Genomic DNA, 130,484 nt, shown 5'->3' with positions numbered 1-130,484 from the left:
AATACAGTAGCTATCATCTGTTCATTTGACTGTACTACAATACAGTCAAAACACGATGTAAAAATGCAAAACATTACCTTAAGGGAAATTCCATCCGACAATGGAAATGAAACCTGCAAGCCATTAAGGAAGAGTGCAATAACATCTGTTGGGTCGACAATGGATAAGCTTGAAAAAGGGGTGGGTGGGTGAGTGAGTCACTTGCTTTCCAGTAAGAAAGTGATTCAGCCCCCTAGTGCATTGACCTTTATGCATGGTGCCCTCTGTGTGCGATTGAATAGTTTGTAACCCCTTCAGCTGTTCCCTCATCCATAGTGACGCCACTACTGCAAGTGCTAATGACCCTCACAGTTTCACAGGCTCACACTCATGAAGGTGAGCTATTCATGTATGGGCTGGCCACTGAAATATTTTTCCGATTAATACAATTCTAAAATCGCCCCCCTTTATCTTTTTTTGATGTAGGAGTTTCCTGTAAATGTAAATCTCTGAAATGTTGAATGAAATGATAAAAAAATTCATACACAGACTAAAATAGACATAATTTGCTGCCTGTAGTTCTTCTAAGGATTATGACTAATAGCACAACACAATTTGTGTGGTCTGTACAAATAATTTATAAATGTCATTCTTCTGAAACAATGGCCCCATTTTATTGCATATTAACTCCTGTTTGTTCCATTATAACCCTTAACATCTGTTTTTTGTTTATTAGCTTTCGTTTTAACATATAATATATAATAAATTATATATATATATATATACTTTTAACATTTATAGTTTTTTTTTTGCACTTTTGGAATTCTGTCTGAAATGCATTCAAAAAACTAAAGATTTATTATAGACCCAGAAGTAAACTATAGTGGGGTAAACTTCTATAGCAGTGAATGGGAGATCACAGCAAATTTCACAAATGAAAAAAAAAAAAAGATACTGCATTAATTGTGTTAATTATTTCAACCCTTTCACCTTGGATGGAAAATATTTAGCAAAATATTAATAACTGCAGTCTTGACCAACACAAAATAGGTATTGTTGTAAAGCTTAGAAGCTGTATTTTACAATGCATGTAGGCATTATGACCAAAACAAAGAAATGTTTTAAAATTTGCAGACAAATCAGAAGTGCTCAGTTTTGATAATTTATTAATAAATCTGCACTGTACATATTATTGTAATCAGTAAAAACTTCAAATTTATCCAAACACATTCACTTCCCTGGATCAGATGACATCATCGGAAATGATGTAGCATCATGGCAGTCGTATTAACACAACATTTTCGTTTCAGTTGACATGATTAGAAACAAAACAAAAGCAGTTTTTTCGGTATAATCAGAAAAATATATCATTTAAAAAAAAAAAAAAAAAATTCAGCAGTTTCTTAGGCTAAGAGGCTCATTATTTATCCTTATCTACACTGCCTGGTAAAAAAAAAGTAGCCGTTTGGATTTAAATAAGCAGAGCCTACGATTGGATAATTTTTACAGTGATTAATATGTTTCTGCTGGCAACATTATTTTAACCCTAACTGATGCAGTTTGCGGCTTCTCATTTCTTAAACAACCATATTAGAAGACTTATCCTGTTCTCATGAAAAATATGTTACTGTGTTTCAGAAGGGGCAAATTATTGGCCTGCATCAAGCAAAGAAATTAACTAAGATTGCTGAAATCAATGGAATTGTGTTAAGAACTGTCCAATGCATTATTAAAACCTGGAAGGATAGTGGTGAACCGTCAGCTTCGCGAAAGATATGTGGTCAGGAAAAAATATTGAATGATCGTGATTGGAGACCACTTAAACGCTTGAAGTCACATCGTAAAAAATCGACTATGTTTAGTAGTGAAAGTAAGAGCATTACCACATGCACAATGCAACAAGAATTTACAGGATTGCGGCTAAACAGCTGTGTGGTCAAAAGAAAGCCACTTGTTAGTGAGGCTAATTGAAAAAAAATTACTTCAATTTGCTAGGGAGCATAAAGATTGGACTGTGGAGCAATTGAAAAAGGTCAAGTGGTCTGATGAGTCCAGATTTACCCCTGTACCAAAGTGATTGGCGCATCAGGGTAAGAAGGAAAGAGCATGAAGCGATGCACCCATCATACATAGTGCCCACTGTACAAGCCTCTGGAGGCAGTGTTATGATCTGGGGTTGAATAATTTGGTCAGGTCTAGGCTCGGCAACGTTATGCTGCAGTTGACTACCTGAATGTACTGAATGCCCATGTTATCCCTTCAATGGATTGTTTCTTCTCTGATGGCAATGGCATATTCCAGGATGACAATGCCAAGATTCATCGGGTTCAATTGTGAAAGAGTGGTTCAGGAAGCATGAGGAAATTATTTTCACACATTATTTTCACACATGAATTGGCCACCACAGTGTCCTGACCGTAACCCATTGAAAGTCTTTGGGTTGTTCTGGAGAAGTCTTTATGGAATGGTTCGACTCTCCCGTCATCGATACAAGATCTCGGCCAAACAACTCTGGATGGAAATAAATGTTGTGACGTTGTATAAGGTTGTCGAAACAATGCTATGACGAATGCAAGTCGTAATCGAAGCTAGAGGCGATCCAACTAAATATTAGAGTATGTGACTTTTTTTTTTGGCAAGAGAGTGTATATAATTAAAAATTTGTAACCTCCCAGATAGAATCAATGTTTTTACAGAATCAATTTACCAAAGGAGGAATATCCGTTATATATAATAAATTATTACAGTTGGAATGGGATGTTTCATTAGAGCATGTAAGAGCAGCATGGAATAGATATTGCAGACTGGCAATGGGAAGAAGCACAAGAACTGATTCACTCTTCTTTGTGTATTAGACATGGTTTAATACAATTCAAGATCTTACATAGACCTCACCTGTCTAAACTGAAGCTCTCAAAGATGTTTCCTTCAGTGGACCCATTATGTGATGGATGCAGTCAACCTCCAGTGTCATTAGGACATGTGTTTTGGAAGTGTCCAATAATCACAATTATTGGATTTCAGTTTTTCAATTATTGTCAGAGGTGTTTGGAAAATCACTAGACCCAGACCCAATTTTGTTTATTTTTGGTGTTAGTAGTGACAATGTGGAGCTGTCTAAAAATCAGTGCAATCTTAGCACATAGATTGATTTTGCTCAATTGGTTACAAAAAAATAAACCTCACTGCTCTGCTCTGATTAAAGATGTTATGTGCCCCCTTCAACTCAAAAAGATTAGATTTTCTTTAAAAAAGAAGACTGATAGTTTTTATGCTGTATGGATGTCTTTTATTAATTATTTTAATAAGACAGCAATAATTGAACCCTAACCCCACTACTTCTAAGAACAGAGCCAAAAGAACAGTCCAATATAAACAAACAGACAGAGCAGGGCAGGGGAAAACAAAACACTAGAATGAATGCTAGTAATACAACTGGTTTTCAAAAGGAGTTAGCTAAGCATGATAACAACAGTCAGAAGTGAACAGGCAGGGTATAAATATAGTCCAAACAACACAGGTGAAACTAATATTCAGGTAATTTTGGGTATGTATGCCACTGAAACAGGAAATCTTTGAAAACACAGTCAAAGCTTAAAGGGATAATGCATTAAACAGTCAGTCAACTATTATTCACAGAAAATAACGCTTAAAATTTTCCAGTCCCAGGGGCCTGGGTAGCTCAGCGAGTATTGACGCTGGCTACAACTCCTGGAGTCACGAGTTCGAATCCAGGGTGTGCTGAGTGACTCCAGCCTGGTCTCCTAAGCAACCAAACTGGCCCTGTTGCTAGGGAGGGTAGAGTCACATGGAGTAACCTCCTCGTGGTCGTGATTAGTGGTTCTGGCTCTCAATGTGATGCATGGTTACTTGTGTGTGGATCGCGGAGAGTAGCATGAGTCTCCACATGCTGAGAGTCTCCGCAGTGTCATGCACAACGAGTCACATGATATGATGCGTGGATTGACGATCTCAGAAGCGGAGACAACTGAGACTTATTCTCCACCACCCGGATTGAGGTGAGTAACTGTGTCACCATGAGGACCCACTAAGTAGTGGAAATTGGGCATTCCAGTTTGGGGAGAAAAAAATAAGGCAGAAAACTGGTCATCACAGTTTATGAAAAGGGTTCATTAGTAAGGAATATTAGTCAGTACCAATTCCTGTAAAACATTAACTGTTGCAATAGTAGATCTGGTGCAACTTAACTCATTCATAAGATGCAATGATTGAACCAACAGGAGTGAATTAGAGGTATCCAGCAACACTTGCGGTAAAAAAAAAAACGTAATTTGAATTCAAAAATTGTACAAGCAACCAACACATTTATAAAACATTATCGAAAATGTTTTAACCACAAGAAAAGAGCTGGCATAAATTCAGAGATTCAAGATTAAAGAATGTTGATAAAGCATAAAACATAGGTGCTCAAAAATGAACAAATGATTTCCAAATGATTCTTGTTTGACAGTCTGTCTTGGGGTGTGACTGAATTTGAACTTTAAACAACTTTAGTTGTTTACTTTGGTGCCTTAACACAGTGCTTCAAGATACGTCATCCCAGGTTTGACGTCAGTGTTGTCAAAGATCATTCTTGCTTGTCTCGTGATTTATCATAACTGACGTAACACCTGGCACTACGAGTCTTGAGACAGCATGTTTGAATATTCACAATGAGATATGAGCACTATGTTGGAAGGAACATTTCTGTAAAACTTGTTTGGTTAATATTCGTTTTCAGACTTGAACTGTAGCTGCTTGAATGTGTTGTTAGAGGGAAAGATAAAAGTGATACAAACAGGATGGGAAGCAACTTTGCTGCGTCCTTTACATTTCATCATGGCTACAATCTTACTTCTTCATGATCCACATTTTTTTACCACTTACTTAAGAGGGCGCACAGTTAGTGGTAACATTCCAACAGTGAGCAGCCATGCAGACGGATCTGTTCATTATGAGCATGTGTGTGTGTGCGTGTGTGTGTGTGTGTGTGTGTGTGTGTGCAAGCTCAAGGGAAAGGGAGTGGATAGAAGTGCAAGTCTTCAAACTCACATACATGCACACACAGAGGGAACAGTAAGTACAGCTGGCCAGGAAAAACAACAGTGGGGGAGGGAGGGTCTTTCAGGAAAAGAGGGAAGCTGATGGAGAACAACCTCAACCAGACAGGATCTCATTCCCACAGTTTGCTCTCTCTGTTTCTTTCCAAACTGAAGTGATAAAAGAAAGAAAACAGCTCGACAGCGCCTGCACCTCACCATGTAGCTAGAATAAGTGCGTCAGAGTATGTCACAATAAACAGTGCACTGGGACACAGTCACTGACACACTACTGGTTTTGTAATGTTTGTGTATGGTAGTGTTTTTGAGAAGTTTGTTTACACTACAGTTATCTGTTTACTTTATCACATTCGCTTTTTTCAAAAAACTTTGATAAAATTACTCTCTTGTGTACGATGTTGTATTGTGGACCAAAAACTGTAAACAAACAATCCTGGGGAAAATAGCCGCTATTTAGGTGAATCTCACAAAATCTAACAGGACTGGATTAAATTTCACCCCAAAATCATGAGGAGGAAATATGACATTGTGTCATTTTTTGGATTTGTGCTGTTAGATTTTTTGCATTGAGAGATTATTTTCATGACAGTTAAACTTTTCTCTGCAAAATTCTTATTAACGTAATCCAAAAAATTCACATTCTCATTACTGTAATGTGAAAAAAACAATATATTATTTAAATTGTAAAATATTTATATGTAATGATAATATGTGGTAATGTGTGCTGATTTAAATAAAAATCATATGAAAAATAAAATAGCATGAAATAAATATTTAATTGTGTTTTGTATTTTTAGGGCTATAAACATCATGAAATTGCATGAAATAAATATTAAAATCCTATTTTTAGGGCTGCTAGATTTTGTTTGTTTGTTGCATTGACAGATTATTTTCATGAAAGTTAAACATTTCTCGGCAAATGGGAATGACAAAAAAAAAACAACAACTCCAAAGTAAAATGCCAGTAATAAGTAAAAAAAAAAAAAAAGTACAATTACGGCAATAAGAATATTGTGGGAAATGTATTTTTCATAAAAACAATGTTGCAATGCAAAAATCATTGAATTAGGCTTTTCTTTAATAAAAATGCAGATTCTGTGGTGAAATTTGCCTATTTGAAAGAAATTAAATACATAAAACTTGCATAATTTTATCATATTTATTTGAACAGATTTTTTTTTGGCTTTTCAAAGTAATCTTTGAAAGCTCGCCCTCTCATCAAGACAAACAGTCTGGTGACCTTTTATGGGCCTCAGTGGTACAATCACAGAAGCTGTGAGTGTCTACTGCAGAGCGGCCTGTCAGCCAAGTCACCAGAAAAACAAACATTCTCCTGAAATGGCTTCATCCGTACACAAGAAAAACAACAAATGTCCTCACATGGCAGAAAACCACCAAATTTCCTTTTTGCTTATTCAGCACTTCTAGTCCACTACCATAACGTAACATAATGCAATGCTAATGCCCCCTCCCCCCCCCTGTTTTTATTTTGGCAATTCTTAATTATTCAAAGTTTGTGCTGCTACAGTCCTTTTGACTTACCCTGGTGAGTGTCTCTGTGTGTTAGGATTCTGTGTGTTTTTGAAAAAGCTTTTTAAAAGCAGGTGGAAATCAGGCCAAAGTGGTAAACACAGCTGTGGCAGACCTCTATTGTTTTAGCCATTCATACAGGGCTTTTAGATGAACGGAAAAGGCAATGAATGAAAGCAAAACAATGGACATAGGTTTTCCCTATGTTATTGTAATATCTGTTCAAGTAATACACAGCCACAAGATAATCTGGACTTGATTTTTAGAATATTTTAATGCAAGATAATATTACACTGTAAAAGAATCATGTTAAATTTACGAGAAAAACAACATTATGGGATGCTGCTTTAATGTCTGTACAGCATATTTTACAGTTCCTAAGTGTATATTTTATTAAACACCAATTTACTTAAGCTACTCAAATCTGCTTTACACATTAAAACATATTAATGACCACCATAATACATTAACACATTATAATAAAACAATAATAATTGTAAAATAAAAGGCTGAACTATTAATTAAAGTCCATAAAAATTGGATTTTCCATAAACATATACACCGATGAGCCATAACATTATGTCCACTCACAGGTGAAGCGAATAACGTTGATCATCTAACACAGCCACATGTCAAGGTCTGGGTAGACTAGATGGTAAGCAAGCAATCAGTTCTCGTAGTCAACATGTTGAATGCAGGAGAAATGGGCTGGAGTAAAGACCTGAGCAACTTTGACAAGGGCCAAATTGTTATGGCCAGATGACTGGTTCAGAGCATCTCTGAAACGGCAAGGCTTGTGGGGTTCTTTTCAGAAGTTGTGAGTACCTACCGACAGTGGTCTGAGGAGGGACAAAGGCTCATTGATGAGCAAGGGCAACGAAGGCTATCACGTCTGGTCTGAACCAACAGAAAGTCTACTGTGGCACAAGTCACATCAAATGTTAATGATGGTTACAGGAGGAATGTGTTACAACACACAGTGCATCACACCCTGCTGTATATGGGGCTGCGTAGCCACAGACTGGTCAGAGTGCCCATGATGACCCCTGTCCACCATCGAAAGCGCCTACAGTGGGTATGCGAGCATCGGAATTGGACCTTGGAGCAGTGGAAGAAGGTCAGCTACCACAGGACAACTTCAGGGGTCTTGTAGAGCCCATGCATTGGCTGGTCGGCGCTGTTTTGGCGGCACACGGAGGACCAACAGTATATTAGATAGGTGGTCATAATGTTTTTGCTCATCAGTGTATAGAGAGTACACAGTGTTACACAAAACACCATTTTGGTTACAAATACAGTATGACACTATAATAATGCAATAAAATTCAACTTAAAAACATAAAATGTAACAAACCCCTTAAACTCAGTTACGCTTCAAACGTTGAAGTCTTCGTATACATAAGTCAGGCATATGAGGTATCATTTGAAATCTTAGGATCTGAACTTTTCAGAGATAACCATCACTTCTCCATTTAGGTTACTTAAAATAACAAAATAAGCCCTCAAAACATTAATGTCGAAAATGAGCGCCCCCTAGATGTAATAGGGTTGAAATATTTATATGAAAATAAAAGTCCTTCACATAGCTATATATCAAATAAATCTCTCATTCTCAGGAATGTGGATGTAGAGGTTATTTTGTTGCCCTTAAACCACAGTTTGAAAGATTTTCTTGATTCACAAAGTGAAATATGATTTCTGTAAGTTATCAAATACAAACGTCTCTTTTATGCGTCGATCACTGCTGCTGTAAGGCCCAAAAAACTATAAACTTTATATTTTGCTTTTACCTTAGGCAAAACAATTAGCATTTTTTACTTGTCTATGAGCTTGATTGGCTGAATAATCTAATGTTATATATTATGCCGAGTTTACACTACACGATTTTAAGCCCATTTTTCGCTCGCCGACAGTTTTGTGGAGATTGCCGACAAAAGCCTGAAATCATAGGCAAATCGGAGCTAGCTCCCGTGAGAGACGATCGCAATGTATGAACTATTAAAGACGCGATTTGAGAGAATCGCCGACGTGTCGCCGAAGTCAGCGAGATATCTAGAATGTTAAATATCTGGACCCATCTACAATTCCCATCTACGACATGCACATAATTTTCTGAAATGCATAACATATGATCATACATTTGTTTTCGTATCTCGTAACACTTCTCGCATGTGCTCTGTTGTGAAACGTAATTTGGAGTCCAGGCAGAGTCGTCTGGGATTCGTCAATAGTAAAATATTATGTAATGTGTTCACTCCTGTCGCGGATTCGTCGTGTAATTTGAAAACGCTACGACTTCAGTGACAAGACAGACAGATGTGTAATATGAACGGACCACGATCCGACGTCTTTGAAAGTCGTGTAGTGTGTAGGAGCCATTAGATGTCAAGAACAAAATATGCCACCCAACAAGAAAAGCATGCTAAACAAAAGCATGCTATTGATGAGGAAATGTTATATATCATCACAGAGGGGAGGGTTTTAGCTTTCTAATGACACTTAGATTGAGCTTCTAGTCCACTCAGAGACCAAGATATTCGGTGGTGCATGAGCTGAAAATTAGACAAAATTTTAGCACACTAATGTCCATATTTAATAACAAAAATAAGAAGAAACATAACTATAAGGCGACTTGTGTTTTCATCGTTTAAAAACATGATATTAACAATTTGACTGTAAAGAATATGAAATTAAGTAACAGATATTATATGATGGCCCTGCGATGGACTGGCGACCTGTCCAGGGTGTCCCCCGCCTTTCGCCCAATGTTAGCTGGGATAGGCTCCAGCCCCCTGCGACCCTGTACACAGGATAAGCGGTTGACGATGGATGGATGGATGGATATTATATGGTTAATCATACATTTTACTTACAAAAATCATACTTCATACCACACAGAGATATTTTACAGTTAAGCAATTAACAGGTTTATACTGTTTCATGTAGTGATCTATCCATCTTCTATACCATTTTATCCTATGAAAATTTGCAGAGAAATTATAATTAATTCAATAAATCAAATATGATGCAGAAGGACTTCTTGAAATGTCACTTTACTGTTCCTTGCCATAGATAATAAGGTGACTCCTATTTTCTTCTTACAAAAACAAAACATAATTTTAACAGTATTTGACTTTAAATAACTTGAATTTAAGTACAAGATATATTAAATGCTAATTCATATATTTTACTTACAAAAAATAATGTATACAGTATTTTACAGATTTGTTTTAATTGTTTTTACAGTTAACCAATTAACAGGGTTGTACTGTAAAATTCTTACATTAGTTTGCCATGAAAATTATGATTTTTATTTATTTATTTATTTATAGTGTACATCAGTTAATTAGTTACAGTTAATTTTAAAAGACATTGAAATGTGTGGTTACAAATCTTTCTAGAGAAAAAGGATGTTGGAACATGTATGAGGAAGTGCAGTTTCCAGCTGGTGGTTACCACAATATGCCATTTGTTCCCCCATGATCGTCAAACAGTCCCTTCCTGTCTTCCTTTCTGTTTTCTGCTTCACTGAATACTTCTCTGCCTGGGCCATGATCTAGGAAAACCTCTGGCATCAATCAATGTATGACCTGATTTTGTCTGACAAAAGATTTGCAAACCCACATACATATCATGGGCTGGGATCATCTCCCGTCCAATGTTCCAGACTGACCGCGTTGTGGTGTGTCTGAAGTCCAAAACCAGCACAGCAGATTTTTTGTATTCTATAATATATTATATAATATGTTTTTACAAGAACCTGTTTGTGGAATGAAGAACATACTGCCATATCACTCTTTCAATAAATTCTTCATGGTTTTGCAGTACCTCAATACCAGCAAATGTCCCTCTTCTTATTAACAGCAATTACTGTAAAAATGTTGATGTTACATTTTAAAGGATCTGTAAATCAGTGTATTGACTCTAAATGGTGAAACATAATTTAAGCAAGAACATAATCGCAGGCGCTTCTTGCTATGCAAGCTCGTTTTCATACAATGTTGCGTTCCAAAATGTAGCAGATAGCAGTTCATAAAGGCTGAAACATACTTTACACAAATGAGAACTCTTGGTTACTCCATTGTCAACGCGTGGTCTAGTTAAACATGCCTAACGTGTGTTCTTGCGTTACTGTGAACAAACCTCAGTACTCAAGGGGGCGATGACCCATGGTACAGCAGTGAAAGATCCAACAATCAGAGAACCGTGGCCAACAAAGCCCAGCAAAATAATACCAGAAGCGAACTCCCACTCCAATGACTTGTTTTGAATGACACAAACGAGTTGGTCTCCCTGCACTCTCAAACTACTTATACAGTACCAACAATCATGCCATCAATAAGATCACATTTCATGCAGATATGGCTCCTGACCCGTATCTGTATCATTTAATGCACTGCACTGCTGCCACACGATTGGCTGATTAGATAATTGCATGGATGATTGCTGGTGCCAGATGGGCTGGTTTGAGTATTTCTGTAACTGCTGATCTTCTGGGATTTTCACACAAACAAAAACAAAAAAAATTCAGTGAGCAGCAGTTCTGTTCTTTGGCGCTGTTTTGGTGGCATGAGGGGGACCTACACAATATTAGGCAGGTGGTTTTAATGTCAAGACTGATCTGTGTATCTTATCTTACATTGAGAATGCAACGCGTACTTGTGTTGTGTTATGAATTTAATTGACTCCATCGCCCCCTTAAGTACTGAGGTATCACTAAAGTAACGCAAGAATACATGTTAAGCATGTTCAACCAGACCACACAATGGCAATATTTTGGCCAAGTGCTTGCATTTCCATATAAGTATTAAATGTAAAGTGTGTTTCTGACGTAAGTATCATCCATTAACAGGAGAAGCAAAGCCCTCCTGAGTCCTTTGAAGCAAATGTACATATATAGTTTTCTAAAGAGACTTTGAATTTAACATACATTTGTTTACAATACATATTCTCAAGAAAATGTAAGAGGTGCTTTCCCATGTAACATTTGCAGCCATGTGAAGCAAACTTTATCAGTATTTTTGTATTGTATATGTCTACCCTGTCAGAACAGATCTGCGACCCATCAGTTGAGAAACACTGCCCTAACGCAATTAGCGCGCAGTTGTTTTGATTAAAATTTAAACACAAACACAAACAAACACATACATACAATCTTACTGATATATATCATTCTAGATTGCATTCAAATTCAGTCAATGCTGACCCGCATGCCTGAAAGACACAGAAGATGAAGGCGTTAAACTATTAGACAGAGGCCTCAATGCTCAGAGGAATTCCTTTGACATCTGATCTTCTAAATCTACTGTAGCTATCATGTGTGTTGGAGGCGAGGGCCAGCTGCCAGACCGATGGCTCAGGATTGGAGCGTTGAACCCATGAAGAACTACATTGTGCATCTGTGTCACAATGGCTGCAATGTAAACCATTCTTATACACATATAATAAGGGACAAATGGCAGAGAAAGAGAGACTGACAACAAGAAAAAGAGATCATCAGTATTTGTAGCCACTTTCAGAATTTGTTGCTTTTTTTTATTATGAATATGAAGTTTTGACTAATATGACATTCCTTATTTAAAAAAACAGAATAGCAACTCTTACAGGGATCACTTGTAAACATTTGAAATGGTCAATTTCTACTTTGTTTAATCAGGTTAATAACATTAATGGAGGGCATAAGCCAGTTATGCCCTCCGTAACTCTATCAGAGCAGCCAAACGCCAGTACAGGCACAAAATTGAAGGACAGTTCAACACCACCGACTCTAGAAGTATGTGGCAGGGAATTAACATCATCATGGACTACAAAGGGAATAAAAACTCTAAAAAGAGGTCAGTTCACTCTCCATCTCTGTTGCGGATGAAACCTGATCCTTCTGATGGGTGAACATCCGTAAAGCCGTGGGTCCAGACAGCATTCCGGGCCGCGTCATCAGAGCATGCGCGAACCAACTGGCTGGTGTTTTTAAGGAAATTTTCAACCTGTCCCTCTCCCTGTCTGTAGTCCCCACGTGCCTCAAAACGTCAACCATTGTGCCTGTGCAAAAGCAATCAAAAATCACTTGTTTAAATGACTGGTGTCCTGTTGCTCTGACCCCCATCATCAGCAAATGCTTTGAGAGGCTAATCAGAGATCAAATCTGCTCTGTGCTGCCCACCTCTCTGGACCCATTGCAGTTTGCCTACCGCAACAACCGCTCCACTGATGATGCCATTGCATCTACAATACACACTGCCCTCTCCCACCTGGAAAAAAGGAACACATATTAGTAGTGCCCTCCAAGCTTGATGTGAAACTCCGGGCTCTGGGCTTAAACAGCTCGCTGTTCCATGGATCCTGGACTTCCTGTCAGGCAGACGTCAGGTGGTTAGAATGGGCAGCAACATCTCCTCATCACTGACCCTCAACACTGGAACCCCGCAGGGCTGTGTTCTCAGCCCACTCCTGTATTCCCTGTACACACATGACTGTGTGGCAACACATAGCTCCAATGCCATCAAGTTTGCTGACGATACGACGGTGGTAGGTCTGATCACTGACAATGATGAAACAGCCCACAGAGAGGAGGTCCACACTCTGACACGCTGGTGTCTGGAGCACAACCTCTCCCTCAATGTCAGTAAAACCAAGGAGCTTGTAGTGGACTTCAGGAAGAAAGACAGAGAACACAGCCCCATCACCATCAATGGAGCACCGGTGGAGAGAGTTAGCAGCTTCAAGTTCCTCGGTGTCCACATTACTGAGGAACTCACACGGTCCGTCCACACTGAGGCCGTTGTGAAGAAGGCTCACCAGCGCCTCTTCTTCCTGAGACGGCTGAGGAAGTTTGGAATGAACCACCGCATCCTCACACGGTTCTACACCAGTACTGTAGAGAGCATCCTGACTGGCTGCATCACCGCCTGGTACGGCGCCGCCCACAACCACAAAGCCCTGCAAAGGGTGGTGCGAACTGCCAGAAACATCATCGGAGGTGAGCTTCCCTCCCTCCAGGACATATATAACAGGCGGTGTGTGAAAAAGCTCAGAGGATCATCAGAGACTCCAGCCACCCAAGTCATGGGCTGCTCTCACTGCTACCATCAGGCAGGCGGTATCGCAGCATCAGGACCCGCACCAGCTGACTACATGACAGCTTCTTCCCCCAAGCAATCAGACTTCTGAACACTTGATCTCTCACAATCAATAATCATCACTGCACTTTATTAATCTTATATCTCACACTGGACTGTCATAATTATATTCTCCACAATACATCTACTGTATATATATTTTTTATATACTCTTTATTCTTTTTTTTTATTGTATGTGTGTTCATATATGTGTGTATTGTTTACTGTACAATAATAATATACAATGTACAGTAAACAATACACACATATATAGAATACACATGTGTAAGTATGTGTACATTTGACATGTAAATTGTGTTGTGTAAGTATGTTGTTTACTGTAATTGGTATATGTCTCGTCACTGTCATGACTGCTATGTTGCTCGGAACTGCACACAAGAATTTCACCTACTGTTGCACTTGTGTACATGGTCGTGTGATAATAACATGATTTGATTTGGATTGATTAGCTGGGTGATTGGATATTTAGTGGTGTAGCAAATCAAACAAATCCACTATGAAATGGGCTCTATTTGTGTTTTTTGTTGTCATCCTGGTGAGCAGAATGGATATGCCAGTGATTGAGAAGGAAAAACCTGTGCAGATACTAAAAGGATCTGTAGGAAAGGGGATTAATGAAAGCCCCCATTTGTCTATTTCCATAACACTCCCAAACAGAAGCTATGGGAGGATTACAAGTTTTAATCCGAGGGGAGGAGGCAATTACACTGTTAAGACTGAAAGAGAGGTTTATGTGCTTGTACCTGCTCTCTTCATACACTCATTAAATAAAGGTTCCAAAAAGGGTTTTGCAGCCTAAGGGCATAACAGAACCTTATGTTGTGGTTTTTGCTAAGAATCACTTATACTTTGTACAGTATAAGTGACTCAGGATTTGTACAAACCCAAAACCCTAAGTATTAATCTTTGGCATTTTACTTGTCCCACTCCTCAAATTGTGCATTTTGTTTAGGAGGGGTGTGCTACTACTTTTCTAATCTAACCAATGACTCTTACCTTCTGGGTGATAAAACAGTCAAAGACTTTAGTCTGATAATTATATATATAAATATAGTGATTTTTGCTAAATAAATGGGTGTGTGTGAGACTTATGTTCTCCTTTCAACACTAGGAAAACTATTGTAAATGTAATTGTAGACATTGGTTCCACACAATGAAAAATTAGTTTCTTTGAAATTAAATTAAAATGTAGGATCAACTCAAATAGTTTGTATAGCAAAAAACCTAAATGAATTGAGTTAACCTAATTTAAATTTGATCTATTCAAATGACTAGCTTTTTGCTAGCTAGCAACAAACACATTTGCATATCAAATGCTATATATCTTTTTGTACTGTATATCAAGAATGGTGCTGCTGAGAGTTTACAGATACCCAATCAGTCATTATACTGATGATGCCTCAGTATTTGCTTCATTAGAAAAGCAAGACACACTAATTTTCAATAGTAGTTGTACCCAACCTGTAGCTCCACTCTTCTCCACAATAGTAACCTCCAAAACAATTTTAGATGACAGAAACTCCTCTAAATCCCAACATTCAGAACATTAAAAACTAACAAGTCTCCTTCCTGTTTCACTTTGCATGGAAATAAATTAAATACACTTAATTTTAAAATTGACTATCGCAATGTAGTCCAATGCAAAGCATGCTGGGAATGGGAAATCCCCACTTGGATTTAGCAATACAGTGATCAACAAATACTATTCACACAGTCCCAACACAATTGGATTGAGTGAACATAGATGGATTATACACAGTGAAATTAAGTTTAGACAAAATGCCAAAGAATTGTTTTGCATAAGCTTGCAAGGGCGTAGGGTGCCATTTGGGACAGGGCAACAATAAGAGTAGTGCGCATCACATGCAGACTATTTATTTATTTAATTAATTAAATTGCAGCACTTGCATACGTTATATCGCAGTTTTGGTTTTATTTCAATTAATCATTAAGCCCTGCCCTACAATACCCTATACAACATCTCAGAACTCCCTAGTAATGCCCAAGCAACAACCCAAAACAACCTACCAACCCCCTAGCAACAAACTAGCATCCACTCATAACTTCATAGTGATGACCCAGGAAATCCTAGCAACATCCTAGAAACCATCCAGAACACCCTTAGCAAAAGCCTACTAATGCCTTGCTAAATGATAAATGTATGTAATCATATATAGTTAGGATATCAAAATCTGTAGGCATCCCTTATCTGTAGGGCTAGCTAAAAATATATTCCGAAGCATTGTGATCTTCATTTGAAAGATCTCGATATCGATTCTTAAATCCCAAGATCAATCTTTCACTCTATGTAGCAACACTTTATAATGTAAGTAAATCACTCGCATGTGCATCCAAATCCCACTCTATGGTCTAAAAATGTCAATGATGTCAATGGCTAGTAAATGTTCAGATTTCACTCACCAGTGATTGAGTAGTATAATGAAGAAGTTATTAGCAGTGAGATACTTTCATTGCGAGAGGAAAAATGTGTTCTGTGTGTCCAAAAACGAGATCCACACAAATCCAAATGTCATTGTAAAATGTCTCTTTTATAACCCATTATGTTTTTTTACAGTCAGTTGTTGATTAAAAACAAACCCCAAAAAATAAACATTTAATTCTTAATCACACCTGGATGCGCTCAAGTAATTATACACATCTTCTCTCCTTATATGGCTGATACCAGTAGTCTTAAAGAGACAGTACCGATTAGGAAAATGTTCTACATATCAATGTATACTGGTAAAAAGTACAAATTATGCAAGCAAACAATAAACATGCAACAAAAATATATATGCAACATATTATATGCAATTTCAAGAAATTAATTGATGGAAGGTGTCGGTGATCTTTTTGACATGGAGTGCCATTTTTTAATTTTCCTGATCAATGGCTTTGCTGACGACCTCCGAGTGCCAATGCTGGCACACGTGCCATAGGTTGCCAACCCCTGGAACGGACTGAATTTGAACATTTTTCAAAAGAATAATGTAATGTGACCAACTAATGATAAAATGTAATTGGTAAAATGTATATTTCGAATTGTACCTTAAAGGGTTGCCTATTATAAGGGTTCCTTTATCATTAAGAGCATAAGCTGAGAGATAATTTATTTAATATGTAAGCAAAGTGAACATTGTAACAGAAATGTACTCATATCAGTCGATATCTAATCAATATCAGAAACCGAATTGAATCAAGAGCTTGTGAAACGGAATCGAATCGGGAAATTTGTATCAATACCCAATAATTTTTGTTCATGTCAATGACAAAGGCTGTGCTTCAAATCAATCTCTACTGTATTTCGGTGCGAATTCATCTGTCACTTGGTAGAAACTAATCAAATTAGGCAGATGACAACATCTACAGGTTATTTGACATGCCTAATTATTGAATTATTGAAATTATTGAACCTAATTATTGTGATTGAAGAATCACTTAAACAAGAAAAACAAATATTTAATTGATCATGACAAGTCTTTTGGTGTTTTCTAAAGAAATCAATGGGAACTGAACATATCACAGCAAATGATTACAGAAAAAAAAGTAAATCACACTTCCGCTGTTCTTTATGCATTTACAAAATGATCAATTTTCCTATTACACTTTTCCTAATGTTGATCCTATGCAGTTCATGCTCATATTAATGAATTTTGGACATTTTTGTTTACTTTTGTACACTAAAAGTAACTTTTTGTATTTAATTGGGTCACCACTTTTTTTCCAAAGTAAAATCTGGGTCATGACATAAAATCAAAACCAGAACCAATGCTTAAGGGCAACAAAATGCTTACCAATAACTGTGTTTTTCCAAATGGTTAAAATTCCTCTTTAAACATCTACATCAAAGAGAAAATGTCAGTATTGGCAGGAGAGTTTTTCTGTCTGGTTTCAATTGTTTTGCTGTTACACAATCTTAAACTTATTCCAGAGACCCATTTTCCTCCCACCAAAAAAAAAAAAAAAAGAAACTTATGGATGCATTCTGTCTCTTGGCTGGAGTGTATTGTTATGCAATACAGTATCAGCCTACATCATGATCCATGAAAAACTATGCATGTAGCCTAGTTACTCTGTCCAAAACAGGCCTTTTCCATCCACTGCATATTGGAATAATTAGGAGTGTTTGGAGGGCCGACACCGATCTGTCAAATCTAAAGTTGTGGGTTTTGGAGCAGTGTCAGGGACATTACATATTTGGTAATCTCAGAAAAAGTAGGCTTTTTGGGGAAAAAATGTGGCTGTGCTGAATTAGACAGTATCACGTACCCTACTCTTTACATAATCATTTTAGGATGCATTTTGTCTTTGAACTAACCATATTTGCTCTTGAAAACATATTGCAAATACTGTAAAACATAAAAACTGATGTGTCATTTTTACAATGTTAAAATTATTTAGCACATCCCACCTTAATAGGCAGAGTCAGCTATATTAGTAAGCCATTTATAGGTTGATTTCACTTAAAAGTGTAACATTGTGGCTCTGCGGAGCGATCAAATCATTCCTGTTTGAACAACCCGTCAAGACTGACAAAGCAAGATTGGCTCAACCAATGGTTGATTGGGGTGGGACTATCTGTTCGAACAACCAATGGAAGACCGGGGAACTTTTCTGGAATAGAGCACAACAATTTGGTTCCGGGAATGTAAAAAACCCCATTCAGTTTTTTCCATAGACAAATTGATTTTCAATGATGACATTTCAAGACAGACCTACTGTGATGTCCAAAGTTGTTCATCTATGGTATATACTTCCTTTGAAGCTATCCATCTGCGTTAATTCAACTTGGTTGTTTAAAAATTGTGTTTAATAGTGGAATTCATGTTAAACATCTACATTACCCATGGTCCAGCAGAGACCAATCCACCAAACAGAGCATCTCGGCCAACAAAGCCCACCAAACGTGCCTCAGGGCGACCACCCACTCCAATAACGGACTGTGAATGACGCATTCGAGTTGGCCTCCCATCATCCTTAAGCAACTGTTGCAATAAACTTAAAATATATTGTTTCTATACTTAAAATCAACAACCTAAAATCAATACTTTTATATATTTCCAGCGTTTTTTATTTGATTATGTCATTCGCAATGCTTCATGGGATTGTAGTTTGTGCCCTCGTGAAAGACAGTAAGTACACAGTCTTGTACCTTTGTCCGATTTTAAAAAAAGTTTTTTGCCTCAAAACTAATTTTGGAATATTGTTATTCACCTCTGAGCTGGTTTGGTTCATGGATTACAACTCTTTTATGGAGGATTTTATGTAAAGCCTATATAAACAAAAATGAATGGGAAAAATACTTCTGAAACATAAATTGCTGAAAACGTTTGCGGGTACTGTTGCACTTTATGGTGTTAAAAAAGGTGACGCTAGTTGCGCAGAAATTTCTTGCATCAGCTTGCTCAATGTAGAGTGTGTAGCTTTCAAATTAGACTAGGATGAGAAAATTTCTCACTGAATACATATTTCCGTTCGTCAAAAGGAACATAAGGTTCTCCTGATGTAGCAGCTGATCTCTACACACCGCAACCAAATTAATGGTTGTAATCGCATGTCCTAGAATACCCTGGTCTATATTTCAGGATACAGGCCAGCCTTGTGTTCATTTTGAACAATTACAGCATTTAAGTTAAGTGAATCAGTCAACGGTTTCTGCAAACTGCCCCAGTACTGACCCCACAAAGTTATCTTCCCCTCAGTTTGAATGTCAGCCACTTTACTGGCACTCAGAAAACAAATAGTCTTTGGTAATAACAAACATGTTTTCCCCACATGCTATTTATGACAGTGTTAATATTATTCAGTAGCAACAACAGAAGAACAGAACAAACTATTTTCTATAAGAAAACAGGGCAGATAGAGCAACCTCCCACCCCTATATTATAATACAGTGGGCTACCACATACAGAGTTTAAACAGACCACACAATAGTGCACTATTGGTTATTAGAGGTATTAGTCAAAATTTGGATGTGCCTGAAGATCAGAGGATAGAACATTATAACCCATAACCCCTTGATGTGTAAATGGTAAAAAGCGATACATTTGGCTCAAAGGGATAATAAGTGATTTCATGGCCTGAATTAGACATTGTTGTGACTGCTTCCACACATTGTGCACACATACTTCACACTTTGATCATTAGTATCAGCACAGAGACACATGCTGGAGGAAGGAGCATGTTATTAGTCGTAACTTTCATTGTGAATCCGTGTTAAAAACAGTGAACGATGAACTGAACTAGGCCGGTTTAATTTCATGCAGTGTACTGGCTCCCTCTATGGGTCATTGTAAAAGTGATTAGAATATGATGTCTGCTTAGTTGTCTACCCTGCTGAAAAATCCAGCTTAAACCAGCCTAAGATGGTCAGGCTGGTTTTGGCTGGTCTCCCAGCCTGGTCATAGCTGGTTTATCAGGCTGGTTTTAGAGGGGTTTTGAATTTTTTTTTTTAGCTGGTCAGGCTGGTCTTAGATGGTCAGTGTTGGTTTTAGCTGGTCTTAGCTGGTCAGGTTGGTCTTAGCTGGTCAGGCTGGTTTTAGCTGGTCAGTGTTGGCTTTAGCTGGTCTTAGCTGGTTTTAGCTGGCTGACTCTGTCTTGTAAATTTTTTTTTTTTCTGCCACTGGGTGTTGTGACAAATAATGTAAACAATTCCCAGTACACTTTAAATAATCTTCAGGAACACAAGCAACCATTCAAACAAATTGATTTTATTTGATATTGCAACCCGTTAAAACAACCTATTGATATTCTAACAGTTATGTATAAAAATGTATTAATAGAAATGATTAAATTGCTAAAAACTATATACAGATGTAAAGGTGAACAATAACAGAATTATAGACATATTACACATTTTCATTTTTCCTTTCTTTTTTTATGATATCTTGAATTTTTTGGGATATGTAATACCCCACTTGCTTCTTCCACTTCTCTCTCTCTCCTTTCTCAGGTTCTTTTTGTTTGAGCCAGTCACTGAAGCAGACTTGAAAGAGAAATCATTTAGATGATTAATTTTGTCACTTACTAGTAAAAACTTAGATAGGCAAACTATAGTGTCACATATTTTAACATTTTAACAAAATTGGCTATGGTTACATAAAGTACATGAATGAATGAATGAATGAATGAATAGATTACCTCTCAAAACTTGCAGCTTGGAGGGTGTCAGGGGAGGCTTTGCAGAGTGTTTATTCGTGGGACACTCCTTTCCTGACACACTTCTGCTTTTTAAAGTGTTTGTCCCCCACAGTGCCACAGCCATCTCTTTGACATAGAGAGAATCTTTTGTTGATCAATTAATCTTCTTCCACACCTCTTCTCTGATCCAAACATGGTTTCCTATATGGATCTTTAAGACAAAACATAAATGAGCTTGAATTGTATGAAAAAATAAATAAATATCAAAATATCTTATCTATACCACAGAAGAAAGAAACTTATACAGAATATATTCCAGTAGGTACACTGTTAAAAATGTTCCCGTTAAAAAACAGTAAAGAACTGGCAGCACGGTTGCCAGCAAGTTACTGTTAAATTAACGGTGTCTTACTGTTGGTGAAATTTACAGTTGGCAACTGTTTTTGCAAATACAGCATAAAGCTGTTTCTACATTTTACAGTAATATTCTGAGAAAAGCATTGGCAGTTAGTGGATGCTTATAGTGAAATTAGTGTAAACTACAACACAAACTACAACACAAATATACTACATGGTATTGTGTAATCTATTGAGTAATGGACAGCTAGCAAAAAGGACAACTTTTCCCTCTGTGTTTTTATAGATTATTTTCTAAACCTTGTGATTTAATAAATTTCCCTGTAGCGCTCTTGCTTTAAAATACCATGTTTTAATACAGTGAATAAATGTAAACGTGAAATAGTGAATTAAAAATGTAACAGAAGAAAAGCAGCTTGTAGTATTGCTTCAAAACAATCTTTTTTATTAAACTTGTGAAATTGTTTTGGGGACAAAAGCATAAAGGACATGTAAGCAAATAACTAAAATTTCAGCTCTTTAAGGGTTAGAAGTCACAACAAACAGAAATAAACAAGATGCTCCCCAAATCAGATTCTGAATTACTTTAACAAGTCTTTAACAAATGACTAATAAGTATACTGTCCAAAAAATGAACTCTGGACACAAACATAGTGAATTACTCTATTCACCTGATTTTGAGTGAATACCTGCAAAAAATAAGGATGCAAGAAAACGTGTGTGTGTGTGTGTGTGTGTGCGTAATACTTTTATAAAGTCCCACTCAAAATCCATTCATTTTTTAAGCAGACTGGAGACACTGTTTTGTTTTTCTGGGCGACCTTTCCCGTCCGCTTTGATATGACTCCTCCAGCCTTGGTGCCTTTTTCTGGATTTATCCCGATGAACCGCCTGAAAAACAAATGTGTTTGTTCAGAATTAGTATACTCACAAAGAACATATCAATTTGCTATATTCTTGACTATTCTTGTATTGAGAACACTTCCTTTTACTTTGTCAGGAAAGGAGAGCTTTCTTAACAATCTTTTGGGGGTAAAGGACGTGATTTAATCTAGATTAAAGATATCTCTTTATTCAAGCTTTCACATAACACATCTTATATGCTATTTTAGCAATGTTTGATAAATTGTAACAAATTCACATGATCATCATTTTGGTGTCAAAGATGAGTGTGCTTCCTTTCAATGTTTTCATCAACACCTCACCACCGATGTCCTTTTTATTTCCTTGCTCAAATAGTTAAAAGGAAATGTATTTATTTGATGCTAGATTCCCTGTACATTAGGGCCAAATTACATTGTATCAATGAAACATTCATTTTATGTAAAGCTGCTTTGAAATGATATGCCTTACCTTTGAATGAATTCCAGTGTGCATGCTGCCTCAGCTTGGTATTGAAGATTGAGATTGTAGAAAGTAGAAAAAACAGCAGTAAGCCCAGACAGAAAAGCCGACTGGATGCCCTCACAAATGATGTGCCCCTCAAGGCTGATCATCCAGTGCTGAATACAGCTTCCTGTTTCACCTGAAACTTTAAAATGAAAAACTCAAGTCAGCATTGACATAAAAACATGCCACCGCCAGATTGCAAATAAAAGCAAGGGAAATTGAAATCATTCACAGAGCCCTGTTCTTTTAACATAAGAAATAATTTTCAACGTGTTGATCATGGACTGGTCTGGGCAGACATTTAAGTCAAAATGTGTATATATCGTGTATTGTGAAATTATGTTCTCAACATTGTTAATGAGTTAGTTCAAACAAAAAAAGAAAATCCTGTCATCAATTACTCACCCTCATGTTGTTCCAAACACATAATACTTTAATTTATCTTTAGACAAAGATATTTTTAAGATCGTTTAATAATTGTTGTCCATCCATTGAATGTCCACATAAGTCCATGTTAAACAGAAACTCAGACATGCTTGCCTGACACGTGAAAATGTTGGTTCTCATACAGCTCTCGTGTTAAATTTTTTTTAAGTTCTCTATGTATGTGTATTGATCAGTGTTTATATGTGAATAAAAGCCTTAATGTGTGGACTTTAGAATGGACTTTAAAATGCTCGATTCATACATTAGTGCATTAGTATTGCAATGCATGTATGATCTTTTTGGATCTTTAGATGGACTTTTAAGGGAGGGACAGAAAAACCTCAGAGTTCATTAAAAATATAAGCTAAAAGCTTAAGGGTTTGGAACAACAATGGGCAAGAACATGATATAATTTCGCGTAGTGTGTGTGTGTGTGTGTGTGTGTGTGTGTGTGTGTGTGTGTGTGTAAACTATCCCTTTAAGTGTTGAAAAGAAGTAAATTAAAATTTAAATTAAGTCATTAATTACTCACCCTGGTGTTTTTCTAAGGCCATAGGTTCTTCACTTGTGACCTACTCGCACTCTTCCATGTAATGGCAGTGAATAGTGACCAGCATCTAGCTTTTAAAAAAGAAGCAAATGTGTCACAGAATGATCCCATGTGAATCGTGTCATATATTCCAAGTGTTCTGGGGGTATACAAACCGAAAAAACTAACATAAATTTACTGTAAATTTACACGACACGAGACTCTATAGCACCACAGTTCACTCCATGATCAAGGAAAAGCACATAAGTTGTGAGAAATCAAGATTAATAAAATCACAATACACAATCCATGCACTTTTTTCTCCTTATAGAATATATCTGTTGTGTTTGTTGCAGGGGCGCTGCGTTTTTAGACGCCTTGTCAAGTAAAAAAACAAATAACATTAACTGTTAAAAACCCGTCTCAATAGCTTTTTATAGTGCAAGGACTCGTTCAGTGTGAATGATGTCCAATGTCTTGGCCACGGCTGACACTAGGCCTACATAAACATGGATTCTTTTTAAATATATATGAAGGGGCGGCATAATCCATTAACCAAGATTAATAAGTGCTGTAAAATAATTGTTGATTGTTAGTTCATGTTAAATAATTGTATCTAATGTTAATGAATACAGCCTTATTGTGAAGCGTTGTAGTATATTTGACTAATATTGCTCTGGACAATTTTGGCACATCTTTTTTTTTATTATTTTATTTTTTAGATTTCATGATGGAAAAAATAGTTTAAGAACAATATCACCCAAAAATAAAAATGTCATATTTTATTTACCCTCTTGTTGTTCCAAACCAATATGTCTTTTTCTTAGAAACACACACACACACACACACACACACACACACACACACACACACACACACACACACACACACACACACAAAATTTTGCAAAATGACAGTCTCAGTCACCATTCGCTTTAATTGTATGGAAGACAAAAAAAAAGCAATCAAAGTGAATGGTGACTGAATGGTGACATTTTAATAATAATAAACTTGATTTTTCTCAGACAAATACAATTCTACAGAAGAAAGTAATACAGGTTTGAGGATGAGTAAACTATGATATCATTTTGTTTTTTTGGTTGCACTACCCCTTTAATAAAACATTGGACTTGGTGAGGAGTCTGCAACTTGAGATGCCAACTTTGTCCAGTAGGTGTCTCAGTAAACATATCTTGATTTAGCTTCTGCTGTAACAATACTTGACAGACAGACAGACAGACAGATAGATTCTGGTTCAATGTATTTTAATAGGTGTGGGAAGGTTCTTTGACAGATATAACCATTGAAGACCTTAGTGCAGAGGATTTAGATTCTCCTCCAGAGAGCCTAGAATTCATCATTACTCTAGCAAGTATTGGGCATCTGGCCCTGAAGAGTGCCCCCTCCAGGCCTGTTCTGAACTTCACTCAGGAGTATATAAGTCATGGCCAGCTGGTGTCTGTACATAGTGGTGTGTTTAAATTAAAAAATTGTCTTCCATATGCAAGGGTCATAAGATTCAATAACACTTGATATGTACAGTAACTCTATTTCTGAGTCTGACTAGAAGGCTTGTGGTATTTATGTTCTGACAGGTGCCATGTCAGGAGGATTTCACTTCCAAGTCAATGATGGAGCAAACTTTGCTCCAAGGCAAAATCAAAAGCTGAGAGTATTACCAGGTTTTTTTTCTCATCTCGTTTTAACTCAAAGTTGAACTCTGATTGGAATTTTGTAATTAAATATTTACATTTTCTTTCAAAATGTGTTCAGAACTGGAATACTTAAGTTATGTCACTCACGTGTTTTATGTCAATACCAAAGAAAAGAAAGTCTGGGTGACAGATACATAAATTACTGCACAGATGACATTGTGAGTTTTACCATTTATTTAAGCTGTACTATTTAAAATAATTACATTTATTTAAGCTAAAACAAAGGGTGTTTTTAAAATGCATTGAAATGTAACCATTGCAGTGGGACATGATTAGGAGACCTATTCACCAATGAAGGAGAGGATGGAAACATTTCTACACACGCACAAGCAGTTGCCCGACATGGGAAGAGACGGGGTAGCAAAACAACCAGCTGCTTTAGTAGAGACTATTTAACAGAGACAGGCCATTTCTACTAAAATGAATGGGAGAAATTGGAATGGTCCACTGATGTAGAAAGGAAGTCCCTCCTTACAGGAAAAAGAGCCAATCACCTTTTACATACAGACATCACCTGTCAATCAACTCGAGAACGTGCACATGCATTAGCTATACAATCTTGGAAAATTTAGTTTTTTAGCATAATCTGAGGTAAAGAATCACAATTTATAATACAAGTGTTGGTAGATTTGACCGCTGATTTAAATGTTCTTTTATCGTAATTTTGACCAAATGTTTTGGATGTTTTGGTCTTTCCCCATTCAAATAGTTAGGAGCTGAATTTTTATGCTGCCTGTGTTCAAAGAAAAATAGCTGCCTGTGAGTGTTCCAAAGTTGGTGCCTAGTGGACTTTCTTGCTAAAAAAGACTTTGGCTGTAGCTGACTGCAGCATCTAGACTGGGTTAAACAGCTTGATTATGGTTCAGAGAAAAGGCTCTAAAAGTGCTCTAACTGAGGCTTTTTATTGAAACAGTAAAAGTGCTGATAGTTAATTATCTGTGTAATGTAGAGGATTAATTTCCTGTATTCTTTTGTAGGTTCTTCAAAGTTCATGTCTGAAGATGAGCTGTTGGCAATCACAAATTACTATAATGATAAAGGGAATCACACCATCAGCTACATTGTTACCTCCCCTCCAAGATTTGGCCAGCTGATATGGAAATATGCCAGAAATTCCACACAAGAAATCACCTCTTTCACTCAAAACATGGTATTTATGAAATCAGCCTTTAGTCTTCATTTTCTGATCTTCCTCTTCTTCCAATCACCAGCTTGTTCTTTAAGCTTGTTTACTTATAACAAGTGGCATTATTAGCATTTATGTAATAATTTGAACTCTTCTGTTATTTTAGATGAAAGAAGATGCTGTGTTGTATGCACAGACTAAACATATTTCATGGACAGCTACAGATTCCTTCACCTTCACTGCATCATACTCCCCAGCATCTCTCCAAGCTCACACCTTTAATATCCAGATCAGCCCAGAGCCCAGGAGTGCACTCTGTGCAAACACAAGTAATGCTTTCTGACTTTTGGTGACATTTACTGGAACTGCACCATATATGTGGAATTCAAAGATTTATAAAAATAAATTCAATAAAAAAAATCAATACATTGCATAAGATAATTCTTTAAAATAAAAATGTCTCTACTAACTTTTTTATATTATCATATTTATTTTTCAGGTGCTGCTGTCACAGAGGGTAGTAGTGGTCTCATACATAAATCAAAGCTGGATGCATCCAACTTTCTTGAAAAATTCGATGAAGCAGAACATAATTTCTATGAAGTCTGGTACAAAATCACCTCTCCAACCCACCATGAACAATTGTTGTAATTGAAAGGAACCTTACACATGAAAGACCAAAGTTCTCTAAATTCAACCTCCACAAGCATGAAATCATATATGTAAATGACGACTCGGAGAGCACTCACAATAACTTTACTTTTGATGTGTGGCTAAACCCTAAAGGCAAGCTTGCTCAGCGACCCCAGAATGCAGACCATATGGTATCTGAATTATTTAATATTACTGTGACCCCTGTTAATGATCAGCCTCCTGTGCTGAAGACCGGATCCCCTAGGCTCAGAATGGTTAAAGGGGACATTGTGACCGTGGACCCTGAAAATCTCTATGTGGAGGACCAAGACACTCCACTGGAGGAGATTCATTATACTGTGAACAGCAAGCCCAAAAATGGCTTCCTTGCTTTGGTGGGTGAGCTGAATAAATCTGCCATTACCTGCACCCAAGCTGATGTAAATCATGGAAGGGTGCATTTTGTCCAAAAAGGAGAACCCTCATCAGGCTTGATCTACTTTAGTATCACTGATGGATTCCACAAACCACTCTACAAACTTTTCAGTGCAGAAGTAGATAATATCACCATCAGTGTGGTCAACAATACTGGACTGACACTGTTGCAAGGTCAGACCAAAGTGACTCTGAAACATGAGCACCTGGCTGCAGTGACCAGTGAGAGAGATGCATCCATTAAGTATTCAGTTACAGCCCTACCAAGTCATGGGAGTATCATGGTCATGGAAGAACCGGTACCACACTTTGATCAGGAGGAACTGCACACTGGCAGAGTGTTGTATCACATAACTGACTTGTCATCCACTCAGGACAGGTTTGAGTTCACTGTCTTCATGTCTGAGAGTAACCCGTATAACCAGGTGGTAAACCACTGTTTGGCCCCTGATACACATGTCAGGATTTCAGATGGCATCCCAGAGAAGTTATGAAAAGACGTCCTAGATGCGACAGAATCGGCCTTCTTAGCGCTAATGACACCATCTTTGAGAACCTTGAGCCTCCAAAACATGGCAAGCTAGTCAAAGTCACAATTAACCTTGGGGGAGTGTCTCACTCAGTGGAGTCGTTTTCATTTAGGGATATGGTACAACGTAGAGTGGCCATTGAGGAAAACATCAAATTCACTGGCAATTATGGAAACACAACAGCGGCCAGGTACAATGTCATGGCAGTCCATCCACTTAATGACTATTTTGTTTTACTTTTGAAGTTGTTGAATTGCCTGCCTGCCATTGGGTAATTTGTGTACTTAGAATTACCCTATAACCCCATTACAAGCAAGCATATACTTTCAGAGCCGCCTTTGCGGACAATCAGGTTGCCAACATTCAACACATGCTGTGTCACCCATGTTTCCTCCATCTCACGTAGATCCAATAATGAGACCCTGCAGGACTGCTGCAAAGCTGAAACCTCGAAACTGCAGGGGGAACCACATACGTGGCAGATCCATGATTCCGCATGCACCCTGTACAACTTTGGGCAAACTGTACCCCTACCTCAAAAATACTCTAGTGCGGATGTAGTCTTTACCAAGACCTGCATCTGACCCCCTACTTATCCTACTTCCACTTCTTGCCTGCCTCCTCTTGATTGTCATTCTTGTGGTCCTTATTCTTGTCTTCTGGCACCACAGGGAAAAGTGAGCTCACCCAGCAATGATGCAGGACCTAACGTAGAACCCTGGTGAAGATATTGTAGCCATAGGCCCATATCTGGGTCAACTTGAGAGTAGTCTCACTGTTCCTTCTGTAATAGTAACCTCGCTCACTCCAAGTTGCCCTGGCAGTCCTGTTTTAGAGGGCATTCATTATGCAAATTTGGTGCCAGCAATTGATCCTGCTGTGTCTCCATTTCTCATTTGCACATGGAGTCCAATTGATCTTGATTCTGCCCAGATGTGTTCACCAGCAACTCCACCCCTTAAACAAAACAGCTACACTGAGACACTCAAAATACCCATGCACACTGTTTGTTGGCATTTGGATTTCAACCTTGTAGACTGAAGGTCTGTTGGCTTTGTCTCAAGGGAAATATTCATCTGATGTTCTCCAGTTGTAGTTTTGTCCTGCCATAGTTCAGATCTTCAGATCAGATTTTTCCCCCCAGAAGTTTGCATGTGTACAAAATACAGATTTGCCACCTATTAGTTGATCAGAATGTTTTGCAGTTACATTGTCTTGCCACTTTACTATGTGCTGTTATACCGGTTGCATGTTAATTTTACAGTATACAAAGTGCAGGAGGTAGGATATGCCAAAAAATGTAATATTAATTTTTCTTTTCTAAATTGTTTTCAAAACCTATGCACTACAGCATTATGCTGTACCCTAATGCCTTATGTTTATTTACATGGTCAAATTTGCTGTAGTCTTTTGGCATGGCTTGATTTTAAAGAAGGAACTGTAACTACACAACTGTATATTTTAAAGAAGTGTCTAAATTTGCCACAAAGTAAAGCCCTCTCAGACATGTAATCATTTGCAGTTTTGAACTGTGAAATTTTTGTTAGATTGAAAATTTGTAAATTATTTATATATAATACTCATAATTTCTTTGTAGCTACAAAATAAGCATTTAGTCAAATATTTAATGATTTGGCCTTGTCATTTGGTACATAAAAGACCCACACAGATCTACAGTGTTCACCTTCCTTTTCTCATTATTGATGTTTTATGACCAATATGTGTTGTCTTTTTAGTGATTAGAGGGGTGTGGGAATAAATTCTTCATGATTAAGGACCTGAGTGTGAAAAGAAAAGCAGGCAGTGTGTGGAAAGAGAAGGCTAACTTTAGCTCCTATAAATAATTCAAATGCAGAGAGAGAATGGCTACTCTGGCAGCTCAGTTCTTTCCCTTAGTATGGAAACTGATAACAGTATGCTCTCCTTCAAGAGGTCATTTAATTGGACATCTGGAGCTAGTTGCAACAAACCCCTTAAGTGAAGTAAACCCTTAATGATAATTTAAAGGTGCTGTAAGTGATTTTTAAATGGAAAGGTATGAAAACATTTTACTATGTAACATTCACCTTGTCCCGTTTTGCCCTTACCTCTTCTTTGCCCATTTCGTCCCGTATTTAACTCCACAGTCCCCTTGTTAGCGTGCACGTTCCCTGTTATTAGTTTCACCTGCACCCGCCCCCTCTGGCTCTCGCGCTCACATTCATCAGAGTATTAGTTTCACCCGCACTCGTTCTAATCACTAGATTATTAGTCTCACCTGCACTGTTCAGTTTACCCCTTCAATTTATTGACCTCGCCCTACTGTTCGCTGGTTCCTCATTTACTGTGGGGGAGGCAGACACTGAACCAGAGTTCCACGCCACGGCCCCAGTCTCGAAGCCTGCCACGGCCCCAGCCTCGAAGCCTGCCACGGCCCCAGCCTCGAAGCCTGCCACAGCCCCGGTCTCGAAGCCTGCCACGGCCCCAGTCTCGAAGCCTGCCACATTCGAGCCTCCCAGGGCTCTGCCTCTCAAGTCTCTCGAGCCTCCCAGGGCTCTACCCCTCGAGCCTCCCAGGGCCCCGCCTCTCGAGCCTCCCAGGGCTCCTCCTCTCGAGCCTCCCAGGGCTCCGCCTCTCAAGCCTCTCGAGCCTCTCAGGGCTCCGTCTCTCGAGTCTTTCAGGGCTCCTCCTCCTCTCAAGCCTCTCAGGGCTTCATCTCTCGAGTCTTTCAGAGCTCCTCCTCCTCCTCTCCAGCCTCTCAGGGCTTCGTCTCTCGAGTCTTTCAGGGCTCCTCCTCCTCTCGAGCCTCCCAGGGCTCCGTCCCTCGAGTCTTTCAGGGCTCCTCCCCCTCTCGAGCCTCTCAGGGCTTCATCTCTCGAGTCTTCCAGGGCTCCTCCTCCTCTAGAGCCTCTCAGGGCTCCGTCTCTCGAGTCTTCCAGGGCTCCTCCTCCTGTCGAGCCTCTCAGGGCACCGTCTCTAGAGTCTTCCAGGACTCCTCCTCCTCCGGAGCCTCTCAAGGCTCAGTCTCTCGAGTCTTTCATGGCTCCCCCTCTCAAGTCTCTCGAGCCTCCCAGGGCTCCGCCCCTCAAGTCACTCGAGTCTTCCAGGGCTCCGCCTCCAGAGCCTCTCGAGTCTTCCCCGGCCTTTTTCCCCGAGCCTCCTACGGCTCCGCCTCCAGAGCCTCCTACGGCTCCCCCTCCAGAGCCTCCTACGGCTCCACCTCCCGAGCCTCCTACGGCTCTGCTCCCAGAGACTCCAGAGCTTTCTAGGGCTCCGCCTCTCAAGCCTCCTACAGCTCCGCCTCTCGAGCCTCCTACGTCTCTGCCTCCCGAGCCTCCTACAGCTCCCCCTCCAGATCCTCCTACGGCTCCACCCCCCGAGCCTCCTATGGCTCTGCTCCCAGAGACTCCAGAACTTTCTAGGGCTCCGCCTCTCGAGCCTCCTACGGCTCCACCTCTCGGGCCTCCTATGGCTCCGCTTCCAGAGCCTCCTACGGCTCTGCCCCCAGGGACTCCAGAGCCTTCTAGAGCTCCGCCTCCCGAGCCTCCTGCGGCTCTGCCTCCCGAGCCTCCTACGGCTCTACCCCCAGAGACTCCAGAGCCTGCCAGGTCTTCGCCTCAGAAACCTCCCACGGCGCCACCTCCCGTGGCTCCGCCTCCAGAGCCTTCCAGGTCTTCGCCTCAGAAACCTCCCACGGCGCCACCTCCCTTGGCTCCGCCTCCAGAGCCTTCCAGGTCTTCGCCCCTAAAGCCTCCTTCGGCTTCACCTCCAGAGCCTTCCAGGTCTCCGCCTCTAGAGCCTCCCACGGCGCCACCGTCATTGGCTCCACCTCATGAGCCTTCCAGGCCCCCGCCTCTAGAGCCTCCTACGGTGCCGCCTCCATCGCCTCTAGAGCCTCCCACGGCGCCACCGTCATTGGCTCCACCTCCTGAGCCTTCCAGGCCCCTGCCTCTAGAGCCTCCTACGGTGCCGCCTCCGTCGGCTCTGCCGCCAGAGCCTTCCAGATCTCCGCCTTTAGAGCCTCCTGCGGCACCACCTCCCTCTGCCCTGTCTCTCGGGCCCCCTATGGCACCGCCTCCTGAGCCCCCCGAGCCTTCCTCGGCACCGCCTCCTCAGTCTCGCGGTGCCCCGCCTGCCGAGTCTCTCACAGCTCCGCCTTCCAGGGCTCCATCTCCCAAGTCCTCCACGGCCCTGCCTTTCACGGCTCTGTCCCTGGAAACCCTTCCTCACATGGTTCTGCCAGCTCCCCCAGTAACCGTTCATCTTCCCGGACTTCCTGACCCTCTTCCTGTCCTGTGGCCTTTCCCCTGGCCTCCTGACCCTCTTCCTGTCCTGTGGCCTCTTCCCTGGCCTCCTGACCCTGTTCCTGTCCCGTGGCCACCTCCCAGGTCTCCTAGCCTAGTCCCTGTCCTGTGGTCACCTTCCAGGCCCCCGGACCCAGTCCCTGTCCTACAGTCGCCTTCCAGGCCCCCTGACCCAGTCTCTTCCCTATGTCTGCCCCCCAGATCTCCCGGCCACCCACCTGTCCGCTATGCTCCCCCTGACCTTGCCTTGAACTGCCCATTTACCCTGTGGACTGTTTCATTGCCCCTTGTTGCCCTCTTGGACTGCCCTCTTGTTCTTGTGCCCCTTGGACTGCCCTCTTTTTGTTTTTGGGTTTTTGTGGGTTTTCCGTTCTGAGGTTTTGTTCGTTGGGATCGTCTGGTATCCGATCCCTTGAGGGGGGGGGCTATGTAACATTCACCTTGTCCCGTTTTGCCCTTACCTCTTCTTTGCCCATTTCGTCCCGTATTTAACTCCTGTCCCCTTGTTAGCGTGTCCCCTTGTTAGCGTGCACGTTCCCTGTTATTAGTTTCACCTGCACCCGCCCCCTCTGGCTCTCGCGCCCACTCACATACATCAGAGTATTAGTTTCACCCGCACTCGTTCTAATCACTAGATTATTAGTCTCACCTGCACTGTTCAGTTTACCCCTTCGCTTTGCCAGCTCTAGTGTTCCCCTAGAATCCCCAGTCTTTTCCTCTCGCTTGTCTCGCCCCTTTGTACTCTGATTCCCCGGCTTCGACCTAATGCTCCCCTCGACTACTCTTCTGTGGATTTGCCCCTTTTGATGTACTCTGATTCCCCGGCTTCGACCTCACGCTCCCCTTGACTACTCTTCACTGGGTTTGCCCTTTTGTACTGTTGCCTGCTTTGTTTAATAAAGCAGTTTACCCCGACATTGTGACTGTCTCAACTTGTGTTCGTTACATACTACTCCCTGAAAGATATTAATGAAATAAGTTTACTGAGATATCTCAACGGTCTCTGTGACAGCTCTAGACTCTGTAAACACCAAACAAAAAAGTCTCTGTGGGCCGAGGACATTGATCATTTCTGCCTGTCAATCATTTTGTGCATTCTCATAGTGTTGTAGTTGCAGCAAAATGTTGAGGCATAATGCATTTTTATGCTCATAACAGTTGTCAGTTGAGAGCGCTATTTTGCTGCTGTTATTTTTAACAACTGTTTCTGAACGATGTTGGCCTCAATAAAGCTTATTTGGTATCTTTGGAGTGTACGGTTTTGGAAAGACGCGACGTGGCTAATCCATCGGCTCAGCTTGTCGAGATTCTAAAACAGCTAAAATAGCTTACAGCATCTTTAAGGCCAAAGTATACTTTGGTTCTCCCCATGCCATATGCAAATGTCCTCATCAGCATAGTACATGCAGACATTTATTGAGCAACCCCACATCGCCTGCACATGCGCCTGGCATTGAACAGTATCACAAAGCAGTCTTAAAGGGATAGTTCACCCAAAAATTTCAATTCCCTCATCATTTACTCACCCTCATGCCTTCCCTGATGTGTATGACTTTCTTTCTTCTGCTGAACTCAAAGATTTTTACAAGAATATCTCAGCTCTGTAGATCCATACAATGCAAGTGAATGGTGACCAAAACTTTGAAGCTCCAAAAAGCATATATAGGCAGCATAAAAGTAATCATATAACTTCAGAAATTTAATCCATTTACTGAAGCGATAAAATCAGTTTTGGATGAGAAAAGACCAAAATGTAACTACATTTTCACTTTAAATCTTGATATCAGCAGTCTTCTTGGTGATCATTATTTCAAGCTTGATTCCTAGTGCCATCCAACATTCTGCATATTTGTCAAGCACTAGAAAGTGTCATCAAGCTTGAAATCATGATTGTGCCTAGAGACTGCAATGGCAAGATTGCAAAAATGAGTTACATTTTGGTCATTCTCACCCCAAACCAACTGGATTGTTTATGAAGACATGGATTAAACCACTGGAGTCTTATGGATTACTTTTATGCTGCCTTTATGTGCTTTATATACTTGGTCACCATTCACTTTCATTGTATGGACCTACAGAGCTTAAATATTCTTCTAAAAATCTTTGTTTGAGTTCAGCAGAAAAAAGAAAGTCATACACATCTGGGATGGCACTAGGGTGAGTAAATGATGAGAGAATTTTTATTTTTGGGTGAACTATCCCTTTAACTAGCATGCGCTGTACACATCTGCACGGGCTTGTGGTCAAATGAGTATACTTTGAAAGACTGAGCATCATGCGCGAGACTGCACCTGCCATGACATTTCAGAATGCCACTTTCTGCATAAATAAGCAGTTTTCTTAAGCGCATGTTAACATGGTCAAAATATTGATAGAGTGAAAGATATAAATGGAATAAAAGATATAGAAGCCTCAGTGATGTCAAATGATCTCCACACAGCAAACAAAAAAGGAACTATGTTTTTAACCACAAGTAAACAGCTGTAGTTCTATCCACACAATTTTGCAATGCAATTTGCGATTGTTGGTTGGAACTGTGGTTTCGTGAAACACCAATCATTGAACTATGTTGTTAACGATGGAACTTGCGAGCATAGTTGGGTAGCCATGCTATTGGGAAAGGCATCCTGGAATAGTAATAATTACTTTCTTTAAAAAAGGACATTTATATTTTCATAATGTATCTATTTGGAAGGTCCCCTGTAAAATTTGAGAGAGAATTTCTTTCACATATAAGCAAAATGGGCATTATAACTGAAATATAGCCATATGAGTCTCAATGCCCAGTCCTGTGAGATACATAAACATTTTTAAAGTGTTTAAACCTTTCGGAGGAATAAAACATTAAATTGCTTATTTATAGTTTCCTCTACATTTTAGGTTGGATAGAAGAAATAATTTTTACAACTAAATATACACACTTCATCTTCAAAGGGTTTGTTGCAGCTGTGTACTATAGTATAGCATGCTAATTTCCCTTGACAGTTACATTTATTTTCCTGTTTTTCTTTTATGCTTTTTCAAAGGTTTCACTTCATTTTTTATAGCAGCCATGATCATACAGCTGGTAAACTGTTTTTAGAACAGGTTGTCGCATCAGAGCCAGAGCTTAGTATGTCTGCCTAACTCAAATAAACTGAAGTTAAATGAACCAAGTATTAGTTGTTGCATGGGAGGAAAAGTCTAAACTAAATAATAAAAGCTCTGGTAAACTAGAACCGTGAGTGATCCTCGCTGCCTTGTCTGGAATGTCCTCAAGATAAAGAAGGTTCAGCCCATGTATTCTAGGTCATTGTTCTTTTGCACTTCTTCTCCAACTGAGTCTCGTCTCTCTTACGAGCTCTTAATATGAAACAGGCATGGGCCTCTCCCTCAGAGCAGATTAGATAAATGTTGATCATGTGTGAGAGTAAAACTTGCACAGAATGAGAAGGATCATAAACAGGAATGAAAAGGGATTGTACAACAGCCATATTTGATATAGAAAGTGCAACATAGTGATACATCCAAAAGCATAATGTATCTTAATATCTGTATTAAAACTACTCAAGGAATCAGAGGACAGTTTAAAAGACACACATGCCTTTAAATATACTAATAAATATATTAAAGTCCATGGAATAAGCTCATTGACACAGAGCTTCAGATTACAGGCACACAATTATAAGTAATTTGTGTTGTTAACATTGAACTGTCGACTGTAGTCGCTTAGACTATTAAAAGGTAAACTTAAAATCGTGATTACGGAGGTCACGTTACGGCATGCGAGGTTCGGATGTGTGAACGGCGAGCTCTACGCACATTTTTAGTTTTAACACTATGAATCTCATAAACCGGTGAGATTCGCTCTGTTCCATAACTGTTCTAGGAGGACAATATGTCAAAGAATTCAAATTCCTCGAGCTCTGGAGACATTGAAAGACACTTACGTGCTCAAGCTGACACCCCTCCGGAGGCCTCGAGCCAGAGAGACGATTTGTTCTGAGAAAAGAGGGCATTTTGGCAAAATGTTGAACATGTTGGCAATGCTGACGAAGGTCATTGCTGACTTGGGAGGATCTTGCTGTAATACGTCGATCGATCACTGCCATGGAGATGAAATTAACTTAGATGGTTACAAGAGTGGGGGATGAAACTGATCAATTATCTGGAGTTATGGAGAGGGAATTATCTACTAATCTGCTAAAGTGAATTTAGCATGTCTGGGAGAAGTTGGAGGACTTGACATAACAGTCCATAAGTTGGAAATCAAGCGAGCTCACAGGGTTCCGGATCGGCGATCCACTGAGGGAGACCAGGCCCTGATCAATTCTGGCCAAATTTCTAAGATCATCCGATAAAGATCTCATGTTACGCAAGGCGAGAAATAAAGGTAGGCTTTCTTGGAAGAACCACAGCATTTACATGTTCCCAGACTTTGCAAATTCAACAAGAGAGAAACAAGATCGATTCAAGGAATCCAAGAAACTCTTACATCAACGGAAGGTCACTTTTGCACTGATGTTCCTGGCCACAATTGAGAATAGATGCTAAGGATGGCCTTCATAAAGTCAGTGGAGTGATTACGTTATTTTGTGGTACTCATTTTGCATCTGAGTGGACCGAATCACTGAACATTCACTTGACTGTCCGAGGAAGCTGAGCACCTTCTTTGTTTCTTTTTGTGCTGGTTCCGCCTAGTAGCTGGAGTTTCTTTTGTGAAGTAACACTCCTTTGGGACAGTTTGTGGATGAATCTGAATGTTCTTTATGCTTATGCCTCCTATTGGCTGGAGTTTGTTATGTGGAGTATTTCTTGCAAGTCATTTGAGGGATTAGGTCATTTGTTGCACTCATGTAGCAGCCAAATGGACCGGCTCACTGAACATTCGTTTGACTGTCCGAGGAACCTGAGCTGCTTTTTTTCTTTTCTTTTTTTTGTACTGGTTCCACCTAGCGGCTTGAGTTTTTGTGGAGGAACACCCCTTAGGGACAGTCATGTGGATGAATCTACACATTCTTTGTGTTTATTCTGCCTATTGGCTGGTGTTTATTTTAGAGATTATCTTTTGTTGTGTAATACTGTCTCACAAAATTTGTATAGAAATACCGGATTTGAGCAATCCGACGGCAAAGTTGTCGTGGGGGCTCTCGTAGGCATATATGGACTGTTGGTTTAAGAGGGATGGACAACGGTTGGCGCTGTCGTGCGCGGGGTTAATGCTCACATTTTTCTTTTTCTGTTTGTTTGGTTTGGGGTTTGACTGTTGCACTAATGTTGGAATTTGGTCTTTATAATTTTGTTCTTGACACACAATCTATTTGGTCTATTATGTCAAAATGTAAAATGTTAATATGAGTGGATTGTCTCTCTCCACGTGGAATGTGAATGGGTTGGGGTACTCCATAAAAAGAAGAAAGGTTATTTCTCTTCTTAAGTGTAAGAAATATGATATAGTGTTTCTTCAAGAAACGTTTCTTTCCTTGCAGAAAGCTGAAAAATTTGGGAAGATAGGGGGTGGGCATTTTTTTCTTTATTGTTGGCTCAAGTAAGAGCAGGGGAGTCATTACACTGATAAGTAAGCATCTACAATTCAAATGTATCAAACAGGTTAAAGATAAATTAGAAAGAGTTGTTTTTGTTTTAGCAGAAATTCAGGGTCAAAGTTTTATTTTGGCTAACATTGAAGCAACTAATGTTGATGATCAGGGCTTTTTTATAGATCTTGAAGGGATGTTGCAAGCCTCTGGCACCCCTCATTATATAATATTGGGAGGATACTTTAATTTTTTCATGGACTCAGTCCTTGATCATAGTGAAGCAAAAGTGTGTAAGCCCCCTAGAGCAACATTGATGCTTCACAGGATGTGTAAAAATCTTGGTCTTACAGACATTTGGAGACTTTTAAACCCATCTGGTCTATAAGATTTATTCTAGAATAGATTTTTTTTAATATACCTAAGTCTCTCATTTCATCTGTTTTAGTTTCAGATCACACCCCGGTGAGTTTAGAGGTGTTACCACATATGGAGAAAAGGAAATCATATAGTTGCCACTTCAATGTATCCCTTTTTCAAAATACTGCATTCCAACAAATCTTAAAGGCTGAAATCAATGTTTATATGGAGACCAACTGGTCCTCAGTATCCTCTGTTGTCGTGGGCAGGTGGTATAGTGGGCTAAAGCACTAAACTGTTAAGCAGAAGGTTGTCGGTTCGATCCCCACTGCCACCACCATTGTGTCCTTGAGCAAGGCACTTAACTCCAGGTTGCTCCGGGGGGATTGTCCCTGTAATAAGGGCTCTGTAAGTCGCTTTGGATAAAAGCGTCTGCCAAATGCATAAATGTAAATGTAAAATAAATTGTATCCCAAAATTCAACTACTTGCTACAGTCTCTCCCTATAGATGCCCCCCTCTCTTATTTTAAGCAATTTGATAGCATAGCAAAGTCCTTCAGAATGATAAACATCCCAGATTACATTTCAGTAAGTTGCAAAGGCCAACTGACAAAGGTGGGTTAGGCCTCCACAAGATTTTGTTTTATTATTATGCATTCGGTCTCAGGCATTTGGTCACTTCCAAAGAGCACCTCCCTTGTTTTGTATTGAACAGTACGTTCTTGCCCCTATTTCGCCATAGCAAAGCCTTTCTATCAAATTTATCGGAGAAGATAAGTTACACCCGTTATTTTGCATTTGCACTCGGTATGGACAAAAGTGTCCAGTGTTTTATTCGAACATTTATTTAAATGTTGCCTCGAGCATATTGCTAAATAAAAAATTATGTATTAATAAGTCCCCTTTCTGCTGGTCAGAGTGGATTGTGTGGGGGGGTTACTACACTCTGTGGCATATATCCTCTCATGAGTGGAGTGTTGAGATCCTTTGAAAATTTGGTCCAACATTTTGGGATTACCTGATCTCAGTTCTTTAGGTATTTACAGCTGCGCCACCTGCTCTGTACTATTTTTGGGATACTAATTTTGTATACCCCCCATAGCAGCAGATCCTCTAGGAGTGGTGATTACTGCTTTTGGAAAAGGTCATGAGGCATCAGTATATTACTCCCTGCTAATTCAGAGTCTGGGGGATGGAGCTTTAACATCTGTCAAGAGATTATGGGAGAAAGATTTAAACTTGATATTGGAGGAGGGAGTGTGGGCTAGGATTCTAAAAAATGTCAAATCTGCATCTAGAGATGCACAAGTTCACCTTATGCAATTCAAGATTTTACCTAGATACTAATGGACCCCCAAATTTCATTGTGCCCCAGACTCTGTATTTTAAGTGATATGACAGTCACCAATATAGGGAATAAACACTTCAAAAATTGTTGGGGATTGGGGGGGGTGTTAGTGAGGGTTAAATGTTGATTCTGTGTATATATGTAAGTATGCTTTTCTTTGTTTGATGTGTGAATCAATCAAAAAATGTTAATCACAAAAAAATAAAATAAAAAATGAAATAAATTGTGGTTACACTTATCAAGGGTTTCAAAATGACAGAAAATATTTATGACTGCTATGTACTGTATAATCAGATTGTTATTTTATTTATTATAATGAATTATACATTTGAAGGACTAATGTCAATCTCTGGAACACATTGTTAACATAACTCATGCCATTCAAAACATTCCTAAAAAAAACAATACCTATATATTCATGGATCTAGAATAAAAAAAGGGTTCTCTTAAAGGGATAGTTCAAACACAAACAAAAACATATTTATTTACCCTAATGTTGTTCCAGTTTCTTTCACAGAACACAAAAGGAGATGCTAGGCATCTAATTGTTAGCCTCAGTCATCTTTTAGATTGTATGGAAAAAAAGATGCAATGAAAGTTAATAGTTACTAAATCCATGGGCGTCACTTTGTTGTAAATAACCACAAGTGGCAAAACTCATGAATATTAATTTGGTTATGTGCAGATAATGTAAAATTATCTTTTACTGTTTTGATATCCCAATACATGTACTTGTACTTGTGCTCATCAAAATGCTCCGATACCAAAAACCGATACCATCTGACGTACAAATATCATTCTGTAAACTTTCAGCACACAAAGTAAAATCTCTTTGTCCTCGTGAGATTATTTAGCCGCAAAAGATGCAATTTAAATTAGATAAATATATAGTTTGCACATGCTGCGCACTTCAAATGTGAGTGCTTGTGAATGTGTGGAGCCGGTGTTGTGCTGACATTAAAACACAACATGCTCACACCTTTTAGAGCTCCTTGGCTCATGCATGGAAAACATCATCATAAGCATTGCACGCTCTGTTTGTAGCAGATGACAGCGAACAGAGCGCTAATTCACTTTGTAGCTCAAGACACATACAGATTACATATTTATTTAATTAAATAGCAGCCTTTTGTGGTTTAATAATCACTTTGAGTCACGTAGCGTCCGGCTTTTCCAGATAGACGGTCATAACACAGAAACTCTTCAAAATAAAAGCTCAATTTAAATAAAAAAACAAAAAAAAAAAACTACGACAGAAATATATCACTACTGTATAGTTATGTAATATTCACTGTAATACTACTACTACTACTAATAAATAAATAGTAATTGTATAACATTTAAGCATTACCTCACATCTGTGGTACTCTGTTCTGCAGCACTTTATTTGACAAAAATAACTACAAAGTTGTGTTTTGGATTGTGCTGTGATGTTCTGTATAAAAGCACTTAATTTGATAAAAATAATACAATATTTTGTTCAATAATGTATTGTTATATTTTCCTTTGAATAAAGTTTTAATGAATTAATTTATTTAAACACCATTTTGATGATCAAATTTAAATAATCTGTTGATATGGAATTCAGAAAAAAATAAAACAAAACAAAAACAGGTATCGGACTTGGTATCAAGGAGTACCAAAAAGGAAGTATTGGTACATATACTCGTTCTCAAACAAATAGTATCGGGACAACCCTAATCCACCTTAAAATAACATTTTCATTTAATGAATGAAAAATTGCATCTGTTCATCAGTGGATGTATATCATGAGGGGGTTTTGCATTTGCATTCCTTGCGATTTTGCTGGAAAACAAAACGCAAGCAAGGCAAAGGCAGTGTGAGTGGAGCTTGTGTCTGGATGCATGAGACAACATAGCCACCTGCTGTCACCACCACACAATATAAAGTCAATATGGTAAGTAAATGATGACAAAGTTTACATTTTTGGGTCAACTATCACTTTCATTTTATTTCAGTTCTGTATAAAAGTTATCTAGAAAGGCTGCAGAGGTGCAGGCATTGATCTTTCTAAGCCTGATCATACATGTCCCGGGCTTCCTCCAACTTGCCTGTGATTTTTTGAAAGAAGCTGATCTGCTGCTGTAAGAAATGTTGCATCTGTGCCTTGAAGTCACGCACTCGTATGTGATGAAAGTGCTGGATCTCGGCTAGCGTAGCGCAGGAGATGATGTTGCAGCGTTCGTGGATACCTCCGCCTGCCGTGCCATCTTTCTGGCTCTCCTTTGCCTTAGTAAGGGCTCCTGGAAAATGTGAGAAGTGATGTGGGGACAAGAACAAGGACAACATTGAATAAATCATGCATGCTTGATTTTAAATGTTCCCACTTCAAACACTCAAAAAATGCAAGCTCAGACCAGTAAAGGCCTCTGATCTAAGGCTTACAGCTCTCTTTGGAATTTGGGTTAAGAAGATCTCCGGGAGAATTAAATTTTCCCTGCACACTCTTGTAGACACCTACATGGACAATTGGTTATACATTTTATGATGATTGTTAGTTTTGGGATGTGTTTCTATATTAAACTCAATCAGTGAGTTAAACTGTGAATCAATGTTGTGTGAGTATTCACAGCTACCCTGTGTTGGGGCCCTAAGCTTAGGAACAGATCCTTCAACACAAAGCTTTCCCAATGTCAGATGTTTTGTGAAGACAATTTCTCATGCAAAACCACATTGACAATTTGTGTGATGTAAAGTAAACCCTGAAATATGATTCTAAAGGATGGCATTGTTCAATTTCATCATTACACAATAATGGAAATATATACTTAAAGCAGTACACTTCCCCATGAAAGGGATGTGGAAATTACAAGAGTTGGCATCGTTCCACCATAGCAACACACATCCCATGCTGCAAAGTCAAGCCGGCCCCATTTGCTCTCTCGTGCACCAGGGAGAAATCAGGATGACATTTGACATGCTGCCGAGAGCATGTTACTATGTGCCATTGCTACTAGGCATAAAAAGTTAATAAATCTAAAAAGAGGGCCACTTTGCATCATCTGCTTGCCATTTAAGAGCTTCCTCTTAAGTCAACCATTGATTTAAAATGATTTGTCAACCATACACCATGCAACAGCAATTTACAATACTGCTGTAGATTTCCAATTTGCAATTATTAACCTGATGTATGGTGATTTGACTGTGCAGCTCATAGCATGCAACATAATATGTGACCTTCTGACTTACAGCCACAATTTATGACATGCAAACACATTCTGACAAAACATATTTGAGCGAACACGTGAGAAAATTCCCAAACCTTTCTCTACATGGATAATGTCTGGAAAGTTTGCAAGGTGTCCTTGGTAAATTGCTAAAAGATCGGAAATTGGCTCCAGATCCTGACGGGGCTGTTCAGCATAGTAATCCCCAATGGTCTCATAGATTTCTCCAGTGTACGCCATGGCCTTGTTTAATGGAGTTGAGTATTCTTGCTGGTCGCATTCGAAAGCCTGACTCATAAGTCTGAAAGCCAGTCCAACTCTCTGATATTCCTTCTTAAAACCTGTGATCTGCTTTCGGGCAAATTCATTAATGGTGACATTGACCTGTAGGAGGTTTTCGTCCATCTTTTTGGTGAAAGTTTTGAAAGCATCTACTTTGCTCTCAACCTCTTGTAAGTCAAGAGGTAAAGCTGGAGGACAGATAGTGAGGAAGAAATTGGCGCCAACTAGGTTGTCCTTCTTCTCGGCCTTCCTCTTGCCTTGCTTCCAGGCTTTTTCGTCATTGCTGCTGCAGGTAAGGAAATGTTGGAAAACATCACACTTGGATAAAACTGGATGACTCGTCATGTGATTCATCCACCATATTAAACCTTTCCTTCGCTTGGAAATGAAGTCCTCCTCGAATCGTCCTGTGGCCTGCTTTTCAGGCAAATGAGGCACTGAAATAACTGGAAACTTTTCAACAAGCCGCGCGTAAAGCCAGTCAAAGTGCTTGTATCTTCTGTTCACTTGGATCTGCGTGTGACTGGGCGTAAGTCCATAGGACATATAGCTCTTCATGCCTTTGAATTTGGTCTGTTTTGTGGGGTCGTCGACAGTGCAAGTAAATGGATACGGGTTCTCCTGCCATTCTAGACCATACTGGCCCATATCCACAAATATTTTGTCTCCATCTCTGACCAAACCCGACGCTTCACCTAAAACGAAAGCTTCACCTCCTGACCTAACAAAGGTTGTAAACCTGTTGATATTTTTGCCAACAGTCGGTGTGCTTTTAGACAGTTGCGAACTACTGCGTCGGGCTGCTGTGGAACCTGAGGAATAACCCGCTTGAGGGTTCCCACTTTTTTCAGGTTTCCCGCCTTGTTCCTCCGCCGTTAAATTGTCATCCCAGTCGTCGTCCCAATCCTCGTCGCTTCCTTGGCTCGTCTGTAAACTGTGTCGCTGTTGTTGAAGAAGTCCCAGGTAAGTAGCGGAATGAGTGGGTGTCGACTCGTTCGAGGTGTCCCTCCTCTGAGGACTAGTTTGGTAGTAATATTCAGGACTAGCGGATGTCCCGTTGCCGTGTACGGGTGGGTCAGTCTTTATAATCTCCACGTATGATGCAGGGAAGAGTCCGGTCTCACCTCTGCTGTTTGTACCCTCCAACCAACCATCGACAACCTCTTCATTACACAACGTTAGAAGTTCGTTTTCTGTCACAGAGATCTCGCCGGGATTTTCAGAGATGAAGTCATATAATGCTCTCGCTCTTAGCGCCATAGTTGCAAATGCTGGTTAAACTCAGTTTGCAAAGTTATATAGAACGATCTCCGTGCCGTTCTTTTAAATATCCACCTCTTCGGGAATGCACGGTCCTTGTTTCTACAAAAACACGTCGAAACTTTTGGAAGACTTTACTCCATGGAAACTAGTTTAAAATTCCTCTTAGAAGAGTGCTGAAAAAAATTTGTGGGTTTTGTGTCCTCCTGCCTCTTGTGGTCCAGGGCAGAATAATCGAGGGTGGAGCCAATCAGAATAATCAGCCTGGGGAAACTAAAAATGGGGAAACCCATTGCCCTTTCATTTAGTCTGTCACTGTAAGACCAGGATAAATAGTTATTTGACATTTCTTCATTGTTATTTCCTTATCGAGTGACATATTATCTTATAAATTATTTGGCATTATTTTATTATATCTTTCAGAGTCTTTTTTCGGTAACACTTTATATTAACTTATTAATAACTCATTAATAAACACTATTTAATGCGTAACAGATCGGTAGTTCTTATACAAATATGAAAATAATTAGTTTCGTGAAATGTTTCCGATTTGAATGTTTATAAGGCTATGTTTAAAACATTATAAAATGTACAAATGTTTGTTAATTTTCTGTATAATGTTCTGTGCTTCATGTATGGTATATTACTATGTCTCCAACTATGATATAGAATATGATAGTTCAACTATCAGCCAAATGTAATATAAAAAATGAATAGTATAACTTATATAATATATATATATATATATATATATATATATATATATATATATATATATATATATATATATATATATATATATATATATATTTAGAAAAGTGAAGCATGAAAAACTCTTCTAAAAAATTATTAAGATTCATGCATATCATCTAAGGTAATACCGTCCATACAGATAATTTGATTTACTTGTAAAAAAAGATTCACATTGTTTTGGTTGTTTAGGCTGCCAAATAACCCATGAACGATAAGTTGATAAGTTGAATGATAAGATATGCCAAGATTTCAGTTGGCATTTTACTGCAGTCATACTAATGCAGTTTATACTCACCCAAATGAGACTGATATTACTGGTCAAAGGTTGCTTGAAAACTTGTTGTTATACATAAACATAATGCAATACTGTTTTTATCAAATTAATAATTTTCTTTTGATTGATGATAATTGATAATTTGTGATTTCAAATTCAATGTGCCTAGTAAATATTGATTTTAAAACATTATTATTATTATCATTACTAAATGTATTTTCTTTTCATTATTAATACAGTGGTGTGGTGGACATTTACTTCTAATTATTTGTCGTTTATCCTTTAACTCGAACTGAGCATTGTTTGCATAATGTTGCCAATAAGTTTACCAGGTTTTAAGCACGACGCGTGACAACACACACAACACATTTCAAGTATCATGTCAATATTCTTGAAGAATGATGCATTACTTTAACCAGTAGAGGTCACCATCAAACAAATATTTGTCACAGTTAGCTCCTTGTCACGTGATTACATAGAACGTCACTGCTTCGACACCACCTACTATCACGTGACTGAAAGACGTAAATTTCGCTACAAACATTATACGCTTTCATGGCATGAAATAGACTGAAACAAGTAGATTAATCATAGCTATTGGTCTAAACCACCGGTACATAATTAAACTAAGAAGAAAATTACTCCGACGTTGAATGAATGAACGTAAGCTAGAAAATGGCGTGACGTCGAAGTCGTGACGCTCGACCCTCTGTAACAGCGCCTCTCTCCGCCCATACTATTTAATTGCATCACACTCCGTTTTGGAACGCGGAAGTAGACTTTTGCAGGGTAAACTTCGACAGCGGTGAATGGGAGATCACAGCAAATATTATTTTCACTTGCCCATTTGCTCCAAGACCAAAATAAAAAATACACTATTACAGTTGAATTACTTTCCAGAAGAGGAAAAAATAAAGAGCGGTGGATTAAGACGATACATACATCGTCTTAAGAAGATGATACATTTACTGTCACTCTCTCAGCAATAATAGACACCCCCCCCCACAGCTGTGGCAATTCATTAAATCCAGGGTGATATAACACAAAGCATAATGTTATAAATGTACACTAAATATTTACAAAATGTATAACATAAAAATGCGATATTTACGCAGCTAAAAAGGCGGAAACACGTCATCACATTCTGTGAAAAAGGTCTATTAAACTGTATCACTCACTCTCGCCGTACAGTCCGCAGGGATCGAAATATTACGAGACACCTACTTAAAAAAACAGTAATGTGTCTGAATGAATTAGAAGCCTGAATCTTTCAACAGGACTTATTTTGTTTACATAACCGTGCGAAGGACTCTGCACACACAGAGGAAGAGTGCACAGCTAACCCTGCTAGCTTTATACATATATTATTTTTCACATCGGAGAGGCGGGGAATCCACAGCCTATGCGAGACTTTTGAATGCATTCAATTAGCACCAGCGTTTCATTTCATAGTCGCCTTAACTCAGGATTTCTGCTTTCCGGGGATAACAGCAAGAAGCTATCGAGGAATTACATGGATTATCTGGTACAGTATTCTTCTGTTTATTTCTATTTGAAGATGGCTATAGCCTATAGGATCAGGTGTTTCAGACTGACGTCCTGTTTTCAGAAATCAACCCAGAGGATATTGTTCTTTGAAACCTTTGTTTATGCTTGCTTAATAAATGTGTCGACATCTCTGTCAAATATACTTTCTGTATCGGGGTTTGAAGTCACTCTTATATGTTGTCAACCTGTCAGTCTGTTTTGCTTACAAACAAACGTAAGCCAGTAGAGGTTGGTGTTTAAAACAGGTATAGCAGTTCTGGGCACTGTTAAACGAAGAGCTTTGCTGTTATATCAACAATTTGGGCTTCTGGAGGATGAAGTTGGCTGTTTCATGTGAAATTATTTTTTTTTCCTAATGAAAAATGAAAACTACAAATGCATCTGGTCAGGTAAGCCTACATTGTTTTACATTAGTCTGGAATTAGTTTACTTTAAGGTGCTGGATGCTATTTATCTTTAAGTTGTAAAAAAGATATGCGCACACACCCAGAGACACTTGGAGACCACTGTTATCAGAGGTAGAGCAGAATAGCATCAATGTCAATGCAGTTTGTTGTCCGCAAACCTGAACATTTGCACTGACTTTGTATGGGTATTGTGAAGTTCGGTGTTGAAAAGCAACAGTAGCAAAACTGCATTCTCAAACAATTGTCAACTGTCAAACAGACCAGTTTTTTCCCCCTGTTGTTTACAGAGATTAGTGCTGTCACAGAGACAGGTGTTATTTTTCATGGCTATTTCAATGAGATCTTTCAAGTAATATGGACATTTTCTGTATGTTATGTCATAAAAATCACTTGCAGTACCTTTAAAGGTTAGATCACTTGTTTGTTAAGTAAACGAATCTTTTGATGCACAGCACTAATGTAGTGTTATTTACTAATGGTTAGTGGTCAGTGCTAAGAACAGTTGGAAATATACTGCTCAACTACTCAGTTAGGTGTAACATGATTGAGCCATAGTTAAACAGTTTTGTTATGCAGCTTTACATACATTTTTTAACAATGAATCTGGTTCAAAAGGTGTTTGCACCCAAAAAAAGTGTCCTTTTTCTGTACTGCACTGGTTTGGGAAGTACAGGACTCCGGCGCTGTGCATTGTAAATTATTATTATTATTATCTGTTCGGTTGGTTACCTCTTATGAGACTCATTTAATTGAATCTCTCCTCATCTGGATGAACTCAGAGGGTTGAATGGCAAGAGCAACCACAGCTTATTTGACTTTTAAGTATTTTTACAGTATCCATTTCATATGACTTGATTATTACACTGCCTGGCCAAAAAAAAGTTGCTGTTTGGATTTAAATAAGCAGATACTTAAGAGCCTATGATTGCAGTGAATGATATGTTTCAGCGGGCAACAATTATTTGAACCCTAACTGTGTAGCTTTGGATTTTTTAAACAACCATGTCAGAAGATGTATCCCGTGGTCATGAAAAAGACGTTACTGTGTTTCAGAAGTGGCAAATTATTGTCCCTCATTAAGCAAAGCAAACAACTAAGGAGATTACTGAAATCACTTTGGGTTAGAAACTGTCCAATGCATTATTAAAACCTGAAAAGATAGTGGTGAACCGTCAGCTTCGCAAAGAAATGTGGTCGAATTCACATCATATAAAATTGCCAGTAGAACTCACGGCTAGGTTTAATAGTGAAAGTAAGAGCTTTGCCTCATGCACAATGCACAATGAATTTACAGGATTGGGGCTAAACAGCTGTGGCCACAAGAAAGCCACTTGTTAATGAAACTAATTTGAAATAAATGACTTCAATTTGCTAGGGTGCATAAAGATTGGACTCTTTAGCAATGGAAAAAGGTAATGTGGTCTGAAAAGTCCAGATTTACCCCTGTTCCAAAGAAATGGGCACATCAGGGTAAGAAGGGAAGTGATGCAACCGTCATAATGCCCACTGTACAAGTCTCTGGAGGCAGTGTTATGATCTGGGCTTAATTTGGTCAGGTCTAGGCTCAGAAATGTTAAGCAGCAATAAAATGAAGTCAGTTGGCTACCTGAATGTACTGAATGACCAGGTTATCCCATCAATGGATTTTTTCTTCTCTGACGGCAATGGCAAGGACATTGTCAAGATTCATTGGCCTCAAGTTGTGAAAGAGTGATTCAGGGAGCATGAGGAATAATTTTCACACATGAATTGGCCACCACAGAGTCCTGACCTTAAACCCATTGAAAGTCTTTGGGTTGTGCTGGAGAAGACTTTACGGAGTGGTTCGACTCTCCCATCATCAATACAAGATCTCAGCCAAAAATGAATGCAGCTCTGGACTGAAATAAATGTTACAATTCTTATCGTATGAATAAGTAGGTGTACAGTTGTTCCTAATAAAGTGTTCAGTATGTGTATATACATGCTGTTAGCAAAAAAAATTAATAATTGTTTTCTATCAACTTGCCCAAAACTCTCTCACTGGCCCCAGCGGCCATGAGGCCATGCTTATTGTTGAGCCCTGTTCCCTGTCTGATAATCACAGTTTCACCAGTGCACTATACTGTAATGTTTGTGGCAGTGTTTCCTGCACAAAGAAAGGCAGAAATATTGCAATAAATAAAAGATTAAATAAATGCCTTGTATGCAACCAGAACTGCTCAGCTGCATGGTGAAGAGAAACAGTTAAACAGCTATTAGGCTACATCTCTCCTCACTCTAAAGCAGTTTTAATAAATATGAAATGTACATAAACAATAATAATATAGTAATATTAATACTTAAATAATTTTAGGCTACATAACAAGAAAATATTATCAATCTATCTTTAATATACATTATATAAGCGAGGCTCTCTCAAGATTTAATTTGTTAAAATTAGTTAATTTGTTTAATTAATTTTGTCAACATTAAACTGACATTTTTAAAGTAACTGTTGAGTATTGACTTGTACTCTTAAAGTGATAGTTCACTCAAAACTGAAACCTGTATGACTTCCTTTCATTGAACTTAAAAGATGTTAGGGAGAATGCTAGTTTCACTAACTAGTCACTTTTATTGTATGTAAAGTAAGATGCAGTGACAGTGAATTGTGACTGAGACATACTGCCTAACATCTCCTTTGGAGTTCAACAGAAGAGTCAAATTAATGCAGACTTGTGGGTGAATAATGACAGAAGTTTAATTTTTTATTAAAGGTATCTGCTAAGAACAAGAACATAAGTCAACACAAGACTGCATTACATCTTGCTGGGAAAAAAGTGAATGAAGAAAAGAGCCTTAATGTAGACTGCATACTTAAAAAATATAAAAAAATAATAAAATTATATCTGATTAAAAATAGAGGTAAGCAGTGAGAAAAGTAGCCCCTGCATGATATTTAGGTGAGATTGTTGTAAAATGTTAGATGTTTTAGTATTAGAAATTGTATTCCCCCAAAATGCATTGGCGGATGGGTGGTGGAGCATTCCCCCACTGCAAGAGCTGAATTCACAAACACTGGTTTATTGTGCTTCATGTTATATAAAGGAATTTAATAATTCAGGTGCCAGTAAACTTCTGTGCTTTGATGCTTAACTTGAACATGTGCAGCAAGGTCACCGGGGTGTTTCCTTTGGGATGTCCTGGTCACGATCCTCAAAATAGCTCAGTTTCCTCAAGAAACAGAGGTGGAAAAGAACTGGAAGTGCTGGCAGTGTGTGGATTAGGAGCATGCTTGATTATGTAAGTATTCTTACATTCTTACATTCTTACAATAGGGCTGGGTGATAGGACAGTTTAACCGGGAATAGACAATATCTTACAAGTATCCTTATGCTGATTGCAACATTCATTGACAGACAGTAGTCGACAATATCAGTAAATGGCAAAACTATTGATCTGTGACGTTGCCAAATATATTAAACAGTAGATATCACTCTTCTCGGTTTCAGTTGTCTAAAAACTGTTTGCAATAATAGTGTCATGTATGAGAATGCTGCAAATCAGTAGCGGTTCTAGCTTGTATGGCACCCTGGGCGAAACCCCCTTCTGCTTAATTTGAAAAGCATTGATTATTTTAACATTTTCATCCTGACTGGTGCTGTCAAGTCTATCTCAACCTCATCTTTGTTAACCAGCATCTGACATTTAAATCAGCAACACACACCTTTTTTTTGTCCCTGGCTGCCAGTTTTGCCCATGCATAAATCTGCCCCTGCTGCAAATGGCCTAAGACCATCTCAGGAGGTGCTTGAAATTTAGTTCACTTTATTTTCACGGGGACGTTCAAATGCAATACAAACACAAATTCGATAAAAACAACTTTGGCAGCATTATTTTGGAAAAACGAGAATTTATTAGGCTTCCACATAATCTGAAAACTGGTGTTTTCTATTTGTTTAAGACTAGAAAACAGACTAAGTGAGGCAACGTACTGTTTTAGCCATTTAATAAAAAGTAGAAATTATTAGGTAATCGTTTATTTTATTTCAATTATTATTATTGTCTTTACATTTTTAATTGTCTTTACCTCTTAATTTGTTGGTTATTAGTAATTGTCTACCTGCTGTCATAGACGTGTTACGTGATGGCATATGGGGCTATTGAAGATGGTAAATGTTTGGATTTGGGGAGGTGGTAATAAGATTTTTTGATCACTTCATTATTTTAATTGCTTTTCATTTAAATTTGAAATCTGAATTTAAAAATATCTTTTAAGTTTTTGCGTGTTTAAAAAAATGTATTTAATTTTTAAAGCAAAATCATTTAAGCAAAAATATTCACCGACCCTCGGCTGGGAGGTTGAAGATGTAATTGGATATCGCGAAATGTTTTCTATAAAACGTGAAAGTAATTTTGTATATTGCCGAGCCCTAGTATATATTGCAATACGTTTTCTCACGATATTGTATCAATACTTTAAAATCATGTATCGATATTTATATTTAACTATTTGTGTATTCATATCATGTCCAGCATTTCAATAAAGAAGAAGCAGGTCCTCTAAATAAGTGCACACTCTGCAAGGATTGTTCCTCAATGCAGTAATAGATGCTTTTATCAGGCACGAGAGGGACTAAAAACATGCCCATTTTTGTCACGGACATGCTGGGACTCTCACACATTTGAATCTAGGGCTAGGCAAAAATATTGATTTTCCGGCTAATTGCAGTTTTTATTTGAACAATCCTGATGTTGATTCTTAAAATCCCAAGATCACTCTTTTACTCTTATGCACAAACCTCTGCAATGGAAGTAAATCACTTGCATATGCACCTAAAATGTCTGTGATTAGCCACTGGTTGGTAATTTTCTAGATTTTACTCACCAGTATTTGAGATCTTTTCACTCTGTGCTGAGAGTAGCCTAATATTTGGTGTGACTCTCTCCTTGTAATGTGTGTCCAAACACGAGATCTACGCATTTGTCCAATATTAATTTAATAATGTCTTTCTGTTTTTTACAGTCAAAAAAACATTTAATTCTAATCACATATTGCACAGATACTGTAAAGAAATAATTTGATTAAAATATACACTTCTGTCAAAGTCCCTGTATATATAAATATATGCAATGGATGCAATTTAAAGACATAATGTTTATTGATGGAATGCATGGAAATTGTACTTTTAAAAGAAGCTAAAATGTGACAAAAATGATAAAAATTAATAATAAAATTGGCAAAATTAATATTTCAGTAATTTACCAAATTAGAAGATCCCCTGTAAAATTACAAACAGCATTCATTAGCTGTAAGAGAGTTTCCTTCAAACTGAATGTAAACAAAATGGACATTATAACTGAAATATACCCAACTTGGAATTTAAAGCTTGTGAATCAGTATCAAATCATGATATCGTGATATATTGAGTTGTGACGAGTATGGCATCGTGAGGTGGCCGGCGATACACAGCCCGAGAGGACAAGAGGCTGTTCTCTTACGAGAGGTTCTCTCGTATTGCGTAAGGTAGCTTACGCTATGGGAAAGATTCATCTTTTCTGAGATATTGAAGCCAAAAATTAAAGAAAAAAAGCGCCGCTCTCAAAGGCTGCCGGAACCAGTGGTAGAAGCGATTGCCTCGCCGGAGCCCATCCCTCGAGCATCGCCTTCACCCTCCCCGCCCACCCGGGACGCGCAGTTGCCGCCGAGCGGCTGCTCTGCTGCCATCTCGGATGAAGAAGCGTGTTCCATCATGGCTTCGGACAACGAGGAGTGGTCAGGCTCACACGCCTCCTCCTCGGCCCAGGAATCCAGCAGGACCCGCGGCGGAGTCGAAGGGGAACTAACACGCCTCCTCACACAGGCCGTCGACCGCCTCGGGCTCGAGTGGTCACCGCCCCCTGAGCAGGCACCCAACAGACTCGACGGCTGCTTTCTTCAGAGCCGCCACCGCGCAGCACCCGCTACCCGGGCCGCTCCCTTCCTGCCGGAACTCCACGCCGAGCTTTCCAAATCTTGGAACGCGCCTTTCTCGGCCAGGGTCCGATCCCACGTCTCCATCTCTCGGTGGACGGCGCCACCAAGAAGGGCTACGCTTCCATCCCTCCGGTCGAGGATGCGGTAGCAGCACACCTTTGCCCGCCCTCCACGAGATGGCGGTCTAAACCAGTGCTCCCGTCTAAGGCCTGCAGAACAACTTCTGCCTGTGTTGGCCGCGCCTATTCCGCCGCCGGCCAAGCTGCATCTGCTCTGCACTCTATGGCCGTTTTACAGATCCTCCAAGCGGACCTTCTACGGGAGTGGGATGAGGAAAGCAGGCATCCAAAGGCGGTTGCAGACATAAGAAGTGCGACGGACCTCGCCCTCCGCGCTACCAAAGCTGCAGCCCAAGCTATAGGGAAGTGCATGGCCGCGCTGACTGTGACCGAGAGACATCTGTGGCTAACGCTAGCCGACATGGGAGAAGCAGAGCGCTCTACGTTCCTCAACGCACCGCTCTCTCCATCCGGTCTCTTCGGCTCCGCGGTGAGTGGTATCATTGACCGGTTTTCAGAGGTCCAAAAAGCCACACAAGCCATGAATCTCTTTCTGCCTCGTCGCGCTAACTCCTCTGCAGGCCGCCCACGTGAGCCTCCTGCACGAGCCTCTTCACAGCGCCCAGCTCAGCAAAGCCAGACTTCTCAGCGTTGACAGGGCGGCCGCCCTCGATCGCGCTCAGACAGCCGCCGCGGACCGCTGCCCCACGGGCCTCGGCCTAGAATCGCGCTGAAACCTGAACAACTGAAGTCCTCCTAGCTTTGTTGACAAAACGACGGATCAGTCCCGCCGCAGCCGGACCACCATCAAAGCTTCGCCCCCTGTCAGTCCCCTTCTCTCAGGCTACTACAGTGGTAGATTCAGCAGCCAACAAGCCGGTGTTAACACCCGCTTGCCTGCGCTCAAACGCCGTTTTCACGACGACCCAAAGAAATCTTGTAAAGAGCAAACATGCCCTATGTGTAGAAAATGTGCCCACAACCCAGTGTTCACCCCTACACACAAGCATTACACATCCCGTGTCCCTATCAGAGCACACTCACATAAAGCGGTTACGAACCGCTCGAGTGTTAGAGTTAATAAACGCGCCCACGAGCCCGTCGCGCGCTCCCTCCTCTGCCCGCTCTGTCACACGGCCAGCAAACACCTCTCCGCATGTAAGTCCCGTGCCCGTGACTATGCTCGCACATCACTTATCAGATGTGACTCTTTCCCCATTTACCCCAATCGGAAGTCACTCACAGAACAGCCTGTCTCTGCTGTTTGCGAGCAGTCATGCATAAACACACTAAGCGGCTCACACATTCTGTTCAGCCGCTGTGTGCGGCAATCAGGGCGATTTGGCCATTCACCCTCTAACATTACGCTTCAAAGCGTGGGAAGATATTCCAGGGATATCCGAATGGGTGTTAAGCACAATAAAACAGGGCTATTTGCTACAGTTCGATCGCCGTCCTCCTCGCTTCAGAGCACGGCTCGAAACTACTGTGAACACGGAAGCAGCATGCATGCTTCATTCAGAAATAGCAAACCTTCTGTGCAAAAGGGCCATAGAGAGAGTGCCGCCGCCTCTCAGCGAGTCGGGGTTTTACAGCCATTATTTTCTTGTCCCCAAGAAAGACGGCGGCCTCAGACCAATATTAGATCTCAGGGTTTTGAACAAAGCGCTTGCAAAAAGACCGTTCAAAATGCTTACAACCAGCAAACTCCTCGCGCATGTGCGCCAGGGGGACTGGTTTATTTCTCTCGATCTGAAAGATGCATACTTTCAGATTCAGATAAATCCCGTCACAGGCCATTCTTGAGATTCGCCTCGACGGCCAGGTTTATCAATACACCGTCCTTCCGTTCGGCCTGTCCTTAGCACCCGTACTTTCACGAAGTGCATGGACGCTGGCGCCGCACCCCTCGCGGAGTCAGGGTTTGCGAATTCTGAACTATTTGGACAATTGGCTGATTTTGGCACAATCACATACGGAGCTCCTGTCTCACAGGACAGTTCTCCTCAGTCATCTGAACAGTTTGGGCCTTGCAGTCAATTGGACCAAGAGCTCACTACAGCCCAGTCAGGCAATTTCCTTCCTTGGAATAGAACTAGACTCAGTCGCAATGACGGCTCACTTATCTACACCGCGCGCGCGCCGTGTTCAGCGACTAGCCGTGTCCTTTCAGATGAACAGCCTCACGCCTCTGAAAAAATTTCAGAGAGTGCTAGGTTACATGGCCTCAGCCGCAGCAGTACTTCAGCTGGGTTTACTGCGCATGCGCCCGCTTCAGCATTGGCTAAACACCCGCGCGTCTCGCCGGGCTTGGGCCACAGGCCGCCAGCCGATCAGAGTGACTCAGACCTGTATCTCAGCTCTGCAGCCCTGGACAGTGGCCTAATGGTACCAGCGGGGAGTGACTATGGGAGCTGTATCTCGCTGAAAAGTCATTTCGACAGACGCGTCCAACACGGGTTGGGGCGCGGTCTGCGAGGGCTCTCCGGTTTTTGGCCTATGGTCAGTTCAGGAAAAGCTCCTTCACATAAATTGTCTGGAAATGATAGCGGTCGAGTACGCGCTCGTGCGCTTCCTCCCGGTCATTCAGGGGCACCACGTCCTGGTCCGTTCGGACAACAGATCTGTGGTATCCTATCTAAACCGTCAGGGCGGTGTCAGATCCTCTTCCATCTGACGAAACGCATACTGAGTTGGTCCCAGTGCCACCTCGCCGCTGAGGCGACGCGTGCCAGGCCACCTGAACGACGGCCCAGACAGACTGTCCAGAGACAATATTCCCCCAAGGGAATGGTCCCTGCACGCTCAAACAGTCCAGACGTTATGGTGCATAATCGGCAGAGCAGAGATAGACCGCTTTGCGTCAGAAGAGAACTCTCACTGCCCAATATTTTTCTCGAAAAGCGAGGACGCACTGGCCCAGGACTGGCCCAACCGCCCGCTTTACGCCTTCCCTCCCGTCTCGCTATTGCCACAGGTAATGCAGAGGATCAGGGAAACGCGCCACTCGGTGCTCCTCATAGCCCCGCGCTGGGAGAATCAAACATGGTTCCCGGAGCTTACGCAGCTGTCACTGACAGCCCCGTGGCCCATCCCAGTGAGAGCAGATCTCCTCTCGCAAGCTCGCGGCACGATCTGGTATCCCCACCCAGAGCGCTGGGCGCTACACGCGTGGGTGATCAACGACTACCCGTCGATTTGCCAGAAGGAGTAATAAACACCATCATACACGCTAGAGCCCCCTCCACGAGAAGACTCTATGCGTCAAAATGGTCTGTGTTTTCAAAATGGTGCACCGACAGAGACCTGGACTCACGGACATGTGGGGTATGGGCGCTGCTCGTGTTTTTACAAGAGCTGCTGGATAAGGGCAGATCCCCATCCACGCTCAAATTGTACGTGGCGGCTGTCGCGGCGTTCGCTGAACCCCTGCACGGCCAGTCACAGGGTAAAAACGAGCTGGTCATCCGCTTCCTCAGGGGAGCTAGAAGGATGAACCCTCCGCGTCCCCCATCGGTTCCTATCTGGGATCTTTCTATAGTTCTCGAAGCTATGAAAGCCCCTCCCTTCGAACCGCTTCAATCTGTGGATGTGAAACACCTCTCACTTAAAACCGTTTTTCTAACTGCCCTATCATCAGTTAAACGGGTGGGAGATCTTCACGCGCTGTCTGTTAGCGCTGCGTGTATGGAGTTTGGACCAAGTGACTCCAAGGTCATTTTAAAGCCTAGACACGGCTATGTCCCCAAGGTGATCGGTACTCCTTTCAGAGCACAGATAATTTCCTTGTCGGCGCTACCAGCATCTGATAGCGAACGCAACGCCAATCTCCTTTGCCCAGTCAGAGCACTGAGATTGTATACTGCGCGCTCCGCATCTTTCAGACGCTCTGAGCAGCTTTTCGTTTCGTTTGGAGGGCGCACCAAAGGTCTCGCGCCTCGAAACAGACACTGTCCAGATGGATAGTGGACGCTATTGCTGCCGCGTACGGCGTCAAAGACCTACCATGCCCGCTAGGCATTAGGGCTCACTCCACTAGAGGCATGGCCTCCTCGTGGGCATGGTCCAGCGGGATTTCCATTCACGACATATGTGTGGCAGCGGGCTGGGCTTCCCCTCCACCTTTGTCAGATTTTACAATCTGGAAGTACCCGCTCTGCAGGTTAAACTGCTAGCGGTTTAATACGCTACAGCTCCCTGGTGAGCTGCATTAATGGGACACATTCCACACAGACTGGCACCGCCGCTCTGTCTATGTGCTTATGTACTACACACACACTGGCCCACACTCTTGCCGGCCAAATATTAATTCCCCACTCACAAGGGCTCCCCGGGTCCCCTTAATTCTCTGGGGCTCATGCAGTGGATGCTTGGCGCACGGCGTTGACAAAGGGTTCCCGTGAGCGTAAGCTAGCTTACGCATATACGAGAGAACCTCTCGTAAGAGAACGAATCGGTTACTAACGTAACCTCGATTCTCTCTAGATGAGGGAACGAGTATTGCGTAACCGGCCGTGCTTCGCGCACGCAGCGATTTTTCGCTTCATTCAATGAAAACCAGGGTTCCAGCCTACTGAACTACGCTTATATGCACTCTAGTCACGCCCATTTTGGCGGGCTTTGATGCAGTGAGCGCTGGACGCTCTCTCATTGGATGCGAGTTCGCCCAAGCTCGTCTATAGGCTGCAGCAGTTGCCGCAGAGCAACCTATGAGCTCACCAGCTAGCCCGCTCAAGGTCTGCAGCTGCCGCACTGCGTTGACAATGGATACAAAATTAAGGATAATTTTTTGGCTTCAATATCTCAGAAAAGATGAATCTTTCCCGTAGCGTAAGCTAGCTTACGCAATACTCGTTCCCTCATCTAGAGAGAACCGAGGTTACGTTAGTAACCGATTCGTTTTCAGACTCCTTTTCTCATTAGGATCAGGCCTTTCTACAATCGTTAGATCATAAAATGGAAGGGAACTTGTATCTCTTGAGGGTATGACCTACTTTGATTTAATTAGAAAGTGAAAACTTGGGCTGGTGTAAAACAAACCACATGTGCACACTTACATGAATGTTTCTTTAGTAGTTAACAGGTTGTACACAGCTGTAAACAGTTTGTACATTCTGTTAATCTACAGTCGGCTTAGAAAAAAGGTTTTAGCATGCTCAGTAAAAAGCGTTATCTATGTCAGCTCTTGGGATTCATGGCATGCATAGCTGGATCCCCACTCCCTGAAATGGGTGGAGCTTCTTTCTTTGCCTTTTAGTTGGCATGGAGACTACATCTTTGTAACTACGTTTCTGGCATGTTTTTCTAGAGCAGCGCATTTTCTTCATGCTTTTTATGTCCGAGGCTGTTGGTTTTCATGTTTGGTAAGACTGTTCAGGTTTCAGTTCATTCTGTTCGGTGGCCCCATGGTTTTCCATTATTAAAGGACCCAGTGGATTCAAAACAGAATCTCAGCTGGGTTTAATTATGGAGCTGGCCTCATTCGGTACAGACTTTGCCTAATTATAAATGGTGCTACAATGTTTCTATTGTGATATGTTTTGTTCCCCAACTCTGTATGGTTAATTTGTGTGAGGAATCAGGCATTTTTGGTGGCCCCTTCTTTAAATAGAGCTGATCACAAACAGGTGCCTTATTTTTCTTAATCCTTTCAAATTGTATTCATTCGATGGTCAACCAAGCTAATTTACAGCCAAACAGAAGCTTGATGTAATGGTTAACCAAGGAACTGAAGACATCAGCAGAGAGTGTGTCAGGTTGCTTTTTTTAAGCAGATGACAAAGTATATAATATACCTTTAAAGTCAACCTGAAATCAGAACATTTAACAACAAATGTGTATATCAATAAGGCTTCTTTTGCAAATGTAAGAGCCAGGTTCTTCTTCATGAATAGAAACATCTATGCATGTTAACAGTTTCATAATAGTTTCAATTTTATTTTATTTTAATTTATCAAAAAAATTCAAAAGGGTGTCTAAATAAATACATTAATTAAGACTTGAATCAAACGAAAACAGAACATTTAACCTTCAACATAACATTGCATTATTTTTATCATATTAAGTATGTTGATACAGATCCTCACAGCACAATATTTTCTAACCTCCAATAAAGCAAGTCACTATGTTACCCAGTGCAGTTATTACATCGCAAAGGCTGTGAATAATAATAAAAAAATACGTTTGTATGTCTGTATGTGCTGCAGGCTTCAAAGTGAATAAGTGCTCTGCTCTCTGTTGTCGAGAGTACACGTGATGCTCATGATATGTGTTTTTAGTGTGTGAGCGGCCAGCTTCACATGTTCACTTTTAAATACGCAGCACATACAAACTATATTTTTTCATTAAATTGCAGCATTTGTGGTTTAATAATCGCACACGGACAGATCACGATTTTTATTTGTGCACTGAATGTTTACACAGTGAAATTCATATGTGAGATCGTCTTTGGTATTGGTGCTTTTTTACGAGTTCAAGTACATGAGTGTGGTATCAGACCTGATGTTCCTAGTTAAGACTGTAATTGAACGCCAGATAATGTTGTTAGTGTGATAAAAGTTACTCCAGTAATAGCAAACAATGCTAGATTTAAAACAAAAGCATTACCATTGGTATACACCGATATGCTCTCTAGGTTGAACGTGACCTCCAGCCTCCATGTCCCAGTCAAAAAGCTCCCTAAAAAGTGGATACTGTTGGTGTTTCAGATGTTGCTTCATTCTGGTAAAAAGCACCACTTTCATGATCCAATCAATTCCCGATGGATAACATCAAATCACATTGTAAATTTTTTTATCATTTTGTTTCCCGTTTCTCAGAAATGCATTACATTATGGAAGTAGTTGCAAATACCAATTCAAGTTAACTTTAACCTTACATGTAGACCCTAAAGACATTTACACTGATGAGCCAAAACATTGTCTCAAAGGTGAAGCAAATAACATTGATCATCTCCTAACAAATCCACATGTCATGGTCTGGGAAGATTAGATTGTAAGCGAACAGTCAGTTCTTGTAGTCAAAGTGTTGAATGCAGGAGAAATGGGCAGGATTAAAGTCCTTGAGTGACTTTGACAAGGGTCAAATAGTTAGGCCAGATGACTGGCCACAGCATCTCTGAAACAGTGTGCTCCCAGTCAGCAGTGGTGAATCCCCACCAAGAGTGTTCCGAGAAGGGACAATCCACACACTAGCAGCAGGGTGTTGGGTACCCAAGACTCATCATTGCACGAGGGCAACGAAGCCTATCCTGTCTGGTCTGAACTGACCGAAGGTCTACTGTGACACAAGTCACAGAAAATGTTAATGATGGTTACGGGAGGAATGTGTAACAACACAGTGCATTACACCCTGCTGCGTATGGGGCTACGTAGCCACAGAATGGTCAGAGTGCCCACGATAACCCCTGTCCACTGTCAAAAGCAGCTACCAAGGGCATGCCAGCGTCAGAACTGGACCTTGGAGCAGTGGAAGAAGGTTGCCTGGTCCGATGAGTCCCATTTTCTTTTACATCACATAGACAGGCGTGTACGTGTGCTCATTTACCTGTGGAATTGTGGGCATCAGGAGTGTGATGCTCTGGGCAATGTTCTGTTGGGAAACCCTGGGTCTGGCCTTTCATTTGGACATCAATTTGACACATGCCACCTACCTAAACATTGTTGGAGACCAGGTACACCCCTTCATGGCAATGGTATTCCCTGGTGACAGTGGCCTCTTTCAGCAGGATAATGCGCCCTGCCACACTGCACACATTGTACGGGAATGTTTTGAGGAACACGATGAAGTGTTCAAGGTGTTGCCCTGGCCTCCAAATTCCCCAGATCTCATCCACGGGATGTGCTGGACCAATAATCCGATCAACGGCAGTTCCACCACGCAATTTACAGGACTTGAAGGATCTGTTGCTAATGTCTTGGTGCCAGATACCACAGGAAACCTTCAGGGATCCTGTAGAGTCCATGCCCAAGGAGGACCAACAGCATGTTAGGCAGGTGTTCATAATGTTTTGGCTCATCTGTGTATAATGTTACCAACTTTATATAGAAGTTCTAGAATATCACCAAAGTTGAATATGGGAATGTAATGATCGAACCAAAACAAATAATCAAAACCTTATTTTATCTTGGCATTGTTACTAGCTTAGATATGAGAATATTTGTGTATGTTATGGCCTAAGCTGATGTCTCGGGAGTATGTGGATTATCTTTAGTATCTGAATAGTAATCAAAGTGATTTTCAAGGCAAGTCAGTCCACTCAGCTGCCATTTTAGGAACAATCCTGGGCAGCTATTTTCTATGGATTCAAGTGGAATACAGGACAGTTCCTATCTACTTGAATGGGGAAAGAACAGATTTCAAATGAGCAATTCATCTGACAACAATGGTATCATAAATAGTTCTTCTTTAGCTCAGATCATACATCATAAAAATGCTATATTTCAGGCTGGTCCAGCTAATGCGCATGTCTGTTCTCGAGTTGACTGATGTCTGTATGGCTGTATCTAAAAGGTGATTGGCTCTTTTACCTGTATGTGGGACTTAATTTCCACTTGCCATATTGGGTGTTCCAGTTTCTCCCATTCATTTTGGCTAAACAGTCGTTGAGAGTAATGCAGCTTCTGTTTATAGGTTACTTAATGGACTTTTATTATCACACAGTAACTCATATTGTGAGCCTAGATCAATGTCAAGTAGCTTTTATGTTAATAGTTAGTGCTGTGCTAATACATTTTCAGACTGGAGGCAATGGGTGTTCTCTTATGTTATATTCTAGTGTTACAAAATTATATGGCAAAAAAATTTAAATTATTCGTCTACATTTTTTTAATTGCTGAAGGCTGTATTTTTATGCGAAAAATCATATTGGCTCATGGAAAAATATGTGTCCTGGAACAATGTGTTTGAATTGTTTGCTTAACTTTCACCCCTGTGAGCATTAAAGCCTGGGTTTGAGTTTAACTGCCAAAAGCAACAGCAGTAGTTCAGAGCTTGACTCTCTGTTTGAGCGAGAGAGAGAAAAAGAGCAGTGAATAAAGGTAAAGAGTCCATGATTTATCCTTATAAAGACACCAGACTCTATTGACTGTTGGAAGATCTGCTGTCATCTTATTGGAATGTCTGATTTCCTGTGATTGAAGTCTCCAAAATAGGTTTAAACTTGATTATGTGAAGTAATCCATTACCTGAATGTTTTTATATTCAAATGTATTTATTGTAACCTCAGTAAAATACTTGTGTAGCCCTGCTGTGATTTTAGACTGGATTATGGAGTTGTGAGATTATACATCTCATACATGGGGGCGGCTGTGGCTCAGGTGGTAGAGCGTGTCGGCTACCAATCGCAGTGTTGGCAGTTCGATACCCGGCCCACACGACCCCACATGCTGAAATGCCTTGGGCAAGACACTGAACCACAAGATGCTCCGAATGGCAGGTTAGCGCCTTGCATGGCAGTTCTGCGGCCATTGGTGTATGAGTGTGAGTGTGAGTGTGAATGTGTGTGTGAATGGGTGATTGGGACACAGTGTAAGTGCTTTGGTAACCTCTAAGGTTAAAAAAGCGCTAAGTGTAGACCATTTATCTCACCTCTGTTGCTGAAAACTATTTGAGATGTCTTGTATTCATCAACTTAACTCATTTGTTAGAGCTTCCATAGTACGATTAAACTCCAACATATTAAGTTTCCATATCCCACAGGCACTCCAGAATTAAAGCAACCTCCTCCCTTCTGTGTCTTTAAACTATCATAGCTCTGATAAAATGGAAGGATTTGACACAGAAGCACTTGAGCTGTGTTAATACTCTTGGGTGGCACATCCCTGGGCTCACTCTGATTAATTATCTGCCTGATGTTTCTGCCTGGTGGCTTTTATGTCATTGGGTCAGTAGAGCATGTGTCATGTCTTCTCTTTCCTTTCAGGGTTTAGGCATTTAATGGCATGCTCTCTCATGTTACGTATCTAGGGTCTTGCCCTTTAGGATTCACTTCTTTGGGGCTCTTCCAGCAGTAAGTAGTTGCCCCTTCAGGTATTTCTGGAGCTGTCAGGAGTCAAGAATGTTTGGCCTTTGTTGACTCCGTTCCTGCTCTATGATCGTAAATAGGTTATGCATTGCATTTGAAGTTCTGTTGTTGTTGTTGTTGTGTTTGATATTTATTTATTTTTTTACTTATAGTGACAGTTTTCATCTTTTGTCAGGAGGTGACCTGCAAAGACCCCATATCTCCCACTGATAGAATCAACACCAATAACATCTCTCTCCTTGGTCAGGAATCGTTTACTCTTTGAATTTAAAGCCATTTTCTGAAGTCTGTAGCTGTTATACTGTATTGTTAGTAATGGTAATGATCTTATGAATGTAATCAAAAAGATAGCGATTTGGGATTCTTGTTGGGCAGTCTACATCTAAATTTCTTTACCTTGTGAAATGTGGGTCATTTGTGGCCTGTCTGTTCTAGTTTCAGTGCTAATGATGTGTTAATTGGCCAGGTTATCAGGCTGATCTTTTTATGGACCTTTCTGAGGTCACTAGTCACACTGACTCATGTTTATTTAACAGGCTCAAGCCCAATGTGATTTAAAGACCATGTCAAGCCTCATTGCTTAAAAAGTGGAGCATTCATTTTGACCATAGCAGTCCACAGGCTAATGCATCTGTTTCTGGCTTTGATCAATGTGGAGTGTTTCTCAGAAGCTTTGTTTGATGATGCCGAGGTGAGGTGAGGTGAGGGTAGGGCTGCTCGACTATGGCAAAATCATAATCATGATTATTTTAGTCAATATTGAGATCAGGGATATTTAACACGATTGTCCTTTGACTTTGGAAACAACATGCATTTATTGAACTTTAAAAAACAAACATTTTAAATATATTTAACAGTGGATTTCTTTGAACTTGAAATGTAACCTGCACTGGGGAGGGGAGGAGGCTATTGTTATATGATAATTATTTGATATCACGTATGGTCAAATAAAGGAAAGCCTCCATCACCATCATTTACAGCAAGGGTTCACATAAATATGGAATGTGATTTACTTTTTCATCATGTTATTGCAGCAAGATCTACCATGTACAATAAGGCTATACATTATCACAAAATTAAAATATCAGTAGTCGGTAGTGAAATTTGACAATTCTCAATACCAGCTTTAATACCACAACACAACAATTACACTAACTAATATGTTAACAACAATAACACTCACTAATATCTTAATTATGGAAGAATGGTATAAAATGACATGCTCTGGATTACTTTCAATAGCAGAATAAGAATATTAACTTTCTAATAAGTGACACATTCCAAGGCCTTCACAAACATAGCCGGTTATTATTTTGTTATTTGCGTTTTAATCATTCTGCTTGTCCGGTCGGGTAAGTAAAATTCTCTTTCACTTGCCCCTTCAAAAATCCACTTGTCCCGGACAAGCTTAATTTCGAGCCCTGATTAAATATTGTATTCAATATTCTCCGATAACAGTTTTTTCTGCTGCAATATAGCTCCTAAAGTAAATTTACATTGTTTTAAAGCAGTTTTAGATATTATTTTTGGAAAACAAGCAAAAAAGACTAATCAAAAATGTATTTTGTTCCAGTGTAGACTTCTTTCTCTCACCTTTATGTTCACTTCGATCCATCATTAACTCACAAAAAAGAAAATTCTCTTCTTAATAGAGCTGCATATCACCGATGTTCTTCATGATAAGATACACACAGTGAACGTGACACATATATTATGATTCACTATGTTATAATCTAGCTGTAGAAAAAGTGTGCGAGTGATGAGCGACCCGCCACAGAGTGTGCATAAGCTGGGAGAATATTCAAACTCTTCCCCGGTCACGTCACACAACTCATAGACACGGCGCTGACCACACAGAGAAATGCCAGTTTCAGAGTTTATGTTCATAAACCGCTTCCTTATTATTTGAACCTTAATACAGTATACTTTAAATATATACCGCCAGGGTGTTTAATTGTGAAATGGAATGCAGCAGAATAATAGTTATATCTAGATTATGTTGTTTTCATAATCGTTGGAAGCCAAAATCGTAATTTAAAATAACATTTGATTAATCACCCAGCCCTAGGTGAGGGGAAATCGATTTACAGTTGTATTGTAAATCTTCTGCATCGAACTAGGGATGCACCGATCCGATATCTGGATCGTATCGGCTCCGATACTGAAGCTTTTAGACGGATCGGGTATCGGTCTGACGAGCCTGATCCAAATCCGATAATGTGTGTTAGTCATGTTCATTACTGTCAAGAGGCAAAAATGACATAAAGATCCATAAAAACACCATTAATGCAGTTAATATGACTCGTGAATTTTATTCAAAGCCACTTGAAGATGTGCGATAGCTCTGTGAATCACAAAAAGCAGTGTTTAATAAGTAAATATATAGTATGCACAGCGCATTAGTGAATGGTGCTGCTCTGTTTACACAAACTCACACACAGGCTGGTGATGCACTCGCATTCACAGCGGTGTGCAATATTTGAGCGCTACTCTAGAACAACATCTCAGATGTAGATGCTCAGTAGTTCGGTTCACTTATAATATATATTTAGAATGGCACCAGAGTCGTAGTTTACCAGAATTTGAATAAGAATTGAATTCAACTACTGTGAACTTGCCTACAAACAGACACATACAGGATTTCTCAGAGAGCTCAGAATGTCAAAATAAAAGCGTGAGGGGTTTAAAAAGTGCTCTATTTAAATATATTACTGATATATTTCAAATTAAAAGTCAAAAATAATAATATTAATAACAATTTATTATTATTATTATTATTATTGTGATCATTAGTATTTGTTTACAATTTATAAAAATAAATATTTGAATGGGTTCCAAAAATTACTGTGTGAATGAAAAGTGGACTGATGTCTTACATCTAAATTGAACAAAAAATAGATCTATATCCTTAAAAGTCCAGATGCAACTTGGAAAAAAAAGTAAAAAGACACAAATAAAACACTTTTCTACTGAAGACTTGAAGACTGGAATTACTGATAATTCTGCTGCTACATTATCCAGTATACTAGTTAATAATAAAGCTTTTCTTAATAAGCTATACATTTATATTGAAATAATGTGTAGTTAGAGGTTTGTGTTTCTTTACATATTAAAGAGTCCCAATTAGTTCCACACAATAATGTAAAGATATTCTAAACTGATTATGCAAAAAAACAACACTGGTATTGTCTTGGGATCGGTTTCCGCCGAAACTGAGATTTCCGATATCGGAATCGGATTGGAAGAGAATAAGTGGTATCAGTGCATCCCTACATCGAACCAGAAAAATGCTTAATCAGACTTTTAATTTGATTATTAATATTAATTTTTATTCAAAGCGCATAAGCAGAATAAAAAAATTACAGATAAGTGCAATGTGGTGTACAACGCTGCAAAGATAACACGAACAGTGCACTTGATGTGACATACAGTATAGGCTACCACCAAAAAAGTGAGTTTATATGGTGGTGTTTGTGCAAACAAAATGTGCAGAAGCCTTTAGATAAATGGAGGACAAAAAAAAGTGTGATCGATATTTAAGCATAGCCACAGAAAAGATGATTGACAACAACAAAAGTTCAATATACAGAGCAGACATTTTGGTATGACTGTTAATCTTTTCTCAGATTTCTAAGCTGAAAAGATTTGAGGCACTATGCTGTTGCTAAAAAATTGGATTGGTGAGACTTGTTTCGTAATTGCATAGGGCTGGCTATCACCAATAACGTCACGATACACATCACTATACAGATGCAATGACATGTTCATTATGAACTGAATTTCCCCTGAGAATAATTTAGTATACCAGTTGTTAATAGTAAACTGCATGCCCCATTCAAAACACAATAAGGTCCATAAAGTTAATAAAAGAAAATCGCTCACACTTTATATTAGATTTCTTTAACTACCGTATATTTAAGCATTTGATACAATGTACTTAATATGTATGTGTGGTTGCATTGTTCTTGCATGGAAAGTATCTGTATTTAATTGCATTTGTAGTTAAACTGTTAAACTTACCTCTATCCCTAACCCTAGTCCTACACCTAAACCTACCCGGACCTCAACCTCAGTAGCAGCAAATGTGAATCAGATGAAAACTTTGCCGAACAACATTGTAGTTATACAGTAAATACATTATATTGGATGTATTTATGTTAATGGTACATAAGTGTGACCCCAAAAAATAATTAACTCTGTTACAAAAAATTTAGAGACTTTTACTGGCCCTTTCTTCTTCTAATCTTCTGATATTCTAGCTGAAAATCAAAGTGTGCAACAGGTAAGGAACAGCCTCTTTGATTAAACAATGTGAGTCTTAACACAAGTTAGGGCTGCATGATTATGACAAAAATCATAATTGTCGATTATTGCCCTTGATGATGTAATCACGATTATTTGATTAAATTACTGTGACGTCACTGAGCAGGCAACAGCACTTCTGGGTTCTTCAGAACAGCAGGTTATGGGCTGCTCTGCAGTTTCTTTTAAGCATTGCATAATAATGTTGTAGGTTCAGACTTCATCAACTATCACCATTGTGCCCTTTAAGTGCTCCTTTGCAAGGTACACAAGGTTGCTCTAGAGTGACAGTCCCTGAAAAAACGTGTCAGACATTACTAATGTCAAATTAGTATCATTAGTAATTTGAAGTTGATGTTGCTCAGATGGCCAATTTATTAGGTACACCTGATTGGTAAAGAGGCCCTATTATGCTTTTGGGGATTTTACCTTTCCTTTAGTGTGTAATATAGCTGTTTGTGCATGTAAAAGGTCTGCAGTGTTATAGCACATAGTCCACGCCAAAGAGAGTTACTCTCTCCTGCAGAAAACACTGCTCCTGAACTGCCTGAAACACCAGTCCAGCCATTACTTCTGTAACATAGCTACAATCACTATGTAACACATTTGCAGTGTTAAGTATGAGAAACATTATATGATTTTTGAACATTAAAGCATATAAATCTGTTCTTGTAGACCCCCAAAATAAAATTATGAACCTATATATGAACCTGAGCATAATATGGGCTCTTTAACACAAAAATCGAATCGGACAACTATGTGCTGCAAAATTATGCATAAAAACATGTACATGGTTGAAGAGATCATTTGTTGTTCAAAGCAAACATTAGAGTGGGGAAGAAATGTGATCTAGCCTAAGTGACTAAGTGCCAGGCGGGGTGGATTGAGCATCTCAGAAACTACTGATCTCCTGAGATCTCTAGATTTCGAAAAATCTAAAAACATCCACAGAGCGACTGTTTTGTGGGTAAAAACAATTTGTAGCAATCACATGTAGTTTGGGTCTAAATAAAAGATGTAAATTATGTTTTATTGTTTCTGATAATGACACACTTTAAGGGAGAACACCATTATGTGGAGATTGTTTGGGTGAATTTTATGCAAATCAAAAACTGCAGGGATGCACTTCCTCATATATTATAATATGGGGTCATCTACATTAGCACAACGGTAAAAACGAATGTATGTACATATGCACCTGTTGTGAATCTGACCAACATTTTATGTGAAAACGTTTTCTGCTCATGTAAGTACGCAACTTGCACAAATTTATTAGGGAATGAGACCCATTGTTACCAAGTGCCCTTAGTTTCATATATAACAGTAGGAGGGTGGACATCTCCAATGGCAGACGGCGGCCCGCAGTGGAGCCTGGCTGGTGTTGGAATGGAGACCGTAACCATGTATTCTGCATGCTTCACTTCCGTGCTTTGATAAGCCAGGATGTGGCAGTTAGAAGCCTCGTCAGACCAAACAGGATACCAGTACAAATACAGCCCACCAAAGGTGGAAACTGGATGGATATCGGCACGGAATGGGAAAACAAAAAGAAACTTCCTGTATGAGCTCCCAGTGCATTGGGTTTGTAGACTGCTCCTGCCATTCCAGATTCTGAGACAATAACTTAAGCCATTGCTTAAGTTATTCACTTGTTCCTGGAAAGACTAAATAAAATCCCTTCCAACAGTTATTTAAGGCACACCTTGACTTTGTAGATGATGTGATTGTTCAGTGGTTTCTAAGGACCAAGAATAGCTTTGTTATCTGAAGTGTTCGTCTAATCTCCAATCTCAGACTGTAGTTATTTAATATAAATGCACAGTTCACTCAAAAACAAAGATTTTTTGTAATTAAAATAACTTTCTATCTTTATTGGAACACAAAAGGTAGCATTTTTGGGACTGACAGCCTCAGTCACCATTCTCTTCCATTGCATCTTTTTTCATAAATTGAAAGTGAATAGTGACTGAGGCTGCCATTCCCTAACCTTGTGCATCTCACTTTGTGTTCCGCTGAAAAAAGAAAGTCATATGGGTTTGTGACACCATAAGGGTAAGTAAATGATCACAGAATTTTCATTCTTGAGTGAACTATCCCTTTAAATACTGAAGAAGGGGTAATAGTGAAGATTTACAGACCAACACCATCAGTGCCAGAGCAGAGGGGTGAGTTCCAGTTTAGCTGGGCATTGTTGAGCCCTTCTCTTTTATCCTGCTACAGTAATAATACTGTGCAAATCCCCATGTGCTCTGTTGACTCAAAACTCCAGTACAGTTAAATGGAAGATATTCACAGTGTATCCAATCACCTCGGGTGAAACATGGAGGGTCAATATGAGAGGCCAAGTGAAAGTTCTCGTGTTACCGCTGAGCCACAGCTTTTAATCCATCCAGACTGTACTGTATAATGGTGCTAAGGCTTGAAATGTGGTTTTGTCACATGGAATCTGTTTCTACAGAGAATCTTATTTACAGAAGCCAAGTTTGTTACCCCTTGAATCTTCAAAGGGGTTGTTAAATGGTGAAAAGTTGTTGCGTCTTCCAGTCATACTAGACTTATGTGCTTTATTCACTTTCATTCATATTAATGCAATGGCTTTGACAGTGTTTCCCAACCCTGTTCCTGGAGCATCCCCAGACTGCACATTTTGTCTCCCTTATTTAACACACCCGATTTAACCAGGGGGTCAGGAATTGGCTGGTAAGCACATTCCCTGTCTCCTGACCCTGCTGGTAGATGCTGGAACTACACCCTATAATGTTTCTCCATTGACAGCTATTAAGAAGTAGCCGTGTTTACGAAAAAAAAAATTCTGAAACTGCAGTGCTAGTGTACTCCACGAACAGGGTTGGAAACACTAATCTATAATGCTTTTTTTCCCACTTTCTTGTGGTTTATTGTACACCAGCTTGTCTCTGATGCTTTACAGGCATGGGACTACTGGTTTTGATTGGGGTTATTGTACACCAGCTTGTCTCTTGTGCTTTACAGGCATGGGACTTCCTCTTCCTCCCAATCCTCCTGTTATGGCATCAATCAATTTGGGCCTTTCCTGTTTCCATTTGTTCACCCTTTTTAGCTGGCAGTGTGCCCATCATGTCTTTACCTGGAAACACCACGATGACAGTGCTGTAGAGTAGGAAGTGCGTCAGTGGCATTGGGTGGGCATTGTCCCAGATGAAGATGCCTCTGGGGCAAACAACTTGTGATACCACCTCCAGTCCATTGTGATGGGACTGAGCCAAGGGCAACAAACCAGATGTGTTTGCTCTTTGCACTGTTGTTGAAGGCTATCAAATAGTGGTTATCTGTGATGTTCTGGACTAGGGATGGGCACAAGTTCCTGAATACTTTGATGTTACAGCTATGATCAATCATGAAAATGATTATCGATAATGATCATGCATGAAGTGACTTTTCACTAAATTTGAAATTCAGTGAAGTGACAATTTTGAGATTGAAAACGTTTTGATTTTGAGTGGTACCTTAATTATCAACAGAGACTTCTCATAACAACCAAACTGATAAACAATGCTGCAATGCTAGCATTGGTTTGACAGAGTAACCTCCAAACTCCAACACCGTGCACTGTGACTTCTGGTCCAGGGCAGAGACAGTGCTAAAAACTCACATACACCAGGCAAGTTCTTCCTTTCAAACAGCTGAATGGAACAGAATGAAATATTTTAAAAATGCCTTATTTATGTTCTATCCTGTCAAGACAACTGTGGTTTGCAAATACACTGTACAAATAATAGAGAAAAAACAGTCATGTTCAAACAGTCGTGCTCGCATATTAAGATAATTAAGGTAACCTGTAAGACGGAGAGGAGAAACTTCCAGAAGAACAACCATCTCTGAAGCACTCCACCAATCAGGCCTGTATGGTAGAGTGGCCAGATGGAAGCCACTCCTCAGTAAAAGGCACATGACAGCCCACCTGGAGTTTGCCAAAAGGCACCTGAAGGACTCTCAGACCATGAGAAACAAAATTCTCTGGTCTGATGAAACAAAGATTGGCCTGAATGTCTGGAGGAAATCAGGCACCGCTCATCACCTGGACAATGCCATCCCTACAGTGAAGCATGGTGGTGGCAGCATCATGCTGTGGGGATGTTCAAATCTCAGACTGGGGCAAAGGTTCATCTTCCAACAGGACAACGACCCTAAGCACACAGCCAAGATAACAAAGGAGTGGCTACGGGACAACTCTGTGAATGTCCTTGAGTGGCCCAGCCAGAGCCCAGACTTGAACCCGATTTAACATCTCTGGAAAGATCTGAAAATGGCTGTGCGTCGACGCTCCCCATCCAACCTGATGAAGCTTGAGAGGTCCTGCAAAGAAAAATGGGAGAAACTTCCCAAAAATAGGTGTGCCAAGCTTGTAGCATCATACACAAAAAGACTTAAGGCTGTAATTGGTGCTTCAACAAAGTATTGAGCAAAGACTGTGAATACTTATGTACATGTGATTTTTTTCCTTATTTATTTTTAATAAATTTGCAAAGATTTCAAACAAAGTTCTTTCACTTTGTCATTATGGGGTATTGCTAAAATAATGAATTTAATCCATTTTGGAATAAGGCTGTAACATAACAAAATGTGGAAAAAGTGAAGCGCTGTGAATAGTTTCCGGATGCACTGTTTGTCTGCGTGCCCTCTTATTCTCTGCTGTAGCTTTCAAATCTCATTTGCGTGTACCTATATTTATACATTTTTGATTATGATCTTGATACACTTCTGAGCCTTTTCTTTGGTGCAGGATTTGCAAACAATTTCCACTTTACAAAGTGGGTTGTCTATACTTGCTTGTTTTTCTTGTTTTTCTACACCCCTGTTGTGCAGCTCGCTTGTACTGACTAAATGCAATGATGTACTGCACAGTAAAAAGGCTGTTGTTAATGCTGTCAGAGATGCTCAGCTTCAGGTTGAAGAGAGCGTAGTGACTAAAAATTTAGAATATAATTCTTTTTTAAATGGCTTCACAGTTTCAATAATTATTAAGTCAATTTTGAAAGAAAATATCTGACAAGAACAATAATATAAATGGAAGTTACGATTACATCATGTTAAGAAAGAACTGACTGAAAATAATAATAGTAATAATACATTAAAAATAAACTAATATCATTAATAATTTATATACATTTTACTATTATTACTATATTACTATTATTATGACTGAAAGATCATAATGTAGGCTGTATTATTAATTTGAATAAAATTACCAAATTAAAGGTAAATATGGAGAAAAGAAAGATGAACAAGTTTGAATATATTTGTCACCCATACTTCTCCCTCCAAAGTGAAGAAATCCCATGTGTAGACTTTAGTGAGGGTAGACATTTTTAATTTTAGCTATTAAAGATGAATCACTCAAAAAAGCTTTTCACTCTCAAACAAGAAAATATGCCATCTATCCTGACAGAAAAGAAATCAAACAAATATGCAAGTCAAGTCAATTTTATTTGTATAGCGCCTTTCACAACACACATCTTTTCAAAGCAGCTTTACAGAATATCAACATTAACAGACGATAAAACTGTAATGTCTATAAAGTCGATTAATCATCATTGTGTAATTTAGATAAAATACGATTTTTAATAGTGTTTAAAAATAATTAAATGATAATTGTATTAATAACCCCAGTGAGCAAGCTGTAGGCAAATAACAAATATTTCCATTCTTTAACTGGAAATATTCAATTTAACCATGTTCAACCCAAGTATGATCCTTTTTCCTCTTCCTTGTAGTAAATGAAGACTTCATAACACAATCTTGACAACTGTATTTTCCTAAAATTAATCCTGTAGCAAAATTGACCCAATTTACTTTCTTCATACACGATTATGGTCTCGATTATTCAGCACACCTCAATCCAAAGAAAAAACAAAATTGTCAAACAAATGTAATACCGTGCTCTTCCTCTGAAACTATTTTCCTTTTGTTTATAGTTGAGGTGATCAAGCTCTTTTTTAACCTTTTGCCTCTATTCTCTCTTCAGAGTCCATTCACTTCCCTAAGGATAAAATCAAGTCCCACCCACATCTTTCCCCAATGAATATTACTGTTTTACTTAGAAATAAACTAAATGGCCAGACAATGTTTCTTAATGAATGTGATTGTAGTGAGGGTAGGTATTTAATTGTTAGTGATTTAAAAATGAAGCACTCAAAAAAGTAAAAGAAGAGATCAAAAAACACTCTTGACTTCTGGCTTTTCCTAGAATCTTGGATCATCAATTACATGTCCAACCTGTTTTACATCAAAATGCATTACTACTTATCTCCTACCTAAGATCATGATCTCTAGGCTACATGATAGAGCACTTTTGCATATTTCTAATCCTACAAAGATTCTTTCTTTTGCATATAGGCTAATTCTTGATATACTATCAGATGTTTCAAGAGCATGATTTGGAAAAAGCTGGAATTATTTTGTGCTGCCACCTTGTGTCTGTTGACGTGGTTCTAGTGTTAACCCACTGAGAAGCTTTCAGTTCAAATAAGGATATCGAATTTGTGGTTCTTTTTTCATGAAGGCTATTTTCTTTTTGTTTCTCAGAAAGCTTGTGTAAAGTGGGTCAGTAGTTGTAGAGCTACAAATGGTGACTCCGGTGACAAGTAACGGGTGGAATTAAAGAAATAGAACATGTAGTGTTGTAAATCGGGTCAGTTTTTTTCTAAATTGTTTCTTGAACAAGGGGTTGAAGCACTTGTCTAGTCATTTGTTTTGAGTCACTGGAGTATTTCCATCCTTTTTGCTCTTTAAAAGGAGCACTGTGTTGTGGTTGGTGTAAAGCCCAGTGTGTCCCCAAGAGGGCAGCATTTGCTAATCATACACCCAAACTCAGTCTGCATAAAATTGTAAATGAACCCCACATGCCTTCCTCATGTTTTCCTTGCAGTCACATGTTCTGGCTTTATAATGTATAAATGCAACACAAACAAATGCATGTCATTATTTCTCACTGTATCGATCATGGTTTGGATGCTGTTTGCTGCTCTCAGCCCGCAAGTGTAACGTTAAATTGAATGCAGTTAGCATAGTTTGTGATGAAAGAACCCACTGACTCTGGCACTTTCATTCATGCAGTTCTCATTAACCGATTTCTCAGAAACATACACCGATCAGCCACAACATTAAAAGCACCTGCCTAATATATATCCGCCAAAACAGCAGCAACCCTCATCTCAGAATAGCATTCTGAGATGCTATTCTTCTCACCACAATTGTACAGAGCGGATAGCAAAAACAAAAAAATTCAGTGAGTGGCAATTCTGATGACAGAAACACCTTGTTGATGAGAGAGGTCAACAGAGAATTGCCAGAGTGGTTTGAACAGACAAAGTCTTCGGTAACTCAGATAACTGCTCTGTACAATTGTAGCGAGCAGAATAGCATCTCAGAATGCTATTCTGAAATGTGAGTTGGCGCTGTTTGGTGGCACGAGAGGGGCCTACACAATATGAGGCATGTGGTTTTAATGTTGTGGCTGATCGGTGTATACCTCTGTATGAAGCCAGAATCCTGTTATCAGTGGTACACTGCTACTTATTAGCTGTGTCTCAAATGACACTATACACTGTGCTCTCACGCTATACTCTCTGTCTTTATAGATGCGTCTCTACACAGCCAACCAGATGTCAGGTCTTCTGTTTTGTGACTCAAAAAGGAGACAGACAGGGAGAAACAGACATCAAGGGAAATAAGAAAAATTACACTGATAGATTTGTTTTTACTTGAAAGGGCCTGGCTGCATTAAGTTCCCTTTACCCCTACCATCCTAATGTAATGCAACACACAATGTCGCCTGCTCATGTCATAATGAGTACATAATGTCAGATGTACTCAAACAGAGGGCCTCTCCGGCATTGATCTTCTTCACTTAGGCTATTTAGTAGGAAGCTTTTGATCTGCTAAGTGATCTGATCTGTGTTAGGAGTCTTTCTTTATGTGTTTGTGTTTTGCTGGTTAGTTTTATTTTGTGGTATTGAAATTTATTACCCAATTATTTATTTGCTTTATCACTTAGTGTCATGACGTCAACCGAAGGGCTGTTGACAACAGGGATTTTTAATTTTTTTTGCTAAATATATTGGGGAGCTTACTTCTTCCAGAACACTGTGGTAACTTTCAACCCATATGATTTCAATGGAGGCTCTGTGCGGTAGACTATTTTTTTCTTTCGCAGTAACTTTTGCTGAACCAGATGGTGCCAACAGATGTGAGATGGCTTTGAGTTGTGTTTCTGGGTTTAGAGTGATTCGCATATACACCCACAGAAATTCACTTGTAGAATCGCAGGCCAAAAGTCGTGAAAACAATCACAAAAACAAACACGAGTGGGAAGTTTTTATCTAAATCAAGAGTACTCAACTATTGGGTCACAACCCAAAAATGGGTCGCAGCTCTGTTCTGAAGGTGTCACGGACAGTAGGGAAAAAACAATGGTAAATGTAAATAATAAAATGTAACTAACCATATAATTGCATAGTTAATGCCAAAACATACTCTTAAACACCTGAACGCAGATGCTTCTAGTTACACAAGCTCAATGTAATGCATTGTTGCAATCCAAAATATGTCAGACCCCAATTCATAACACAATGCATGTATGTGTTGCATTATCAATGTTTCCACAATGGGCGCTATTGTGAACATTAATGTGAGCTGATTACTTCTACACTGAGTTTTTCTTTCAAGCCAACTACTGTCATGGTGGAGCAACAATTTGAAGAGAATATTGTTGCGCAAGTAAGGTTAGGTCAATATATTTAAAGCAACTTTCCTGAATAATAACATCCAGTTTAATGACACAGACTTTTAATGGTAAGTCTATTGACCCCCTTGTGAAGTGAGGATTGTTACCACCTCAGTAACACAAGAACCCACATTAAAGGGAGACTTTCTTTCTTTTATTGAACACAAATGCCATTTTTAAAGGAACATCTCAGCTCCATAGGTCCATACGATGCAAGAGAATGGTAACCAGACCTTTCAAACTCCAAAAATCACATAAAGGCCACATAAAAGTAATACATAAAATTCCATGTGATATCATCCGAAATAAATAAAAAATATCTGTCACCTTTTGTTCTTGCTACAGTATATAGACCACCAAGGCCATATTCTGATTTCCTTAGAGAATTTGTTACTGTGGATAGAGCTTTAATCGTTGGTGAATTCAACATTCACATACATAAAGAAAGTGATACACTGGGATTAGCATTTATCAATATTCTGAACTCTGTTGGGGTCTGACAAAATGTGACAGGATCAACTCATCGGCGTAATTATACAATTTAATTCTGTTATATGGAATAGAGGTTGATAATATAGCAATTCTGTCACATAGCGATGACATCACGTATCAGTGCTTCATCTCTTGTATGCTGCGATCAGCTAATGTTACTCAATCTACACCATGCTATTGTTCAGGTAGAGCTATTCTTTCAACCACTAAAGATAGATTTACTAATAACCTTCCAGATTTGTCTCAAATACTCAGTAAACCAAAATATTTAGAAGAACTTGATGTAATCACAGAAAATATAGATACAGTCTTCTCTAGCACACTTGATAGTATCCCCCCCTTTGATTAAATAAAATTAAAGAGAAATGGCCTGCAACGTTTTACAATGATCACACTCATGTTCTCAAGAGAACAGCTCGAAAAATGGAGTGCAATTGGAAGAATACAAAATTAGAGGTATTTCACGGTGCATGGAAGGATAGTGTCTGTAGCTACAGAAAGGCACTAAAAGCTGCCAGGTCAGCATATTTTAGCAAACTCATAGAAAATAACCACAACAATCCTAGATGTTTATTCAGTACTGTGGATGAATTAGTAAGGAATAAAGCTTCGACTGAACCAGATATTCCATTGCAGCACAGTAGTAATGACTTTATGAATTTCTTTACTGATAAAATTGAAATGATCAGAAACAAAATTGGAATCATGCAACCATCTGCAGTAGATCAAAATCATCAACATGTATGTTAGATTCAATACCGACCAATCTATTAAAATAAGTGTTTCCTGTAATCTGAAAACCTCTTCTTAATATTTTTAACTCCTCATTATCCTTAGGGCATGTCCCAAGAAAATTTAAGATAGCAATTATTAAACCACTTATCAAGAAACCACAGCTTGATCCTGGAGAGTTGGCTAATTATAGACTGACCTCAAATCTCCCATTTATGTCACAAATACTAGAAAAGGCAAGGACCTCCCAACTATGTTAAGTTTTACAAAAAGACTGCACTTATCAGAGTTTCAAATTATTTGCTCTTATCATCTGATCGTGGCTGCATTTATCTTCTAGTGCTTTTAGATCTTAGTGCTGCCTTCGACACCAGTTCGTCAAAATCTCTTGGATAGGCTGGAGAATTATGTTGTCATTAGTGGACAGGCATTAGTATGGTTTAGGTCCTATTTATCAGACCACTACCACTTTGTCTGTGTAAATGAGTAATTGTCAAATCAAACTAAAGTTATGTATGGAGTGCCACAGGGATAATTTTTTGGGCCTCTACTTTACTTACAAAGCCTTAAATGGTCTAGCTCCACAGTATTTATGTGACCTTCTATCATGCTATATTCCATCATGTTCACTAAGATCACAAAATTCTGGCCTGTTAATAATACCTAGAATATCAAAATCCACAAAAGGAGGTAGCTCCTTTTCCTAGTTGTTCCTAAACTATTAATTAGTCTTTCAAAGATGGTTCGGGACTCAGATACACTCTCTCAGTTTAAGTCTAGACTAAAGACTCATCTTTTCAGCCAGGCATACACCTAATTTTCTATCTACTCATAGTTATGCTCCATTTGTTAGGTCTGGTGGAACAGGTAACATATCTAATATTATACTATAATCTTGTTTTAAAGTGAATGGCATCTAAGCTAATAATTATTTAATTTGTTTCCCTGTCTTATCCTTGGGATACATATCCTGAGGCTACCAGAGCCTGCCAGATCCAGCTCTGGTTCTGCCTGATGTCTGACTCCAGTCCTGCCTGTTGTCCAACTCCCACTACTATGTGTTGCTGAGTGATGATGACCAACTGCAGCCTGTGCCAGCCAGATATCACTTCAGTCTACTACAATGACTTCACAGAGGATGAACTGATGCCAGCACCAAACGGCAGACATGGTATACTTCACTGGACACTGCCTGAAACTTGGACTTAAAATTGACTCTACCGGAAATTAATCTGCCACAAGCTTACAGTCGAACTGCAGTGTACCTTACTTACCTCTGCCTGTATCACCTTGGTCAAAGGATGGACTACACTCTTAAAATGGAATACGTAGATAATAAATTAACTGCAGATTTCATCAGCCAAATAACAATAGACAATGCATCTGTTTACACTTCCACAGTTAATTAAGAATGTAAATTCTAAGACGTTTGTCATTTTATTTTACAATGAATACAATATATTTTTATTTATACATTGGTCCTTAACACTTACTTACTTTACTCATTTAGATCTTGACGTGTACTACACATAAACAACTTTATATTGGCATTATATTCATGCTGTTTATCCAGAAGGGAACTGGCTCCTTCAGTCTGCCTGGTTTCCCCCAAGGTTATTTTTATGTTTTATGTTCCTTGCCACAGTCACCTTAAGCTTGTTCACTGGGGGTCTAAATATAAATATAATTATTGTCTATTATTTATTTTAAGGCACAATTTATGATCATGTTTTTTATTTGTTTTTAAACTGCACTATTATGACTCGGAAGACATTATATAATACAGCTTTTTCTGTTGAAGCATAATTTCCTGTAAAACTGCTTTTGTGTGTTGTGAAAAGCACTTTACAAATAAAAATGTCTTGACTTGACTCCAGTGGTTAAGTCTTCAGAAGTGTTAGAGTAGTTATGGCTGAGAAACAGATTGATATTTAAGTCCTTTTTTATTATAAATCTGCACTTTCACTATCGCATTCTAAAAGTGGATTTAAAGTAAAATGTATTGATATATTGATCTGTTTCTCTCCTAAAGTGAATACATCACTTTAGAAGACAGATTTAACCACTGGAGTCATATTGATTACTTTTATGTGGCCTTAGTGTGATTTTTGGAGCTTTGAAGGTCTGGTCACCATTCACTTGCATTGAAAGGACCTAAAGAACTGAGATATTCTTCTAAAAATAAATAAATAAGTATTCAATTGTGTTCGGCAGGAGAGAGTAAGTAATACAAATCTGGAATAACATGAACATGAGTAAATGATGAGAGAATTTTCATATTTGGGTGAACTATCCCTTTGAGTATGTACAACCAAACCAATGGCAATACATAGGCCAAGTGCTTGCATCTTTGTAAGTTTGCTTGAGAGTTTCTGGCCTTAGGAGAATAGCAAAATGTTACAAATTCAAAAAAGTAGGAGAAAGACTGCCCATATCTTTTATTGTTGAATGTTAAAGGCCAGACTATATGGTATTTTGGCCTAAATTCATCTGTCACTTGGTAGAAACTAGCCAAAATAGGCAGATGCCAACATGGACAGGTTGAGTAACATGCCCTCACTCTCAAAAACACCCCCAAAAAACATGAATAAATCTATGTGAAGATAAAAAAATATGACCTGGAGTACATTAAATTGGGGTTTACTTGCTAAGATGATAAACATGGTGACAACCACAATGTTTTTGTACAGTGAATTATTGAATATTAAATAATTATACATTTCTGTGTTTGATGTCAAAGGGATTGTTTAGCCAATATGAAAATTCTGTAATCATTTACTCACCCATATTACTGGTTAGGGGCTGAGAGCCTCAACATTAACTTTCATTATATGAAAAAAGATGCTTTAAAGTGAATGATGACTGAGGCTGACTTTCTGCCTAACATCTCCTTTTGTGTTCTACTGAAGAAAGTAAGTCACAGGGGGTTTGGAACAATTTGAGTGTAATTAAATGATGACATAATTTCATTTTTGGCTGAACTTTCCATTTAAGGACATTTTTGTTTCTTTTGTGCGATTCAAGCTATCACTTGATGTCCAATGTAAAACCAGTTGAGAACAACTAATCAAAGTCATCTAAACCAATCTAAATTCCTTCCTCTCCAATTCCTTTTCTTTCAATACTTCTCCCTACCTCTTCAGTGCTTCAGGACGTTTTGCTGTAAAGGACCTCCCCCTCCCAGACCAGAGTATGACGTGGTTTGCATCGGTCTGACAGGCTCTGGGAAGACTAGTCTGCTCTCCAGACTTTGCAGTGAGGCAACAGATAGCATTGTCCCTACCACAGGTCAGCCCACCATCAGAGAGCTATACCAGACACGTCCTGCAAACACAAACACAGATCTGAAACTTAAAATTTCCTTGTATTCTGATTTTGGTTCAATAAATGTTTTCAAAATCATGCTTGATTAAATCTAGTTCAGTGTAGCACCGGTGGTGTGTATATATATCACTTTATAAAACCCTCATGGCTGCAGTCGGTAATCTTGTTCAACTTTCATTCACAGGTTTTAGCATTAAAGCTGTGCCGTTCCAGAATGCCATTTTGAATGTCAAGGAACTTGGAGGTAAATGTTCTCTGTTTTTAATTAGAATACTACTTTTGTGTTTTAAGTACAGTGGGGGTACAAATGTCTGAAACTACAAGTGAAAATTCTTCTGTTGTGCATTTTTCTAATGAATTATTATTCTTTTTTTTTTTTTGGCATTACAACTTATACAACTTATTTTATCAGCATAGTAATATGAGTGAAAAGTTCAACTCCACAACTTTGTGCAAAACCTAACGATCCATGTAATCTGGCATGATTTAAGTATTTTCCAAAGAACATTCTGTGTGTTTCAATGGAAGCAAGAAAATCTGACCTTTTGTACAAAGGAGAAAAGGTCATTGTCACATATTTGCTTGTTAATTAGTGACCTAGAAAGAGTACATCATCTTTATTTGTTTCTTTTAATTTGACCTCATAGCTTTTTTCAAAATGGACTCAGACTTTTAAATGCCACTATATGTCACAATTAATATTAGCCAGTACTAGGGGTTGCTTAGACCAGTCATCCGTAACTAATGTAGTCAGCACTGTCAGCCTGAAGTTGACTAGTCTGATTTGCTATGGTTATGTTTAGAGATTGGGTTATAGTTTCTCTGACCAATCAAGTAGAGATTTTCTGATGAATATTATGGAATTGTCCAATCATGTGGAGCTTTACTCGTTAAAATAAATGACTCTTCTCCTTTTTTAAATAATAATAATAAAAAAAAGCATCAGCTAGACATCTGAGATGGTTGCTGTTTGCTCCTTCAAGGACACGATTTGGAAAATATTTGAAAAGTGCTTCAAATTGATGACTTGTTGGAATACCTCCCCATCCTGCATATTAGATCCCGTGTCTGTCCTTATACATACTTTCATCTCAAAGTCCCTTTCAAGGCAAGTCAGCCCACTTTGTGTCTATCTTTGGAACACTATAGGGCAGGCTGGGCAGCTATTTTTTATGGATTCAAGTGACATAATTACAGCTCCTATCCACTTGAATGGGGAAAGACCGAAATCTCAAAATGTTTTGCTTTAGCTCTGATCATGTTTAAAATATTCAATTTTCTGTTTGTTTCACCTTATGCACATGCACGTTCTCAAGTTGACTGATAGGTGATCTCTGCATCTAAAAGCTGATTAGCTGGAAAAGGCGGGACTTCCTTTTCTACAACCGTTAGGCATTCCAATTTCTCCCATTCACTTCAATACAGGTGGTCCGTCTCTACAAAACAATGCTCAGACCTTCACTAAAAATGTCCCACTCAAAATACACAAGTTAATTTTAATGGCAACCTATATGACTGCAGGCACAGCCTAGCTGGCTGTCTAATGCCTGATGGCATGTGCTTTGTTGCTGTTTTTAAAAATACATATAACTAGCTAAAACCCATTTCATTGTAGCAAATGGGGTTGGGGAGTGGAATCACAGGCTCGACTAGCTGACTATTAAAATCAGTAGTCATGCAGCCCTACAGAGACATATATAAACAGTATTTCAATCCATTATTTCACATCTAAATATTTAAAAAGTAAACGTTGGCAGCATCTGACACATCTCTAGGAAGATGAATGTTATTTAACACAGATGTTATGTAACGACCTGACCTGAAAGGGCACTCATTTCTTTGATGACTAATGTTTTTCTCTTTAAGGTAAATTGAACCACCGGTTCTTGAATGCAGCACGCAAAGGAAATGTTTCAGATCTCACACGCCCGCTAAACCATTGCTATCTTGGCCCGCATTTTCATTTTTTAGCATGAGCAATGGGCTGCAGCTTTGAATCTGTCTGTAGAATGAGTGAGTGATGACGAGAGTAAGAGGTTGTTGAAATACAAGGAACCCTAGGGGAAGGGAGGGATTGGTAGGTGAAAAGATAAAGTTGGATTCATAAAGTGCTGGAATTGATATTAGTGAAGTCACACATTTTTAAAGGGCAAGTAATGTGCCTGCATCCAAGCTTTTGGTGTTAGAGTAACCAGGGCTCAACAACTGGCATGGATGGGATAGTAGCTCAGTATTTCATATATAAAAATATTTTATATTTGGGCTTTTGTCTGTAATTGAGAGGAAAGTGAAGTGTTGACAGGAAAGTAGGGGTGAGATAGTGGGATCGGAACATGACCCATGTCACACTAGAACCTGGGTCCCCATGAGCTAGCAGCTCTTAAATATCCCAAGCAGGTATACAGCCTACTGCACTACAACTTTAAGTTTTGTGCCCCACCACAAAAAAAAGATACAATTATTTTTTGTCAGAAATGGTCTATTTACAGTATATTTTTCATTTGACCTTAAGTTTTATTTACTAAAAATAGAAACAATTTACAACGAATGTTTATTAGGCTTTTAAATTGCAATAAAAGATAGAATTTATACAGATACTGTATGCAATTTGAGGACAGCTATAAATTCATTGGCAACACTTTACAATAAGTTTCTGTTCACTAGCACATTAGTAAGTACATTAAGTATCATGAAATAACAATGAAAAATGTTTTTTAAAGCACGGTTTGGAAGATTGTTTTGGTGTACTTGCTCATTAAATTTGTTTTCTTTAATTTCTTCAAAGCTTCAAAGCATGTGCTAGTCTTGGTTAATGTTTATTTATGAAAATACAATTGTTCATTGCAAATTCATGTTCATGATTCATTAAGTGATGTTAAAGTACACAACTTTTATTAAAAAAATTAAAATGATAATTATAATTTGAAATAAGCATTAAAAGATTAATTGGAAGATTTTCCCAGTATTAATGATATATATCAGGATTTGTTTTAGATATAAATAGGGCTGCTTGTTGCACAGTAGTCTGTCTTTTCAAACATATTTCTGATAACAACTTTTGTATCAACTGTTGTAAGTGTAACAGGCAGTGTAAATTAAAGGTGGTTGCAAACCATACGTGTTTGGCGGATGTGTCTGGCGGACAACAAGACATGTTCTAAAATTCGAACAATTATTTTCTATTTAGATATGTACGCACACACCATGGGCTTGCCGTCTCTTAAGGCTTCTCAAAAATCTTTAGCACCACAGAGCTCAACTCGCATATTTTTCTATTAAATTTGGCCCAAATCATTATCAAAGGACAAAGATTATTTACTCTAGCCATCAGTGCATGATATACTGTATTGTGTGTAAGCATCTTTCATATAGCCTACACAATGTATAATCAGTTACAAGTATGTCTTGTGGATTTACTGCTTGAATTAATCCTCTTCAAAGACACAAACAGAGAAATGGCATAAGAATTTCTAATCGTTCAGTTTGCTCAGTGAAACCAGTTTCATACACTAACCTGTAAACTCATCCATGTCTTTTTCATGAGCTCTAAAACTCCCATCCAATGTTGTGATACCTGTGCCTTGTGACCTGCTTTAGTAAATGTTATATCACTCCCTTGTGGTCTCCCAGTGTTATTATGCCAGCCATTCAACAGAAGCCCAGCTGAGTGAATTGCACGTAAATTAGGCTTATATTAGGCATATATCGATAAAATAACATGCCGATTAATTATCAATATATAACAATATTTTATGACTTGCCATTGCCTATTGTTTGGCCATATTAACTAATGTAGTTAAAAAATGTGTTAACAATTCATTTATTACATGGCTCTGAAATACTTGATTCTGATTGGTCAATTTTGGCTTTCAGTGATAAAATATTACCGAATAATAAGCCTTGTCCATAGCCTGTTGAGATTTATTTCACCATATTAATTAGCTTACTACACATTATCCCTTACAAACACTTTTGTTGGAAGACCATTGTAAACAGAGATTACAGCATTACTGATTTGTTTACAATTTGTAACCAATTTTAATGGATGCTTCCAAGACAATCACAAAGTTACTAGTCAAAATGAAATCATAAATACAATTTTAAATATACAAATATGATAATACATATAAACATAACAATACAAATAATAATAAAAAAAAAAAAAACCATGACCTCTAGGAAGATTAACACAAATCGTATCATTTTTTGTGTCAACAAACGGCTTCAACAGCTATCGAAGGGACATCATTTGATGTTCAATGCTTTAAGAATTTGGACATTAACTTTATTACCACCTGCTTGTGGAATCTCCAAACTGCCAATGCAGGAACTGAATTTGGACTTTGCACAGAGTTAAGACGTGGTATTGAAATGTCTCAGCGCAATGACCAAATTCTGAAGTAGATAGCTAATTGTGCTTTGCATGTAGCGTGTTGTGCTGCAATTTGCGCAATCATGAAAATAGAGCCCATTGTTACATTGTCAACTGGCCCGAAACTGGGCCATCCTTATTGTTGAGTCATGGTTAGGGTTTAACAAAGTGAGATACTGTATTATTGCACAGTTTTTGGTGAAAAAACCCCCATAATGGTAAACAATCTTTAAATTGATTTGACCTTTGAATTTTCCTGGAATATTTTCCTTCTAAACGCTTTGGAAACCTTTCCTCTATTCCTCAGAATAGTTCAGCTCAGTGTCAGGGGCCTACAGAGCGTGACCTCTGTTTCCCAAAAAACATCAGTGTAGGGTTACGGCTGGGATATTAACCTTGAACCTGACGAGGAAAGCTCATGTCACACTTTATTGATGGAGGTTGAGTCCTGGCTTGACATACTCATTCTCCTGTCATTTCCGGCAGGGCCATCGAGGCGGTTTACTGTTTTCATGTGTTATTGCTTGGTCTGGCCTGTATTTTGGGTCTGTGTGAGTGATCTCAGGAAGCCGGGAAATGTTCAAAGCCTTGTGCCGTCTGTGTGCATTTCCCATCAGTGTCATGATGACACCCTGTGTGATCTGCCTGGCTGACAGGCGCACCAGCAAGGAAGCCACACATGCTCACATTTACCATTTACCACACACAGCAAGGAAAGTGTCTGTGCAAATGTGGGACTGGTGGGATGTTGTGTGTTTTGGAATGGCCAGGTTATCTAGTAATGAGGCCACAGGAAAAGAAATATTGGAAATTGGCTGTATAGGCTAAGCGATTATGTGTTAATATTTAATAGGGATAGTTCACCCAAAAATAAAATCATACATTTTACATTTACATTTTATGCATTTGGCAGACACTTTTATCCAAAGCGACTTACAGAGCCCTTATTACAGGGACAATCCCCCTGGAGCAACCTGGAGTTAAGTGCCTTGCTCAAGGACACAATGGTGGTGGCTGTGGGGATTGAACCAGCGACCTTCTGATTACCAGTTTACCAGTTATGTGCTTTAGACTACTACACCACCACTCATACATGGTTGAATCAAGATTAGGGTGGCTAAATGATGATAAAAATTTTTGGGACAAATATCCCTCTAAAGGCAGCTGCAGATCAAATTCTTGTAAATTAGATGAGTCAGTCTCGACAATGGCCTATCTTTGTGGATCACAAATCTCATTTATTGTGAGACACAAATTGTCTAAACCTCTGCAGAAAACATGATTATTTCTCTGGCAGGATATCGGAAAGCGTGTTTGCTATTGCTGTCATGTTGCATGCCAGTGGTTGTAAAGATGTTAGTGAAAACCACAGTGGATAATACCTAATATGAATGGGAAGTATAACGTTGTTCATCATACACTGTGATGATATCGGGGAGTCGATCTCTGCAACCCAAACTGAAAGGTGGAGTCTGTTACAAACTTGAACTGAAAGTTCTAGAAAGCTTTAGTGCCGATAATTTTGCGTGGCGTGACTAAGAGCTCAATTTGCAGAACCATTCAACTCTCGTCCAGTACATTTAGTGTCCAGCAGTCCTGAAAAAAAGGATTGCACAGCTGATTAATGTCAAGCAAATAGCTTACATGATCTGGTCGAACTCCAAGAGCCTTGATAAAAGCTGATTTAAAGGAATCGTTCACACAAAAACTAGCCTTGGCCAACACAACATAGGTATCGTTTTAAAGCTTAGAAGCTGTACTTTACAATGCATGTTGGCATTATCAGACAAATCAGAAATGTTCTGTTTTGATAATTTATTAATAATATTGCACTGCACATTTTATTGTAATCTGTAAACATCAAACTGTTCAAATAGCTCTCAAAGAGTAGAATAGAACTACTCTTATTGTTTTAATCACAGACAAACATATAGGGAGTTAAAGCTTTTAAGTATTTGTCTTCAACATACATGTTACATGTAAACAGGTGTAAGTTATATGCTGCATTTTTGCTTATAACTTCACGGAAAATAAATGAAAAATTAAATATCTACCTTTACTTAGAGGAGGCGATTATCTTTAAAACGAGCCCACACACAATGCAATCGGATGCATAGATCATAAGATAATCCACACACTAACCCAATCGTAATGATATTCAGATCGCTGCAACCAGAGGTGGAAGTCATCCAAATATGGGAAGAGAGGATCAGTCACTCCAATTACATATAACCATCAGGATATAGCACCAAGTATACGGCACAGACTCAGTGATGGCTCAAATGACACAGAATGGAACTGAATGAGATCTTGTTACTTGTGCCTGCATGGTTTGGCAAGAGAGCATACCTTTAGTCATTGTGTAATTAGTTTTTTTTTAAATTGGGAGCTACTTTATTTACAGCCTGAGATATACAGTGAGGGAAAAAAGTATTTGATCCCCTGCTGATTTTGTACGTTTGCCCACTGACAAAGAAATGATCAGTCTATAATTTTAATGGTAGGTTAATTTAAACAGTGAGAGACAGAATAATGAGGGAAATAAGTATTCAACCCCCACTCAATCAGAGATTTCTGGCTCCCAGGTGTCTTTTATACAGGTAACGAGCTGAGATTAAAGGGAGTGCTCCTAATCTCAGTTTGTTACCTGTATAAAAGACACTTGTTCACAGAAGAAATCAATCAGATTCCAAATTCTCCACCATGGCCAAGACCAAAGAGCTGTCCAAGGATGTCAGGTACAAGGTTGTAGATCTACACAAGGCTGGAATTGGCTACAAGACCATTGCAAAGCAGCTTGGTGAGAAGGTGACAACAGTTGGTGCGATTATTCGCAATATGGAAGAAACACAAAAGAACTGTCAATCTCCCTCGGTCTGGGGCTCCATGCAAGATCTCACCACGTGGAGTTGCAATGATCATGAGAACGGTGAGGAATCAGCCCAGAACTACACGGGAGGATCTTGTTAATGATCTCAATGCAGCTGGGACCATAGTCACCAAGAAAACAATTGGTAACACACTACGCCGTGAAGGACTGAAATCCTGCAGCGCCCGCAAGGTCCCCCTGCTCAAGAAAGCACATGTACAGGCCCGTCTGAAGTTTGCCAATGAACATCTGATGATTCAGATGAGAACTGGGTGAAAGTGTTTGTGGTCAAATGAGACCAATATTGAGCTCTTTGGCATCAACTCACATTGCCATGTTTGGAGGAGGAGGAGGAATGATGCCTATGACCCCAAGAACACCATCCCCACCGTCAAACATGGAGGTGGAAACATTATGCTTTGGGGGTGTTTTTCTGCTAAGGGGACAGGACAAATTCACCGCATCAAAGGGACGATGGAAGGGGCCATGTACCGTCAAATCTTGGGTGAGAACCTCCTTCCCTCAGCCAGGGCATTGAAAATGGGTCATGGATGGGTATTCCAGCATGACAATGACCCAAAACACACGGCCAAGGCAACAAAGGAGTGGCTCAAGAAGAAGCACATTAAGGTCTTGGAGTGGCCTAGCCAGTCTCCAGACCTTAATCCCATAGAAAATCTGTTGAGGGAGCTGAAGGTTTGAGTTGCCAAACGTCAGCCTCGAAACCTTACTGACTTGGAGAAGATCTGCAAAGAGGAGTGTGCAATTCTGGTGGCCAACTAAAAGAAACGTCTGACCACTGTGATTGCCAACAAGGGTTTTACCACCAAGTACTAAGTCATGTTTTGCAGAGGGGTCGAATACTTATTTCCCTCATTAAATTACAATTTATAAAATTTTTGACATGCATTTTTCTGGATTTCTTTGTTGTTATTCTGTCTCTCACTGTTCAAATTAACCTATCATTAAAATTATAGTTTGTCAGTGGGCAAATGTACAATATCAGCAGGGGATCAAATACTTTTTTCCCCTCACTGTATGTCAAATCAGAAAAATAAGAGAAAGCATTTTCTTAGGATGAGAGTCTCAGAATTTATCCTAATCCATATCATTAACAAATTTGAAAAGTTTTCTTTACAATTAAACCCTTGACCCTCCTTTTTTATTATTTATGTATTAACTTTTTTATTTGTTTGTTATAAGCCATTAATTTTTGGTATGCCACTGAAACAGGATATCTTTAAAAACGCCCCCAGAGCTTAAAGGGTTAAAGCTTAAAACCCAAAAGTGTCATAAAAGTAGTTAATGTGAGTTGTACATCACATTCTAAGTCTTCTGAAGACATACGATCACTTTATATGGGGAACGTACTGCAATTTATGTTATTTACTCTTAAATAAAATAATTGATAAAATCATGTACTGTATATTAAGCCCAAATCATGACCAAATGTCATGAGACAAGAACCAATGATGTATAATAGTGTTCCTTTGTATATGAGGTGATCTCATGCCTTCAGAAGAATTGGAATATGCACTTACATTATAATGCAATAAGCTATTTTAATTTCTTCAAATATTTCCTTTTGTGTTCCATGGGAGAAAGAAAGTCATATGGGTTTGGAGCGAAATGAAGATATGTCAAAATTTTCAATTATTTTTGTTTTAAGAATTAGAAAATCAGAATAGTTCCTCAGAATAGTTCCTCATGGCATGCATAAAGAATTAAGACAAGATTAAACCTTTGTCCAGGGCTTATCATCACATACAGTATGAATGCAAGAAAGGATGCACATGAGGCATGCTTGTCATTAATGCAGCGCATTCCATTTGCGAACCTCACAAGAACAAGCGGTATAGAAAAACTGGGTTCTGTTTTTTCACGATCAGGGTACAGACCCCTCAGTGACTCACTTTAACCAAAGCCATGCTGTGCTTGTGTGTCTTGGTGGCCAAATTTTTGCACCCCAAAATTGCTGTGCACAAGAGAAACCTTGTGTTCACTGTAAAAGTGGGCCTATTTAAACTGTGCTATAGACTGGCCATCAGAAGAAACCATTTTATTATGCTCTCAGGGTCGACTTTAAAGAAACACTGTTGCATTGAGCTCTCTTCATTTGGACACGGCTTTTCCCACAGGCCTCCCTGAGCAGGAGTGCGAGTTGGCATGCATTCTTGAAGTCATAAAAATACATATTGCAATATCCGCAATGATTTTTGAAAGTAGGCTGGGGTCCTCACCAAATGCATTCCAGCAATGTTCGAATTGACACTATGTCGAAATACGCTGTAGTCTCTTTCCCACTCAGTTGCCAGAAAGTTGAACCTCTGGTTGTCCTTTTTCATAATTTTTTTTAAACTGAAATGTTTCATTTCTGCCCTACTAGCATCACCAAATGGAATTGCAAAACTAAATAATCTCCCCCTGTCTTCCATTTGTTGTACAAACGTCCCGTCGCAAACTCACACCACTGGTAAAGTCAGTGTTGATGTGTCGGTTTGGACGGGCCGTTATAACAGGAATGTTTTCATAGCTCCTCAGAGATACAGTGATACACTTTACAGTGAACTCAGATTTAGTGACAAAATTTGTCTCTGCATTTAAAGGAATCACCTTCACCTATTTACTCATGTGAAACACAAAAGTAGAAATTTGGAAGAATGTTTCCTGAAGTGAATGGTGCTAACAGTCTGCCTAATGACTCCTTTCATGTTCCATGGGGAAAAGGTTTGGAACAGCATGTGAGAGACTAAATGTTGACATCATTTTAATTTTGGGTGAAGTGTCCTTTTGAGCTATGGTACGAGACAGAATTTTAACATTGAAAAAATGTCACACATTCGTGTTGTTTTTGCCATGGGCACAATCTGAATTATGTCCAGCAGGAAAAGCACCTTTTTCTGTGAAGGGGTTTATGTGTGTATTAAATGTTATGACTTCCTCACGGAGATACTTATGGTGTGAATTTTTGTGTTTTTGTTGCAGGAGCGGACTCAATTAAAAAGTACTGGAGCCGGTACTACCAGGGCTCTCAGGGGGTGGTGTTTGTTTTAGACAGTGCTTCGTCGGAGGAGGATCTGGAGGTGGCACGTACAGAACTCCATTCAGCCCTGCAGCATCCTCAGCTCTGCACGCTTCCCTTCCTCATACTGGCCAACCACCAGGACAAACCTGCTGCTCGCTCTGTACAAGAGGTAACCTAATATTCACCTAAAAGTTCCATTCCTCTTCCTGGCTGACTACCAGGACAAACCTGCCATCTGCTCTGTACAAATGTAAACCAAATAATCGCCTAATACTCTTCAAACCAACACTTGCCTTCCTTATACTTGCAGCCCCCTCACCCCTCAAATTTACTGCAACCCCCTCTGTACAAGAGCTCTGCTTGCTTTTTATTAACCCTGCCAACATTTCCACAGGTCCCACAACCAAACATTATTAATTTAATTTGTAGCAATATATTTAAATGTGTGCCAAAACAAACATTTATATTTTTCATTAAATGTTAAAGAGATAGTTCACCCAAAAAGTTTAATTTTCTCAACATTACTTAATAATTAATTAATGAGGGTGCCTCATGCTATTCTAGATGTGTATGATTTTCTTTCTTCTGCAGAACACAAACAAACTTTTTTAGAAGTATATCTCAGCTCTGTTGGTCCATACAATGCCAGTCATCAGGGTTAAAAACTTTGAAGCTCCAAAAAGTACATAAAGTCAGTATAAAAGTAATCCATATGACTCCAGTGGTTAAATCCATATCTTCAGAGGTGATATGATAGATGTGGGTGAGAAACAGATCAATGTTAAGTCCTTTTTTACTTTAAATTCCCCTCCCTTACCAGTATGTGCAATAAGAATATAAATGAATGTAGAATGAAGAATGTAAAAGGCGAAAGTGGGGATTGATAGTAAAAATGTACTTAGATATTGAACGGTTTCTCACCCACACTTATCATATCGCTTCAGAAGACATGGATTAAACCACTGGAGTTTTATGGATTACTTTTATGCTGCTTTTATATGTTCTATGGACCTTTAAAATGTTGGTACCCATTCACTTGCATTGTGATGACTTTTGTTTTTGGTAATTCGCATTATTTGTGCATATCGCCACCTACTGGGCAGGGAGGAGATTTTAAAGTAAAAAAGGACCTACTATATTTTCCAGAATATAAGCCGCATTTTTTTCATCATCTGAAAGGTCCTGCAACTTATAGTCCAAAGCGACATTCAGACAGTGAACAGGATAGACAGTCGCTAACATTAATATATCAATGAATAGAATACAACAGGCATATTATCTTAATTGCAGACTAAAAGCTGTTTATTTGTACACAGCATATAGTTACTAATGTTATAAACAGATATGACTTACTTGTCGTGTTTCTTTCATGAAACAAAAACAGAATATGATTACTTGAAGCAAATTCTCCTGTTTAATCAAGCCCAAAAACACAGTGAAATGATGTGTAGATTCTGAGGTACTGTAATCTTCACTGAGCGCGTTTGACATGTTGAGCGTCTGAAGGGTCCTAATGCCTGCCGTATGCAACCTCTGTTAGTGCGAATTATACAGAGATGTGTTTTTTTTCTCTCTAAACAACAGAATTTTTACCCAATGCGACTTATTGTCAGGTGCGACTTTATTTCTGGAAAATACATTAAATATTGATCGGTTTGTCACCCACACATATATCGTTTCAGAGTCTTATAGATTGTTTTATGCTGCCTTTATGTGCCATTTATGTGCTTTTGGAGCTTCAAAGTTCTGGCCACCATTCACTTGCATTGTATGGATCTACAGAGCTGAAATATTCCTCTTAAAATCTTTGTTTGTGTTCAGCAGAAAAAAAGAAAGTCATACACATCTGGGATGGCATGAGGGTGAGTAAATGATGTGAGATTTTTCATTTATGGGTGAATTATCCCTTTAAGCTTTCTTTACCAAAAAACATAAAAGTTTTTTGTGTGTTGTAAAATAGCTAGAAATTGTACAGCTACAATGTGAATCTATGACAGATCTAAATTCATAAACACACTTTTGTTGGCATGCAGTACAAAACATCACTGATTTATTTGTAATTTTCAACCCAAACTGATGGACTACCATAAGTAGTTCTCACAATTTTTATATCATGTATGTTAGCCAGCTAGATAACGTTACCTTGGCGATAAAGTTACCTGGTTGTGAAGAAATCACCAAATCAAAAATCTTTAAGTTTGAAAGGCATAAAAACATAAGGAAAACACATCATTGGGTCATTGGGGCAAGTGACAGTTCCATCAACTGGCCTAAAACTCTCTCACACTTGCCATGGGCCAGTGGACCATCCTTATTGCTGAGCCTTGTAATACACCTAATACTTATGTTCTAGAGATAACTTAATGCACTGATATAATTGACATAACACCCCTTCATCATACTGACCAACCACTGAGTCAAACCTGCATCAAACCTGCAGCACCTTCTGTACAAAAGCTTACCAAATACCAATGTAAAGCTCACCTTACACTCATCCAATACTCTTTCACTTAATACTTCCCTTCCTCATACTGGCCAACCACTAGGACCAACCTGTCACCTGCTCAGTACAAGAGGAACCTAATACTTCCCCTATGATAATGGCCAACCAGCTCCAAAGAGCTAGCCTAATACTTGCCTAATTCTAGTTATATTGTACTAATATTTAAAAGGTAACAATACAGGTACAATATTCATGAGGTAGTTAGCCTCATACTCAAATTCTTCGAGAACTATCTTTTTTACAATATAACATTGTCCATCTAAAATCACACTAAAACAAACCCTGATTTACACTGCAAGGCAGAACTAACCACAACACATGCATAATATTACTCACACACAGACTTGCTTCAGCAAGATAAATTTATGTCACGCTCCGGGTCACTTTGCAAGCAGTTTTGTGTTCTTTTATAATGCAAAATTGCAGTGAGATACCATGTATCATTTTAGTGATGACCCCTAACTGGGTGTCCCGTGACAGGCTAGGGGTGGTGTGGATTCTCTGCTCAGTTCAGTATTTCAAAGGAATATTCCGGTTTCAATACAAGGATAATATTAATTACCATAAAAATTAATTATGACTTGCCTCTCCTACAGTGAGGCACTTACAATGGAAGTAAATGGGGGCCGATCTGTAAACGTTTAAATACTCACTATTTCAAAAGTATAGCCACAAGACATAATTAATATGTGTGTTAACATGATTTTAGTTTGATAAAATCACTAACCTTTTCTGTGCTAATTTATAACCAATTTTATAATTTCGTTACCATGACGATGCTGTCAACAAACACTAAAATGACTGTAAAAATGATTATAAGGGGGTTACAGGGAAAGGAGGAGGTGAGAACCGGCTTGACAATGTAAATAATGCTTAATGATAAACTTAACCAACCACACACAGGGCAGTGTCACAGGCTGCCTTTATCCCTCGCGTGCCCCATCAGGCTGATTGGGGACCGGGAGTGCGCCGTTCCAGCCCGGCCCCACCCTCCTCCGCTCTACAACGATGATTTAAACAAATGAACAGCTCAAATAATACATGAGTTTTACTAGAAGAATTCATGTGTGCTTTTATAAAATTATAAGCTTCACATTTCTGCCTTTTAAACCTTACAAAAATTGGCCCCATTCACTTCCATTGTAAGTGCCTCACTGTAACCTAGATTTAGCTTATTTTAAGAAAAGGATGGACGAGTCGAATAAAATGTTTGTGGTAATCAGTATTATGCCACAAATGCTTTTGATTGAGCACAACTTGTATTGAACCTGGAATATTCCTTTAATAGCCACCAATGTTAAAAGTGTCTGCCCAATACATTTCAGCGAGAGGTCTGCTTCTCAGTCATACTCTGACTGCATTGAACCAGTATGAATGGAAACCTAATAAGCACATAGTAAAGATTGTCAGTAACTTAGGTACTTTTATTTCTCATTAATTACTGCTGTTACTGAAAAGCCTAAATTTTTATTACTCCCTCTTGAATAATTACTTCAAAAGCTTGAAGCAATGTTTAATTAAGAAACACTTGAAGGCAACATTGTTTTAATTTAATTTGTTAATATTAAACTTTTTAAAGTGTGGGTGTGTTTTCAATAGCATATTTGTTTATTTATTTATTTTTTCAGTGGTTTGAGCTGCCGTGGGTGGAAAAAAAACTACAAAAGTGTGTTGTAGTTTAAAAGGGGAGTGGTGGTGGTGTAGTGGTATAAGCACATAACTGGTAATCAGAAGTTCGCTGGTTCGATCCCCACAGCCACCACCATTGTGTCGTTGAGCAAGGCACTTAATTCCAGGTTGCTCCAGGGGGATTGTCCCTGTAATAAGGGCACTGTAAGTCGCTTTGGATAAAAGCGTCTGCCAAATGCATAAATGTAAATGTAAAAGAGTTTGGAAACCACTGATCTATAGATATTCATTGGAATATCCAGAAAACAAAAGGGTGTATCGCCTGAGCATGTCCACCACGCTACATCCAAGTTTGGCAGTTTTGCTGGAGCCAATTGTCATGGCTCTTTTAAGATTACAGTATATTGTAAAGCTATTAAAATAGCTGACTGATTACCCTTGTTAACCTACCTATTTAAGGACTTGAAATGATAATGGAATTAGCTATTGCTCAGTTTTGGCCTCTGGTTGTGAAGGTGGTGTTGCGGCTTCAGTTTGAGCCTCGAAGGGTTTGCTTGTTGTTTGCAAACATTACCAGGCCACAAGACATTCTCCCACAGATCTGCACCACTCAGCTTACCCACTTTCTCAGGCTCTCCTGACAATAAGGCATTGTATTGTTGGGAGCCCAAAGAACTGGTGGTGTGGGGAAACACTACAGCTGTTGTCCCATCTCATAAGAGTATATTCATTTTACTGATTGCACTATTTGAGATTCTTTCAAACAACGTTTCAAAAGCAAGTGGCATCAAAATTAAGATGAATTGCAAACTGCTGTTAGTAATAGCAAACAGTTGGAATGCGCGGCATGTCTCTGCTGTCGCATTTCTATTTTAATGGTCCCCTTGTCACTTTTATGTTTGGAGGATTGAGTTACTCAGTCTGTTTGTCTTTTCCTGAATGATTTGGTGTGTGTGTGTGTTTGTGTGTTTGTGTGTGTATGTGTGTATGTGTGTATGTGTATGTGTGTTATTTGGCTGATACCATGCAGATTGGTTGTGTGTCTATGTGTGAGTGTGCATGTGCACACATCTGCTCTGAGTAGAGAAATCGGTCCACGGGCTGCAGGGTATCACCCAATGCACAGAGCGCTAATTAACTGGCTGAGAATTGGTCCTGAGTGTGCAGTAAATATCTGCCTTTGGAGGATAACACATCCCAGTTCAATGATGTGTGTCAAAACGCGGCTTTTCAGTTGGCAGCCACACTCGCTCCCCTTGCTTGAGATAGATCTTCGGTTACACAAGATGCGGCTGAGATAGAACCTGACCAACTTGTTTTCCATTAAATTGCTCTCAATCGATTTCAAACTGGATCAGATCTCCTGAACCTCCTATGGGCATTTTTAAAAAGAGAAAAATATTCACAGTACAAAAAGAAGACAAAGAACTAGTGAAATGTTTTTTGGTGGTGATAATAAAATAGCTGCTGTCAGTTTTTTTAAAAACAGTATCTGCTGTTGAGTTAAATTGCCATTTTATTGCAACAAAAATACCAGTTGTGGCATTAGAGTTTTGTGGGGATAAGTCCATGTCTGTTAGCTTTAGTACCAGGGATGTCCCGATACCGCACACATGTACTTGTATTCGTGCTCGTAAAAATGCTCAGATACCAAAAAACAATACCAGCTGATGTGCAAATGTCATTTCTTAAACATCCAACCCACTAATTAAAATCACGTTATGTCCTAGTGACATTATTTAACTGCAAAAGCTGCGATTTAATTAGATAAATATGTTGATTGAATGTGCTGCACTGTTCAAATGTGATTGCTTTTGAATGTGTTGAGCCGTTGTTTTGCAGACATAAAGACACAAAGTGCTCATGCGTTTTAGAGCTCATTGTCTCATGCACGGAAAAACACCATCATGAGCATTGCACGCACTGTTGTAGCAGATGACAGTAGGCAGAGCACTAATTCACTTTGTAACATGAGGCACATACAGACTACATATTTATTTAATTAAATAGCTGTTGCAGTTTAATAATCACTTTGAGTCACGTAGCTACCGGCTTTTCCGGATTGAGAAGCTATCATCATAACGTCAGTGCTCACTGGTCATAAGAACAAAAAATAGATCACTACTATATATATATATATATATATATATATATATATATATATATATATATATGTATAGTAGTAAATAATAGTAATAATATGAAATCAATAATAATTGTATAATATTTAAGCAATATCTCACATCTGTGATGCTCTGTTCTGCAGCACTTATTTTACAAATTAGAACTCCAATGTTGTATTTTGGATTGTGCTATAAGGTTCTGAATAAAACACTGGTAAAACACTGGTTCAATTTAAAAGAAATTTAAGAATTTCAAGTGTAGGGCAGGTCAGTGGGTCTTTGCCACGTGAAAAGCACCAATTAGTGAACACATTCCATTTCAGTGTGTAAAGGTGTCTCATAGAGAAAATGGGGTTCATAACCAACTGAGTCAGCTCTGGTACCTTTAGCGTGTTCCATTCAGGGGCCACACATGCAGATTCCACAGCTGGTGCTGGGGGATGCCAGATTGTGCCCTGCGCTTGTGAGAGGAGATCCCTCAGCGGTATTTCCCATGAAGGGCCATCCAGAAACTCTATCATTTCTGTAAACCAGGATTGATTGGACCACTTTGGGCAAGCAGTAAAATCATTTCCTTGTCCTCTTGGACTTTGTATATGACAGAGTCAAAGAGGCACGCTGGGGAAAACAGGAATTTGTGGTTCACAGGCAATTTGTGGGCCATTGTGCCCACTCTTAGTGGAGCCTGGGATTGGAATACCAGAGAGGACAGTGGTCGTTCTCCACTGGAGGCAAATAGATTGATCTCTGCTTTGCTGAATTTGACCCAAATCCTCAGGACTGTCTGAGGATGGAGTCTCCATTTGCCCAGCATCACTCCTTGGCATGACAGTAGGTCTGCACTGTAATTCAGACAGCCTGAGATATATGTTGCACACAGGGAGAGGAGATGGAACTCGCTCCACAGGAGGAGGCGGTGCATTATTCTCATCATTGGCAAGGAATGAATTTCACCTTGGCGTTTTATGTACGCCATGGTTGATGTGCTACTCCCTCCTCGCACTTGTCCATGTGCCAAAAGCTGGGTTGCACACTACACACCAACCTGCATTGGAAGCATTCATGATCACCACTTTCTGCCTGAAAATCTGTCCCAGCATGACACCTTGCTGGTAGAAGGCAAGAGCTGTCCATGTGCTAAAGCAGCTTGACAGTGGCAAGATAGAGGGAGGCACATGCACCCTTGGTGCCAGGCATGTCGCCGCACACTGTGTTTAAGCCAGTACTGAAGAGGTCTCATGTGTAAAAGACCTAATGAATGATGGTGGATGCCGCCACCATAAGCCCCAATGCTTTTTGAAACAGCTTCAGTTGAAGTGCTCTCCCCAGGTTGAACTGAGACAGACAGTGGAGAATGGCCCGAATGTGCTCGCTCGTGAGATGCGCAGGCTCGCTCATGGAGTGGAGACAAAATGGAGAATTGTTGGCTGGGGGAGAGTGTGCTCTTTGCCTAGTTGACATTGAGGCCCTGGCTGTTTAGATGTTGGAGCAATAAGTCCCTGTGCTGGCATAACAGAGTCTCTGATTGGGTCAGTAATAGCCAATCGTCGAGGTAGTTCAAAATGCGCATGCTGCTCAGTTTTAGAGGGGCAAGTGCCGCATTGATGCACTTTGTAAACATGTGAGGAGCTAGGGACAGACCATAGGGTATTACAGTTCTATCAGGAAGACTTGCAGACTTGAGTGAAATTCAAGATTACATTTATTTAATTAATATAAAACAGAAATGTAATGTCTCTCTTTGGCTTAAGCCCCATCTGGCGGTCCAAAGAAGTTGTACTCAGAAGGAGATAGGAGGCAGGGGCGAGGAGGTAGAATTCAATGAAGCTGTCAGCTGAGGACATGTAAGGCATCTATTTCTCAAACTAGAGACTCTGATGTACTTATCCTCTTGTTTAGATATACAGCTGGCCTTCCACATCTCTTTCTGTCCTTGTTAGAGTCAGTTGTCCTTTGTCTTTGAAGAATGTAGTGTACACCTTTGTATGAAATCTTTTTTTTTGTAATTTCAAGATTGTATAGCCTTCATTCCTCAAAACAATGATTGTATGATGGGTTTCTAGAGAAAGATGTTTATTTTTTGCCATTTTTTACCTAATATTGTTATTGACCTTAAGACATACCAGTCTATTGCACACTGTGGCAACTCATAAACAAGACGATGTTAATCTTCATTTAACGAACCAAGTAGCTTTCAGCTGTGTTTGATATAATGGCAAGTGATTTATTAGTACTAAATTAGCAATTTAGCATGATTACTCAAGGATAAGGTGTTGTAGTGATGGCTGCTGGAAATGGGGCTTGTCTAGATTTGATCAAAAATGACTTTTTTCAAATAGTGATGGTGCAGTTTTTTACATCATTAATGTCCTGACAATACTTTGTGATCGGTTGAATGCCACTTTGGTGAATAAAAGTACCAATTTCTTTCCATAAGAGCAAAATCTGTATGTTATTCCAAACTTTTGACTGCCAGTGTATGAGACAACCAGGAAGCGGTTGTGCACAGAACTCATCATTTTAGGAGAGAAATACTCGACAACCTTGAACCATTCGCAGTTTCTGATGCTGCGAGGTTTATGGCATCATCTTCATTGTCAGAACCGGCAAACGTAATGAGGTACCATGCTCCAACAGAGGACTGGAGCTTGTGACACATATAATATATAGGCGAAGCTGCTTCAAAAGAAGATTGAGGGGATCGCAGGGCTTGCACCGGCACAAGATGCCAGCCATGCCCCCTCTTGTGATCCTTTGGGAGTCACAGAAGGGGCAAGTTGGAGAGCACCTGAGGCGGAATCGTCCCTCAGAATGAGGTCGATCCGAGAGCGACACATCCTGAGACTCATGCTCTCACAGAGAGGGCAGTCTGTTTCCACAAGAGCTGCTTCGGTTTGGCCATGGGCCAAGCAACAAACACAGCTCTCATGACTGTCTGACGACTGGATGTTCCACTTGGAACATTTGAAGAACGACATCTTTAAAAAGATGCGTACATGCAAGCAGCCCTTTTGTGATATACAGTGCATCCGGAAAGGATTCACCATGCTTCACTTTTTCCACATTTTGTTATGTTACAGCCTTATTCCAAAATTTATTAAATTCATTATTTTCCTAAAAATTCTACAAACAATACCCCATAATGACAACATGAAAGAAGTTTGTTTGAAATCTTTGCAAATTTATTAAAAATAAAAACCTACAAAAATCACATGTACATAAGCCTTTACCATGACACTCAAAATTGAGCTCAGGTGCATCCTGTTTCCACTGGTCATCCTTGAGATGTTTCTACAACTTGATTTGAGTCCACCTGTGGTAAATTCAGTTGATTGGACATGATTTGGAAAGGCAAACTCCTTTCTATATAAGGTCCCACAGTTAACCGTGCATGTCAGAGCACAAACCAACCCATGAAGTCCAAGGAATTGTCTGTAGACCTCCGAGACAGGATTGTATCGAGGCACAGATCTGGGGAAGGGTACAGAAACATTTCTGCAGCATTGAAGGTCCCAATGAGCACAGTGGCCTCCATCATCTGTAAATGGAATACATTTGGAACCACCAGAACTCTTCCTAGAGCTGGCCGCACGGCCAAACTGAGCGATCGGGGGAGAAGGACCTTAGTCAGGGAGCTAACCAAGAACCTGATGGTCACTCTGACAGATCTCCAGCGTTTCTCTGTGGAGAGAGGAGCACCTTCCAGAAGAACAACCATCTCTGCAGCCCTCCACCAATCAGGCCTGTATGGGAGAGTGGCCAGACGGAAGCCACTCCTCAGTAAAAAGCACATGACAGCCCGCCTGGGGTTTGCCAAAAGGCACCTGAAGGACTCTTAGACCATGAGAAACAAAATTCTCTGGTCTGATGAAACAAAGATTGAACTCTTTGGCCTGAATGGCAAGCATCATGTCTGGAGGATACCAGGCACTGCTCATCACCTGGCCAATACCATCCCTACAGTGAAGGATGGTGGTGGCAGCATCATGCTGTAGTGATGTTTTTCAGCGGCAGGAACTGGGAGACTAGTCAGGATCGAGGGAAAGATGAATGCAGCAATGTACAGACATCCTTGATGAAAATCTGCTCCAGAGCGCTCTGGACCTCAGACTGGTTTGAAGGTTCATCTTCCAACAGGACAACGACCCTAAGCACACAGCCAAGATAACAAAGGAGTGGCTACGGGACAACTCTGTGAATGTCCTTGAGTTGCCCAGCCAGAGCCCAGACTTGAACCCGATTGAACATCTCTGGAGAGATCTGAAAATGGCTGTGCACCGACACTCCCCATCCAACCTGATGGAGCTTGAGAGGTCTTGCAAAGAAGAATGGGAGAAACTGCCCAAAAATAGGTGTGCCAAGCTTGTAGCATCATACTCAAAAATACTTGAGGCTGTAATTGGTGCTAAAGGTGCTTCAACAAAGTATTGAGCAAAGACTGTGAATACTTATTATGTACATGTGATTTTTTTTCCCCGTTTTTTATTTTTAATACATTTGCAAAGATTTCAAACAAACTTCTTTCATGTTGTCATTTTGGGGTATTGTTTGTAGAACTTTGAGGAAAATAATGAATTTAATCCATTTTGGAATAACGCTGTAACATAACAAAATGTGGAAAAAGTGAAGTGCTGTGAATACTTTCCGGATGCATTGTACATACAATATCAACAAAAGCTTATAATGATACAAATCTCCTGCCAAAGCGCTGCAGGGAATCAGGATGCTGCCTGTTCACCATCGAAGTGTCAAGCGGTGAGGTGGAGTATATGTTTGCCGGAACACTGCAGGGGAGCGGAGAGTCTTCTCGTTGCCATGAAGATCCTGCCTGCTGACTCGTGTATGTCAACGTTGAAGTTGTATAGGGCTTCTAGACGAGAGAGATGCTTGCAGTCACGTCTCGCTGGACTGTGACCTTATGTTTTCCTCTCTGGGAGGGTTATGTTGTGTAGTGCGTGATGGGAATCTGTTCCCCATAGTGTCAGCTTTGTGACGCAGTGTCAAGTGAACTGAATCGTAAGGGAATGTCTTGGTTACGTATGTAACGTATGTACGAGACATTGCGTAAGCTGGCCGCACTACAGACTTAGAGTTTTCTTAGGTGCGAGCGATGCGCTCTTTGTCCCTCTGTCAGAAAATTCTGAAGAATGGTGTTTATGCACCTGCTTTTGTAACTGAGAGCTTCGTGCCTAAACACCATTGCCAATCTTAGAATTGCCGTTATTGTTGAAGGGTTTCAACTAGGTCATGTAGAAGGACATTCCCCACACTCATCAAGTGATTTCATTATTCATCTGATCTTAATTGAAAAATGTCACCACCTTTTATGAAAAGTCTCCTTGGAACAACACTGCAAATGCCATTTATGTTGTCATATAGAGGTCTGTTTTGCATTCCAGTTTGCATGGAAGTGGCCTGCATGGCAGCATCAAACTTTTTTGTTTTATATTTGATTTGTACTGTGATTGATCATCTGTCTTGCCTTGGATGACCATATCATAATGTGGTTGATTCCACTATCCATTATGGTACTAATAAGGTTTACCCAGTGAACCACCTATGTTACCCTGAAAAATAACACAATTACTTAATGTTCACTCTATGGTTTTTAAGATACCCTGATATGGAATTAATAAATTCAGATGTCATTCAAGGACAGATTTAGGAGATCTAGTGTGCCTGATTCTGCAGATTTTATACAGTTTTATTTTTTTATTTTTTTATTTTTTTTATTCTTTTTACTTAACCTAGTACTGATACATTTGTCCTTGACCATCAACTTTAAATTTGTTGGACTACCATTAATTTAGGACTGGTGCATTTCTCAGCTGTATTTAAGACATGTTTATGCCCCATATCATATCTTGAGATTTCATACAGACCAGTTACATCACCTGAGCCTCCTCTTCTAAACCCAGACATCAAACTCAGCTTAACCAGCCATTTATAAGAGCACAGGGGCTCTACAAAAGGAGGTTGGAGCTTACAGACTGGCAACATGACATTAGACAGCTTTGTCTTGTTCTTCATTGGGATTCAGAGTCTCGCTTCCTTAGACTGTTGTCTGTCTGTCGACATTTGCACATAAATACTTTGATTTACAGTAGGTTACTCTTAAGAGATGATATTCACCCCATGTGCAGTAAGGTTACCATCTGGTCTTGTAGAAATGTGAACTCATAAGTGAATCATTAGCATAAAAAACAACACAAACGATTGAGCATGTTGTGATTTTGATGGGTGTTGTCGGGAATATAAGTGAGGACCATGCATAGTTGCAAGCTCACTCAGCTTGAGATGGATTTCTCCCAACTTTGTTTGAATTGGAATTGTTGAAAGTTTGGATTTGTAGAGTTGGGATGTGTAGGCTTGAAAAATGAGTATTTCAAGGGGTCCCATTTGCATGGACTGCTAGATTGATTTCAGTTTTTTCCTCTGTGCCTTATGAAGATGAGTCAAAAAGAAGTATGTTTATTTAGGACCTGTTGAGATGTATGAGTGTGAGAATAATACAAGTTTTTAAAAATGTGGCAATGGGGACCTATTATACTAAACTGAATAAACTAACGTATGGCAATCTCAACAAAAACCCATGAAAAATAACATATTTCTCCTTCTTGTGTAAACTTGAGCCAAGATCACCAGAGGCTACTATTATGGTTGCTCAAAGCGACAAATGTAGTCCTCCAAAGGGTATTTTGATGACAGAGTTTTGAAATTGAATGAGGCATTCATTTTCTTGCAGACCTGTGAATCTGTCATCATATTATTGCACTACTGACAATTTAATTTCAGAGCCAAATGAGATGAGGAAAAGTTGTGACAATATAGAGTTGATGGAGATCCACTTTAGGAGTCTCTAGAAGAAAATTACCAGTTCAGATATAATACTCTTAATAAATTATAAGGGACTGTGTTATAACGGATATGAAAATTTATTAGGTTTGGTCTTGGCAGACAGGATCTTCTTGCGCTGCTGCGGCAGACAGAGGAAGAACAAAGACTTGCTGCTGCTAAGAAAATACACAGACATGCTGTTGCTGCTGCAAATTTAAACATACATGTATGTACATACAATTCTCCTGTAGCATATCTAGACAGGTGGTGCTGGGGAGGAGGAGTTTATCAGTGAGAAAACTTATAGCATGCTGCAGTGAGACTGGCTTACCTGCAAATGACTAAAGACATTTAAATCAGGGACTAAAAAATTGTTTTTCATTTCGGTTCGTTTTGAGCAAAAACTGTATTTTTGCATTCCGGTTCAAAAGTTCCACAGCCTCCTTTCCAAAAGATTACCAGAACAAAATAAAAGAAAGGTTAATTATATCATTTTTAAAACGACAGTACTCTGAGCTAAGGGGTGGGTGAAATACCAATTGAGTGTAGCCAAATGTCCCTAGAGAAACTAGCAAACTGGCCTGAAAAACAAGCCCAAATAAGCCACATGCCTCACCAAAATAAGCAAAAATAAACTATAATTTTTTTTCTGTGTGGTGGATTTATCGGCATAGAATTCATAACAAGCAGTTAATTAACAGATAAATATAATTTTGTTTACAAATCTGCTTCTCAGTCAAAACCTGGCAGCATCAAATCTGTATTAATGCATCATCCATCCATCCATCCATCTTCAACCACTTATCCGAAGTCGGGTCGCGGGGGCAGCTGCTCTAATGTGCGAGCCACATTAACCAGCTCTGACTGGGGGACCCCGAGGCGTTCCCAGGCCAGTGTGGAGATGTAATCTCTCCACCTAGTCCTGGGTCTTCCCCGAGGCCTCCTCCCAGCTGGACGTGCTTGAAACACCTCCCTAGGGAGGCGGCCAGGGGGCATCCTTACCAGATGCCCAAACCACCTCAACTGGCTCCTTTCGACGCAAAGGAGCAGCGGCTCTACTCCGAGCTCCCCACGGATGACTGAGCTCCTCATCCTATCTCTAAGGGAGAAGTCCGCCACCTTTCTGAGGTAGCCCATTTCGGCCGCTTGTACTCGCGACCTAGTTCTTTCGGTCATGACCCAACCTTCATGACCATAGGTGAGGGTAGGAACAAAAATTGACCGGTAGATCGAGAGCTTTGCCTTTCGGCTCAGCTCTCTTTTCGTGATCAACGGTGCGATAGAGCGAGTGCAATACCGCCCCGCTGCCCCGATTCTCCGGCCAACCTCCCGCTCCATTGTCCCCTCACTCGTGAACAAGACCCCGAGGTACTTGAACTCCTTCACTTGGGGCAAAACCTCATTCCCTACCTGGAGTACGCACTCCATCGGTTTCCTGCTGAGAACCATGGCCTCAGAGGTGCTAATCCTCATCCCAGCTACTTCACACTCGACTGCCAAGCGATCCAGTGAGAGCTGAAGGTCACGGACCGATGATGACATGAAGACAACATCATCTGCAAAAAGCAGCGATGAGATCCCCAGCCCACCGAACCGCACACCTTCCCCACCCCGACTACGCCTCGATATCCTGTCCATGAATATCACAAACAGGATTGGTGACAAAGCGCAGCCTTGGCGGAGACCAACCCCCACAAGGAATGAACTCGACTTCGTGCCGAGGACCGGGACACAGCATCATAATGCATCATATCTAACAATAATTCAGTGAATACTTGGAAACAACTGAGAAATGTACTTTTTACCTCTAATAATGTTTCCCTTGTATCTGGATTAGCTGTGCATGTATATATGTAGTAATTATACATAGTTGTTAGGCCTTCATTCACAGAATGCTTCATCCACAATGGGCAATAAGGCAAAGAAATGTTTAATGCAGCAGTTTCCTAGGATCAAAGCACATTTAATATTTTGGGCAAAATTTACTTTGATAAACCCTTTGGCCTTAAAAATTATTGTAACAAAATTAACTGGTTATAACCGTTTACCATCATTTAAAAATAAAGTTTTCACTCCGGAACAATTGAAAATCCCTTTGTTACGGTTTTCGGTTACATTCTGCTAAAAATGCTGTTTGTTTTCGGTTTTGTTCCTTGAACCATTTTAATTCCTGATTTAAATGCTAGACAAACAGGGAGTATGCAAGATGATTGGCTAACAGATTAAATATCAAAGAACCTATAATTTTAGGCCATGGAGCGTGCAAGCCGATTGGTGAACAGATGTTCAAAGGACCCATCGGCTTGTGCCAAGTAGAGTTTCATGACTGAACAAAGTCATTTAGCCAGTAAGTTAGTACAATTCAATTGTGCATTAACACAAGACTAGACTGATGTCTGATCCATGAGGTGATGTGAGAGATCAGCTCAGTTGAGTTTGTATGGAACTGGAATCTGTGTCATGCCTTGTCCCCCCTGTGGTCACACAGCAATCGAGGTCCAAACAACAGGCACATTTGTTGTTTCCATGGGGGCTCGGAATTCGCTCAGCCGACATTGGCATGGTTTTTAGCACTGGGTGCCAAGGCTAGTGTCTGATCAGCAGGAGAAACACCATTCTCTCTCATACCACACGTACACACACACACAAACACTCACTCCACTGTCTGGGTGTCTGTCTGGCTTTACACCCCTTCTTCAGTCTCTTGTTACTTGTGGTGGGAAAGATTGGTGCTGTCGATTTTTGCTTCTTTTTCTCTCTCAGAATCAGAGACAAGCTGCATTGGCATAATTGTCAGGACTTACAAAATTGCCATAGCATATACAGTACTTAAAGTACTGATAGAGACAATACAGAAAATAAAGAAATATAGGAATATATTTCTCTTTCATTTTGATTATGCAGGGATGCTTAAACCCAGAAAGCCTCGTGATATAGACCAGTGATTTTCAAATCGTTCCTGGAGGCTCCCCAGCACTGCACATTTTGGATGGCTCCCTTTATTTAACACACTTAAATGAACTCATTAGCTCTTTGGTAGAGGATCCAATGCTGTGTTCAATTCCATCTTAGAAGTTCATATTTACAAGTTCAGAAGTTGTAATGTGCACAAAAGTGATTTTGGTCAGGGAAAAATTGGATGCGTTGACAATTTTGTGTTCCTGCTTCACTTACTGACAAACATAGAAGAGCAAAGTGTGTATTCGTGTATAATTGGTGCTTTATCTTTTATCTAGGGATGTCATAAAATATCGATATGTTGATTATTGATCGGCACGTTATTTTGTCAATATATTTTTTTGGGCATCAATATATTAAAATTAGCTGACAATTAAATTAAAATATGCATGCTTTCCAATTCACTCCATTGTCCTTTTGTTTAACAGGCTGGCTTAATAGTGTTGGGAGACCACAAGGAGGTGATATAACATTTACTGAAGTAGGCCGCAAGGCACAGGGATCCCAACTAGGGCTGCCCCTGACTAAAGATTTTCCTAGTCGACTAGCTGCTTATTTATGATATTAATTTAATTACTTAAATATACATATATTTTGGGGGGCATCAAAAAATAGTTTGAGTTTCAATGGTGAGAATAATGTTATAAGTAACATTGCTAACACTGTTCTACATTACAGATAAATACTAAACCATAATAATGAGCCTTTAACTCTTTCCCCGCCAGCGTTTTTTGCTAAACTTTAATGGCCCACAGAATATTTTCTTCCATGAATATATGAAGATGCTATATATCACAATAAAGATCTGAGCCTCTGCTTTTAGGCAAAAAAACGATTTTATTTTATCTTCATTTGTTCTTTTTTATTGTGACTTGAACAGAGGTCGGTTTTGTCAAAAACAACATTTCAGACAAAAAGCTGATAAAAAGGCATGTTTATGTCTGATATTTTGAGCTTCTCAATACTCCACTTCTTCATGTTTGAGACGATCGCAGTCTGTTTCTTTGATCAAAGAGTTATGTACTCTTTCAAAACATGCGGAGGGGTCTTCCTTACCGTATAACACCTAAAACACGGAAACCCGGAAAATTCCGTGTTTGGCGGGGAAGCGTTTTTTCATAAAACACGGAAAATTCCGTGTTTGGCGGGGAAAGAGTTAAAATATACATTTTACAATCATATAGAAATATATATATTCACTTTAAGTAATATCGATAAATGAGTTTGTTTCCACATTGCATGATATTAAATCTTGTTTAACGTCTGCAGAAACAGGTGCATAAAACATTATAATCTCTTTTGATAATCGTACACCTGTAGCACAAATTCTAGCACACCGCAGCACTGTAGCATTGTTTATCAGTTGTGTTGCTAGGAGACATCTTTAATGAGAGTCAAACCCAAAGACATCTCTAATGAGAGTCAAAAGGTTTTTGTACTTCTTTAAGAATGAACAAAATTACGTTCATGAGTTTACAGGTTAGTGTATGAAACTGGTGTAACTGTGCAAACTAAACTATTAGATGGTGACATTTATTATGCAATTTCTCTGTATGTAGCCTCTGTATGTGTCTTTTATTCAATCTGTCAAACCAAAAAATGACATCCTTGTAACTGAAAATACATTGTGTAGGCTAAATGAAAGTTACATACACACAATGTATCATCCAGTGATTGCTAGAGTAAATAATCTTTGTCCTTTGATAATTATTTGGTTTGAAATTAAAGGTGCAATATGTAAAATTTGTCATGTAATATTTGCCTTTTTTTGCCAACGTGTGAACGGCTTGTAATGCAACTTAAAAAATTAGCCCTTCCCGGACTTCCTAGGTCGCCTATTAAAGCCTGTAGACTGATTTTCATGCGAAGGGAGCAGGTCGCTTTTGGCGGGAAAATCCAAAGGATGTGAGGTTTATGTGCACTCCTGAGAGCCTTGCCTCAGTGCTTCCGCTATTCAACAGCATCAACAGACAGTCTGCAACACTAGGTAAAGTTATCTTAGAGATGGAATCCAGCAAATGTCCGGCTCCTAGCACAAAACAGACTCCTACACAATCTCAGAGTAAGCCAAAAAAACTAAAACAAAAACATTTATCTACTGAATCCCATCTGGCTAAGCGGAAATGTGATTGTGGTCGAGTGAAAACTAGATTGAACATCACCAGGGTATTTGATTCCTGGAGGGACCTTAGTTCAGTTTTGGTGATCAAAACTGACCCTGAATTGGCATTCTTCTTATTGGACAGGTAAGCATACATAAATGCAAATCATGTGAAATATAGCGCCATAAGGACTGATCTTTGTAATTTTAGCTAACTTGATCTTGCCTGCTAACGCTGACAAATAGCAAGATACCTTGCTTCATAACTTTCAAATAATTTAAACTATCCTCTCTTTATACTAAAAGTCAGGTTAATGTCATTGTTAATCTGTAATTATTCAGCAAGGTAAACTACAATAATACATGAAATTAATGCTAGACAACGTTCAACATAATGCAAAAAGACCCATTAATTAGTGTAACATAACTTGGTTATACAGAAAATATATACAATCTATTATTATAAAACAATAGCGCATCGATATATCAAAATGACAGTTGTGATGGAATCACATCAATACTGAATTGTGTCAACATATTTATAATGTACAGTCTATTTTATAAACCGCTACTGTCATCATCCACCAAATTTAGCTAACAGCTATTGATAAAGCCGGCTAGCTGGCTAACGCTGACATAGGCTATCGTATAAATGCAGTCAATGTATCATGCAAAGAAAAGTGATTACTTCAAACTACAGTCTCTCATAGTCAGACCTATATCTACACTTTGTTTTTGCCCTGTTCCAGCACTGGAGAGTCAAATATAATATACAGTCTCAAAGTTTGTAATAAATCAATCATAACTGTGTAATTTTAGTTATGCTGCCTCATCTATCAGCATGATGCCGTTGAATCATGTTCAGCCTCTATTTGGTTGATGCTCCTGTCCCTATGATGTGTGTGCAATCACGAGCAACAGGTAGCTGCTGCAGTTCACTTAACGGCCACAGGTGCCATTAATAACAAGGGTTTCTGAATCTTACATACTGCACCTTTAATGTAAAGCTATGCTCCATGTTGAGTTTAATGTTTAATTGTCAGAATTGTCATCCACCAACCATGTCTGGTTGCGACCTCTTTAACTTACCCTGCTGCTAACACTTTATAAACTGAAATATGTTAGAAAAGACAAAAACTATTGTGCAATGAGCAGCCCTATTTATAGCTGAAAAATCCATATATATATATATATATATATATATATATATATATGTAAATCGCTCCTTATGATCAATATCAATTTGCTTCTAAAAAAGATGCTTAAATTGACATGCCCCAACTCAGAAAGAGTATCTCACTGTTGAGCGTTACAGGTACAGTATGTGTTTACGTTGAAAATCCCTACCTCATGCTGAAGAGAAAGACTCTTGTATCTTTGATATATGGTACCCCTGGAGCTCCATGGTCCTCATATCTGAATGCCTGGCAGTTGAAACTCTACCCAGTCACAGTCACAGGAGTAATTTACTGCCCCCGTCTTCCCATCTGCTCTTTGGAAGCAGCTCCCCCATGGGGTAATGGAAGGGGTCAATGTCTTACCTTTAAAAGAACCGCCCGATTTTTCCCTGCCTGACCCACACACCCCTCCCCGTTTCCCGCGGCTGATCTCACTGGGTTGTGATTTAGAGTAATAATAAAATTACCACGGCTCTGGAAGTAGACAGGGCACCCGTAACATCTGGCTTTAATAGAGTTATGACTGATAGAGATGGATACAGAATCAACATGAGTGGGAGAGGCACACAGAGCCCAAGCTCCAGAAAGTATGACCGGACCTGTTTCAGATGACAGATATCTATAAGCTCTCTTGGAGCCTTTTACCCTAATGCATGCAGGAACCATTTTACATCTCTTTCAATACAGAGAGGGATGGAAAGCATGTAATTGGTGGTACAAAGCTCATCTGCTCTCCTAATATCCTTATTGACCCTCTTGACATGCTTTTCTCACACACAAACCGTTCTTACTCAATGATGCTCTCATTCCAGAATATTTCTCTTTCGCTAAATTAATTTAGCTATACAATGGAATTATATTGCAATGTGTGTGCGTGTGTGTGTTTTATTTTTGTAACATGAACGATTGGCCAGCATTGAGCAATAGAACGTAAAACATACCTTACGGAACTTTATGTAAGTGGTCCTGAGTAAATTGTTGTGGATCCCTAAAATACATAGGAGAAAACCAATGAGGTAAACCTTAGAGAAGTCTTCATTGCATCAGGCGCCTTCAATTGAATGTTTTTGGGGAGTGGAATTTTTCCTCGCCTGTCCTGAAAGATGTATTTGAGACATGGAGACAAAGGCCATCTTGTATGGCTAAAGGAGGCTGAACTGTGGTAGAACTGTCTGGCTGGGTAGACTCTGTATTCTGTCTGGTTTGAAAGAATCATGCTAGCCAGACGTTATTGTGGGGCAGCCTGAATCAGGGCATTCTGCTGAGAGAGGTCACTGGTTCTGCCACATGAAGAACTTCTGTGTGGTGGCAATGCCCAGGGTCTTGGATCTTTTGACTCTTGGATTGATGATGCAGTCGAAGTAACAAAATTCTTTCAGTCCAGTTATGCTACTAGTGATAATGTGCACTTTCAAGAATACAACACGCAATGCAGAGAACATGTTGTCATCAAAATCATGATAGACTGTTTAATGTGGTGTGCACGACACATTACAAGGTAACATCATGTGCTGGAACATCTTGTTTGGTTTCATTGATGACAATTAGCGGTTGCACTCTGAGCAGACATATGTCACCTATGGTCTGGCAGCTGATGCCCACCGTCTGAGTAGAACAGACCATACAAACAAGCCAATATGGTTATAGGTCAGACCCAGAGCTCCAGGGGACGTGTGGGACATCACCTATACATATTTCACACTTAAGCAGCAGTAGCGCCACAAAGCATATAACGAACAGGATCGAGTATTTTTTTACCCTGCAGACCCCATTTGGCCTGCAACATCCACTCTAATTGAATCTCTGCCCTTACAGGCAACTGTTACTTGTGTCAATTAGGTATTTTTAACCAATTTGATTTGCAGTCCTGTGAGTCTGAACAGCAGTTCTTGCCTAATATTTGAATTTGTCTGTATATAGCTCTGTAAGCGTGCTAGAAGGATGAAAATGCAAAAGCGAGATGGAAATAGTATTTGGTTGACTGTCTATTGGGGTAGTATCTACATTTGGATTATTTACCATTAATAACTACTGTTATGGCCTGGGGCTCCCAGTTGGGATTATGTTTAGGTAAAGTGTTGTTGAAGATATCCAGGGGGGCAGGTTGAGCTCCTTTTAATGTGTCCTAATGTTCTGAACCCAGACTCCTTGAGTTATGAGCGCTCCGAACTTCAATCTTCATTCATCGCCATAACTCAGACCAACAGTCATGACAATGTAAAGTTATGCTTTGTTGGGGGGTATAGCATGGGAGCAGATGGTTATTTTTCACATCAGGTGTATGTAGAGAATTCAATACTTTTTGTTCTTTTCTAGGCTCTCCATTTGACAACGTAAACAATCTATCTGTTGGAGAGGTATGTGCTTTGGAGAAGACTCCCTTGAGTCAGTGGTCTCTTTGTTCATGCTCTAGAGTTGCAAAGAGCTACCCATGTCAAAAGAGGTTGAGCAATGCATAACACACATGTACAGTATACCTCTAATACATGCACATGTATATGCGTATTGCTTGGCCAGCACTTTTTTGTTTTGAAACTTGAACACGATTTTGGCTGGAGAGCTTGTTCTGAGCTACTTTGTCAGGAATGTTTCTTCACTGTGGAATCCCCAGTGACAGGACCTTCGTTGGCCTGCATGAAATACTGTTCCATTTATTAATATGAGGAAATCTCTTCAGAAAGGGAGTACAGCCTCCAGCATGCGAGTAGAGGGGGCCCATGGAACTGCTGTGGTTTGCTGTGGAATGAGCCTGATTTAACACATGAATAACAGAAACTAGAGCTCCACAAACAACTGGCCAGAGTCTCAGCTATTGGGGAGGAGGTGTGCTCTCCACCATTTGTCTAGTGGTCTGCTTCAAACCCATCTTTTCTATGTATTTCTTTTTTAAATTGATGAATATTACAATGATTAAATATTCCTATCTTTAGAAATGATCTTACACTTTAAGTTAGCGGTGGAGAATTTCCTTTGCAAAGCTGCAGGTGTGTGAGTGGTTAAGTTTATTAAGGTCAAGAGTCTGATGGTTATCAGATGGATTTAGTTGATTTTAGGTTGAGTAGTGTGTTGATATGGGCTTGCCAGTAGGTTACCTGTCAATGCCTGAGGGTATGCTTGCCTATGTGGGTGTATGTTCTTTTTAGTGGCTTTTTCTAGAAGTTCACTGAGTGCATTCAGGGCAAGCGGACAGCTGATTGTCAGTTGGATGGGTGGACAATGAATAAGAAACCTTGCAGTCCTGCAATGCTGCAGTTAATTGGCTCAATATTTGCTCCTTTTATCCTGTTGCAAGTCCAGATGTGAACGGTCACGTTCCATGCATATTGAGTTACTGTAAATCTGCTCTATGACCAGGCAAGCAGACGATGAAAACGCATAGGCCAAGAAGCTTGTTCACGGCCATTGACCTGGAACCTGCAAGGTTCTGGCTACATTCAGGGGCAGCAGTAGTTGGGGCTCTCAACAAAGTGATTTAGTCACGGCTTGTCTGCAGTTAAGTTTTATCCCTCTGACAATGAAAATGCTTCATGTCCAAACACGTCATAAAGTGGAGCTGCTGTAAACCAGGTGTAATAGCCAATCTGGCTTGTACAACTTTTGGAGCTCTTAACAACGGTTTTGTACAGATTTAGTTGGCTCCATGTGAGCCATGCACATGTTGATACCTGAGGTCAGCTCCATCGTGGATTTTTACAAGTAATTTACAAGGTTCCTCAAAGGACATCTGGAGATTAATTCAGATCGAGCTGATCTTATTAGCAATGCAACTGAAGCAATTGACTACAAACAGGCTGGTTTGGTAGGAGGACAAGTTACTTTGGAGTACCAGACTCCAGTTGCATGAGAGGGCCAAACAGTGTATAACATTTTACACATGAGCAGACACTACACATGCAAATCATCTCTACACTGCCTCTCTTTCCTGTCTATGCTGATCTCTTCTACACAGGTGATTCTCATGAAATATGACAAGGAAAGGTCCTGAGTTATGTTAATCACAAATTAATAAAACAATTTGAGCTGTCAGAATTAACCCGTTAATGCATGCAAATAATTAATAAGTTTAAGATGTTAATCAGGATTCATGCATTTACCGTTGATACAGCATAAACACTGGTGTGAAGGACGGAACCTTTGTAATGTGTCTACCCAGAGTCATTACACTGATGCACACTTCACTTCACAACACACACACACACACACACACACACACACACACACACACACACACACACACACACACACACAACAGCGCTTCCCTGTCAGTGATAAAATTATGGAGAAAGGACCTCTTATGCAATTTGATGGACAAAACAAGCCCAGATGGGACTTGTTACAGAAATGAAGTATTGTTCTGCCTTTGTAAGACTAATTTAATTACCACAGAAGCATGTCAAGTCTTAACTATCACCAAAACGCAGAATGAATTGGAGTTCAGCACTTGATGTGAACATTAACTGAAGCTCCCGACCCGTATCTTCGTGATTTTATGCATTGCACTTCTGCCACACGATTGGCTGATTAGATCATCGCATGAATAAGTAGTAATAAGTATTGTAATAAAGTAATAAAGTCCTCAGTGAGTGTATAAATACTTATGAATGATAAATTATATATATATTTTTTTTCACGTTGCAGTAATGAGAATTGGGGGTAAAATATGCGTAACTGTAATTAAAAAAGTTCACAATGCAAAAAAACCTCTATGGCCCTAAAAATAGGCTTCATTTTCAATATGCAAAATATAATTTCTTAATTGTTTCTTTTGATTTTGAGGTAAAAAAGGACTAGGACTTTTTCTTGACAGGTTTTTTGAGACATGTTTGCATGGTAGAGATGATACAAATTTTGCTGCATCAGCTGCTGCCGCCATCCGGTGGTGCTGACCCTGTCTTTGTCATCTTTGTGACGCATTGTTCATTAGCGTCAATTTCAGCTCATACCAACCCCCCCCCCACCCCTTTCTTTCACAAACGTTACATTTGACTTTTAGGTTTGAATATGTTTCACTGGGAAACAATAGACAAAAGTTTGTTCTTGCTCTTCCAAGCAGCAGGATTGTGTAATTTTGTAGCGATGAGGTCCCAGACATGGAAATCTTAATCAACATTCTTGGCATGATAGGAAGCTTTGGCTCAAAGGATGTTTTGTTTGATTATTAAAATGTTTCCCCCCTCTCCTTTGCACTCTCAAAGGGAAGTAAAACATTCCAATGGCTTTTTTGGACCCTTTTCGCTGGCTGTCACTTAAGCTCAGTCTTTGCCTAGAAGTGAAACTGATGCTATATTCTCAAAACTCTGAGTGAGCTTAAACTTGATGGAACTGACAGAATCAGAGGCCAGGCTTGAGGAAGTACTCCAGTTGGGGTGGGCTCTCACCACAGCAGGGAGGTTTGGTATTGAGCCAAGCAGGCGGTGATACAAAAGACTGGATTCCAAAAAAGGCACTGCCAAAACTTGCTGAAAAAATATTATTATAGTGTTCCTGTTGTGTCAAGAATAATGATTCTGTGTCAAATCAGTACAGCGTTTGAAATATGTTAGTCTCATTCTTCACTCTTCACACCTGTGCTAGTGGCTTAGTCTGTATTTATTCTGGTCCTCTTTAAGTCCCCAAGGTCAAAGGTCAATGTTTTGGAGAGGAGAAATCCTTTTTACTGGGACAGCCATTTTTGGATGAGTGGTATCACAATGTTTAGGTGCTGTTTAGGGCTTTACAATTAATCAACTTCAAGTGAACTGATATGCAATTATTAAGCCAAAGAAGGCTTAAATGTATTTACATTTCATAATTTAGCAGAAGATTGAATGCAAAGCAATTTAAAATGAGGAGCGGAGCAGGCAATTTGTCATAAAAAAGCCAAATATATTGGCACAGCCAAGTTCTCAAAGTGGCCGGGGTAGTAAAGAAGTTAGCGTAGAAGAAAGACCATTTTATTGTTAAATATTAAGTAAGTGCATTTAGTGTTTTCAGCTGGTTCTTTTTAAATTTCCAATTCCCAATGCACTCCAAGTGGTGGCATAGTGACTCGCCTCAATCCGGGTGGCAGAGGACGAATCTCGGTTGCCTCCACGCCTGAGACCGTTAATCCACGCATCTTATCATGTGGCTTGTTGAATGCGTTACCGCGGAGACATAGTGCATGTGGAGGCTTCAGGTGTGGTAGTCAGCGTCTTTATTCGCTGAGCTACCCAGGCCCCCTTTTCAGCTGGTTCTTGAATGTTGAGATGGTTTCAGCAGATTGTTTGGAGGTTAGAAGCTCAATCCACTACTCAAATCCATCTGATAACCATCAGACTCTTATACAGTGTTTTGAACTGCCTTCAAGCAGTTCTCGATCTAAATGCTCTACACAAACTCCATTTTTGAGGTGTTTCTGCATTTCATATATATTCATTATGAATGCAAAGCATTCCAGGTGTACTTTATTTTCACATTTATTTAATTCCAAACATTTTGGGCTGCTCTAAGTTATCATACAGCTGTAATAAAGCAATACCAGCCAGCAAAAAAGAAGATGACAGCTTATCATCAGATTGAGCACTGAGTGTTGTCAACTACACGTAGAAACTCAAAGGTCTGCCTTTGGTTTTTCACTAAAATAAAGGCTTAAGGGTTTAACCGGAAACCCTCTTGCGCTAAAAAGCTTGATAGAGTGCAATGGTTTCGTTTTTTACTTGGGGCTTCTCATAAAATTTGGACTTTATTTGGAGACGAAAAACATAATTCAACATGAGCGCTGCTGTTTCAGTGTGATTTTATGCTATTGTGTTCGTTTGGCCTTGATATCGAAGAAGCAATATGATATGTTTATAAATGTTTATCTTTTCACTGTTTAAATCACAAATACAGTGTTTGTCAAAATAACCGCATATGATTTCTTGACTGAATCATGCAACCGTAGTGCTGTTGTTGTTCAAATGAAGTTCAAGGTTTTTCTGGCATCATGCTGTTCTTTCAGATCTTAACTACTCTGAACTTCTCTGCTGAGCTTTAAGCTCTTATAGATGAGACTTTAGTGAAAAATACAAGCACCAACAGTAAGTGCATGGGAGCCATTCAGTCTTGTTGAAATATGTATTATCTGTTGCTGTCTATTGTTACCTTGGAAATTCAGAAAACACAGCAGCACTGCTAATAATCAGCAGCAATGTCCTTTATCTCATACAATGCTTTTATCTATCCTACAAATTACTGCGCTTGACATCTTTACTAATCATAGGGCAGCAAAAATACCTTCATGGTCTCATTCCCTTTTGAACAAATTTCTGAATTTCTTTCTAGTGTTTCCCAAAGTTTTTCTCCACATCATTTACTGTAGCAAACAGTGATCGCTTCAGTGCTTGCATTCCAATCTCCCCTCCCCATTCTGCCCTGTTGAAAAGGACTGGCACTAGTTCTACAACTTTGTCCTCATATTCCCCTGGTTAGTACATTGGAATGTCTTGGCAGATACCACATATTTTCTAACTTTACTAAAATAAAAATGGCATTATTTTATTTTGGAGCTCATATTACAGGCTGAATATAACAGATACAATTTATAATGCATTCTTAATAAGGCTAACATGTTGCTAAATAACCACCCCTCCCAAGCAATTGGTGTAAAAACCTTTATTGAATGTATCTGACGACTAAAAATCTCTGGATTGTTTGGTACCATGACATTTGTAATGTACAGTGCAAACACGATAACTAATTACCCTGATAAAAATATTGAGCCAAAAATTAAGTCGGAATGACAATCTTTTAAAGGAATATTCCGGGTTCAATACAAGTTAAGCTCAATCAAAAGCATTTGTGGAATAATATTAATTGCCACAAAAATATATTTTGACCAGTCTCTCCTTTTCTTTAAAAAAGCAAAGATCTGCATTACAGTGAGGCACTTACAATGGAAGTGAATGGGGCCAATCCGTAAACATTAAAATACTTATTATTTAAAAAATGTAGCCACAAGATGTAAAGTGTGCATGTTAACTTCACTTAATAACCTTTTATGTGTAAGTTAGAGCCAATTTTACAACTACGTTGCCATGACGATATAATGTCGACAAACCCTAAAATGACTGTAAAAATTATGATTTAAACAACTTCACAGCTCAAATATTTCACGTTTTTACAAGAATTAATGTAAGTGCTTTTCTAAAATTATTAGCTTCACATTTCTGCCTTTAAACTCTCCAATAATGGGCCCATCACTTCCATTGTAAGTGCCTCACTGTAACCTCGATTTTTGCTTTTTTTACAGAAAAGGAGGGACAAGTCTTAATTATTTTTCGTAGTAATCAACATTATACCACAAATGATTGTTTTAAAGCTGTTTTAGAACTTAAAGGTGATTTGTAGTTTGTGTGTGTGTGTGTGTGTGTGTGTGTGTGTGTGTGTGGCGTGTATTTATCACTTTGTGGGGACCAAATGTCCCCATAAGGATAGTAAAACCCGAAATTTTTGACCTTGTGGGGACATTTTGTCGGTCCCCATGAGGAAAACAGCTTATAAATCATACTAAATTATGTTTTTTGAAAATGTAAAAATGCAGAATGGTTTCTGTGATGATTAGGTTTAGGGGTAGGGTTAGGTTTAGGGGATAGAATATATAGTTTGTACAGTATAAAAACCATTATGTCTATGGAAAGTCCCCATAAAACATGGAAACACAACATGTGTGTGTGTGTGTGTGTGATAAATACTTTCTTGTATCCCAGATTAAATATGCAGAGACAACTGTATGTAAGATGCTTGTTGGTTGATTTGTAGGTTAAGCATCCCAACCTGACCAATTGGCTTAACCAATAGCTTCAGTTTAGCTGTTTGTCAGACAAATGGTAGACGAGGGGAGTGTATGGCAGGGCTGGGTATACAGATGGGTATACAGATTTTCCAATTCGACCCGAGCGTGACTGCTGTGTACATTTTCCATTCCCTGGTTTGATTTGTAACCAGTAGCCCCAAAGAAACATAGTAGACCAAATAGTTTTCCTACAACTTGATGTCCTATATAAGTCAAATTTTGTTATGAAATTGTTTATTATGTTTCCAGAACTGTTGGTTATACATGTTTTGAGACGTTACATATATTACATCAGAAATTAGCATAAATAAGACTTTAACGTAATGGCCAGCATCATCCAATCACTGCAAACTGCAAACTGAATCTATGTACTTATTATCATTATTCCATGTCTGCCAAACATGTTGAGTGGTTCAAACATCATCTGCAGCCTGAAACTGAACTTTTGGTTGGATTTTAGGAGTGAATGCACTTGAATGCATAGGAAAGCTATATGACTCACCCTTGCTCCCTATTTAGTGAATAACTTAACCTCCAGTGTGCTGTCCGTCTGCACTGGTCTCTGAACAGTTCAAAATGCACCTTTTTTTCATCCAAACTCCATATACAGCTTCTGAAAGCAACATTTTTTAGCTTTTGGATGTATCCATTGATTCTCAGTGTGATAATTCACAGTAAATATAAGATATTTTAAGGAAAATGAGCCTATAGTTCACGTACATGGTCATTGGTTCAAACAGCAAATCGCTCAAATTGAAAAATAAATTGCATATAGGATGAAACTAGTAATTAGGTTTCTTACCAGATGCAGGTTTGTGTCTCTTTCTCCTTAAGACAAACTCAGCTTAGATCAGCGCCATGATGTTTTGTCACATGACTCAGTGCATTTAAACTTTTACTGACAGCTTAGAGTCTCCTGAACTGAGAAATGAAGTTATATTATTAATAGCCTAAAGCTAAGCCAAAATGTATTTTCCATGCATGTGGACGCGGGGTCTCAGGAGGTTATAGGGTTGCGCATAGAGTAAAAAAATCGATCTTGGGATTTTAAAAAACGATTTCAGGATGGTTCAAAAGAAAATCAATATTAGAACCAAATTCATGTCCTAGAAACGTGTTTGAAAAGATTTTTGCAGTTCTGTTCAGTGATGTTAGTGGTGAAGAAATTGCGCACTTCACTTTTAAGAATAAATCAAATCGCTTTTGCTAATATACAGTTATCATGCATGCAATGTTGCCAACTACCCATGCTAATTCCATTGCATTGAGCACTTGTTAACATTCACGCTACTTCTTTGCCGACCTGCAAATGAGACAAGAATCAATTGAGGTTAATGGAAATAAATATTGCTTCTTTTCTCTTTCTTTTTTTTTTTACAGAGTGAGACTCAACAGATGAACTGTTGTCCTCTAAACTCTGATTACAGTACCTCATACTTTTACTCTCATCTCTGTCTAATTAAACCTTATGTCTCCCTGTCTCCACATTACACACACAGATAAAGAAATACTTTGAGCTGGAACCGCTGGCACGAGGCAAAAGCTGGATTCTGGAGGGCAGCACTGTTGACAACATGGATGCAGTCAAGGAAAGCTTCACTCAGCTCATTCATCTGCTTGAGGAGAAGGACCAGGAGACGGGCAGGATATGACCCAGGGAACCCATTCCACCACCCTTCAGACACTACCGACCGCCAACTCACCACTGGCCAGCACAGCCCAGTTCAGCATGGCCACTGTACCAACTTCATTGTGACTCTGTTACTGTGGTGTAACAAATTGAGCCATGGAAAAATGGACTTTGCGATTATTATGAATCCTTACGTGTATGGATACATATCTGCCGAGAAAGAAGAACCTCAGAACCTCTGAAGTTTGATACCTTCTCCAGACCACATGTATTAACTGAGAACAAACATTCAACACACAATTACCTTTGACAGTAAATATAGTTAAATCTGTCTTCTTTAATACAGACCTAGTTGCTAATAATAGATAATGTAATCAAATGCTTGGTCGCGTATTGCAACTGGAAGTCCTGTTTTTGTGGTGCGTAGATTGTTTTTCTTAGCACAGTGTGGCGTGAATGTTTGCGCAAAGATGCGTGTTTGCAAGCGAGAGATGCCAGTTTGTACGTCAAAGCCTTAAAGTGTGTGCTAATGTATTTTTAAAACAAACGTGTAAATGTGTTCTCACAAACAACAGTCCTTAGATGTAATTGAAATAGGAAGTCTTAATTATTTGTGGCTGTGAAGTGCAATGTGAATTATGACTGATTCTGAAAATCACGAAAATATAAAAAATTCTTCTCCTGTCATGTAATATCTTTAAACTGCATGGAGCTGCACTTGATGTACCATTGGAGCTATAGAGTGAATCATAAATGTACATTTATGAGTTATTTGGATTTTATCATTTTTAAGAGGTCCTTGTCGAGGGCAAAATAATGTTTTCTTATCTTGGTCTAATATTATTTCAAGCCAGAACGTATCAAGGATTTTGCTCTACTGTATCTCTATCTTGAATGGTGATGGTTGACATTATAGCATTATTAAATTATAGCACCGGTAGACTTGGATGTCTTTTCACACCAAAACCACAACCAATTCCCTCTGTATGCATGACTATGCATGCTTATATAGTGCGATTGTTTGGAAATTGCATTTAATTCGTTTTTTATTCTTTTTAATTTCTGTTGGCCCTGAATGTAAAACACTCTCTTGCATAAGTGCTCCTCTTCGTGTCTAATGGCCTCCAATTTAGATGGAGTGATGCATTATGTTTTGTTCTCTAGATTTCTGTTTTTATACCATACTATGTCCAGAGATCTAAACAGAGGAAGCTCATGCCAAAGCCCAGTCTAAGTGTTAACCAAATTACTCATGTGCTACAGCCATGCTTCCAAAAGCAAATATCCTTTGAAAAATGACCACCACCTGGAATTGCATAGTCATTGTAGAACTTGCACAACATCATCTTGCGTTTTATTTATATCTACAAAATTTTTATACCCTCCAAACAAATTCAACTGCCTTTTTATAATTCAAATGTTTGTACATTTGTTACAGATGTTTGTCTTGGTCTTTGTACTGGAAGAGAAAAAAAAAGTCCAGGTGGACTTTTGAGCAGTTTACTATGGTTTCCCTCTAGTCATTCACATGATTGATGGTGTTTGTATGTATTTATGCATAATTGCCACTGAGCAACATGGAAAATAAAGTCTGTAGAAGTACAAGTTTGTTGTCTTTCTTTATTTGCATGTAGGAATGTATCATATTTCACTTTGGTGACAAATAATGAGAAAGCCTTGACCAGTTTTGCTGAATAACCATTATTGCATATTTGAGTCTTAAAGGGATAGTTCACCCAAAAAATGAAAATTCTCTCATCATTTACTCATCCTCATGCCATCCCAGATGTTTATAACATTCCTACTTCTGCTGAACACAAACACATATCTCAGCTCTGTAGATCCATACAATGCAAATTGAATGGTGGCCAGAACTTTGAAGATCCAAAAAGCATATAAAGGCAGCATGAACATAATTCGTATTACTACAGTGTTTAAATCTGTATCTTCAGAAACTAAATGATAGTGTGGGTGAGAAACATCAATATTTAAGCACTTTTTAATGTAAATTCACCTCCCTGGCCAGTAGGTGGCGAAATGCACAAAGAATGTGAATTGCCATAAACAAAAGAAGAATAATGTGAAAGTGGAGACTGAAAGTAAAACAGGACTTAAATATTTATCTGTTTCTCACCCACACTTATCATATTGTTTCAGAAGACATGGATTTAACCACTTGAGTCATATGGATTACTTTTATGCTGATTTATATTATTTTTGGACCTATAATGTTCTGTCCACCATTCACTTACATTGTATGGCATACAGTTGAGCAGAAGAAAGAAAATCATACACATCTGGAATGGCATGAGGGTGAGTAAATGATGAGAGAATTTTCATTTTTGGATGAAATTTTCCTTTAATCTATGTCCCAAAAGACACACCATACACTGTGCACTCCACCATCTATTGTACGAATTTTCAAAGTGTAGTATCGTCCCAAATGCAACACTTAACAGGTTTTTATTATTATTACTCAGAAGCATTCGCTGTTTTTTCAGCTAACAGTAGTGAAGTTTTAAGTGCACAAGATGCGTTGCTACTTGCTTTAGCGTAGGGGTTTCAACGGTGGTGGTACCGACCCCCAGGGGGCGTTCAAAGGATGGCAGGGGGCGCTGGGAGCAAATTAGTAAAGAGAGAGAGCGCTAGATTACAAATGGAGGGCTTTAATCAGTCATGTTAATGAAATCTATCCTCAGGTTCCTCTTTGCATTAAAACGTGTATCTAGATTGGAGTGTTTTGGGGGGTGATGGTAAAGTATTAAGCTCATATTTACAAGATCCTGTCTTCATAGAAGTTTTGCTGGTTGCCACAATTACTATAAAATACAATTGTTTGTCATGCTAGCATCGAGGCCCCTTCCGCTACTTAGAGCAAGTCTCAACGGATTAGTGCATGAGATGTCCAACATTCCACATTACATTTTTTTTCTTTTTCGGTTGAAGTACATCATCTGGAAACTCATAGTATTTTTCTTCTCCGTGCATTTCCAGTATAAACATCCGACTCGCACTAATTACACTACAAGATGGCGTAGAATAGTGCAGAAGTGTGCCATTTGGGATCCCTTTAAATCTAAAATGTATGTGTCTTGTTATGATTCATGGATTACAGTAATAGTTCACCCCAAATTAAAAATGGCGCACAAGAACCAATGAGGTTTGATGTTATTGACGTAGCTGCCATATTGGATTACAGCACTATTCATGTACTTTATTAATGATTTAATTTGATTTCAAAATTATTAACGACTCTTTATTATACAAATATATTTAATGTCTTCAGAAGACTTGTTAAATGGATATTATAATGCAAAGCTGGCATATTTAATCCATCCAGGACATTTTGATATTTAAATATGAAGCATTTTTTTTTCTATACCTATAGTTGAAGTCAGAAGTTTACATACACTTAGGTTGAAGTTATTAAAACAAATTCTCTTACCACTCCACGGATATAATATTAGCAAACTGTATTGGCAAGTCGTTTAGGACATCTACTTTGTGCATGACACAAGTATTTTTTCCAACAATTGTTTACAGTGACCCAATTCCAGTGGGTCAGAAGTCTACATAAACTAAGTTAACTGCCTGAGCACCTGGTCCCTGTGGGTACACAGAGACTCTCGAGAGTGAGCTAGAATCATAGTGACTCGCCTCAATCCGGGTGGTGGAAGGCAAATCTCAGTTTCCTCCGTGTCTGACACGTCAATCCATGCATCCTATCACGTGTCTTTTTGAGCGTGTTACCGCGGAGACGTAGCGCATGTGGAGGCCACGCTATTCTCTGCGGCATCCACTCACAACTCACCACGCACCCCACCGAGCGCGAGAACCAAACATTATAGCGACCATGAGGAGGTTACCCCATGTGACTCTACCCTCGCTAGCAACCTCGCGACTCCAGGGGTGGTAGTCAGCGTCAATACTTGCTGAGCTACCCAGACCCCAAAATAAAAATGTTATCCTTTAAAATGTATATGTCTACAGACCTACAAAGGGACTTTAGTTTAGGTTTTATGCATTATAAGAACAAAGCAAATCTATCATTTCCCTACGGTCTGTGTGCTGCTGAGCATTACTCTTATAAAAAGACAACAATAATAATCTTATTATTATGAGTTTAAATAACTTCTGCACATTTTCATGTATATAAAAGTGTGTCTACATACTGTATCTAATGACTTCAGTAAAATGCACAATTGTTCTAAGAACACAGTAGCTCTAGTAATCTGCTTTAATTGGAAAAAATAACTATCAAACTATTACCTCACAAACATAACGCAAAAAGCATAACTTAATGAAGACTCATGTGCTGATATAAACTCTTACAATGTGTGCTTAAAAGAAGGATTGTCCTTTGTTAGTTTTCTGCCATACATTTCTCGTAATGCTACCAATCAAGAATGGTATGCCGATAAATAACTCTCATTTGTGTGTTCCTCATCTCTAGATTATTAATTTAGATCAACATCAATGCCGATTAAATACATTGAGAAATGAGCATTGTTGAAACAACTTTGTAGAAATGAACAGAGCCACATTGACGGTCTATTATGCAAGTGTTGTTTCGGCTCATGAAACTCACCTGTGAATGGCTGGAGGGTTGCTCAAACAGCCCAAAGTAACAAGACGTAAAGAATACTGTATACAAATCCACCATTTGGACTCGGTATGGGTTTAGCTTGTAAAAGTGTGGGGGACTGAATCTCTTTTTTTAAAGAGTGTGGGGGACGTGTCTCCCACGTCCCCCCTGGCTGCTACGCCCTTGGTTAAAATAATTGTTGCCAGCTGAAACACATTAATCACTACAATAATGATTAAATCATAGGCTCTTAAGTATCTGCAATTTTTTTCTTTCTTTCTTTTTTGGCCAGGCAGTGTATAAGTAAATCATTTAATATTAAGCTATAAATAGTTCTCTGTTTAAGTGTCCCAACATAGCAACATTGGCTCAAGTTTGGGTCAAAATCAGTTAGTCTTGGCAGTGGTGGATGGGTATTGTTTGTTTGGAAAACCGTTAACAACATGTATATCTCTATTTTTATGATAATTGTCCTTGTTTTGTTCATCAAGATGACTTTTAGCTCTCAGTTGTCTAAAGCCAAAAGAATACCAGCATCTCTGTAGGCCATCCTTTAATAGTTATTAATCATAGTGTTTCCTTTTCTATGGAATAGAAAATAGTCATCTACAACCAACTGTCGGTCTTACCCACAAAGTTATTAGATGAGGGAGTTTCAGTTCAATGGCTTCTAGGAATTCCCATAAACCAGAAAGTGAACAGTTACTTTATCCATGTATCCATACAGGAGCTTAAAGCAATAGTTAATTTACTCAAACAATGGCAGTTGATGGTGAATCACTCAGAGTCTGCGTACAGTCGAACAGGCAGGCCTGCCAAATTATACTCTATATAACTGTGCGCACATACACAGGCGGTTGACACATGCGTGCTACAGCTGCCACGAGACACCTCAGGAGTTTAGGCCCATAAAGATGTCTTTATATTCCTTCAAACTCGAGTTATACAAATGCAGGTATCTCCTGAACTCCCCACACATGTACTCTTGTCTTGCACATCCACTGTTGTTGTTTTTACCTTCGTCTCCTGTTGTTTACTGGTGATCACATCTTCAAGCACTTCATCATGACAGCAATGGCTCATATGTGAGATATGCCACCATGTGGACCCACTAATTAGTGCAAATAATTCCAGGCACATGCCCATTCTCTGGGTTCAAAGATGCACGGTTAGAAAAATCAGGCTGTACACGCTCGGTGCACGAGCACTCTGTTGATGACTAGATTTGCAACACGCGTCCTGTATGCGGACCAATTCCAAGTCTTCTGAAGATATGCAATAGGTTTGGGATGGGAATCAACCCAAAATGTAAGTAATTTTTCTGTGAAAACCTCTTTCACATTCATGAGAGAAGCTCGTTCACAGTGGCCGGCGTGATCGTGTGAGAAATGGAAGTGGAGAGTAGTTCTAGCGGGAGACCAGCAGGTGCACATCATCACATCATTAGCTGGGTAACTCCTAGCCAATCACACGTAAGTCAATGCTTTATAAGTCCGCTCACAGTCTATCACATTGCTGTTTCGGTGTGCTAACACTGCAACCTCCACCACCCCACCACCACCAGCTGAGCCACCTGTCCCGCAGGTGGGTAGGCTTCTCGCCCCTGCCTCCTATCTCCGGCAGGACATGACGGTTCCGGGTACAAATACCCCTGTGGAACGCTCTCGCTTCGAGAGAGGGAAAACACAGGAAACAGGGTTGTGATAACTCCACAGGTAACAACACTTTTATATACAGCACTTTCAACCAAGTCTTTCTCGAGAACACGGGGTTCCCTTGTCACTCTCTCCTCCGCTCTGGAGGTTCTGTGGCTGCTTATATGCCGCTCTCCCCATGCTCACTGGAATTAGAGACAGGTGTTAGACATGATTTAGCTCAGGTGCAAGCGCCCTTACCGCTTCCTCTCCCCAACGGGCGCTTGACCACGCCCCCGCTGCCACAACCTCGGACTGCCGGACGGGGCCTACGCCAAAGAGAGAGACATCACCTCCCGTTTTAGATCTATCAAAAAAATGGCATCTCAAACTTCACTCAAGCCTGCGTGTCTTCCCGATAGAACTTGCGTATTTAGGGCTACAAAAACTTTCTGTAATGAACATGCAACACGCAACGTCAAGATTTTCAATTAAAAATGACTTCTTTAAACATTACTGTTCCACATAAGAAAGAAGGTCATATAGATTTGGAGCAACATGAGTGTAAATGATGACATTTTGAAATTTTTGGGGGTGAAATATTCCTGACACAAAACCAGGTGAACTAACATCTTATAGAACATTTACATACCATATTTTGGCACTATAGTTTGACACAGTTTTGCTGGAGGTATAAAAAGGACGACATAAAGGCAAAAGTCCAAAAGTTGCATTAACTGATCTGCATACCAGCTGCAGGACAAACGAGAACACTGTGTTCGTCTGACTGATAATCCGTGAATAATCTCTTAATTCAAATTTTCTGGGGACAGAAAGAAAATTATTTCTCTGATTTACAGATCTAAATGACAAAAGTCTTTTTTGGCTGAATAAAATGTAAATGCAGTTGCAAGAAAGAACTTCTGAGAACCCCATCTTTTAGTATTGAGGATTGTGTCTAGGGAAGGCACATTATCTAAAATAACCTTGGACTATTTGAAATTACTCACTCACTTGCTATCCCAGACGAATATTAGTATGCAGACAGATGAAGACTTGAGATTAATCTTTAAACTTTATCCATGTCTGAACAATTTCACAAAGCTGTCTGCAAGACAGAAACTTTCAATCTTTCAATTCTTTGCTTTTATCCCGTGTCAGTCTGTCTGCCAGCCTAACGTTAATCTTCTTTAAAAAAGTCTCCTCTTTTCACACCGTCACACCGGTAGAGGTGTTTCTGAAAGTTTCTTAAGTGTGTGCATTATTACTTACTTTTGCAGCTCTTAACTTGCGCAATATGAGGAATCGCCCCATGCAAATTTAGCATTGATTGTTTGTTGGCTTGTGCAAATAAACACTAATAGCAGGCACAATTGATTCCTCGTTAATTCCCCCCTTAGAATTCCCAATGAAGATGGCACTATTAGGCCTTGCCAATGCAAAACAACTTCAGCATATGTTTGCATTCTTTTGTGCTACATGTCCTTCATGCATGTGAGAAATGTACAGTTTGCATTGCCTCCATTATTGAATGTAGCTGGCATACCATTTTGCATTGTACTGCAACACAAAGGTCAAATGTAAGGACAAAATGTACATTCTCCCATTTGCATTAGTGGGACATCAAAACCCCCCCATCTGGGGTAACGAGGCATGCATGCTCATTTGGGACACTTGATGCATGGACATAGTCCATCGCCCATCGGCCATTTGAAAGCGACTGAGAAAAACTCTTCTTAGTGATGTTTGGACTAACAATGAAGGCCAGTGATAGACTCTATAGTGGGCTCTCTGTGATCTCGTTTCAAAGCCCAGTGCCAGAGTTTAATTGCTGATTGTTTTTAATGGCAGATTCCATTCCCGCTCTGATTCTAATACGATTCACTGTCGGCACATTGAAGTGCAGCTTTGAAGAAGCTTATGCCTCTTTTGATGGCTCTATGCATTCCATTGCATTGTTAAAATGCAAAACAATTTTATATGAGTGCTAATAGAGAACATTTCTGAAAATCACTGAAATAGTCAATAGCACATAAATCGGCATGGACTTTCCATACAGACTGACTCTATCGGCATCTCTGGTTTTAATAACTCTCTTTAAACACTTAAAACAACATAATAGCTCTGTTCCAAATCCTAGCAAGCTGCCTTGGTGCCTCATGTGTACATTGGAAGCTGCCTTCTAAGGCCACATCCACACTAATACATTTTAGGATGGAAACTCTGTTTTTTAGTTTCCTAACATCATCGTTTTCCAAAGTATGCAGTACTCAGGGTGACCAAATGACCATTACAAAAAATTGGGATGCAACAGGGACCCATTTTGGCTTCTACCAGGTGAGGAGACTTTTCATATAGGAAGACAGACAGCAGCAGAGGTGGGAGGGGGCGGTCAGGGGGAAAGTTTAGCACAGGCTGGGAGCTGCTCTGAGAAAGTAAATCATGATTCTGACTGCAAAAAATGAATTATCCGCTCGTTACTTGTCGCTTGTTTCACAGCGATGTCAGTTTTGTGAAACATTTAGCTAAGACTGATTATAGGGACAAAAGGTGTCCTGACTGTACCTCTGTCAGCAGCACGCTGGACACATTTGCCATTCTATATGCAAACAGTATGCAAACATGTATGTGACTGGAGATTTCATCTCATGTAAGTGTTTTATTTGAACTATATTTTTCAAAAATACTATTCTACTATTACTATTTCTTTCTGTTTAAAAGTTTAGGAATTAGCAAAAAATACTGAGTGCATCTTTAAGTTGATAACATTTTGGAACAACTTTTATGCCTTAACTTGCTGCCTCTACTGGCAGTACACTATGTTTCAGAATAGAGCGTACAAACCTAGATAAATGTCTGTGTAATGCATGCATGAACTCCAACTGAAACATTCCAATTTGCCTTAATTAAAAATGGCCAGAGACACAGACAGAAGAGACTGTTTTGACTGCTGTCTAGAGCAGCAGATATTTTCAATACACCCCCAGGTACATTTCTCATTCTATTTCCAGGCATCAGCCGTACAATGAGTACGCAAAACCTCAGCTGACCGGTGGCTGTCTCACAGACATCGACTGACTCGCACGTTTGTATTGAACTTCTATAAGAGACCCAGCAGGGATTTTGTTGAATCTGGTTGCTAGAGAGACTCCAACAGACTGTCAGGAAAAGACTCATAGTGCTCAGAACTCTCCAGACTTGTTTGAACCAAAACATTTTGTTTAGGCTATGCCACAGAGAACTTAATGCATATTTCTCCCGTAATATTGAGCACTTTTTGTGACAAACTTTTTGACCAGTGGGTTTATACTTTAGGCCTATACCTAAAGAGATGAAAGGGCATGAGTAAAATTGGTGTCCTTGTGTGAAATTGGCAGAAAATCTGCATTTGTTTATTTCTTCAACT

The 130,484-nt window shown here is 39.4% G+C and overlaps 2 protein-coding genes and 1 long non-coding RNA gene across 7 annotated transcripts; 1 reads left to right on the top strand and 2 right to left on the bottom strand.

Annotated features, from left to right (window-relative positions):
• Positions 1-20,508: 20,508 nt before the first annotated feature.
• LOC127636683 (uncharacterized) lies at positions 20,509-22,699 on the bottom strand. Its single transcript, XR_007969629.1, has 4 exons — positions 22,556-22,699; positions 21,950-22,093; positions 20,846-21,056; positions 20,509-20,690 (listed from the first exon to the last, which is right to left on the bottom strand). It is a non-coding gene; the product is annotated as an uncharacterized LOC127636683 (long non-coding RNA).
• A 17,137-nt stretch (positions 22,700-39,836) lies between these two features.
• LOC127636665 (sorting nexin-18-like) lies at positions 39,837-44,428 on the bottom strand. The gene is made up of 2 exons (XM_052117323.1): positions 42,777-44,428; positions 39,837-41,757 (listed from the first exon to the last, which is right to left on the bottom strand). The coding sequence occupies exons 1-2, from the start codon at positions 44,221-44,223 to the stop codon at positions 41,525-41,527; spliced, it is 1,680 nt and encodes a 559-aa protein (XP_051973283.1). The 5' UTR covers positions 44,224-44,428; the 3' UTR covers positions 39,837-41,524.
• A 1,985-nt stretch (positions 44,429-46,413) lies between these two features.
• On the top strand, positions 46,414-122,464 carry LOC127636676 (ADP-ribosylation factor-like protein 15). Of its 5 annotated transcripts, XM_052117341.1 has the most exons (6): positions 50,453-50,469; positions 78,500-78,687; positions 80,660-80,804; positions 81,025-81,084; positions 91,067-91,275; positions 120,729-122,464. In XM_052117341.1, exons 2-6 carry the CDS (start codon positions 78,685-78,687, stop codon positions 120,879-120,881), a joined length of 570 nt encoding a protein of 189 aa, XP_051973301.1. In that variant the 5' UTR covers positions 50,453-50,469; positions 78,500-78,684; the 3' UTR covers positions 120,882-122,464. The 5 variants fall into 5 exon arrangements, with proteins under 5 accessions (XP_051973296.1, XP_051973298.1, XP_051973299.1 ...); XM_052117336.1 differs by lacking the exons at positions 50,453-50,469; positions 78,500-78,687 and adding an exon at positions 46,414-46,775; XM_052117338.1 differs by lacking the exons at positions 50,453-50,469; positions 78,500-78,687 and adding an exon at positions 46,924-47,187.
• Positions 122,465-130,484: the final 8,020 nt, after the last annotated feature.

This window comes from Xyrauchen texanus, chromosome 44 (genome assembly GCF_025860055.1).
Source record: "Xyrauchen texanus isolate HMW12.3.18 chromosome 44, RBS_HiC_50CHRs, whole genome shotgun sequence".
In the NCBI taxonomy this organism is placed as follows: Eukaryota; Metazoa; Chordata; class Actinopteri; order Cypriniformes; family Catostomidae; genus Xyrauchen; species Xyrauchen texanus.
The sequence above is the reverse complement of the archived record's forward strand: the minus strand, read 5'-3'. Positions and strand labels throughout refer to the sequence as shown.

Coding starts and splice junctions, on each gene's coding strand:
- LOC127636665 (XM_052117323.1), bottom strand. CDS start 44,223: ATGGCGCTAAGAGCGAGAGCATTATATGACTTCATCTCTGAAAATCCC. Junction 41,758..42,776: donor CATTATCCATGTAGAGAAAG/GTTTGGGAATTT, acceptor CACATTTTCCAG/GAGCCCTTACTAAGGCAAAG.
- LOC127636676 (XM_052117336.1), top strand. CDS start 46,668: ATGCATTCAATTAGCACCAGCGTTTCATTTCATAGTCGCCTTAACTCA. Junction 46,776..80,659: donor GGAATTACATGGATTATCTG/GTACAGTATTCT, acceptor CTACCTCTTCAG/TGCTTCAGGACGTTTTGCTG. Junction 91,276..120,728: donor CTGCTCGCTCTGTACAAGAG/GTAACCTAATAT, acceptor TTACACACACAG/ATAAAGAAATACTTTGAGCT.